The 126884-nt window shown below is 33.8% G+C and overlaps 13 protein-coding genes and 1 non-coding gene across 20 annotated transcripts; 7 read left to right on the top strand and 7 right to left on the bottom strand.

The window, feature by feature from the left end:
• The first annotated feature begins 2610 nt into the window (after nucleotides 1-2610).
• On the top strand, nucleotides 2611-4969 carry LOC137821488 (glycosyltransferase family protein (DUF23)). The gene has a single exon (XM_068626099.2). It carries the CDS (start codon nucleotides 2763-2765, stop codon nucleotides 4662-4664), a length of 1902 nt encoding a protein of 633 aa, XP_068482200.2. The 5' UTR covers nucleotides 2611-2762; the 3' UTR covers nucleotides 4665-4969.
• A 3825-nt stretch (nucleotides 4970-8794) lies between these two features.
• Nucleotides 8795-13452, bottom strand: LOC137820980 (uncharacterized). The gene is made up of 9 exons (XM_068625343.2): nucleotides 12994-13452; nucleotides 12305-12341; nucleotides 12101-12179; nucleotides 11938-11983; nucleotides 11756-11854; nucleotides 10795-10863; nucleotides 10361-10700; nucleotides 10104-10252; nucleotides 8795-9930 (listed from the first exon to the last, which is right to left on the bottom strand). The coding sequence occupies exons 1-9, from the start codon at nucleotides 13321-13323 to the stop codon at nucleotides 9103-9105; spliced, it is 1977 nt and encodes a 658-aa protein (XP_068481444.1). The 5' UTR covers nucleotides 13324-13452; the 3' UTR covers nucleotides 8795-9102.
• Nucleotides 13453-20332: 6880 nt separating this feature from the next.
• On the top strand, nucleotides 20333-22308 carry HMGB2 (high mobility group B2). Of its 2 annotated transcripts, none has more exons than XM_068626557.2 (8): nucleotides 20333-20448; nucleotides 20638-20692; nucleotides 20904-21020; nucleotides 21341-21398; nucleotides 21481-21525; nucleotides 21608-21688; nucleotides 21801-21893; nucleotides 21983-22308. In XM_068626557.2, exons 2-8 carry the CDS (start codon nucleotides 20646-20648, stop codon nucleotides 21998-22000), a joined length of 459 nt encoding a protein of 152 aa, XP_068482658.1. In that variant the 5' UTR covers nucleotides 20333-20448; nucleotides 20638-20645; the 3' UTR covers nucleotides 22001-22308. The 2 variants fall into 2 exon arrangements, with proteins under 2 accessions (XP_068482658.1, XP_068482657.1); XM_068626556.2 differs by having other exon boundaries at nucleotides 20441-20530.
• A 4175-nt stretch (nucleotides 22309-26483) lies between these two features.
• Nucleotides 26484-28652, bottom strand: LOC137821801 (putative 12-oxophytodienoate reductase 11). Its single transcript, XM_068626558.2, has 5 exons — nucleotides 28500-28652; nucleotides 28256-28396; nucleotides 27912-28042; nucleotides 27592-27747; nucleotides 26484-27352 (listed from the first exon to the last, which is right to left on the bottom strand). The coding sequence occupies exons 1-5, from the start codon at nucleotides 28604-28606 to the stop codon at nucleotides 26760-26762; spliced, it is 1128 nt and encodes a 375-aa protein (XP_068482659.2). The 5' UTR covers nucleotides 28607-28652; the 3' UTR covers nucleotides 26484-26759.
• Nucleotides 28653-39707: 11055 nt separating this feature from the next.
• Nucleotides 39708-41118, top strand: LOC137822495 (WUSCHEL-related homeobox 8). Its single transcript, XM_068627392.2, has 3 exons — nucleotides 39708-40029; nucleotides 40296-40712; nucleotides 40827-41118. Exons 1-3 carry the CDS (start codon nucleotides 39858-39860, stop codon nucleotides 40886-40888), a joined length of 651 nt encoding a protein of 216 aa, XP_068483493.1. The 5' UTR covers nucleotides 39708-39857; the 3' UTR covers nucleotides 40889-41118.
• Nucleotides 41119-44618: 3500 nt separating this feature from the next.
• On the top strand, nucleotides 44619-55736 carry LOC137821802 (Calcium-binding EF hand family protein). Its single transcript, XM_068626559.1, has 13 exons — nucleotides 44619-45104; nucleotides 45345-46575; nucleotides 49427-49645; nucleotides 49736-49962; nucleotides 50642-50716; nucleotides 51520-51591; nucleotides 51668-51766; nucleotides 53239-53310; nucleotides 53393-53507; nucleotides 53845-53913; nucleotides 54003-54315; nucleotides 54459-54540; nucleotides 54826-55736. Exons 1-13 carry the CDS (start codon nucleotides 44970-44972, stop codon nucleotides 55465-55467), a joined length of 3351 nt encoding a protein of 1116 aa, XP_068482660.1. The 5' UTR covers nucleotides 44619-44969; the 3' UTR covers nucleotides 55468-55736.
• Nucleotides 55737-57157: 1421 nt separating this feature from the next.
• On the top strand, nucleotides 57158-62980 carry LOC137822366 (U-box domain-containing protein 44). Its single transcript, XM_068627249.2, has 4 exons — nucleotides 57158-57607; nucleotides 58214-58783; nucleotides 58892-59201; nucleotides 61223-62980. The coding sequence occupies exons 2-4, from the start codon at nucleotides 58226-58228 to the stop codon at nucleotides 62797-62799; spliced, it is 2445 nt and encodes an 814-aa protein (XP_068483350.1). The 5' UTR covers nucleotides 57158-57607; nucleotides 58214-58225; the 3' UTR covers nucleotides 62800-62980.
• Nucleotides 62981-64566: 1586 nt separating this feature from the next.
• LOC137822367 (F-box/kelch-repeat protein At5g42350) lies at nucleotides 64567-67334 on the bottom strand. 5 transcript variants are annotated; one of them, XM_068627251.1, is made up of 3 exons: nucleotides 67085-67334; nucleotides 66800-66914; nucleotides 64567-66603 (listed from the first exon to the last, which is right to left on the bottom strand). In XM_068627251.1, the coding sequence occupies exon 3, from the start codon at nucleotides 66515-66517 to the stop codon at nucleotides 64778-64780; it is 1740 nt and encodes a 579-aa protein (XP_068483352.1). In that variant the 5' UTR covers nucleotides 66518-66603; nucleotides 66800-66914; nucleotides 67085-67334; the 3' UTR covers nucleotides 64567-64777. The 5 variants fall into 5 exon arrangements, with proteins under 5 accessions (XP_068483352.1, XP_068483354.1, XP_068483351.1 ...); XM_068627253.1 differs by having other exon boundaries at nucleotides 66800-66833; nucleotides 67085-67331; XM_068627250.1 differs by having other exon boundaries at nucleotides 64567-66608; nucleotides 67085-67331.
• Nucleotides 67335-68178: 844 nt separating this feature from the next.
• On the bottom strand, nucleotides 68179-68791 carry LOC150025116 (uncharacterized). Its single transcript, XM_090295188.1, has one exon. It carries the CDS (start codon nucleotides 68715-68717, stop codon nucleotides 68385-68387), a length of 333 nt encoding a protein of 110 aa, XP_090151314.1. The 5' UTR covers nucleotides 68718-68791; the 3' UTR covers nucleotides 68179-68384.
• A 4268-nt stretch (nucleotides 68792-73059) lies between these two features.
• On the top strand, nucleotides 73060-73139 carry TRNAL-UAG (transfer RNA leucine (anticodon UAG)). The gene has a single exon. It is a non-coding gene; the product is annotated as a tRNA-Leu (tRNA).
• A 5447-nt stretch (nucleotides 73140-78586) lies between these two features.
• Nucleotides 78587-87820, bottom strand: LOC137822838 (uncharacterized). Its single transcript, XM_068627842.2, has 2 exons — nucleotides 85324-87820; nucleotides 78587-79280 (listed from the first exon to the last, which is right to left on the bottom strand). Exon 1 carries the CDS (start codon nucleotides 87199-87201, stop codon nucleotides 85348-85350), a length of 1854 nt encoding a protein of 617 aa, XP_068483943.1. The 5' UTR covers nucleotides 87202-87820; the 3' UTR covers nucleotides 78587-79280; nucleotides 85324-85347.
• A 2217-nt stretch (nucleotides 87821-90037) lies between these two features.
• Nucleotides 90038-91755, bottom strand: LOC150025117 (uncharacterized). The gene is made up of 2 exons (XM_090295106.1): nucleotides 91507-91755; nucleotides 90038-90388 (listed from the first exon to the last, which is right to left on the bottom strand). Exons 1-2 carry the CDS (start codon nucleotides 91753-91755, stop codon nucleotides 90038-90040), a joined length of 600 nt encoding a protein of 199 aa, XP_090151232.1.
• Nucleotides 91756-116373: 24618 nt separating this feature from the next.
• On the top strand, nucleotides 116374-121824 carry LOC137821119 (beta-galactosidase 5). 2 transcript variants are annotated; one of them, XM_068625560.1, is made up of 18 exons: nucleotides 116374-116923; nucleotides 116997-117092; nucleotides 117195-117307; nucleotides 117404-117470; nucleotides 117554-117646; nucleotides 117794-117937; nucleotides 118028-118116; nucleotides 118194-118299; nucleotides 118455-118542; nucleotides 118903-119021; nucleotides 119119-119283; nucleotides 119417-119595; nucleotides 119862-119971; nucleotides 120077-120186; nucleotides 120326-120436; nucleotides 120524-120637; nucleotides 120857-121059; nucleotides 121377-121824. In XM_068625560.1, the coding sequence occupies exons 1-18, from the start codon at nucleotides 116747-116749 to the stop codon at nucleotides 121507-121509; spliced, it is 2217 nt and encodes a 738-aa protein (XP_068481661.1). In that variant the 5' UTR covers nucleotides 116374-116746; the 3' UTR covers nucleotides 121510-121824. The 2 variants fall into 2 exon arrangements, with proteins under 2 accessions (XP_068481661.1, XP_090150932.1); XM_090294806.1 differs by having other exon boundaries at nucleotides 116532-116923; nucleotides 118202-118299.
• A 736-nt stretch (nucleotides 121825-122560) lies between these two features.
• LOC137821120 (thioredoxin H-type 2) lies at nucleotides 122561-124104 on the bottom strand. Its single transcript, XM_068625561.1, has 3 exons — nucleotides 123852-124104; nucleotides 122996-123118; nucleotides 122561-122872 (listed from the first exon to the last, which is right to left on the bottom strand). The coding sequence occupies exons 1-3, from the start codon at nucleotides 123936-123938 to the stop codon at nucleotides 122714-122716; spliced, it is 369 nt and encodes a 122-aa protein (XP_068481662.1). The 5' UTR covers nucleotides 123939-124104; the 3' UTR covers nucleotides 122561-122713.
• Nucleotides 124105-126884: the final 2780 nt, after the last annotated feature.

Here is a 126884-nt window from a genome sequence, read left to right on the forward strand (position 1 = left end):
TTCCCTCAGATCATTTCAAATACATCATTTTGAGCCTAAGGTAAATAATACTCGTTCTAATCGAAACGGAACTGTAACTTCACATCCACTACTACTACACGGTTACTCCATAAAAACCATTTCAAATAACTCCTTTCACTTTCCACCTTTTTTAAATTCATATAAAGATTTCAAATTAGGTATATTTTAGTTCAGTTTTTTAAGGTCAGAATTTTTACAATCGTTATAAAGTATAACTTACCTTTTTCTATTTGTTTTACGCCGTAATAATCTGATTCTGTAAATGCATATATTTTTCAGTTTAGAAATTTAATTAAAGAAACAAAGGTCTATTTAAAAATTCACAACACAGATTACAGACCTATTTTTTTATTAAAATTATTTGATATTTTACGATAATGAATATAATAATAATTCACATAATAATTGTTATGTTGGGAACCCACAGCTGGGTGGTTGAACTGTTACCTTAAAAAGTCTTCCAAAAAGTCTTACATTTCAAGTACTGTGTCCAGAAAAAAATATTGAAAGTAGATAATTTTATTATATTATAAAAATTTCAACTTAAATAATATTGGTAAGAGATATTTAAATCGATAATGTAATTAAATTGAATGAAACTTTAATGGAACTCTAAAATGGCCCAATAACTAAATTGTATATTAGTTCAAATAAATTGAATCACGTTATATTTTAATTTGAGTTAATGAAACAAAATTAAATTATTTTGAAACACTTTTGAACGGTTTAAATTATCATTAATGGACATATTATTTAAAAACATATATTTTTTTAATTTTTAAAATTATAATTTGAGTAGTTTTATTATAAATAATTGATTTTTTAAAATTAAACTAAAATAATTATTTAGTTTAACTTTTCTCAAATAATTGACTTTATGAAATTAACTTCGATTCATTATATTTTGTTTCATTTAAACAGTCTAACATCCATTCTAACAAGATGAAATAAAATAAATAAATTTTTGAAATTTTTTATTCAATAAAATTATCTTAAAAAAATGTATATTTAAAAAATAAAATTAAACTTGAAAATACGATCATGCCATTTAATACTATTAGTATTATACAAATATATAAATAAAGAGATATTATTTTGCTACCAAATGAAGTATATATATATATATATATATATATATATATATATATATATATTATCTCATGTACTCATTGTACCTGAGTTCAATTCCTTCTTCAAAAAAAAAAATAAATAAATAAATAAAAAATATATATATATACTTGAAAAGTTCAAATACAAAAAGATGAAGATATATAGAAAAAAATATAACAAGGTTTTTTACTTATTTCCAATATATTCAATAAAAGATGTAAGGGCATTTCCCTAACAAAAGATATTCTGAGGTTTTAATTCATTGTGCCACATCACTTTTAATTCAATTTTACAATTTATTCCAATACAAAAGTCGTAATCTTGTTAATGTTTTATTTGATTGTTTATATAAATATATATTTTCAAAATAATTTTTTTTTTATTCTTATGATTCAGTGTCTTATAGATTTACTAATTTTATATTTAATTATTTATGCAATTCTATATTTTACCTTGTTAGTATATGTGTTACACGAGTATAGATATAAACGCTAAGAAAATGAAAATAACAAAGTGAGAAATTTATAAATTAATATTATTTTATTAAGTGTTAAATATGTTTTTTTTTAAATACAATCCTAAATTTATTTTTCTCTTTAATCTAAATTTTAAACTTTTAAATACTGATAATAAAAAAGTTATTGAAAAGAATTTTTAACAATATTTTTTTTTACTTATAACAAACGATTTTTTGGGTGGATTGGATTATAATATTATAATATTTAAGATAAGTTAACCTAAAATATTCTAACATCTTAACTTATATTAAATATCTGATATTTTACATTAAAGATCTGTCAGGTAAAAAAATAAATTAAAAATAACTAATTATAATCATTTTATTAATATAAATAGTTAAAAAATTTAAAATTTATATTATAAATGAAAATCAATTTAACATTGAAAATAGATAACTAAAAACATATTTAACCCTTTTATTAACTAATTTTAACATATAAATAAATTGTTCATATTCTTTTAAAAATGTTTAGGAAAAAAAGATTCAACTATATTTATGATTTGTTCAGCTCTAGTTTCGCGTGATTAACATATTTATTTTTATGAAACATTGTAGATATTTATACAGAACATAAATTTATTAAAGTTGAATAAAAAATCATAATTATAAAATTTAATACTAATTATGGTCAATATCTTTCAATATTTGAAGAGGGTCAAAATAGAAAAGAGTATTGTCGCGAATTCCATGTGCAAGAAGTCCGCAACGTGAAGAAACAAAAAACTTGAGTTTACTATTACCCTTGTGGTTGGCCATTTTGACCTCCACGTGTCATGGCTAGAACGGCATTGTGCCCTAGACCAAGACCAAGACCAAGACACAACCACAACATTTGTGTCCCTTTCCTTTCTTTACTTGACCTCTTTCTTCCTCTTTCTGTTTCTTCCACAACTCAACACAACACAACACAGCATGCACACCTTCTTCTATCACTTCTTCACCATCTTATAACGCTCCTTCTTTCCTTCATCCCTTCAGTTAGCTCTGCATAGTTTCTCTCTCTCTCTATATATATATATATATGAAAGGTGCTGTGTATAATCAAACTTATGCACCTCAACTATTTATAACAAACACGGTTCCCTCAACGCTTGTCACCTTATAGAATAACATGATTCTTAATAAAGACAATGGAAAACCTTTTCCATCTTCACTACCATTCACCCACCTCAAACTATTCTTACTTTTTCCACCACAGAATTTCCGTCCCTTCCATTTCGATCCCAATATTAACAAACCAACAATACCCAACAACTTGTCCTCGTTGTTATCTTTCCTCAGGGAAACCATGCGACGGAGACCACGCGCCACCTTCATTGTCTCCGTGCTCTGCATTATCACCTTCGCTTCGTTTTCTCTTTACCTCTCTCGCAATGCCATTTCCACTTGGCAACCTTACTCTGACCTCCCAAACGCCCACCATCACTTCCTTCTTCACACCACCAACAGCAACAACAAGAATGTCATCGACGATAACAGCGAACTCGGCCTTCAAAGACGGCGTGTATCCTCCCTCAAGGACTCCTTATCCACCGTTTCCGTTCTCATCCCCGATTGGGAGATTCTTGTCATCGTTGTCACAAACACACCTTTCTCCTCCTCCGACCAATATCATTGCCTCTTCCCCAACAATGCCAATTCTCTGGCCAGATTCTCCGGTGTCTTACCTTTCACCAACCGCCTCGCCTTCAAGTGTGACTTGCCGGAATCTGTCCGGCGACATCGCATGTTCTCCCAGCCCACGCTTGTGAGAGGAGGAGCATCGGTGACGGAGCTCCTGAAACCAATGCCTCAACTCATGAAGTGGAACTTTCTCGTGTACGAGTCCTTCTCCACGGACAACGATGTTGTTGTGTTCGCCAAAGGGGTCAACCATCGTAGTGGATACGACAGGTCTCCGAAGGAACTCCGCTGCGTGTTTGATTTCGGAAACGGAGTTCGTACCGCCGTCACGAGCTCCGTTCAAGAAGTGTTTCGTTGCCCCCACCCAGACTTCGAGCCAGGTTTAGATTCTTATTATGGGTTGCCCCAGAGGATCGGAATCTCCCTTGAGGTTGTTGCAGAAAACATGATTGTCCCCTCAGTGGCGTACTACATTCCCAGGCCTAAGCCCAAGCTCGACGTGGAATCACAACCCAAACATGTCTTATGTGCGTGCACTATGGTCTACAACGTGGCGAAATTCTTACGGGAATGGGTTATGTATCATTCGAAAGTTGGAGTGGATAATTTCATCTTGTACGACAATGCAAGCGACGATGATTTGCACAGTGTGGTCGGGGAGCTCCGAAAAGCAGGGTACAACATTAGCACACTGTTTTGGATTTGGCCAAAGACTCAAGAAGCCGGGTTTTCTCACAGTGTGGTGTACTCCAAATCAAAGGGACTGTGTAGTTGGATTCTGTACGTGGATATTGACGAGTTCGCGTTCTCTCCCTCTTGGGGAAACGAAAGCGATCCTTCGTTGAAATCGTTGCTGCCACGCGAACAGCCATTAGAAGGAGGAATGAAGAGTAGGGTGGGGCAAGTGTCGATGAAATGTTTGGAATTTGGGCCTTCGAATCAACGAAGACACCCGGAGGAAGGTGTGACGCAGGGGTACACGTGTCGGATGAGGGCGGAGCAGCGGCACAAGTCGATGGTGCTGGTGGATGCGGTGGAGCCCAGTTTGTGGAACGTGATACATCATTTTCAGATGAATGAAAAGGAAGGGTTCGTGTCGAAGCAAGTTGGCGTGGAGGAGGGGTTGGTGAATCACTACAAGTACCAAGCATGGGATGAGTTCAAGAACAAGTTTCGAAGGAGGGTTTCTGCGTATGTTGTGGATTGGAAACAAGAGTTGAACCCAACCTCTAAGGATAGAACTCCTGGGTTGGGATTCCAACCCGTAGAACCCAATGATTGGAAACACAGATTTTGTGAAGTCAGCGACAAGAGGTTGAAATTCTTAACCCTCCAATGGTTTCGGTTGCTCACTCCCAACGGCTACACAATGGCATGGCAAAACCATTGATTCCTCTTTGTTTCCAGCCAAATTACATCATGTACAAAAACTAGAAGGTTTGAGGTATTTCGTCTGACACTTTCATTCCACCTTGTTTTTCTATGCCTCATTTTTATCACAGATGAGAAAATGGAATTTTTAGAGGACCTGTCATTTCTTTCACTTTCTTCTATTTTCACATGCATGCTTTCTCTCCCTCTCATTTGGTCTGTGGGTTCATTTTGTTTCCTTTTCTTCATTGCAAATTAACAAATGGTTGTCATTTTATGATGTGAAACACAGATCAAACATATAAATCAGAAACTGACAATCCACAAACCAAAACATCAGTATATAGCATAGTCCAGTTTACCTTAGCTGTTGCGTGTTTTAAACCACATTTATCAAACATATATATGTACCTAGTTCTTTCTATTTTTGTCTGTTGATTGTTTTGGATAACACATGGTTTCAATTTAAATTGAAGAACACTCTCACTAAAATAAGAATTCTGATAAAAAGAAATAATTGTGACAGGAAAATTCGAATGAGTTATCCACATAGCTTGATTTTACGTTTAGTTACATTGAATGACAACATGAAAACAAAGTTTACCTTCAATGTGTCTCAAAAAGTTTACATAAAATCTCTTTTCTTTTATTTCTTTTATTGATTGTTGGACTTTTTTTTTCTCTTATCATAAAAATCTATCATCTTCTTGTCGATGTACTTAATAATATATTTTTTCAATTAAATTAATAGACAGATATTTATCTTCAACTACACTTACTTAAACGAATAATTCCAGTAAATAAATGTTGTGTGATGAATCATATCGCACTGGCAGGCATGAACGTATCTTTGAAATTGACACTAACAAGAAATATTTTCCTCACTGATCAAACTTAGTACATGGAAATCCACTTAGCCCAAATTAACCAAAGGTGTGTAGGATTAATTAGTGCATATAGCAATCACCAGAATACTGCAAACTTTACCAAAAGTTGACATATCAGTGAATCCAAATTGGCAGCAAACTCATGGCAATAGTAATGTTACAAATTATCAGTTTTTGCATTTACGTTTTTGGAAACTCATCCTCAAAAGTTAGCCATTAAAAGAAGAAAAAACCATAACCTTAAATATACACTTATAAACTATTGTATGAGAGTTTTAGATACCTCGTAATACCAAGTTCCTATCAGTTTCACACAAGACATTTTTAATCTCTCAATAGATAATATATATATATATATATATATATATATATATATGCCAAGCCTGCATTAACAAAAATTCAAAAGCATTATGCTATAGTTACATTCCAGGTGTCCCATTATGTTCATCAAATAAATATGTATGTTTCTTTAGAATGAAGCCATGTCACTCGACTTCAATTCAGAAGCAAATCGCAAATTCTATATGGATACAAAGCTACAAAAGCTTTCGAGATCATCTTGTTAGGAATTCAAATGAGATGAAATTCTCATATTTAATAGAGATCTAAGATGATCAATGAGAAAGACTGACAAACTTATTGTTTTAAAATTTTAAATTAAATGTGATGTTTTAATCTTTTATATATTATTGATGCAAATACATTGTTCTTATAACATTTTACTAGGACTTAAACAAGGGAGTATTCGAGACTAAATTAAAGTAGTTAATATGTTGTAATGCTATACAAATCTATAATTTAATTAGTAAAATATCTTCGTCTATAAATTAGTTAATCAAATATTTTCATCTCAACATTCCCACTCAAGTTGGTAATTAAATTAAATGTCATACATTTTCAACTTGTCAATTAATCTCCCAAAAATCTAACTTGTTATAGCTTTGGTAAGAATATTTGTTAATTAATCTTTAAATCAAATGTTTGGAAATTTCATAATAATTTTTCATGATGAATAAATTATCAACTTTCACATGCTTCATACACAAATCTTCACATAGTCCAAGAACTATTGCTTGATTTGGAATTGCTTGATTTGGGGATGTAATAACGATATCTTTTTTTTGAACATAGTCGAGTAACACACATATTTCAACTCTATAAGACAACTTAACAATTTTCAATGTGCATCTCCATTAATTATAACCATATGTCAATAAAATTATTTAAAAAGATGTCTATGTTAAAGACATCTTCACATTGAACCACCATTAGAATTGGTTTCTTTATCATCTCTTCATATCTCCAAAACAAATTCTAAGCTCCTATACTAAATAAAAAAAATAGAATTCATTCTATCATCATATATTTTTGTTATACAAATACAATGTTCTTATAACATTTAACTCAAGCTAAACAAGGGAAACATACAATTTAATTAATCAAGTATCTTCACTTTAACTATTTTCTCAATTAAAATCATTTAAGGTTTTTGTTTTATTTTGATTACAATTACTTTTGTCTCAATTATATATATTTTTCCCTTTACCGATGAATATTTTTCAAATAGACAAACATTTATATATAAAAGCTGAATATCATTGTATTAATTAATTGCTTAACATATATTTTTTTTCTTTTTCCATTCTTTGTTAAATTATCACTACTATTTATTTCCTTTTCGTATTGTGTTTGTGTTTATCTTACTACTATTTATGAGAGTTTATTGTATTTTAAGTTTCAAGTGCAAGAATTGAAATATGTATATATAAACCTTCAAAAAAGGTAAATTACATATCTTATTATAAAGAAGTTTTTTTTTGCAATAAAAAATTACCTTTAGAGTATTAGTGTTTGAAGTAACAATATCATGTTAGTCTTTGTAACTAAAATGCTTTTAAAGGGATAAACTAAAATTAAATCTTACATTACATTCGAGCGTGGATTGCGACGATTCAAATTGGAACATTGAAATAATTGATTTGAACGATTTAAACTATAATGTATGTAAAAGCAATCTATAGTATGATTTTTATAATCTTTTTAAAATAATTATCAATTTTCGTATTTAATATTTTTTTTTCTTAATTTAAAGTAATTACATAATTTATTTACTCAAAATAGTTACATAATTTCTTCACTTAAATGTGTATATATATATATATATATATTATTGCTGATAAACATAGATATTATTAAAACCATTTTTGTAAAATTATTTATTCTTAAAATTACATTATTCTAATATCATAAAGATAACACAACCAAAATACGTATTCCTGTCCGTTTTAAAATAGAAAAAAAAATGAGTTTATTTAAATTTAAATTGTTGAATGTTTGATCAAATAATATTTTTATTTTTTTTAAAACTTTAAAAACCTGTACAAAAAAATATATTATTATTATCATAATCAAATCATAAATAAGAATTTTTATATTTTTATAATTTAACATATCATAATACTGTTTGGAGCATTATAACTATTTAATTTTCATTATCAAACTTTTTTTAGAATTTTTTACTGAAAATAGCATATACACTAATTATGTCAAATCACAACAATAGTTATTTCTATGAGCTTTTAACAGTATACTTTTTTTTTACTTTAACGTTACAGAGAAATTATTACTTTTTACTTTATATAATCTTCTTTTTTACAATACTTAATATAATATTTTAACATACAATTTATTAAATTCTTTTGAAACATCTTCAAGAAAATGTTACGAATAATACATCTGAACTAAAACTTTATATCAATAAATAAATTGAATTTCAGTTTTAAATTTTGTATGTTTAAGTAATAGAGCATTCAATTGAAACTATAACATTGAAGAATTATTAACACTTAAAAAAATTTATTATTTTATTATAAATATTTTATTTCAAAAAACGAGTTGTTGTGTTGTTTTTACTGTGTAAAAAAAAACTATAAAAACTTCATTCTATTTACATGCAGTATCTCTAACCGATCCAGGGTAAAATAAAATAAAGAAAAGAACAAAAATTCTTCCTATACACACATGGATATGGAATTTCTCAAAGACAATTTTAATGTAGAGAATTGCAGTGTTTGATCTACCATTAAAAGTTATAAAAATGTTATCTACCAAAAAAATTTATTATAATTTATATTTTAATAATTCAGATTTCATACCGACTGTAGAAAGCTGCAGAAAAAAGCGGCAGTTTCAGGAATTGGATGGGAGTGGCTTACATTAATTATAGTTATAATTAATGAATTATTAGTAGACACATAGAAAATGCAATAAGAGGATTGTTATCCAAAACAGCATAGTGAAAATGAGGAGAATAATTAAACATTTCATGTCTCAATCGCACGTATGTCATTAAGACTTGGCCGATACCAATTCAACTGTATACTTACTGGAGTGGCCAACCTCTATCATAAGGTCAAAAAAACAAAAAAAAAATGAGAAGACTGTTTTTAAATGTCTGTGATTTTAAAAGGAAAGGTCCATTAAATTGGGTCTTTTCTTTCCTATAACATGACAATATCATGTTAGTAAGCAATATGAGAGGATTCAATCCCAAAAAATATATATATATCATCAGAGCTGTAATGCCAAATTGGGCTGCAACTGAGAACCAGCCTCCACGTTGGAACTACTTGGTGAATTTGTAGTTCCAATCCTTCCATTCAAGTCATTAGAATGTGCAAAAGAATTCTGTTTAGTGGGAACTTCCAAACCCGGCCAAGATGATTTCCCAGCAATCCCTTGAGACCAACTTCGTGGCTCAAACCCAGATTCCCGGGCCAATAAATTACCGGATTCTAATTGACTTGATTTGCTCCCGTATTGTCCCATAAGAGAAGGATTCATATTTGTCTGCGCAATGCGGCTGCTTGTGGGATCCATGTCAAACATTTGAGGAGCAACCCCAGCACTCGGAGACCCAGTTAGGTCAGCAAGTCTTACCATCTTCATTTGTGGTGAAAAATTAGAACCTAACCAATCATGTGAACCAAAATCATCAGAGTGCGCCACGGATTCCTGCTGAATCCTCACAGGAGTTATGGACTCAGATCCGCCACCAATGTTGGTTGCCGGATTCAACTCTTTCTGGTAATTATTTATAACCATGTCTCCACTTTGGAAGCAGGGTCTATTTGCAAGGGGAAGTGATCCAGATGGAGAAGAAAATCTACTTCTACAATCCTCTACCACGGGAGGGTCTGAAGTTCTACCCTCGTCACAAACTGGGAAGTGTTGCTTCTGTGACCCGTCATCTTCACTTACCCATCCAGGACCAAATTCATGTCCTGTAGGCAAAACACTGCTTATTTTACTTGCAGCAATCTTCCAAACAACAGGACCAAGATCTGCAGCAAAATGGGCTAGACTTCTTGCATAACTGTGCTTCATGTGTATACCAACCTGATTTATACAAAAGAGGCGGACGTGAATTCTTTGGCCAACTAAAAACCCTTTTGAATTTGACTTTGCATGAGATGTTAACAAGATAGAGACAATCAAAGATTTTTAAGTATCATGATTCAAAAACGAGGAAAGAGTAAAAAAGGAAAGAAAAAAAAAACAGAAGTTCGTACAGCAAGAAGTTGCTTGACTTCATCTTCAACTGTAGTCAACAGCGGTCCTTCATTTCCTAAAGTCACTGGTATTTTGTAAGAATCGCGCCTGGTCTCATCAACTGTATACTGCTTCTTTCCATATCTTAACACAGCTTTTACAACAGAAGCTGCAAACAAAGACATAATTAATTGATGATTTCCAATAAAATGGGGCATTTGTTTGTCCCTAGTTTAATAGAGAAGGTATGGGACGATGGGAAAGTGTAGATATAGACCTGGAAATTCATTCTCCCATTCGGACCAACCCGTATACCCTCCATTGTTAAAAGTGCTGTTGTAGGCCCTAGCAGATGAATCTGTAGGCTGAAATTTGCTTGGTACTTTCCTAAGATTATAACCGTTGGAGCCACTAGCAATATCCCCGCCAGAAGCAAGAGTTGCATCAGAAGAAGATTCAGGACCAACGCGCTCAGCAGAAGGCATACCCAGTGACTTTCTTGAGAGCTTGCCTGGTGGCCTTCCTCTCTGCACAACTTTGGGCTGTGGTTCACTATCATCACTATCTTGTCTCAGATTCTCAAAGTCCTTCCTTGCGATCTCTTGCATGGCTCGGGCCTAAGAAAAAGTAAAATATTTACCTTTAATAGACACTAAACAAATAATACAAAGGGATGGAAACAATATAGTTTGGTTAAAAACTTCACCAAACCTGTCGGTGGTAAATGGTATCTGATGAATTATATTGCATTGCATTAGAGCAAATCAAGAACACATCTTTCTGCAAGAATGAAGCAACAGTATTTCAAAATTGTATCAGAGTAACAAGAAATATTCTCCTAAACGATCAAAGTAGTACATGGAACCCAAACCATCCACTCAACAACCCACCCAAACTAACACAACAGTGTGTTGCATAATTGGGGAAGATCTGCTACAATGACCAGAAATTTAAAAGTTTACCCAAATCAGACATATCGGTGAATCTAAAACAGGCAGCATGTTAAGAAACAGCCATCGGTCATATGAATGCATGGGTTTAATAGATAACAAACAATGACAGACCAAGAATTACATGCTGCACTGCACATGACATATTAGGAATAACTGTCCTTAATAAAATTTGATGTTAGAAATCATCAGTTTGTCATATATGTTGGTTTCCCACAAGAAAGTTCTTTAAATCTTACATTCAGCACTAGTTTCAAAAACTCCTAATAACTACATTAACCTTCTGTAACTGTGAAGCATGCATTAACCATAATTCAGAAGCATTAGTCTATAGTTACATTTCAAGTGTCCTATCATGGTAATCAAATAAATAAATGACTAAAGATTTTTGGGAAGAACAATAAAAAAGGGGAGGTAGATACAGATGTTCAATTGGCTGATGAAAGATGGCAATTGTTCATAAACGCTCGAAACAGAAAATGTAGTAGCATTAATTACTTAGCAAGAACCAAGAAATCAGCACAGTAAGCAACATTATCTGAAAGTTATACTTCTTTTGTTTCAAGGACTTTTTGATTAATAGGCAAACATTACAAAAAAAACGAAAATTACATAATAGAATGCCATGGGAGTTCTGACCCAGAAGCAAATCACATAGAGTCTGCTCAGATAGAAAGTTAAAAGAGCTTTTGAGAGTTGCTACAAAAAATAGTAGCACCAACCTCAAAATGTTCCAAATCGGTATATAGTTCCCCATCCAATTTCTTTCTCACAGTTCCAAAATCCATCGGGTTTTTGATGATGTCATGATAATCAGGAAGCTGCAGCAACAAAGTAAGGTGTTGAGCATTCAAACAGTGAGAAATCAATTGCAAGTACTCTTTTATCATATAAAAAATTGAACCTCTTCTGGATCCACAGGCTCAGAGAACACCCCGTGCGTGTCCTTCCTGCAAGAAGGTTGAGCAGTAAAGAAACATCAAATACCCTACTTGAAAAAAACAAACAAGGGGGAAAAAAGAAAAAGAAAAGAAAGAAAGAAACAAATAAGACTACAAGAGACACACTTTTGAAGTCTGTCAAGGATAAACAGCAAGAGCTTTTTGTCTGGCAAAGGTGTAGTGGGACCGGACTCCCCCTGCGAACCTGTCAACACATAATATAAAAATCGCCATTAATATTCCCCCACTATACTATATACTATGTATGCCCCCCTGCCATTGCACCTCCATTGAGAAATCATTTCACAAAACTCTTCGTTTTATACATACCATGTTTACTGTCAGTCGCTTTCGGAACCTTCCCATCCTGCAAGCAAAATCACCCCATCATCAAATACCATAAAAAGACATGTGCGTGTGATTTTGTAACACACAACCATCCACTTTTTATCCATAGTCCTCCAAAAGAGAATCGAAAATCAACCCCCCAAAAAACAATTATTTTTTTTGAAAAAAAAAGGGCGCAACTCACGAGCAAGCTACTAAGCTATAGAGTCTTGCGCTGAAGGGCAAGGAATAAAGAGAAAATTAAAAAATGAATAGCCCCAACAATACTGGGAGAAAAGACAAATTGAAGCTTTTATGCATATCCGTGCATAAACGAAGGCTCGATCTGGCGTACAGCCAATAATGAAAGATTAAAACTAGGGCCAAAAAGAAAGAAGAAGCACCCACCAGTGCCAGTGCCCCACATAAATTTTCCCCCAAATAAATTAAATTAAATAACACCAAAATTGAAAACCTAAACGGTCAAACCAACAAACACATCCACCGGTTCCGAGTCCAGCGAGTTCACCGCGAATTAAAATAAAAACAAAAAGGAAACAATATTGCGCGCGAATTCCCAAAATATAATAAAACAAATAGCGAAAATCGGCGTTCTAACATGAAGAGCCCGCAAATCGGAAGAGCGGAACAGAGAGATTGTAATAATGGGTGAGATGAATGGTGAAACGCACCGTTTGGTGGTGTTGGAGAGGGTCAATCTTGCGCCTCTTGGGATCGGAATTGAATGGCTGGGAATTGGGGAATAATGTTGGGTTGTGGAGATGGGAATTGAGCCCGACGAGGAGCTTGTGCTTCTTCTCCTTGCGCTCGTCGTCGTCGTCGTCGTGGGTAGCAACGTTGGTGTTTTTGGGGTGTGAATTGGTGGAATTGGGGTTGTTCTGTCGCTGGTTGTGGTGTTGGCCCTGTTGCTGTTCCTTCTTGAGAGATCGCTTTTGAAGATCCAAAAGAGAGGGGCGTCCCTTCTTCTTCTTCTTCGTCATCGTTTCAGATACCTCGCCCATTGTTTCCTCCTCTTTTCTCGCTCTCCCCAAACAACACACAGAAACAAACACGTCCAACACCTTCTCTCTATTCTCCCCTTTTTTAACAAAAACAAATTTATTAAATTCTTATAATTATAATATTATTTCAATTACAAATAAATTAATACGTGTATATATATAAAACAAAATATCTATATTCTGCTCCACCCGTGCACCTCACGTGACAATCGCCTTTTTCCTACTTCCACTTCTTCTTCACCTCACACTCACTTTCTTCTTCCTCTTCCTACAATAACCCTTTTTAACTTATTCTTACCACATCCTTAAAAATACAAACTCAACATATGCTTCTAAAAACTTTTTTTAAGGTTGCACTTCTAATAAAAAACAACTCATCAAAACTAAATCTACTTTTTCTATGCCATCAAATAAATATATACACTTCTTGTTAATAAATTCATATTTTTACTTTTATGGGAAGCTTTTTATTTATGTAAATAATTAAATATTTTCTTAAAAAAAATTGTATGCTTTTTATATTGATTTAAAATATTTCTCTCGTCTCTTTCTTTTACAGTTTTTTTCTATTTCCTGGGGTGTTACATGATCCAAACATTTATCTAATAATTCCTCGGGTGTAGTAAATGTTTATTTAATTCTTTTTTAGATCAATATTTTTTTTCTAGGATGAATAAGTGTTTGTGCTTCTATTTTAAATATCTTTAAAATTAATAAAATTTACAAATATTATTTATTTATAGTTTTATTATTAAAAAAATTTGTCTTATTATATATATAATTTATGTGGATGAAATGGGATATATAACACTGTGTACAAAATATAATTATTAGTGTTCCTACTAGGGAGATGAGATCTAGAAAACTATTGAATTTTTCTCATTTCTTCGGTCGGGCAGGTGACTGGGTGATGAGCTGAGATTCTTTTCGTCCTCCTGCTTCTCCTTCGGCACTCGGTCTCGGGAGGACACCGGATGGTGGGGTACTTACGAAGGCACTCCGACGCTCAAGTCAGTAAAGTGGGTGGTCAGCTCTCAGGTAGGTGAACAGTAATAAATAACGTACATTTACTCCTTGATGCGTGCTATTTATATTGTTCTAATGGGCCTACCTTGTTGGGCCTACCTTGTTGGGCCTGTTTGTCGAGGTGGATACCTCTTAGGGTTGCATTACCTAATTCTTAACGATGGATTAGTTTCGCTGACCTTGGTTTGAGCGTTAAAGATAATTAAGATTGGCCGTCGGCCTTAGGCATGAGCCGGCCATCAGCCAGATTTGCTCGCTCTTGGTCGTCTCGACCGAGTCTTCGAAGGTCTCGGCCACTAGATCGTCGACCAAGTCTCTCAGATTTTGGACAAGGTCTCTGGCAGGAATAAACCCTAAACCCTTACCGGTACAATTAGCATTTTACTACTTAATTATAATTATACATTATCTCAATATACAGGTCAAACTTTAACAAACAAACATAGTTTAATTTTTTATATATTATTATAGGATCAGACACTTATTACTGGTTAAAATTATAACTTTTAGTCAAAGTACAACTTTTTTATTTATTTAGAATAACCATTCAAAGTTATCATTCAATTAAAACTGAATCCACGTAACTTTGATCTATAATAACTTATATCACATGTAACAATTATATCAATTTAATATATGTAAATGAAATGTTAAATAATTTTAAATATATAGAATTTATTGCATATATTGATTAAGTGATAGAAACTTTAAATAAAGTTATGTTTACGAATAATATAACGAGTGAGTTATAATATAAAATAATGGTTGATATAGAATAATAATACTACTATTTTAATGTCATTTTTTTTATAAATTTTGTATGTTAGCCATTATTACGAAACTTGAGTTAGACACCCAAAGTAACAAAAATTATTTTTCGACTCAATTATTCATATAGTATTATTTACACTTTTATTTCCTCATATAGCACCATTTTGTTTTTATTTTTCCAAACATAATTAATGACAAGAAGTTGACAACTCAGTAATGTTAGGACACGTTTTTTTTGTGTGTCATGGTGTTTGACCGTGTGAACATTTTTTTGTTCAATCATGTTGTTCTCTTATGTCCATATCAGTCCTAATTTGACTTGACTTAGGCCTCCCATTTGAGACTATTTTCCTGTTAAGACTTGGGTACAGTATTTGACCAGTGTATACAGGTCAATACTTTTCATTTATGAGTTCACCAAATAGTCTTTCGTAACACATGAAATACCTGTTGCAATGTGTACACAAGTGAGATGTACCTAGCAAAATCGTGGTGTGAGCATATTTGCATGCACCAAGCACATGGAACATGGTAGGTGTAGTTTTTGGAATTTTCCACAGTCACACCATAATTCATCCAAGCGAACTGCATATAAGCCTGGTGGTCGTACTTCTCTTGGATTTTGTCTTTCATCTACAAAATGTTGGGTGTGTAATACAAAAGGAAAGATGGAGAAATCAAAGATGTTAGGTTTGATATACTTATTTAATATCGCTTTATATCTCTTATTTTTATCTTGTTTAGATTTTTTTTTTTTTATCTTTTATCTTCATCTTATTTTGTTTTGCCTTTATTTTACATATTTTATGTTTTAGGTTATTATTATTATTTTTTCTGCCATTCTTTTTTTTTTGTTTCTGTTTTTATTATTATGTCTACTACTAATTAATACTAATTGAATTTATTTTTTTATAATTATTGCCTGTATTTTTTACTTAAAATTAACATAATTACATCATCAATAATAATAAAATTAAATACTAATTTATGTTTATAAATTAAACTTTTATGTTGTTTTAGGGTTTATTTTTTTATTTTTTTATTTTCTTCATTCTTACAAAAATAATTTTAAACTAAACATTTTTAATTTATTACTTTTTTTTATTTTGTAAAAACTCATTTCTTTATTTTAAACATTACAAAAAAAAATTAATGCATTCAAAATTAAAATTATCATTTTTTTTTATTTTTTACTTTTGAAATTGTGCTAGATAGGGAAAATAAAACACAAAACAATGCCCTATATAGAAAAATAAAAACAAATGGGTGCTAGATGGGAAAATAAAAGTTTAAATAGTGTTATATGAGAAATTGAGTCATCATCTCTCATCACATGAAAACAAAATATTATTAAAAGAAAAAGGAAAGTATTTTAATGTCAATTTGTTTTAATTACAAAAAAATATATGTGGTGGTAAACTTGTAATTATGAGAAGGTTTTATAGATCGTTTCATTAACACACGACGTGAAGTCACAAGTAACATTTCACGTCAAAAGTTGGAGAATCAATGTAGAAAATTAGTTCATATCACATCCAACTCAAGTTATAATCATTTTTTGACAAACTCTCTTTTATATTAGTTCACAAGTCTAATTTGTTCATTTTATTCATCGTCATCTTACCTATATTTGTCTTCATACTTGTCGTCCATGAAACTCTCTCCTATTTCTCTCACATCATACTAATTTCATGATGTATAAAAAGATTTAGTGGTAAACTTGTAATTATGGACAAGTTTTCTAGGTCGGATCTTTAATACCTAACGTGAAGTGAAAAATGACATTTCACACTGAAAGTTAGGAAATTGATACAAAAAGTTAATTCATATGACATCCAATCCATTTTACAAGCATTTTTCATGAATCAATGAAATGGGGTAAAAAGAAAAATCCGGATAAACCGAAATGAATAAGAACATACTAATGAATAAGAACATACTATGGATATTAGTATTGGTTGACACTGATATATCATTCATGTTATACTGTTGAATAACAAGTCCTCAAATTTTCGCAGTATAGATAATTTTGTGCTTGGGATTCCATAGTGATTAAATGAACTAGAATTTTACCATGACTGCAATTTTAGAGAGACGTGAGATTGAAAGCCTACGGGGTCGCTTTTATAACTGGATAACCAGCATCGAAAATCTTCTTTACATATGATTGTTTGGTGTTTTGATGATTCCTATTGTGTTAACCACAACTTTTGTATTTATTATCGCTTTTATCGTTGCCCCTCCAGTGGATAATGATGGTATTCACGAGCCTGTTTTTGGATCCCTACTTTATGGAAACAATATCATTTCTGGTGCGACTATTCATACTTTTGCGGCTATAGATTTGCATTTTTATCCTATATGGGAAGTGACTTTTGTTGATGAATGCCTATACAACGACGGTCCTTATGAACTAATTGTTCTACATTTCTTACTTAGTGTAGCTTGCTACATGGGTCGTGAATGGGAACTTAACTTTCGTTTGGGTATGCATCATTGGATTGCTGTTGCATATTCAACTCCTGATGCAGCTGTTATTGTTGTTTTCTTGATCTATCCTATTGGTCAAGGAAGCTTTTCGGATGGAATGCCTTTAGGAATTTATGGTACTTTCAATTTTATGATTGTATTTCAGATTGAGCATAATATTCTTATGCATCAATTTCACGTGTTAGGTGTGACTGGTGTATTTGGCAACTCCCTATTCAGTGCTATAAATGATTCCTTAGTAACTTCTACCTTAATGAATCTGCTAATGAAGATTACAAATTTGGTCAAAAGGACAAAATCTATGATATTATAGCTGCTCATGATTATTTTGTCGGATTGATCTTTCAATATGCAAGTTTCAATAATTCTCGTTTTTTAATTTTTTCCTAGTTGTTTGGCTGTAATAGGTATTTGGTTTTTATTGTTTTATGTATCAACACTATGACTTTCAACTACCGACTTTCAACTACCGAGACAAACCTAATGGTTCCCCAAGTTCTCCTTTAACTTTTCTTTTTAAGATTTATTTCTACTCTACAGCTTATAGTTTTTCTATTCTCATGAATCTTAGGAATAAAATGAATTGTTTTTTTCAATTCTAAAACTTCTCTTGTAGAAATTGTATTGAAATTTGTTCCACCAAAGTACCATTACTTTCATAAAAAACTTGGAAAAGGAAAGACTATAAATGATAATGTTAAAGTACATATTTGCATGCGAGTAAAAACTGAATAATGTTCAAATGGAAGGACAATAAATTTCACGTATGACCAAAAGAATGGAACTTGTACGTGTCATCTTATATTAAATAAGAGAGAAATATTTTGTTTATTAAATCAAGATGTATTCTTTACACATAAAACAATAAAATAACTAATTATACATGATTTTAATACTCTAAACTTACTACTGAATATACCTTATGGGATGACCAAGGAATATACTATAATGTCTAATATTAATAAGACTTTGAAGCAGTCAAAGTTACTTACAGGCACCCCTCCCCAATTGAATAATCTGTTCCTCCAATGCTAGAATGAAATAAAGTAGTTTGTGAAGAAAAAACAATTAAGATGCATTAGTAAAAGCAATAAATTACTATATAGAAATATTTTTAAAGTGCAGTATTAGTAAAAAAATAAATAATATAATTTAAAAAATTAGATTATATTTAGTATAATGGAAAACTAAAAAATATTGTTTTAACGAGATAAAATGTTAAATCTAGATAAAAGGGTGTGATTTTAGTTATTTATAGTTTCGTAGACCAAAATAAGTGCTTAAAAACTTAAGTTTTAAAGGATTTACACGTGATAACTTATATATACATGTTGTTGTCTTCCTTTTTTTTTTTTTTTCTATAACATAATATTTGATCATATATAACTTTAATTTCATCCTGATCAAGATTGGGTTATGGAATATTGTTATAAAGTTAGTCAACTTTAATGATTAGTTGGTAAATATCTTTGTCAAATTTATTCATGGAATAAACACTGACTACATACTTAGTAAATTTGGTATATATAATTTATATAGTGAAAGTTTGGAAATGTATTAAAATCAAAATAATATATTTAAGTGTAATTAATTTATATAATAAAATCACAACCATATTCTATCTTTACTTCAACCTTTTCCCTCTTTTTATTTTAACAATTTTGTAATCATGACCACCGTAATAATGATTCACAATTGGTTTATATATGAAAATGGTTTCTTATAAAAAAAATGTAAAAAAAGGTGTAAAGAAAGAAACTATTTTTTAATTCAAAATTTAGTAATCAATTTTATAATTATATTCTCAATATGAATATTTTAATCGATATTATTATTTAAAATTAATTTAATTAATTTATTATTATGCTTTTAAAATTTTCTTATAATTAATATGTTTTTTAACACATAAGTAACAACAATCCTATAATTAATGTTGAGCAAACATCCATTCACAAAATTTCGCAATGAAATATTTTACTATCATATTCATTTGATTTAAGAAAATTAAGTAAATATAAATTATTTTTTAATGAAATAAAGAAAGTTAAATTTAACAAATTAAGTTAAAATGGAGACAGACTAAATAATTTAACCTAATTATTTTATACTAATGTTTCCTCTTTTACTCATTTTTTAGATGACTATTTTTTACGATGATAGAAATGTAACATACATATATAAATAATTTTAGATGAGTCAAAATTGAAAACACAAAAAATGGAATGCAAATAATGATTGAAAATGGAAGTTATTTTATTTTATAGGTAAGATTTGGTATGAAAATGTTTAAAGGTATGCTCTATTTGTTGCCTTAGAATAAGAAAGAGTGAGAAATCATATAAAAATTATACATTAATATTAATTTTAAAAAATTAATTAATTTTTTAAATAATTCATGTGAAATGAGAAAAGGGTAGATAGTGGAACTGTTTTGATAAAATTAGTTTTTTTTTTAATATAATGTATGAGTTATGGAAAGTGGGTGTGTTTTTGTTTGGTGGATGAAGGAAGAAGGAATGGGCTTGAAAGAAGGCAATAAAACTAGAAATGGGTTTGATAGAGTGGCCCAAATCACAGTCGGAAAATAGAAGTAAAAGCAATGAAGAAGATCGGCGATTGCAGAAGAAAGCACAGAGAAAACACAAAAGGGTAACGGAGGCATAAGCTTAGGAATAACGCACCCAACACAAAATAAAGACACGGATCAATGACCTGGCAAATAAATTTAAATTCCCGCCTAAACCCCTGACCCCTTTGATTTCATTTCATTTGCAATTGAATTTCAATTTCTGAATGAGCTTAATATCTCCCCGCATTTGTGCCTAGCCTTATGTCATAGTATAACATATCGTTCCCTTATCTTTCTCTCTCTTCTTCTCTCCACTCAAACCCTAACTCCCAACCCTATTCCCCTCTCTCCGTATGTAATCCCTTCAATTTTTCTCTATTTTTCATCAATTTTTCATCGTTTTCATCGATCTTCTGTGATTTCCACCGAATAAAACTAATCTCCTCGTGTTACTGCAGCATCCGTCATGAAAGGAGGCAAGTCAAAAACCGAATCTAAGAGAGCCGATGCCAAGTAAGTTTCCTGTGCTTTTTTTTGTCCTTCCTTCATTTGTTTATTTCGCGCACGATTCAAGGTTTCCTGCAGTGAAATATACGAGAAAGTTGTATTTTCGACTTTCTGGATCTCAGATCTGAGATCTCTGTTATGTATCGTGTTTAATATATCAGATTTGGTCGTTCTATTATTTGATTTTGGATTCCATTGAATTTGCTTTGAATTTCAGACTTGCTGTGAACAAGAAGGGTGCAGCCACCAAGTCCAGGAAACCAGCAGGGAAGGGGAAGGCTGCGAAAGACCCTAACAAGCCAAAGAGGCCTCCCAGTGCTTTCTTTGTTTTCATGTAATTGTTATGTATTTTTGTTTTGTTCTTTATAATTCGTTTGATTTTCCATGCCGTAGGTTATCTCTTTGCTGCATATTGTTGGCGTTTAAACTTTTATAGTTGTCCAATGAAAATTTCCCTGTTTTCCTCCATTTGATGATTTTGCTTGTTTTCTCTATTTTTTTATTGTTAAATATAAATTTGGCCTAAATATGTAAATTATCTTAGATCCTGGTTACGCGGCTTGCTTGAATGCTTGATATATTTTTTTGTTGGAATGATGTTGTTGTATACATGGTTTGTGATTATTTTCTTATAATATCTTTATATTATTAAAGGGAGGAATTTAGGAAACAATTCAACAAGGAACATCCTGACAACAAAGCCGTTTCGGCCGTAAGTGATGTGTTGTTATAATTTTGTAATTTTGTAGTATAAAACTCTCTTTCAGTTATCTTACTTTCATTGAACATTTCAGGTTGGAAAGGCTGCTGGAGCAAAATGGAAAACAATGTCTGATGCTGTATGTACTTGACTATTTATTGACCATGCATGATAAACTGATTTGTTCGAACATACTATTGAAATAATGGGTAATTGTTTAGGATAAAGCACCATTTGTGGTAAAGTCTGAGAAACGAAAGGTGGAGTATGAGAAAAGCATGAGAGCCTATAACAAGAAGCAGGTTGGTGCAAATTTGGTGATGTTTTATATTATAGCAAGACAGAAATGATGGTTTGGTTTATTTTATGTACTCTTAATTGTTCTCATATGGTTATGTTGTTGGTTGTTGTCAGGCGGAAGGTCCTACTGCTGGAGATGAAGAAGAATCTGAGAAGTCAGTATCTGAGGTGAATGATGAGGATGATGATGAGGAGGGCAGTGGCGAGGTTTCTTTTTATTCTTTTTTGCGTCATTGCCTTGTGGTTTGTGGTAATTATTTGCATGATATTTACTTGGTATTGTTTATTTCATGCAGGAGGAGGATGATGATTAGAGAGTGGACTGATAACAATTTATGTAGGTTTTGATGATTTGGATCATCTTTTGTAGGTGGTCTGGTCATTTCCTGATGATAAACAAACATGTTTCTTTCTTCCAGAAAAATATTTCTCTGCTCCCTCCGTAAAATTGTTTTGTCTGTCCAAAACGTGAATAGTTGAAAGATGGGAGATCTTTATTTGTACTTCTAAATCCAACTGCTTAGTTAAGGGGTGCTTATCTTTTGTAGAGCTTTTAGTTTGATTTAGTTCTCTTGTTGAAATCTGGTTAAGTTTGTATGAATATAATTGGCTTATCTTCCCATTTCTGCTGTATATATACATATGCTATGATGCGTCACACTTCATTCATGTTGCTGTGCTGTATGTTTTGTTTTTTTTTTTTGTGATTTTAATGTTTTGGGTGTTGTGTTCTGCACCTGATGTATGTGTTTTTTCAATTTAATGTTGCATTGTATCAACATTCATACGTGTTTTTCTATTTGAAGTTGAATTATCTCAACATTTATTTTGAACTAATGTTTGGCGATATTAAAACGTAGTTTTAAAACGATAAAAGTTGCTGCTTTAAAATGTAATTGATTAGTGTTGCTTTAAAACGTAGTTTTAAAACGATAAAAGTTGCTGCTTTAAAATGTAATTGATTAGTGTTGCTTTAAAACGTAATTTTAATAAAACTTTATCGAAATTTTATAATGGTGAGGTATATCCTTCATCGTGTAATCAGTTTACATGTGTATTTTTTTTGTTGTTGGATCATTTGACGAATTTTGACTGATGATGATGGTTGATTGTATAGTGTTTGTTGGTACTTTTCCAGTCATGTAATGCATAAAAGCATGATCTCACAGATTAACTGTTTCTATTTTATATACAAAAGTTGTTTGTAGTTTTTCTTTCTTGTAAAAGTATATTTTGAATATTTTTCCGTTGGAATTGTTCTATACTTGTACTATAATTATTTCATATACTTAAATTTGATCCATTTATAATCCCTATAGAAGACAATTTAATATACTTTTGATGTATATTAATATTTATAAAAAATATCTTAAGTAATTATTTTTTAAGAACATATTTTTATAAAAGAAATTAGATATTAGTCTTCTGTTTGTTATCTATATTATAATCTAGGTCGTATTATTTGGTTAGGGTTTTTTTGTAATTTTAGCAAATGTTTAAATGTATAGACATGAATATGTAATGGTAGTTGGGTATTAAATGTATTCGCATAAATATGTAATGGCAGTTGGATATTAAATATATAGTCATTAATTTGTAAATCTGACTATTGGATATTTAAGTATACAATCATACATACGCAATATTTAGTTATAAATTTTCAAATTGACCATGAAATTATTAAGAATGCAATTAAATTAATTTAATGAGTTGAACTATATGTGTTTGTATTTGAAGTAGTTTTTGAATATTTGAAGTAGTTTTTGATTTATTTTTGTGTATAGAATGAACATTTTAGTAATTTAGCATATTTTAATATTGTATTATATTAGTGCAAATTGTTCTGTTCCTTTTAAAACTCATACCATAAGATTTGTGTTTGGATTGGTTGTGAATTTTGTTAAATTATTTGTGTTATAATATTCTTTTTTATCTTGTTTAAATATATATATATATATATATATATAAACAAAAATATATATTTTAAAAATTGAAAATATATATTGTGTGTTGTTTTAGTGTGATTAAAATGATTTTTTTGAATAAATTTCTGATATTTCAATTTTCTTTTGTATATGATATTTTGATTTAGTTATATCATTTGTTGGTTTTTCATATATTTGTCAATATAAGGTTATAATGTAATTATATTATAACATTTTTTATAATTATTATTTTTATATATAAAGGGATTTCCTTTTAACTGTTTTTTTTTTACATATTTTTTTTATAAATTTTATCCTCATATTAATATTTATTTTATTATTTTATCATTCTTCTGAGTAGTTACTAAATATATTATGATTTTTATAAAATTATATTTTGAAAACTATTCTTTTTTCTTTTTAAAACTAATATTTAAAAAAAATTAATATCTGTTGAGTTTTCTTTTTTTTTTTACATGTTTTTTATTATTTTATTTAATTATTATTTTGTAACTACTTGAATTTGAAATGGTAAAATTAAAAAATATTACTTAAATTGAAAATTGAGAAAAAAAAACTAATTGAAACATCAGAAATATATAAAAAATTCTTTCTTTAAATGTTTTTAAGTATATACAATTTTATTCCTATAGGTAAATATCAATAAATTTGTTTAGAAGATCGAAAAAGAGATATTTAAAAGAATAAAGAGTAGGAGGAAGAAAGGATGATGGTTTGTTTTGATGAGAATAGAAGAGGTAAATGAGGGTGTAAAACACAGGAAAATTTCCTGTTTATAAACACAGAAAAAAAAAAAAACAAAAATCAGTGTCGTACTATCTCGCTCTTTGCTTTCGTACACCTCGTCTTCCACGGCACACTCATTTTGTTCCACAAATTCTTCACCCAATGCAGCATCGACGCAACTCTTTGCTTCTAAACGTGCGTCTCTCACCTCTAATTTTGTTACTTCTTTCTTTTGCTTAGGCACAAGTTGCTTTAGGTTGTTAAGGTTCTTCGCAATACACCTTCTTTTGTTGTCAATTTTTAATTTTAATTATTATTCGTTGCATGAAATTAAACTGATCAATCGCAATTCGGCTGTTGCTTGGATTTGAGAATTAGCTCTTGGCTTTCTGAATTAATTTCCTTAGCAATGCAATTGGGTTCAGTTTGCGTTTAAGTATTGGTGGATGTTGAGAAAGAAAGGACATAGGGAAGAAAAGGGATTAACATGCTCTTAAGGATAAGAAAAAATAATCATATTTTATTATATTTATTTTTTATGTAATATTTTTCATAATTAATAATAATTGGGATGAATTTTTTATTATTATTTAATGATATCATGTTTATTATTTAAAAATAAAAATGTAGAGGTTATAAGGTTTTTACATGCATCTGCTGTTGTAATTATTATACTGAAAACTATTTTTATTTCTTTTATTCAGATGCTTAAAATTGACTGGTTATATAATTGAAAAACGATCAAAAATTGAAAACTGACCCATTCTAACTTGTTACTTTAGATTTTGATTTGAGTAAGTAATGATTTATTATTATGTTTTCATTTAATAATATTTGTGTAGAGTTAATCCACAAGTAATAAGAACCTAAAAGTATTGTTTAATTGTTTGATGATAAAAGAATGAAGATATGAGAACGTGTATTTTGTTACTGTGAATGAAAAATATAACCAAGATTATGAAACAAAATATTAATGATAGTCAGATATGAGAGTGAAACTTGTTTACTATGGTTATCAATTTGTTTTTATTAAAATTAGATACTAAAGGAGCATTATAATTTTTAATAATAAAATTATATAATTGATTTATAAATGAGTGAAAATTATAAATAATTAATTATATTAAAATAGTTTAAGACAGTTTTTTTATTTCAATAATATTTTATTATAACATGTTTAACATTTTTTTCTCATAAATCACTTTGATTTCTTTTGTAAAAATATTTAGTCTGTGTAATTTAAAGTTTATATTAAATTTAAAAATATAATCTTTTGTAAATAATAGTCTTTTTTGTTGTTGAGCCAATTTATTAAAGTAAAAATATAATCAAATTTTTAATTTTATTTGGTATTGAATTCTTCTATATCTTGGATGCAAAATCAGTACTATTATCTTTTAATTTTAACAATTATATAGTTTTATACTTATTAAAACTATTGGTGAAGTTTATTTGATGTTTTAATTTATATGTTTTTTAAAACTTTATTTTATTTTTTACTAGCATATATTTAATAGTAAAATATTGAATACACACAAAATTAATTTCAAAGTGTGTGAGTTTATATTCAGTGTTATGATATTGGACTTTTGCCCATATGATGCATTTTCAACTTTTACTAGATTAGCTTGAAAAACTTTTTACTCAGTGCATATCATTTCACCAAGTATATCTTTATTTTTTAAAACTCACTAAACATTTTGAAATTGGGTTTCCAAATTTTGTAATCACATACACAATGTTATTTTCTTATTTAGTTTATTTTCTCATATTTGACATTTGTTTATATTTTTTTTTTATTTTGGATTTTTTATTATGTCATTTCTCTGTTTTTTATTATCTCAAAATTGCATTATTTATTATTTTTATCATCATTGAATAGTTTTACATAAATTAAATTAATTTCATTAATCTTTTTTTGAAAATGTAATTTTTTATTGTACAAGATACTGTTTTGAAACAATCAAATTCAAGAAAGTTTATTTTAACAGTGTTTTTCTACTTTTAATTTTTTTTATTTCTTCCCTATATTTTTTAATATAAACAAACTCAGGGAGATGTTCTTATGTATAAAGTTTTTCATCATTTCACAGGTGAACAACAAAAAATCACTAGTGAAGACAACTGAAAAAGAAACAAGTTCTTTAACTTCTGTCATATACAAAGAAATGTCTTTCTTATATACCTCTACCTTATTGTAGAGGAGAATAATGACTGTATATAATCATATCTCACTGCTGCTTAAACATTCATACTACTTAATCATATTTGCTTTACTTATAATATGTTCTATGAAAGAAACATTTCATAACTAGTTGAATGAAATTGGTGTATGCATTTGCTAAGAACATAGTTCTTTATTGCAATGTAGGCACATATAGTTGAAATTTCATAGGTTCTTTCAGTCATTATTTTCAAGAAATGGATAATCTGTGTATCCAACAACAGGATCACTGGTGTAAAAAGTTCTTCTATCAGGCTTGTTCAATTCAGCATCCATTTCAAATCTCCTTGGTAGATCTGGATTAGCCAAAAACAAGCGTCCATAAGCCACCAAATCTGCACCATCATCGGCAACCACTTTGTTTCCACCACTCTTATTGTACCCCCCTGCAACAATAAAGGTTCCACCAAAAGCCTTTCTGATAGGCAACAAGGACATATTGGTCTCACACTTTTCAAACATTGTAATCATCCTGGGTTCAATGACATGACAATAAAGAATGTCCAATTTGCTTAAGGATTGTGCCATATAAATGCCCAATGCTTGAGGGTCAGAGTCTTTGCAATCACAATAGTTAGCAAAAGGAGACAGTCTAACACCAACTTTCTCTGATCCAATCTCATCAACTATTGCCTTCACAACCATGAGTGGAAATCGACAACGATTCTCTAAGCTACCTCCATATTCATCATCTCTGTCGTTCACATGGTCTTTAAGGAACTGCTCAATTAAGTATCCATTGGCTCCATGTATCTCCACACCATCAAAGCCTGAATAAATTACCAGTTGAATCACACATATATTGACTTTGTCACATTATCTTCTTCATTAACATGAAGTTTTTAGTAACACAATTTTTTATTAAATATGATTGAGTATAAATATATCACTTAAGCACTTTAGCATATCACATGCATGCAAGTATGTAGGTAACATTTTGTAGAGTCAAATCACATTTTGAATGAGGAACTAGAAGAAGAAGAGGAATCTGTTGAGCAAAAGTTACTACCAGCTTCTATAGCATTTTTTGCTGCCATTCTGAAGTCATTGACAATCATAGGTATTTCATCTGTTCTGAGAGGACGTGGAGGGGGGTATTTAGTGCTGCTACCTTCAATTGCCTTGTTTGTACTTGAAATTGGAGGTTCTCCATTTGGCTGATACACTGTTCAATATATATTATCAATGTTTACCGCATCATTCGTGCAAAACTTCAAAATAATTAATGAAGGTTGAAATTTAAATGAAAGTTCAGAGACACCATCATATGCACTATAGTACTGTCATATAGAGTTTCTAGTGAAGGGGAATAAATACAAATATGAATACCATAGTTGGAGACTCTTCCAGCATGCCAAAGTTGGCAAAAGAATATACCCCCTTTCTGGTGAACAGCTCTCACAATTGGTTTCCATGCTTCCACTTGTTCTCTTGTCCAAATGCCTGGTGTATTTGGGTATCTTTAACAAGGAAAAAAGATGCAACAAATGAATTAATCAAATTTCTGGGTACCAAAGCTTTTTGTGGTTGACCAGTTTTGAAAAACATGTTAGTTTATGTTTCTTCCTTTTTGCCAATGTGTCTAGTTTCTGAAATTCCTAGGAATCATACATTGAGGTTATTCACTTGAGAAAAATACAGAAAAAAATGAAAAGAATGGAAGATAAGACTACCCTTGTGCAGTTTCTGACACCCCTGAGGCTTCTCCAATCAAAAGTCCACCCTTTGTTGTTCGTTGAGAATAATAGAGAGCAGCATGAGGCTGAGCCACGAAGTTGTAAGATCTTGTTCTTGTTAATGGTGCCAGAACAATCCTACAGCATGGAACACATATTAACCATTTCTCTATACACTGAGTTAGAATTTGGTTTGAGGAACCAATATGTGGTGATCAAGGTAATAGCCATGTCAATTTACCTGTGAGATAGATTGAATTTTCCCATCTTGAAAGGGGTGAGAAGGGGTATCACTTCCCTTCCATTAACCACCTTCTCCTTCTCTTCCATTGTCTCCTTGTTCATCATCCTTTTCCCACCTTGCTAATTCAGAATCTGTGATGGAATATGTGGACTCTTGCTCTTCATTCTTATAGTAAATCAAAATAGTTGTCTTTTTAACTTTTTTTTTATCTTTTTTCTGAAAGTCATAATAAATCCAAACGAATTTATGTGGACTGTTAACTACTATATATTTTGCCTTGAGTTAATCAATTTGCATTTATTATTATATCTTTTTTTTATTAGAAATATATTTGTTTTTAATACTATTAATTGTTTTTCACAGGATTTAAGAGAATGAATTCTTTATTACTATTTACACTTTTATTTTTCCAACTAACATTTTATTTTTATTTTTCTATCTAGTGTCATTTAGAAAGTAAAAATAAATAAATTAATAAATTAAATAAAAAATATAGTTTTTTTTTTATTTTTTATTTACTTTTAAAATCGTGCTAGACAGAGAAATAAAAACAAAAAGATGTTAGATATGAAAGTAAAAAACAAATGGTGATAGATGAGAAAATAAAAGTATAAATAGTGCTAGACGAGGAATTGAATCATTTAAGGTATTTTATTTCTTTTTCAATAAATTTATTATGTGTAATAATGTATTGACAACCATATTTTTTATACAACTACATTACAATTCTTAATATTATTATTTTAATATTTTTTTATATCATTTAATTTTAAATTTACCCTTTATCATATATATTTATTTCTAAATTCATTACATCAAGACTTGTATACAACTCAATGGGTAGTCAAAGTATCATTTTTCTTTTGTTATTTCATATAAAAATTGAAATTTTAGATATTATTAAATACTATTTAATATTATTAATGTTAATAAAAATTATTAATGTTATTAAATATTATTAATGTTATTAAATATTCTTAATATTATTAAATATTATCCATATTATTAATATTAATAATATAATACTAATTATATTAATTTTATAATATTAATAATATGTATACTTATTAGTTATGATTAAATATTATTTATGAATATTAATTATGATTTTGTAATTATTGATATTATAATAATATTTTTAATATTAAGTATATAATTATTATGATAATAGTTGGTAGGTAGTAGAGATCCGTAGGTAAAAATTGGTAGGTAATAAGATTCGTTAGTAATAGTTAGTAGGTAATGTTGAATTTACCTACAAATTCATAATCTGTAAGTAATATCCACAGTCCGTAGGTAGTGCTGAATTTACCTATGAATTCAGATCCATGGATAAAAATTCATAGATAATACTATTTTTTTTGTAGTGAGAAAGAAAAATAATTTTTTACACAAGTTATTTGAAGTTTTTATTTTCTTATCATTTTAGAGTTATTGTCCTGATATTTGTTGAAAAAAATTAAAATTATGTTGATGAGTATCTTATCACGAATAATTGAAAGTGAGTTTAGTATATAATATAATCATTGTTTTTAGTTATTCTTCACTGTTATGCCAATTGATGTCCACTGCTATGAAACATAATCTCCTTCCCTTTTTAAATGATGGCCATTTTTGAATTTAGCTTTCTAATTCATTTTTCCCTTCACATACTTTGAATGATTTTGTTGTGCATTGTATTTGTAGAGAAAAGAAACCGTTGACACTTTTCTCTCTCTCTTTTTTATCATTTGAGTTTTATTTGTGCATTGTATTTATCTCCTTAAAGAAAATATTATGAGTGGGGATAACTCTAAATCATATTACAATTAAAAAAATAAATAATTTTAAAATTGCATTGTGCTACATTATATATGTAAACTAGTGTAATGTGTGTCATTATATTTGTAAACTAGCGTTTTTAGTGTGTAATGATCAAAATAACATTTTAAATATATTATAGGTTGAAGATTTCACATTATTTAAAAATTAAAACATTTAATAGTATATAAATAGATACCAATTTCACTTTAAAAACCGATTTTATGAAGTTTAGTTATACAAATTAAAAAGATTAATTCTTTATATTTTTTTATATTTAAACTCAAAATTATGTTTATGTTAGCCAAATAAGATATTTCAATGTGATTAGAAGTTTGTTGACATTAATAAAAAAAAAATCAATAATTTATAAAAGGAATGGCTTGGTGGGTATGAGAGAATTATAAAAGTTGGAGGAAGAGTGGAGAAGGTCTTCTTTTTAACATATCTTTTTTTATCACATTGGTAAGTGGTGATAGGCCATAAGATTTGGGTGGAGAGTGAAAGCTTTCATGATAGACTACATTTATTTAGCATATCTTAATTAAGGATTTCAATGTTCTCTTTTTCTTAAAGTGTAATCTTCTTCTAACACTTCTTAATTGTTGTAAAAATGGAGAGAAGTATAATATATTCTCAATACTAAGATATGCCAAATTTTCAGTATTTTTTTTTCACTAAAGATATAATAAAGATATAAGAGACTTTCAACTTGATATAATGAGATTTGACAAAGTTCAAGGTAAAATATTACGTGAACAAAAAGTTTGACAAAACATGATAAAATTACACTCAATTTAGATACGTCCAAAGTCTTTACCGTGAAAAATCAATAACTTGAGTAATTCAATAACTTCAACATATAAAGACTTTTGAACTTCAAGAAAAATAAAAAAACTACAATCTTACTTCCACGAAAAATACTAATATGGATTAAAAAATCTTAAAGAAAAATAAAGAAATTACAACCTTACTTCCACGAAAAATAACAATATGGACTAAAAAATCGAGACATCCTCTAGCAATACCATTTGTATTGATCTTTTGTCCAATTAATATAAAAAAAACTTTGAAAGAACTAAAATAGAAAAAAAAAAAAAAAATCTTTCCACCTTGTGACAACATAAAGAAATTTTAAACATGGAAAATAAAAAATGTCATCATGTATTTTGTGGAAGCATTACCTATTATGCTTATATAGCCTTCGATAATATAGAAAAACACATTGTTTCTATGTATACGAGTTTAACAAATGTTAAATCTAATTATGATGGAGATTGTATTTAAGGTATGATAATTGTATTTTATCTAATGAAAGCTTTTTGTAAACCATTCGTTTAAGCAATGTATTGTGAAAAAAAGGAATGCCCCTCATAATTAATTGTCAAATAGAAAGAGTTATATATATTAAGGAATGTGAAAATTATATTAGTAAGCATAACTATTACCAATTATTATTACTGACTTAGTAAGTTATTTTCAGGTTTTTTTGATCATGATGGGTTATTTTTTTTGTTTTCACCAAAATGGAGTCTGTTTAAAAAAATTACAAATTTAGACAAGTCGTGCCAATTCGGCACGACTTCATATGCAGAAGTCGTCCCAATTAGGCACGACTTCTGCCCTGTCATACTAGTCGTGTCAACTTAGCACGACTTCTGTCACGTCATAATTTTATTTTATTTTTATTTAATTGTTTATATATTGGGTAGTAAGTTATGTAATGTTAAAAATTAATTTGATACATAATTTTCTAAGAGTGTTAGTTTTAAGGAACAAAAAATTGGATAATTGTGTATGGATCATGTTTGAATTAAATGAATAAATAAATAATTTACTTCTAGCTCAACTTTATAGTTTTATTTTATATCTTGTAATGAATCTTACTAATTTGTTTAGTTCTAATTAATAATCTCTTCTCATCATTACGTGTTCTGTAAAATCATTACTTCTCAAGCTATTTATTTTGCAAATTCACAACAATAATTCTCTATTTATTTTCCAAATACAATAAATTTTCATTTATGTATTTATTTCCAAATTCAATAACAATTTTCTTCATTTTTTAATTAATCAAATAATCAAGTTATTGTATTACATTACCGTCAAACATGATCCATACACAATTATCCAATTTTTTGTTCCTTAAAACTAACACTCTTAGAAAATTATGTATCAAATTAATTTTAACATTACATAACTTACTAAAAAAATAAAAAAGATTATGACGTGGCAGAAGTCGTGCCAAGTTGACACGACTTTAGTATGACAGGACAGAAGTCGTGCCTAATTGGAACGACTTTTGCATATGAAGTCGTGCCGAATTGGCACGACTTGTCTAAATTTGTAATTTTTTTTAAACGGACCCCATTTTAGTAAAAACAAAAAAAAATAACCCCATCATGGTCAAAAAACCTTATTTTCATTTAAGTTAAAAGAATTTGCAATGTAGTTAAAAATGATAATAACATAATCTATACCTATTTATAAAGGGGATTCCTCTCTTTAACTGTTCTCAATTATTTTCCTATTTTATCCTTATATTAATATTTAATTTTATTACTTTATTATTGACATTGCGTCATTTTCTATTTTTTTAAAAATATATTAAAACAGTTATCACCACTACAAGAAAATTATTAAATAAAAATTAATTTTAGTGACTAAATTAGAGATCATTTTATAGACTAAAAAAATATTGGTTTCTATTATTGATAAATAATTTCTAAATTGATATCTAATTAGATACCAAGATTTTTGCTACCAAATTTAGAATCTAAATAATTGGTAGTTAAAATCTTGGTAGCTAATTAGATATCATTTTAAAAATTATTTATCAATAATAGAAATTAATTTAGAAACTAATAATTTTTTTGTCTCTAAAATATTTCTAATTTAATTACTATAACAAATTTTTTATCTTTAAAATTAGTTTTTATTTAATTTTTTTCTTGTATGGCACATGCAATTTTGAATGTAGAACAATTTTTTTAAAAAAAAAATTAATTTTCTAAAATATATCTTTATTTCTTCAATTTTTACGGACAATTGTTGTTTTCTAATTTTGAATTTTTTTGGTATTTTATCACCGTATTTTCTCTTTTCGCTTTTTCTCACTTTATCTCTCTTCTTCCTCAAAGATACATATAATAATAGTAAAAAAAAAAAAAAATTTGGATATATTCACTCTCTGCACCTGTGTTCCCTAGTATATAAAAAAAATGATTAGTGTAATTATTGTGCTCATATTTTTTTTAAGCCACGTCCATTTTTAATTTTTTTAAGTAATTTTTAAAGTCAATTATTAGTATTTAATTATATAATCAAGAGTTTTTCCCTGGATTTGTAAAGTCGAAATAAATATATTAAAACACGAGTGCAATTAATAATGAAGAAAAGGAAAAATTGTTACGTCATGATAATATTATTTTTTATTTCACTAGACACCCATCTCCCTCCCACAAACAAAATATATATATATATATATATATATATATATATATATGAATACCATAAATAGGGACATTTTAAGTAACTTAATAGTGTTTTGGATGGTAGTCTTATCCACCAAAAGTTTTCAGACACATTTGTTCCCCATCATACTCATAATTTCAATTACAATAATATTACAACTTATTATTATATGACATTAAAATTGTATTACTATATTACTTTTAACAAGGATGTCTTTAGAATTTTTTAACATTAAAAATATAAACCATTAAAAAATACCTTGCATTATAATATTTGCATTTTATTATAAATTCAAAATATAACTTACTTATTTAAAATATTTATTTATTATTAATGTAATTACAAAATAACTAGTTTTGTCAAACAAACCTTAATTATTTGAAGGTAGCAACTAAGAGTGAGAATGAAATGTTTATAGTGTTAATGAATTTAGTTCTTTCCTTGGATTCAAACATCAAATTCTTTGTGAAATATCAATTATATTAAATCCATTGGGCATTAGCAAGTTTTAGTGTTATTTTCTTGTTGTTCAATCATATAAATAACCTTTCTAAAAACATTGAATTATATATTGGTTGAGATGGAGAAGGGTTGGTAAAGAGAAAAAAGTATTCATGCATTTAGCACAGTTTGCAAATATATATTCAATTATTATGAATGGCAATGATAACATTATCTTATCTTATTACTAAAGACAATCCACTGATTCCATTCTTTGTATGCCCAATAGTTAGAGGCATGTCTGCCCTTCTTTCAGGGACTACTTCATTATTATGCACTTGAATACAGATATCTAACTACATTCAATTTCCATTATAAACTTTTTTTAAACTTAATTATCTTTTTTCATTTCATTTAATCCATTTACTAATAAAAATTTAAATAAAGTTCCTCAATATTGAAAATGTTATTTTAAATTTTAATTGAATATCTCAATTATTAAAAATAAATCTTTCCCATATTCAAATTAATGTAACTGGACTAAGCCATGAATAACTAATTTTAATTCAACATATGAGAATCTCGTATTAACTCATGCTCATGCTTGTGCATAATATTATACATTTATGAATGATTATGCATTATATTATATATTTATCATATTATATATTTATGGATCATCTTATAACGGATCCTATAATAAAATTGAATAAAATTTAAATAATTTTATTAAAACAAACTTTAAATGAGTATAATATTACTAGCGAAAACACGTATATTGTTCTCTTTTACCAACTTTCAAAATGATAGAAATTTAACATAAGTAATTTTAGATGAGTCATAAATAAAAAAGTAAAAAATAACATATGGAAAAGAAAAATGATGAATTTCTCTGGTAGAGTCTCTCTTATTCCATTAGTAGTTTTGGGATCGAAGAGTGTGATGATGTTCACGTTGCTTGAAATGGAGTGAAGAGAGTGATTGAAAATTAATGTTATTTTATTTGATATGTGAGATTTGGAGTAGAAACATGTGAGAATATACACTCTCTTTCTTCCGGTTGTTGTCTTAAAATAAAGAATTAAGAAAAGAGTGAAAGAATCAGTTTACCTATAAAAAGTGTACATTAATATTAAATTAAAAAATAGTTTTATTTTTTAAGTAATTCATATGAAATGACCAAATACTTTATTGTACTAATAAAATGAGATATATTAAATAAGGATAAAATAAAAAAAAATTGTGTAAAAAAAAAAATATAGTAAAATATCCCTTTTATATAATAATATATTATTATAAAATAAATTTTAAATATAACTTAACCAGTAATTTTATATGTGTAGTACTGAAATCTCCAAGAGCTTATTATTAAATTGATTTTTGTAGTCATATATTCTAATGAGTCATATAATCTACTATTTTTATCATTTCCTTTTCACAATTGCTACTCTTTCTTGCTCATTCTATTTTTTTTTTTTTAGAACTATGCTTAGCCAACTCAAGCTTGACTATCTACCATCCAAAACCTTCATCCAACATTAGAGAAACCCTTGTTCTTATCCTATACACATTAAACCAATCTTTATGATCCAAGAAGTCAAAACCAACAACACCATAAAGTCACTATAGGGACCTTGTAGCTTTTAACCCATCAAATCAACTCCATAATTCAAATCAACCATACTATTAAATTTCCCTAATCATACACATCAAAACTCCACCAACCTCACAAAAACCAACAAGTATACACTAAAAACACTTACTTCACCTAAACATAGCTTCCGCAAACCTCCACCTTTGAGTTCTTCCAAAAACTCATCAAGAACATTAGAAGAGATACTTGACTAAAACTCACAACCATTCCCTACCTCTCAAACTGAACCGCACAAAGGCACCTATAACTCAACCAAACTAATCTAGGAGCAAGGTTATTTACCTTAAAACCTTTCTTTTTGCTCTTAAAGTGAGTAAGAAGTGTGGTCAGTATTTTCTATTCTGACCCAAATATAGTTCTTGTATTTTTTTTGGGTTTTTTTTTGTTTTAGAGCAATGTCTTCAAAAGGGTTCTCCTCCTAAACCAAGAACAGCCAATTTAATAACTCAAATAAATTATATGCAATAAGTAGAAAATTACTATTGGAAATTCCAATCTGACATTGCAAGTTAAGTTAAAAAGAAAAGGGAAACAAATATTTTAGGTATATTAACTTTGAGAACTAAATATGGTTAAAATTACTATATTAAAAATTGAAAGTTATGGTAGAATGATATTCTAATTAATGTAGCTAAGGGAAAAAGATTATAGATAGTCACACTATTTTCCTATTAGAAAAAATAATATTAATCTTTCAACTTCAAAGGTTAAAACAAGAAAATGAAAGTATAGAAGAATATTATAAAAGAAAAGGAAGTGAAATCCATCAAATTGAAATAGAAGAAAGCTTGAAGCCTACCATAGCAAAATCCTTAAATAACTTGAATCATAACATCCAAAACATAGTACACCTACAAAACCATATATCTTTAAAGAAATATTTTTTATAGAGAACAAAATAAAATAATTTTCAAAATTATTTAGTAAGAAAAAACATATATTATTTAAACAATAAAATTATTAGAAAGGAAAAATATTTGAAAACAACAAAAAACTTATATTTAAAAAATATGAAAATGTTGAAAATAATAAGAAGAATAGAAAAATTATTTTGAAAATATAACCACGTTGTTTTATGAAATGCTTTTATTTCATAACAACTTCCTTTTATGTCGGGAAACAAAGTTCTGGCAGCACTCTCGGTTGTTTTTCAACGGCCTAAACAAAAATGGACCCTGTTTCATTGTCAATACAGTTTATCCTGCACCTAAGTTTTTCTAAGTTTCTTCCTGTTTTCGTAAGTTTTTCTTTACTTACTGCACCCAAAATGTTATGAAAAACAAATATATCCCTAATATTCTTAAAAAACTCTAAAATGTACACAACAAAATACCCAGATCTACAGAAGAATCCTAATATTAATTGATAGTCTTTTCTAATTATCAGTTGTTTCTCTTTATAAAGAATAATAATTGGGTGTCTTTTCTAATTATCAGTTGCTTATCTTTATAAAAGAGAATAAAGATATCTTTTCTAATTATCAGTTATTTATCTTTATAGAGGAGAATAACCTTTATTTTATCTTTGTGCGTTATGATTCTAGTATTTAATTATTGATTATTTCTTTCTTTAGTTAAACCCTAGAATGAGTGTACTATTTGTATATATTAAGACCATTTATTTTGATTTGAATAATAAGAAAAAAGAGATATTCATTTTCATATCTTTTGTAAGTTTACTCTTTTGTTCATCTCTGTTCTATTTTGTAATACTTGTCTTTCTTCTTCCTTTACACGCATAGTGCTCTCTTAACGATGGCGCCACTCCACCTCTTGATATTTCTCCATCCCTAAAATGTGATTAGTTGTGTCTTCGCTGTGTTGATGGTTACATATGTTGATGTCAGACAGTACAATCCACTAGGTTTAAAAATAAGGAAATTCGCACTTTGTTTTTTTGTCAGAGAATTGAATCCACAAAACTCCCATATTCATGCATCCATAAATCATTCAGAGTCCGATAATTTTCCCATTGCATAGTATGTTTTTGGATTTCAGAATCCAAATAAAAAAAATACATTATGGATTCAAAAATCAGTAATAAAAGGTCGAGACTAATTTAGGAATTTTAAAAGTTATGAGGGTGCAGAAAGAAAAACGTAGGGGTTCAAAAAGAGACTTCCCATTGTCAAATGGTTAGAGATAGTTGTAATACTACTGCAGTCAGAAAATTTCTTCATGCACCTCCATGGAAAAAGAAACTTAGAATTTTATCCTCTTCTTTATTGAAGATCCCACCTGCAACTTTCATTGTGTCTCTTGGTTCAATCACATTAACTTTCACTACCATAACTCCCCACCTTCAACACTACTACTACTGCACACATAAATTGTATTCTTTAAATAAAGTTGAAGAAAAAATTGTATTCAGAATAAAGAAATTGTATTTTTTAAATAAAAATAAATTGTATTTTTTAAATAAAAATAAATTGGTAATCCTTTAAATAATATTAATGTAAGAGTCATGTAAATAAGAAATTTCAACAGTGTTAATGTGAGGAAAATATGCTTGATCATTTTTATGTTACCGGAGACCCATTGTTATAGGTTTTGCTGTAAGTGTACGTCTGGACATGCTCTAATTACGCCTCCACTTCCTAAGCTTCAAACACAAATATTCCCAAACAACAACCACAAAAAACAAATCTACAATTATTTATTCATTTATTTCCACTAATTTATCGTTATTAGTTATCGTCATACAAATTTTCAAAATTAAGCCATTAATAATGCAGTTAGTTAGCTAGCTTAGTTTAGTAAGTGTACATAAATGCTATTAGATAATTTCAATAAATTGTAATTGTTTGGATTTAATATACGGGTAAATCTATAAATTGATTGTTAAAAAAATTAAAAGGTAAACAGCAAGAACTCTATGACCGATTTTGCTACAATACTTAATGTTATGGTTTTATTAGTTTTTTATTTAATCAACGTATCAGTGAAATTTGATAGCATTTATCAAAATTAATGTATCTTCATCATTAAGAAATATAATATAATAAATTCAAAATGCAACTATGGTCATTCTTCTAAATGAAAAAACAACATTTTGAATTTTTAAAGAGATGAATTTAATACCTAAAAGGAGGGTGCTCATATTTTGATTTCTGATAAAATTTCACTGAATTAATATATTTCAGAAGGAATTTATCGCCCTAAAAATAAATTATACTTAAACTAAATTTCACTACTTTTAAAATTAAGCTGCATACAGGTCACAAAAATTAATCAATTTTTTCTAAATTAACTTAATGAGAAAATGTTATAAAGAAGTGAAGTAAAATTCGTATTTAGGTAACACGACATGAACACGAGTTTATATATTATATAATTATAAATTATATAAATTGATAATAAAAATTTATATGCACAAGTATGTTCCAGATTTCCAAGACTCGTAATCGGTCCTCCGAGACTCGTAATCGGTCCCCCGAGACTCGTAATCGGTCCCCCGAGACTCGTAATCGGTCCCCCGAGACTCGTAATCGGTCCCCCGAGACTCGTAATCGGTCCCCCGAGACTCGTAATCGGTCCCCCGAGACTCGTAATCGGTCCCCCGAGACTCGTAATCGGTCCCCCGAGACTCGTAATCGGTCCCCCGAGACTCGTAATCGGTCCCCCGAGACTCGTAATCGGTCCCCCGAGACTCGTAATCGGTCCCCCGAGACTCGTAATCGGTCCCCCGAGACTCGTAATCGGTCCCCCGAGACTCGTAATCGGTCCCCGAGACTAGTTCATAGTGGATAGAATATATTACTCAGACATTTTCATATACAAATGTTATTTTAATGAAAGAAAGTAAACTTAAAGTTAAAAAAAAGGAAGGAGGCTAACCTGCGAGATTTGCGGTATTAGGCCAAATCGCGCAGTAAACTACGCTACTAAGTTTGACTTGAAGTCTGAGAACGCTCCCTGTCCCTGCAAAATGCAATTCAATCCAAAACAAAACTGAGATTTTATCAGCACAATAAAAAGGAGATAGAAATGGAGGCAGAGCATCATCAAGAAGCCTCAAACACTATTGGAAGCCTTTACGTTAAAGTAATGACCGACGAACAAATGGAACTGCTGAGGCAACAGATATCTGTTTACGCCACCATCTGCGAGCAGCTTGTGGAGATGCACAAAGCCGTAACCACCCAACAGGACCTCGCAGGTTTTTTTTTGTTGCTTCTTTCGTAAATCTAACTTTCTCAAACCTGTGCATGCCATCGCTGCACCCTCTTGAACAGTAGTGGCGAGCAACACACTTTTTTTATATAGAAAACGAGGGTTGTAGGTTATGTTTTTAGCTGATATGGGACTTAACTTGATAAAATTTCATTGTTTCATTATGCTAGTAAATGAAATGTAAGATCTGTAATTTGACAGTGGATAAAGAAACAAGATGAGTGTGTGATTTGTTGTTATACTTTGGGTCAGGGCTGAGGCTGGGTAATTTGTACTGTGATTCGTTGATGGCGTGTTCTGGACACAAGATAACTGCGAGGCAGCGTTGGACTCCAACGCCTCTGCAGCTTCAAATTCTGGAACGTATTTTTGATGAGGGGAATGGCACTCCAAGTAAGCAGAAGATCAAGGAGATAGCCATTGAACTGGGCCAACATGGCCAAATATCAGAGACAAATGTTTATAACTGGTTCCAGAACAGAAGAGCTCGATCAAAGAGGAAGCAACTCGCTCCCGCATCGAATGTTGAGCCAGAAGCCGACACAGAAGTTGAGTCTCCACGAGAGAAAAAATTACGCGCCGAAAGCGTTCAGGTTATTCAACCCTTTGAGAATTCATCATCATCACCTCATAGGATCAAGGATATGTACATCCACAGTCCTGACTTAGGTATTATTTTCAATTATTAGGATCAATTTCTCAATAAACATTTGTATAATCCCTTCATAAGGTGGTTTTAATTTGTAGATATGCAATCTACATTCTGTTGATTTGTTTATGCAGGATTTGAGCAATTGATGAGTAAAATAGAAGTTGCAGGGTGTTACAGCTCTTATTTTCTTTGACAAATGTGTGGAATGGATGGGTTGAAGACTCAATTCTTGATTGCAGTTTGGTATAACTATTTGTTCAGATGCAAATTGTATAAATTGTTTTGCCTAAGTCTTGATGAACAGTTACTGTGATCTGTTACAATTTTAGGAGTTGTTTTGAATCTGATTGCTTCCCCCACTTAGCATGAGCTTTCACTCATCTGTGCTAACGTATATATTATAGTTACCTCAGATTATTATCATGGTTAGGCTGCATTTACATTACATTTTGTGAGTTGTGTTGTTGTGAAAACCTGCTCAATCATTTCTTCATATTCTTCCTTTATTGCTTTGCCTATGCAGACCAAACATACATTCGATAGAGAAGAGAAATAAAATAATCATTTATGCATTTCATTCATAACCAGCACTTTCCATGGCTATTGGTGTGGTCATTCACTACTTTAGCCAACTTTTACACCATATTAAGGGGTGATGATGATATTTTAACAATCAGTCAAAATTATATATTTCCTTTTTTGATAATTTTTAGAATTTGAATGGAAAGTGAGTAGAAAAAGAAGTAAAAAAATTAATTGTTTGTAAATTACAAAATATCCTTAATTTTACTTTAATTTTGATAAAAAAGTGAATATAATTAAAATTGAAAGTTGAGAATCTTGTCCCCTTAGTTTCATTTCATTGGATAACTTTTAGAATTAAACACAACATTCTTCCTTTAACATAACCAATGTGTTGAAATTTTCTCATAAATTATTTCACTCTAAAAGATTATAAAAACAAAACTCTAATGATTTATTGATATTGAATGTATTAATGCTTCTCTCCTAAAAAAATCATAATGTTTTTATAAAAAGAATCAAAGTTAGGAAGATATTTCAAGTTTCTTAATATTTAAGGTGTGTACGTGTGACTAAATTTAATTTAGTAATATGTTTAGATTACTAGCTTATATCTTAACATTTTCAATTAATTAATATATTTTTTAAATAAATAAATCCAGTTCTTTTACTTGTTAGAAATAACTATATTCCTTTTTATATTTTAAAATTGACAATATTAAAAATGGGTAACATCAAATAATCACAAATGGTTAAAAAAAAACACCCCATAAATATTTATATAAACTATGCAGAGAATGACTTGCATTCACAAAAATATATAATTATCATCTGAATATCATTATTAGAAACCATGATTAAAGTTGGAAATGCAAGCCTTAGTCTTCATTGTAGCTATTTACATATTATTCTACACATAGATTGTGTCCCTGTGCCAACTTCACAAGAGTTGATGACATAGTTGGAGTATAGATGAGATGAGAAAGTCTAGATTTGAAATTCAATTATAAAAGTTTATACACGTGTATTTGTGTGATTATATAGAGATGGTAAGGATATTTAAATCCTTGAAATTTAAGTAGAATAGAAAAAAAAATTCAAACCTTGCATCACATCATAATATATTGGATGTATTGTTGGAATAACTGTGTTTTTCATTACAAACATGATAAAAAATAAGAAAATTTTATATAATAACAATAGAAAAATGAAATTTATTTTAACAAATAAAACAATATATTCATATAAAGTAATAATCAAAAGAATAAGTTATTATTTTTGTAATACTGAAACACCGAGGACCTGCGTAGTAGTCTCAGGAACTTGGTACATCCCATGAAATTAGGGATAGTAAAGCGGGATGGTTCGCGTGAGTCGGTCCGCGATTCGCTGGTAAAAAACGCGAGCAGGTTCACCTTTTCAACTCGTTAACCCGCATTAGTCCGTCCTGCATAACTCGCGGCCCGTGCGGGGTGTGGCGGACTGGTCCGCAAGCTCGCAAACAAAAAAATAAAAATTGACTTTGGGAGCAGTGGAGTAAATGTTCTGTTTTTCTTCCTTTTTCATTTTGGGGTAGAAAATTGCAAGGGTCATTGAAATTATAATTTCCTTGAGACTCCTTTTTGGTCTAGTTTTAGGGATGAGAATACAGGATGTTGGATATGATATTTTTCATGTAATTTGGAATAAATAATAGTGGATATGTTAGGTAGTGGGTAAGTCAAGAATATTGGAAGGTTGATACTTGGATTATATAACATTCAATTAATGTTTATTGCTACATTAATTCTAATGTCTTTGTTTTTTATGACAATTTTTCAAAAAATCATTGAATTTCTATTTTTTTTTAATGCGGTCTGACCCACAAACCCGCAGACTAACCCTTATGCGAGGAGAGATGAAAAATTTAGCGCGCACTCATTTTGTGGGACGTGTTAATCCGACCTACATTTTACAAACCAAATGCGGGACAGACCTATGCGGGTGGACTGATCCGCTTTGCCATCCTATATGAAATTCCACTAAAACTCTAAACATGCTATTATTCAATAATGCATCAAATTATCCATATAATATAATTAAGATAGTCTTTTTAAGAGCAACTTAACCGTCTGTATTATACCCAAAATAATTGTACAGATAAAAAAAAAATCCCAAAATCAAAAGATAAATAAAAAGATACCTAAAATCTAACCTAATGCTTATAAATTAAAGCACATTTATAAATAAACCCACTCACAACAACTTGGAGATGGAGATTGGAAATCCGTATAGAAGGTAATTCACAGGAAATTCCTCTTATAAAAATATTTTTATCAATAATTTATTAATATTATTTTTTACTGTAGGAATTGAACTGAGGGTAAGAAAGTTTACTACTGCAACTAATACATACTACTAAACACAATTAAACTATAACCAATTTCTTAAGTTGGTAATATTTATTTCCGCACATTTTGTTTGTAAGTTTTGAATGTTTAAATATGAAAAATAGAAAAAAAAATCATCTTAATTCAAGTTTTACATGAATTAATGAGGATGCTAATTAAAAAATGAAAATAACTATTATTTTTAAACATATTTTTTTGTTCTATACACATGGAGTTATTAACTTCATATTCAAAGAATAAAGTCATTGCTTATTATATCATGTCATATACAATGATATCTTTAATAGTAACTTTATTTTTTTCAAAATGACTAAAATAATTGCTGTAATTTTTTTATACATGACATAGCAAAAAAAGGTTTTGGTTAACCATTGATCACGCTTATTAGTTTGAAAACGCCAATAAAGGTAAATATTAAAAGAGCACAGTCAATAAAAAAAAAGGAAAAAATTATTTTTTTATAATACTAGTGGTAAAAAATAATACAAAATAAAAAAATATTATAAATCAAATGTGATTATTTTACCTTGAAAAGAAATGAAAATTACTTTTCAGGTTGACTTTTTATTGGTTTCTACAGTTAAAATGATATCAATGAAAATGACAAATTTCTTATACTCTTGATACATCGAAACCCTAAATTATAAATATCACTAACTAATAAAAAATGGAAGATCACTCATTCCTTAAAAAAATGTTGACAAAAAATAAAAAGGCTTGAAAAAAAGAATATTAACACTTATCAAAGTATCAAGTAACCATTACTTTTTGAAATTGGTTCATCTTTCTCCTTTTCCTATTATTATTAGAAAAATAATATGTTTGTAATAATTATTGTAAATCTTCACATTTTAAAATGTTACTATTAAAAAAATGATATAATATCACAAATAATTTTTTATTAAATATTTGTGTAAAAGTGTTCCATGATGGGTAATAATATACATGAGTTAAACTTTTACATAATTAATTAAAATAAAAATGATCTATATTTATGAAACTTATATTATTATTATTATTATTTGTTATTTGGTTCCAGTGTCTGAACGGTGGGATAATTACTATATGTAGATATCGATGCAATGAAATTGGTATTTCTCCGTTTAGGCACAGCCAGTGCTACGGTCGTTACAGTTGGAGAAGAAGGCAAATCTCAGCAACTCGCCGGAAATCAAAATAAGAACACTTTTCAATTCACTTTTTGGCCTTCCTTTGGTACTTCCAATTCTGCCAATTCACGCACAAACGCGCTGTAATCCAATTCCCTCTTCCCTCGCAATTCCTCAATTCCACGAAACAAATCCCTAGCCCACCACTACAGGGCGTGCGATCTACTCTGCGGTCGAAGACGAAGGAAGTGCAATGGCGGCTCCTAACATGGATCAGTTCGAAACGTATTTCAGGAGAGCAGATTTGGACGGAGATGGCAGAATCAGTGGAGCTGAAGCCGTCTCTTTCTTCCTGGGATCCAATTTGCCCAAACAAGTTCTCGCCCAGGTTTTATTCTATTTCAAATTTCCAATCTAAAGTAAACGTGTCAATTCACTAACTTAAATTGATTGTTTCGTTATGTGTTTACTCTTGGAGGCATTGGATTTTCAGCATCGATGGTTATGCTTTCGATATTGTTCGCTTAGAATATCTTATTTAGGCCTCTCTTCTATGCTTTTCCTTGAAAATGTTAACCGATCTAGATTATTCTTGTGTAATGTTTCGTGTCCTCGGTGTGAGTTGCAGGTATGGGCGTATGCTGATCAGGCCAAAACTGGTTTCCTTGGGCGCGCAGAGTTTTTTAATGCTCTGAGGTTAGTTACTGTGGCTCAGAGTAGGCGAGATTTAACGCCTGACATTGTGAAGGCAGCGTTATATGGTCCTGCTGCTGCTAAAATCCCCGCGCCGCAGATTAATCTTGCTGCCGTATCTCAACCTGTCCCGAGGCCCTCTGCTGGATCTGTTGGACAGATGGGTGTTACTGGACCCAATTCAGCTCAAGGTTTTGCCTATAGAGGACAAGGGTTAGCAGGTCCTGGTGCAAGCCCGCAATATTATCCTCCACAGCAGAATCCTGCCATCAGACCTCATCAATCAATGCCTGTTACCGGTGCTGCGCGTCCGCAACAGGGTGTTGCAGGCCCTGATATTTCTAGAGGAGTTAACATGGGTGGTCACAATTTCTCAAATCCTGGGCTATCAAATGATTGGAATAATGCTAGGCCTGGTATGGTGGCTACCAGACCTCCAGGAATGAACCCGTCAGCTGCCTTCCAGACGTCACAGTCTCCAATTTCACCAATGCCCCAGTCATCTCCAATTTCACCAATGCCCCAGTCATCCCCAATTTCACCAATGCACCAGTCATCTCCACTTTCATCAATGCCCCAATCATCTCCACTTTCACCAATGCCCCAGTCATCTCCGGTCTCATCAATACCCCAGTCATCTCCGGTCTCATCAATGCCCCAGTCAACAGCTGTTAACGCTAAATCATTGGGTGTTTCTGGAAATGGGTTCTCTTCCAATTCAGTTTTGGGCAATGATTTCTTCTCTGCTGCCTCATCAATATCGAAACAAGAACCTGCTGGACACAGTTATTCTGTTACCAATGTCTCATCAGCCATTGTTCCTGTTTCCACTGGTCCCCAACCTGTAAAGAAGCAAAATTCACTTGACTCATTGCAGAGTGCATTCTCATCAGTGCTGCCTGCAAATAGTCCGTTTCATCGGCCACAGTCTGTATCAAACCAGCAAATTTCACCACAAGCTTCTTCTTCTCCACATACACCATCTGGGATGACAGGTGGGGTTGGAAATGCAAATTCTGACAATGTGCAGCTTTCTTGGCCAAAAATGAAGCCTACTGATGTGCAGAAGTATACAAAGGTGTTTTTGGAAGTTGACACTGACAGGGATGGGAAGATCACTGGGGAGCAGGCTCGCAGCCTTTTTTTAAGCTGGAGATTACCAATAGGTAAGCCTGTTTCCTACTAACTGACCCTTTTTGATGTATTTTTCATGCAAGTTGGTTCGTTGATGTGTTGGCTTGTCATAAACATAACAAGAACCATAGTCACTTGAAAATTTTAGTTTTAGCTTCTTGAATTCAGATTTCTTTTCTGGATGGGAAGGGTGTACCTTAATGGCTTTTTTGGTTGACATGGAACAACCTCTGTGCACTGATACTGGATTTTTATTGTTTTTTACTGAGCAAACTTATGACTAACGATGCTTTATGGTGTTAATTGGTGGGTGATGAATTGTTACAAGAGTTTATCTCTTGCCTAAGATGATTTGGCCATGCGATGATAAGACTCATAGAAGTCTCAGTAAGAAGAGTTTATTAGATGGAGGATAGCAAAGTAAATAGAAGTAGAGGAATAATAAGGAAAGTTGTAAAAAAATGCATTGAAAAGTACCCAGATTTAAATTGGGTTTTGACAAAATATAGTCTCATTGTTTGGTCCATATTGCTGAACCCACTTAGTGAGAAAATGCTCTTGTTTTTATTGTTATTTGTTATCATTCTCTAAATTTACCTGCGGAAAATTCATTGATCATGGATCATTCAAGTCAGATTTTTGTTGTATCTATCTGAATTTTGTTTGTCAACCAAATGTTTGTATGAGGATACATGAGTGAGGGAGCAATGGGTAAAAATGCTCTTCGAGTAATAAATCTTTTATCACTATTGATTAAATGCTTAAGAGAGTTCTTCTTGACCAAACAAAGTGTAATATTAATGAAACAGCTAACTACTATGACTGTTATTTCTTATACAGGAAATGCAATTTTTTATCTCCCCAAAATATCTGAAATTACTGTAATATGGTTAACAAGTACTTCCTAAGTGGGGGTATTTTAAAGCTTTTTGGAATCAACTAAATGAACAATTTCACTAGAAAGGAATAAAGACAGTAGGTTAAGTATTATTTCTTAAACAAACTTACCAAGGAAACTAGTATCCCATTGAAAATTTGAAAAAGCCACTAACATATGCTACACCCATTAAAATAGAGGAGCTTTTCAACACCATATTGTCTTCTGTTATTATTGTCATTATTTTCGGATCAAAAACAGTATTTATTGTTAGAAAGATTGGCCGCGTAATCACCGTAGGGAGGACATAAACATAATACAATCTCATTACATATGTAAGGCAAAGAGGACGTCCTTGGAAACATCAGTGGTCTTCACCGACCATACTGGACAATTGTATTAACCACATGTTGCCTTAAAGTTGTAGTATCCTTTTTTTCCATCCCAAACCTTTAAATAAGCAATGGAATATCAAGTGGAAATGTGGATTGTTCTTTTGCAACTGTCTGCAAATAACAATGACATAAATAGAAAGAGCAGGGCGAGGTCTAGAAATCTGTAACACTTAATTTGTATTAATCCTGTAAAGTACTGTTGTGCAGATTAAAAGGGTTAGGGTTTAGGAGAATAAATTAGAAGCTGAAAAAGAATTTATTAGAAAGCAGTTCTGTTGAATTTATAGTTGAAGTTCTTGTATATTAGTCGCAGTGAGTAGAAACAAGTGAAAGGGACTCTAATTCAATTAGATTTCTATTAATGTGAATGGTTCAAGAGATATGAATAATTAATTTGTTGGTGGGAAAATTATGCATACAAGAGCAACATCTAAGCAAGGGAAAGCCTCTAAGAAACAAATATTCCCACCATAGTATTGTCCTGAAACCTGATGCAATAACTATCACTCAAATCCAAAGAAACAAGTAGTCAAAACACACATCTCTCTGTAATAACATTACATGGATATGCATGAGTTTAAATGATCACAGGTTGGCAGCCCTCCACCCATTTTAATCCAAATCATACATACTATGAATTATTTGGTATCGTAATGGATCATTTAAAAGAAAAAAAAGGTGACAAAGATATTGATAATTTGAGAAGAGATGTATAGTAGGTTACAGTTATTAGATCTAATTCTACACACATTTATAAATGTATTTGGTTATGGAACCTAGAATCCCTATCAATTCCAAACCATCATGTTTGACCTCAGAATCATAATAATTCAAATTCTTTGAGGAGAATAACTATAAATACTGATAGCTTGAGTTTCAGCTGGATTCTGTGATAGATGACAGTCATTTGATTTAGACCTGAGAAATAGATCAACTCAACACTTTGAAATCTACCGGGCTATGAACCACAAGAACTTTATGAATTAGTTGACAAATAAGTATTTCATGTAGGATGAATGAGAGTTGGAATTGGTTAATTCTATTGGTTCATACCTAATGTATTCCTAAATGCAGAGTTGATCCTAGGTCTAGTCATTTTCCCTCAATTCTCAAATGATATAATACAAGATAAAATACCTCTTCCTTTACATCTGCCTCCTACTTATTTATTCCTCAAATGCCATTTAATTGACTAATCCTTTTACTAACTACAATAACTATCCTAACTAATAATGGCTAAGAATATTACCCTCTTGAAATCTTGTTGGCTATGTTGGAAATTGTTACTAAAAGTTGAATATCACCCTCCTATTTATTTATTTACCTCTCAAATTTCTTCCTACTAACTAAAATAACTGTCCTAACTAACTTCCTTACTCGATCAGACAACCATTTTTTTTGGTAAGCATGCTTATTGTCCTATTTATTCAATTCAATTCTCAAATGCTACTAAGCAAGCTACACTGGCAAGATGATCTTATTAGATTTGTTTCTTTACTCTGTTTTTTGGACTGTTTTTTAGCTTCATTATTTTTGAAATTTTCTTGGAGAGGGGATGACCCTTTTAGCATTTCTCCGAAGGCAATAATGTAATCCGTGGACTTTGTGCAGAGGTGTTAAAGAAGGTGTGGGACTTGTCTGATCAGGACAATGATAGCATGCTTTCTTTGAAGGAGTTTTGCTTTGCTCTTTATTTGATGGAACGGTACAGGGAAGGTCGACCTCTTCCACAGTCTCTTCCAAGCAATGTTATGTTTGATGAGACACTGATGTCTATGACAGGCCAACCAAAAATTGTTCCTGGAAATGCAACCTGGGGAACCGGCCAAGGTATTTTCTCTTATTTACTCTACAATTTTCTTTTCTTTTTCTCTTATAAGACACCTTTTGATGATTTTTTTTACTTTTATCCATCTCAAGGTTTTCAGCAACAACAGGGGATGCCAGGTGCTCGGCCAGTGGCACCAACAGCTGGTTTGAGGCCTCCAGTCCATGGAAGTTCTGCTCAGGCTGATTTCACTACACAGCCCAACCAGCAAAAGTCAGGAACACCTGTGTTGGAGGATTCCTTTCTGAATCGCACTGATAATGGTGAGCAGAATATATTGAATACAAAGCCTCAAGATGCAACAACTGCAGAGAAGAAGGTATTGGCTCTGCCTTTGTAATTTTTCTCCATATATAAACATATATTTATGAAAGTGAAGATTATCCATAATGTTTTTCGTACATGCTTGTGTTTTCTGTTTTCATTAAGGAAGATGCTTTGTTCTCCTATTCCTTTGTAGTTCTCATCCCTTCATCTTAATTTATTTATGTTTATTTTGAAGTTCCATTTTATAGAAATTGGAAAATTATAAAACTCATCCTAAAAGCCAGGGATTCAACTATATATCTACAAGCAAGTGTAAGGTAAAGAGACACCTTTGAAATTATGAGGCTTTCCTTTCCCAACCAAATGCATCAAATAATTGTATAAATTGCAGCCTCCTATAAAACAACTGTTTCCTTGTTTCTGCCAAAATTTTGTTCCAGTAGAAAGGACACAAATACAGGTTCACAGTCTCTTAGTGCTTGTTTGGTACTCCCTTCAGAATTAATGATGATTGTTTGGTGGGTGGACCCAAGTTAGTTTTTGGTCTTAAATATAATTTCACAAGTAAAATTGAAATGAATTATGGGGCTGAAAGTTACTTTTGTAACCCAAAATTAACTCCCCATTTTCTATAATATCCTCAACCAGATCTATTCAGTTGTAAATGATCTTGGTTCTTTTGCACATTTTGAGAAATTCTAAATAAAAAATGTTTCTTCCTGCTATTGTAGTCTGAAGAAGCTCAGAATGTTATTTTGGATTCAAAAGAGAAGATGGAGCTTTACCGGAACAAAATGCAGGAACTGGTCTGTAATTCATATCTTGTCTCTTTTTATTTTGATCTTAGATTGATGTTTTTTTCTTAAGGCTTTGCATGGTTGAAATAAACTATTTGTAGGCTTGCTAGGCCATACTGCTGGTGGCTCACTTTTGAGTAAACTTGTGTTAGAATTAATGGAGTTATTACATTACAGAGGTTAAAATAAATTTATTAGCAATCTTTGATCAGAAGTTATGTGAATAATTATTATATGTTAGTGTTGCTTGGTTTTTACAGAAATACCTTCTAAGCTAAATAGTTCTTTTGTTTATACTATTTTAACTTATAAGCATAATACAAGCTAATTCAAAACACAGTAAGTGTACCAGAGCTGTGCAATTTAGCTGGGGGTTTGGTTTGCTATGACAAATGCCTACCAGTGATGGAATTTAGGGTTTTATGGTTCTAGTTAGGCCTCGGTTGAAGCCTAGGAATTGATTTCTGGTTAGGAAGAAGACTGGAACTTTTGAGGGCAAGGAACCACTTTCTTTCATCCCAAGAAACTCTAACTGGAATCATGCACGCAGGGAAATAGATGATTTTCAGTGAATAAAGTTGATGATTTATTGGGTAAAAGTCAGTACGACTTCCTCTCAAGAAACTAAAGGGAATCGGTCTTGCAGTGAATATTTTTATTTTAACTGGATCCAGTTAAGGATTTTGTTGAAAACCAATATGATTTTTTAAAATATTTTTTTTATTGCATGATACGAATCTGATTATGATTAAAGAACTATGAATTATGCACTTACTCACTCCCCATTCCTCTTATGTTTACTTGTATTTCAGGTTCTATATAAAAGCAGATGTGATAATCGATTAAATGAGATAACAGAAAGGGCATCTGCGGATAAGCGCGAGGTATATTCCTTTCTTGTGAAAACGTGATGCATGTTTATGTGAAAAGAATTAGCTATCATTTGGTGGCGTGTTACAGGCAGAATCATTGGGCAAGAAATATGAAGAGAAATACAAACAAGTAGCAGAAATAGCATCAAAATTGACTGTTGAAGAAGCTAAATTTCGTGATGTCCAGGTAATTAGAAAATCTAAATTGTTGAAAAATAGGCTATTTGTGAATGGTGAGAGTTATTGCTTACTTATTATGCACTACATTTTTTATTGCATTGATTGTTCTTATTAACGAAGGACTAACAACTTTAAAGTTTAAGTTGTTGGGCTAAAACTCAAGAGGGGTTTTATATCTAAAAAGCACTACCCTACTTGAAGCATGCATGTAGGCCTGACTCAACTTATTTTTAAGCCTAAAAAAACTTTGATACGAGGCCTTTCTAAATTAATCATGATATGTTTATTGACAAAAAATAATAGTAGTATTTTATTAAAAGTTTATTTTTGAATTTTTTTCTGGATAAAAAATCATTTTATTATTTATTATGATAGATAAGGGATGATAGTTTTTACTTCTATGATTTAACATGATTGCATGTATAAAATCGGATTCTAGACAAAAGTTAAAAATTTAACATAGGAAAGAATTTTAAAATTAATAATTTAATAAGTTTACATAAACTAAACTAAACAGATATAACGTTGACAACAACACCAACCCTATAGCTTTCTGTTGTATCCTTATAGGATGAAGTTTGTCATCTTACTGATTTTTTCTTCTTAAGAAAAAGTTTAGAAGATTAGAGATCATAACACTATTCTCCAAACAAGAGATTCACTTTAGAAAGTAAAATGAAATTTATTGTCATGAATAAAAGATTAAACCATTAAAGTTTATATTAGATAATTTATTATGTATGTGGATTCATTTATTATAACAACTACTGTAGATTCAACACTTTAAGAGGCAGTTTTCTGTTAAAAGTATTGTTATTCTTAATAGAATTGTATCATTTATAAAGTAACCATTATATTTTTAAAATATTATTTCTAAGTAAAGTTGTTTTTGGGAGGCTTAAATCAAGGGCTTCATTGGCCTTGCCCTTGGGCCAACCTGCTTGGGTGACATGCAACCACTTACACTGGCCTAAAATTAAACTTTTATTTAGAATGAGGTTGAGAAGGATCAGACTCATGACCACTTGTCCCGGACCAACTCTCTTAAAAGCTTAAATTGTAAAGTAAATGCTCTTGTATGATTTGATATCTTGAAGAGCTCCTTGTAATCTTTGTTGGTCTTAGTGGATCTTCTTTGTTTTGCTTGTCGAGTTTGGATGCAGGCCTGTTGTTCATGGCTGGCCAAGTCACTAAAATTTTGTGACTGTTTCTCTTCTTCCTATTGTCTGTTTGCTTGTTTAGAGAGTGAAGCTCACCACTTCTTGTGGAGTATTCAAATGAAAGTGAATGTAAGGGAGAGTGGAAACCTGAGGAAGCATGTAGTCTTCCACGTGTATTATATTTGTAGTGCAAGTCTACAACCCTTTTCTCGTTTTCTTGCAACAATAAACTTGTGTCTTGGGTGGATTATGAATGTCTTGAAAGTTGAAACATTTCAATTTTCAATGCACCTTTAACCATTAGTCTGTATATATTTAGGAAAGGAAGGTGGAATTGCAGCAAGCCATCGTCAAAATTGAACAAGGAGGTAGTGCAGATGGCATTCTTCAGGTGAATTTTATTTCTTGAATAAAGATGGGAAGTTCTGGGGAACCTGTCTTGTACTGTTACTGATATTTAGCAAAATCTGCAGGTCCGTGCTGAACGCATACAGTCAGATCTGGAGGAGTTATTTAAGGCTCTAGCTGATCGGTGCAAGAAACATGGGATGGATGTGAAGTCAATTGCAATGGTTCAGCTTCCTTCTGGTAATTATAATCTCATTTTGTCTCATCATGGCTTCTTTCTCAATCAATTATTTATATTCTTTGTCAATTCTCAAATAATCATTCTGCAACAATTTTATGATTTATTTTGACTTTTTTACTTAACAGATGTGATTCTTTATATTAATACTTCTGTGGAAACCTCATTTTGTGATCTGTAAACCTGTATTTTTCCAAGGATCTTCTTTTAAAACCAATGGCATTGCATATCAACTCATTGATAAATTACTTATATTTGTTACAAGTGAATGCATTTTTCTCTGTTTCTAACTTTAATTGTGGTTGTGTTTGTGTGCGTGTACCAACCTGATGAATTAAGGTTGGCAACCTGGAATTCCAGAGGGAGCTGCTCTTTGGGATGAAGATTGGGATAAATTTGAGGACGAAGGTTGCCATAATCTTTTTTTATCCTTACGAAATTATTTTCATTTTTTGCATGAATTAACTTGTTTCATTAATTGCTTTGTTTACTTCTAGGATTTGGCAATGATCTTACTTTTGACACTAAAAATGCATCTTCAAAACCAAAGCCAGCATTTATTGACGGAGAACAAAATTTCTCTGATGATAATTCTATTCATGGTTCACCTGTGAATGCAAATGGGAAGCAAGAAAATTCTGCTAACGGTGATTATACAGTTGAGGATGAATCCTATGCACATAGTGAAGAAGACTTGGCCAGAAGCCCTCACGATAGTCTAGCTGGGAGGAGTACCGTGGAGAGTCCTTCTCAAGACTTCTCAAATCCTCACTTTGGAAAAGGTTCTGAAGCAGATGCAGAAACACATAGGTAATTTCTTTTATTTTTGTCTCGAGGCTGTGTTTGGGGGAGGGGTTGATTTGTCAATTCCCAATTTTTCTGTTTCTGAATGCATGGCTTTGAGTGTGAAGCATCTATCTAGTAATTGTGACGTTATTAATCTATGGCAACAGAAGTTTTGATGAATCGACCTGGGGTGCATTTGACAACAATGATGACATGGACTCAGTGTGGGGTTTTAACTCTAAGACCAAGGTAACCCTTTCTATTTATAGCTTTAAATTCTGAGCTGTTTGGGATATTAACATAATTAGTTTCCGTTATTGAGTAATAATCGTTCTCGGGGAAATTCTTTTAAGATTATTTTTATACTAAATTGATGCATGAGATAGGCAATGGAGGTCTTCTTTCATTATAATTTTTGGAATGGATTTCTTAGCACATTTACCAAAGAACGGATGAAGGGACGTCATTTTTCAAAGATCAAGTCGCGTTGGTGTAAAGCTACTACCTGCTAAAATTTTATGTTTGGCTTTGTAGGACTCTGACTTCGAGCAGGGAGATTTCTTTAAATCTGATGATTTTGGTATAAACCCAGTTAGAATAGGATCTACACATACGGATGGCGCGTTCCAGACAAAAAGCCTATTTACTTTTGATGATTCGGTGCCTGCAACTCCAGTTTCCAAGTTCGAAAACTCTCCCAGGTACAGTGAGGCGGGGGATCATTTCTTTGACATGTCAAGGTTTGATTCCTTCAGGCACGAAAGTGGATATTCTCCACAACCAGAGAGGCTTACGAGATTTGATTCCATAAGTAGCAGTAAGGATTTTGGCTATGGTAATGAAAAGTTCACAAGGTTTGATTCCATAAGTAGCAGCAAAGATTTTGGCAACAGTAATGATAAGTTCACAAGGTTTGACTCCGTGAGTAGCAGCAAGGATTTTGGCTACAATCCTGAGAAGCTCACAAGGTTTGATTCCATGAGTAGCAGCAATGATTTCGGTTTCGGTCGTCAGGGCCATGCAAGGTTTGACTCAATTAGTAGCACCAAAGACTTCGGTCACAGTGGTCCATTCTCTTTCGATGACTCTGATCCATTCGGCTCCTCTGGGCCTTTTAAGGTCTCTTCAGAAAATCATTCTCCGAAAAAGGGTTCAGATAACTGGAGTGCATTCTAGCCTGCAATCCAACTCTTCCAGGGTTTTCTTTGTTTCCATTTCCTTGATTGTTCATGATAGCCTATTTTTTTTGTGTATAGCTAGAAGAAAAGCTGGATGGTAATTTTATATGGTGTGATCAATGTATCAGTTTGAAGAGAGTTTTTCCTTTATTCTTTTGGTAAATGCGCGGACGTGTTGTGAAAGATAGATAGATAAAATCAAATGTCTTGTTCGTATCATGGATGTACTATTGAGTTTAATGGCAAGTGCATGCAAAGTTTTTGTTTTCTTGGTTTCATTACATGCATTTACATATGTGCTGCATTCCCATGGCTTTTTTCAATGCTTGCCATTTAACTATCATCACAGACAAAATAAACTAACACCAAAGCACATTGCTCACTCTATTTTTCCTGCATGTCTGCAGTAAAATATTAGTCTTGGTTGCCGTTCTAAGCATTTAGTATGGTTGGATACCAAAATCTTTGGAACGCTGGATCCCCATTAAGACTATCCACATGCAAATGCAATGCATTTCCGGCATATAAATGTTGGTTAAAGCATATAGCAGAAGAATCAAACAACAAAATAACCCATTCATAAAAAAAGCAAATGAACTAAAAGTTTGTTCTAATGTATAAGTTGACTAGTCTTTAAAATTGAAAAGTGTGGTCACGTAGTTCCTTGACGAAAAATAAAATAAAATCAGCATTTAAATAGATAACCATATTCAAATATTAAAATATACGTGACTAAAATAACACTATTAATGTATATTTAAATATTAAAATAACAGTAAATAGATAAATTCATAAACTAATTAATATTTTTTTAAATTTTAAAGATTAATGTGATAACACCAACCCTTTTAGAAAATAATAAAGTTGCTGTTTGCTGTTTACTTTCTACATTTATCACAATGTACAGTTTAAATTACAAGGTACAAAGAAGAAAGAAGAAAGATTGCATCATGCTCAATACTCAGGTTTCCCGTGAGTGGTCAAAAAACAAAGCATATTTCACTTTCTGTGTCCAATGATCCAGCGAAGTGAAATAATATTTACCTGACTAAAACTAATTGTTTTCAGCTTAAAAGTTAATTTTCTTTTATATTGTTATAGCTTTATAAACAGTAATATTCTAATTCTTCTAATATTAAAAGGAAATAAATATAAGAGGAAAATGATTTTACCCGTTAATCTTTTCTTTCTCCAAACTAAAGACGTTGTTAATTATATTTAACAAGGTTAGTTGATAAATTAGTTAAATAAGTCATCAGAATTAAAAATAATAACACACAAAAGTAAATAACAACTGGAGGTGTTCAATTAACACACTCACGTTAAAGTCTTTCAACTCATACTTTTAAAACCAACTATAAATATCTTACTCTCTACAGTATTATTGGCAAAAGTCTCATAAATAGATCTATATTGGATTTTTCCAATTATAGTGGTACTATTCAAAATGATTCTTGTTTTTGCTTGGTATATTTTAATTATTTAATGGTATATTTTAATTATTTAATAAGTGTAAGAATAAACATTTTGTATTAGAACACATTAAAACACTTATTATAAAAAAATAAGGCAGCTTAAATCCTCTTCTTAGTATTAATACAAGTTAAATTTGAAACCTCAAATTCAACAATTAATATAAAATTTTTCTGCAATTTTGATTTTAATTTAGAACACTATACCTAAATTTTGTCCGTTATTATTTTAATAGGAAATGGTACGAGGCAAGCTGTATTCTTGGAAGGCCCAGATGGATGAAAGCTCCATCTTCTCTCTTTCCATTTGTCTCACCTCATCACTGTTACAATCCAGTCAACCTTCTCTCTCTCCATCTTCTATTTTTCTAAAAACAACTTTTTTTTATTTATATTTATTTATGTTTTCTTTTCCCAATTTATTGCAATTTCTGCGTTGTTAATTTTGGTGTTTCTCTTCTTCCACTTCCTCAACCTCAACTCAACTACCTCTCTCTCTCTCTCTCTCTCCTCTCCTGCTCCTGCAATTCCAACTCTTTAACCATGCCACAACTCCAATTACGCTGCCCCGTCAACTCTCTCTCAAGGGTTTCTCTTCAATTCTCAAATTAAATACTAAAAGTAGGTTTTTTTTCTGGCTGGCTGCTTCTCTCAAGTCGAACACGGGTACCCTTCTTGCTGTTTATTTGATTACCGTACCCCTTCGTTTTGTTTTCTCTGTGGTTGTTCGTCATCGCCCAACGGCACTTACTCTCTACTCTGCAGAGTTTCTATTTTTGATTCAGTGATAATTACTTAAAACACCATCAGTTTCTGTTTAAAGGAAGGTTAGATTGAAGTAATTTGCATCACCCTGTTTTGAATTATGGGAATATGCAATTCTGGGAGATCTGTGTGTCATGTTTCTTAGTTGTTGGTATGTTGGGACATTATTGTAATTTCTATTAACCTCCGACACAATCATTTGTTTGTGTTTCTATTCTAGTTGCTCATGTTTTTCTTCCATTGGTGGAAGATGATATAAAATATAAATACTTCAATTTTCTTGCATATTCACTTAATGTCAAGCATATAGAAATCATCATCATAATAAGTATAACTTTCCAAGTATTCATTATAGAAGTTAACAGAGTTACCCTACTGTCTCATAATGTGAAAAAACTTTTATACTTTTAGGGCAATAAAATATAAATCTATATGAATGCCCCATGATCTTGCAATTATTCCATGTTTCTTGGCGTTACCTTGACCTTGTGTTATTTGTGACAATAGATTAGTGGGTATATGATGGCTGCGAGCTGGGATGGAAGTAATGATCCTGGGAGCCAGTCGGATGATAGCTTTCATTTTGAGAGGTTGCACATTGAGCCTCTATATGATGCTTTTGTATGTCCCCTGACGAAGCAAGTTATGCGTGATCCTGTTACTTTAGAAAATGGACAGACTTTTGAACGTGAAGCAATTGAAAAATGGTTCAAGGAGTGTAGGGAGAGTGGACGGAGACTGGTTTGTCCTTTGACTCTTCAGGAGTTAAGAAGCACAGAACTGAATCCAAGTATGGCTTTGCGTAACACCATTGAAGAGTGGACTGCCAGGAATGAAGCTGCACAGCTGGACATTGCTCGCCGGTCATTGAATATGGGGAGTCCAGAAAGTGAAACTCTTCAGGCCTTAAAGTATGTCCAGTACATCTGCCAAAGAAGTCGATCAAACAAACACGCTGTCCGCAATGCAGGGCTTATACCAATGATTGTTGACATGCTGAAGAGTAGCAGCCGTAAGGTTCGAATTAGAGCACTAGAAACCCTTAGAATCGTGGTAGAAGAAGATGATGAGAATAAGGTTTGTCATAGTTTGATGGTTATCATTTCATTTCATTCCTTTCTCATTTTTGGTATCATGAATGTACTGTTGGCAAATCCATGCTAACATATTATGTTTGCTCCAAAGGAATTGTTGGCTGAAGGTGATACTGTGCGTACTATAGTAAAATTCCTTTCCCACGAGCTTTCTAAAGAAAGAGAGCAGGCTGTCTCCTTGCTTTACGAACTCTCAAAGTCTGCTGCCCTTTGTGAGAAGATTGGTTCAATCAACGGAGCCATTCTAATATTAGTAGGGATGACAAGCAGCAATTCAGAAGATCTTCTCACTGTTGGGAAGGCCGAAGAAACATTGGCGAATCTGGAGATGTATGAGGCTAATGTTAGGCAGATGGCTGAAAATGGTAGATTGCAGCCTCTTCTGACCCAACTTCTTGAAGGTATTATTCTACAATATATATCACAGCATACCCATGTTGTGTGGCTAATTTGCTCACCATTTTATGGTAATTTTCGAGAGAGCATAATTCGCTAGACCAACCTATTACACATTTTCTCGTAGAGATGATGTGCATGGGTTTTCTTTCATCTTATGTTTTGAAGTTATTTGGAGGGCAAATGCAAAAATTATATTTCTTGTATGGATATTTCAAGAATCTCATGAAATGAACATTTTGAACTTTTGAAAACAGTCTGACTTGCCATTGATGTTGATAGGGACTTAGGTATTATGAGGTGTCTAAGTCTCACATTAAGTAGTATGGGATGTTCGGTGTAGTATTTTAGTGTTTGGTTTGGTTCCCCCCCTCTTAGCAGCTAACTTTAAAGGATGGGTTCCCCTAGTGTTTTGGTGCTTATCGTATTCTTATTATGTGGTGCAAGCATGAATTTGGTTTTCCATTGATATGTTTTTAGTCTTCTGAAATAGAGGCTATGAATGTGTTTGGTTGTTCCATTGTTTTGCTTTTAATTTTCTGATAGACTTCTCACACTATGTTGTGACTTAGGATTTTGTTTGGTCTCCTAAAGTTCTTTTTTTAGTTAAAACCATTACATTGAACTAGGGTTTTAAATAGAGGTGTGGAGTGGAGTGGTTCCTGACTGCTGCAGGGTCTGCTGGAGTGGAGCAGCAGTAGCTAACCAAATAGCGGCTGTTATAGTGGAGCTACATCTTGATTCCAAAAATCCTAAATAGAGACATTAGGGATTTTTTCGAGGGTAATTTTGGGGTTCTAATTTCAAAAATCGAAATCTATAGATGAAATAATTGTGGAAATGATAAAGACTTGATTTAGAAGATGATGATTGATAATTCTTAGCTAAGAAACTTGTACTTGACTATTAACTTACATGTTTTGTTTAAGACACCTACTACTTTTTACTTTTAATGCTATTAATTGAGTAATTTTTATCATTTTTTAGAATTCATGTATGTGGAACTATACAAAAAAATTTAAATAGTGACTATACATTATCTTACAAAAGCGCTTTTGGAGTTAGCTGCCATCCTGGATTTAAAACATTGCATTGAACACTATATAACATTTATATGATATATTTTAACCTATTTTTTGTTGTTTCTTCGAATGTTATGATTTGATACAGCTTACTTTTCATGATTGAAAAACTAGCATGATTTATCATTTTGATTGCAATTCAACAAGCTGCACAAGTGTTGTTTATTGTGAAAAATGTTCCCAACAAGCTTCCAACCAAATATTAATATCACTAATGATTTTATGTACTCGTTATTTTTCTTCCATGGCTGATTTGGAATATCTTCTTGGTGGAAAACAGCTTCCGTGAAAATATTTTCTGTTGAGAACTTTTTTGTTGAAAGTGATACATCATCTTATATGTTTTTTGGGCCTCTAAAAGGACAGTTTCACTCTCACCTCTTAATTAATAGAGAAATGTTATCTGGAAAATATTGTCTACCCCAAACACCAGAAACTATTCTGATATTCCAAACAATTAGAAAAGGTATGATTACCAAAAATTAATTAATATAATAATCTTATGCTTGGTGTGGTAAATAGATGGTATATTTTGGAGGAAGCTTGCGTGGTGTTTTTGGTGGTATCTTTACTTAATAATGAACTATAAACTATATGCAGGAAACATTCCTTTCTTTTGTTTGGACTAATATTAGAATGATCTGCATTTTTCTGTAATTTTTTTCTTCGTGTGTATTTCTGTGATTGAGGCACATCTTGTCCTTTGATCAATTTTAATAATATAATGGCGTTGCGAAAAAGATTAAGATATAATTTCATGGAAATATTAGAGAATGCGGCCCTTGGTAAATTTGCATTGTGGTGGTAATTTGAGCGTGTTCTGTTAGATTTGATCAATTATTTACATTAAAAACCCTAAATGTTTGGCATCAAGATTGGTCCCTTACTTGTAGAACTTCATATTCCATGTGGGTATTAAGTTGTTTTCATTAAAATGTTTGCAGGTCCACCAGAAACCAAACTTTCCATGGCTGGATACCTTGGTGAGCTGGTTTTGAACAATGATGTTAAAGTTCTTGTTGCTAGAACTGTGGGTTTCTCTCTGATCAATTTAATGAAAAGTGGTAATATGCAATCAAGAGAAGCTGCACTGAGGGCACTAAATCAGATATCATCATGTGACCCAAGTGCAAAGATATTAATAGAGGCTGGAATACTTGCTCCTCTTGTCAATGACCTTTTTGCAGTGGGTCCTAATCTGCTTCCCACACGATTGAAAGAGATCTCTGCTACAATTCTTGCCAGTGTTGTAAACTCGGGAGAAGACTTCTATTCCATTTCATTTGGACCTGATCACCAAACTCTGGTCTCAGAGGATATAGTTCGTAATCTACTCCATCTAATAAGTAACACTGGTCCAGCAATAGAGTGCAAACTACTACAAGTTCTTGTTGGACTTACTACTTCTCCGACTACAGTTCTGAGTGTTGTAGCTGCTATCAAAAGCTCTGGTGCCACAATCAGTCTAGTTCAGTTCATTGAAGCACCACAGAAAGATCTGCGTCTAGCTTCCATAAAACTTCTTCATAATTTGTCTCCTCACATGGGCCAGGAACTAGCTGATGCACTATGTGGCTCCGTTGGACAGCTTGGAAGTCTAATTAAAGTCATATCAGAAAATACAGGGATCAGTGAAGAGCAGGCGGCGGCAGTTGGCCTTTTAGCCGAACTACCTGAAAGGGACCTGGGCCTCACAAGACAGCTCCTAGATGAAGGTGCCATTGTGATGGTCATATCCAGGGTGATAGCAATCAGGCAGGGAGAGATCAGAGGCACTCGCTTCATGACACCATTTCTTGAAGGGCTTGTAAAGATTGTTGTAAGGGTTACATATGTCTTGGCTGAAGAGCCTGATGCCATTGCACTCTGCCGTGATCACAATCTTGCTGCACTCTTTATTGACCTGCTTCAGTCCAATGGACTAGATAATGTACAGATGGTTTCTGCCACAGCTCTGGAGAATCTATCCCAAGAGTCAAAAAACTTAACCAAATTACCGGAGGTGCCGCCGCTGGGCTACTGTGCCATGGTGTTTTCATGCTTCAGCAAGCCGCCGGTGATAAGTGGATCGTGTAGGCTCCACCGAGGGATCTGCTCGTTGAAAGAAACATTTTGCCTGTATGATGGGCAGGCAGTGCTTAAGTTAGTAGGTCTACTGGACCACACAAATGAGAATGTGGTTGAGGCAGCACTGGCTGCTTTATCCACTATAATAGACGATGGAGTAGACATTGAACAAGGGGTGGCGATTTTGGTTGAAGCAGATGGAGTGACGCCAATACTTAATGTGCTACTTGAGAAGAGAACAGAGACATTGAGGAGGAGAGCAGTTTGGGCAGTGGAGAGACTATTGAGAACAGATGATATAGCATGTGAGGTTTCTGCAGATCCGAATTTGAGCACTGCTCTTGTTGATGCTTTCCAGCATGGTGACTATCGAACTAGGCAGATAGCTGAGCGTGCTCTCAAACATGTTGATAAGATACCAAACTTCTCAGGAATCTTTCAAAACATTGGTTGAATTCATGCTTCACCGAGTTGTCTCCATCATCACAAAAATTTGTATGTAACTTATGTTGTGCCTACCAGTTTTGAATTGTATCCATTGTTATCCTATGCATTTATCCAACTACAGTTGGGGATTGTTGTATACATACACCTACATTGCCCATTCTTTTATCACCTCTTCATTTCTTTCTCTACCTTCTTTCTTTTTTATTACATTAATCTTTGTCTTTTTCTCATTATGAATGGATTAATTAACTTCAAAAGTTTAATACAACTGTGATTACATCGCAAGTATTTTCTGGAATAAAATAAATATTTACCCTTTTCAATTACTGATTTTTTCCCCCAAAACTATCAATAAAATATACAATAATAAAATGTAAAATTACCCTAAAGGAAAGTCATTCTGATAAATTGTGTATTAGAAATTAAAATAATCGATAATAAAGATCAGTGCGTGATTATTTCAAGGAAATATAAATTTGTTAGAATTATGGACATTTGTACTTTATTATTTATGAAAAATAATTATCCCGACCTCCTTTGATTTTGCTATATTTCTATTAATTTGACCTCCTTTGATTTTGTTATATTTCTATTATTTTTTTAAAAAAATACACATCATATATTTTAAATGTTCACACTATTTTCAAGAAATGCATATTCTTCCTCTATATGTACAAACGTACTATACACATACTACCCTCTAATAACAATACATAGTTATTAAATAAAGATGTTTTCAAATAATAAATTTTAGTACGTCTCACTCACCACTTATATTTAAGGAGTCTATTATTTTTTCCATTTTTCAATAAATTTTAACTACATGTTCTATAGCAACTCCTCTACCCTAAAATATAAATACTAGGAATGTAAGTGTAATTTCGAAAATTAATAGAATTTAAGTGTGATTACTACAATTTCAGGAAAAATCTGTTCTTATATCCTTGATTATAATGATAATATTTGCAGCTCTGAATTGTTAGTTCTTCCCAAAAATTATTTCCTCGCGGCTCTATTATTAAAATTGATCCCCCAAAAATTTTATTTCCTTGCAGACGTTTAAAAAATAGCATGTAAAATAAATACTTTGCCAAAATGATTTCTGTTTGTATTTTGTTCAGTTTTGTTGGAATCTTAATTAGCTTTATAAAAAAATGATATCTTTTCATTTTACAAATTCAATATTAAAATAAAAATCAAATCAAACAATTACATTATTTCAATTAAGGACAAATAAATTAATTAAAAAATATGAAGATGGTGAATACCTAATAAGATATTTTTTTTTAATAAAAACTCAATTAAAAATAATCCAATTTACTAGCTACTTAAAACTTACTTAAGTCATTATTTGATTTCCAAGTGAGACAAGTAATGTTGATTCAAAGTAACAACCACATACGAAAATACTGAGGGACTTTTAAGCCAAAGCCAAAAATATTCACGAGCAAAATGTATTGTGGGCAGGTTATATGCTGACATACGCAGAATACTACTTTCTACCATGTGTTTTCATGAGAATTTCAGAAACAGAAGTAGATTATGCAGAGATTCACAATAAAATCTCGAGCAACTTTTCTGGCAAACATTAGCATGGACAGATTTAAGGGTGCAACAATGCACCTCTCGTTTCCATCATTACTTGGATTGCACATGTGTATATAGACATTAGCCAAAGTCATCCCGAGGCTGATTAGTGCAACTGGTTATAACACAAACCCATAACTCCAGAAACTCGATGAATAGGAGAAATAATACAGGAGCAAAGTCGGTGTGGAATTAAACTTTTATGATTGGTGAGAAATGAATTAAATAAAAGGTACATGAGAAGCACAGAAACAGAGAACCACGGAGTTCGGAAGATTTGCCCATATACAATTATATGCAGCAAATGTAGAGCAGGACTTACCGGTCATGCTGCATATCAAAACAGAGAGGGAAGATCTAAGATTCTGTTGTTTAACATCATACATGCACAAAGGATTTCAAAGGTGTAGCACTGCCACAGATTTTGTCAAGCAGGAAGAACCATCGAGCTCATGAGTAACATGGTTCCCTGAAATATGGTTCCAGTTTGTGATATCAGATACATCACAAACAGTGAAAAAACCTAACACCCGACCAAAAATTTTGAACATCTCTACCCCAAAAATGAGGTTTTTATCAGACAGAAAAACAGCACTCCAGTCCATTGGGGCATCAGGATGAACTGAGGCTTCAGTCCAGGTGAGATACGTGAGATTCAACTCCCACAGTTTTCTAACAGCCTTGTTTCGTTGCCCAATTTGACCATCCCCTTCACACCAGGACACAGAGAGCATGAAAAGGCGGCCATTGGAAGATACAAGTATTGGGTAGTATTCGTGTACACGAGGCGGGATTGGAGTGGCTTGAATTGCAATCCAAAAACCTCGTTCTATGTCATATGCTGCAAGCTTGTCTGTTTCAGAATAAACATAAAACATCCTGCCACAAACAATTCCAGAACGAGCAAGCCCAAAATCAAAAGGTAATCTTGGGATTTCAGTCCATTTATTTGACACAGAATCATAGATTTCTCCAGAGTCCAGAGGCTCATCCCAGGATCCCAGACCTCCTACAGCTATCAACAAAAACCTTTTACTGCCCTTTGAGCTTGAATGGTCACTTTTTTGTCTCACGAATTTGTATGCCTTTCGACTGGGCAGAGACAAAGCTTCAGTCTCATTAAAAGAAGATCTGCAGTGACGTCTCAGTGAAAGCTTGTGAGGATCCTCATAAACATCTGATATGCCACCAATCCTTGATCTTGGAAAGCGTCTATCCTGCCGACTTTGATGACTTTGGCAAGTTGGAAATTCCAAACTGACCTCAGAGACTCCTAATATAGGATTTGATCTAGCATATTTCATGTACGGCATTTTACGCCAAGATTTTGTCAATGGACTAAATACAAGAACCCCTTTGTGTGTCCTGTACGAGCTTCTATCCACTTTCCCAAAGTTAGTCAGGCTAGAACATCCTCCAACGATGAAGATATCGTCATGTATGCCAGCAACCGAGAACAAGAACCTTCCTCTGAGAAAATGAGCATCTATCCTGTGCCATTGATTCAGAGACACGTCCAGTGCATGTATCTCACCAGAACAAAAGCCATCTTTAACAACACCAAACAGAAACAACCATGGACTTTGATAGGAACCTTCCCTTCTCATTTGGAGGAATCTAGGAGTGGTAGTCAAGGACCTCCATTTTTTGCACACGAGTCGTGCATTCATGAGACTTGTCAATGGGAGCCTAACCAAACACATTTCAAGAATATCATCAGGAAGAAAGATATGCATTCTGTTGTTCGTCGAAAATTCTTCAAGCTCTGAATTCTTTCGGTTGTGTCTCCTCCAAAACCTGTCCTTCACCCCATAAGAAAAGCAATCAACAGCAGTTTCTTCAGGGCCACAAATTGGCTTATAACCCTTTCCCTCGTCACTGGCACTAGATCTCCTTCTACTGTTTGAATCACCAAAATCATCACTGGTGTCAGCACCTACCTTGCAGCCCCCACCTCGTCCATAAAGATTTAAGCATCTTAAAGAAACCCCATTCACATCATCATCTTCTTCCCCGGCATTCCTGTTATTCTTCTTCTTCAACCTCTGACTGAAACTCCTCACAAGTCGCCTTGACACACTCAAATTCTGTAAATCTTGAGAATAAGATTCGTCTGCCCCCAATCTTCCAGAAAACATTATGCTCACTAATTCTTCACAAAAAAATATACAGCACCCATCGCTATCGTGCAAATTTGCGTATAGAGCAGCACGCAAGCTCCCCTCTACGCTTCATCAAAACAAAAGAAAAAAAAAAATACAGATTTGAGCATTGTCAAAGAATAGAAGCACATAGACACACTCGTTGCAGAGCCACTCGGTTAACTTTTCACATCTAACCCACATAATTTTATAATTGAAACAAAAGGGAAAACGAAAGTGATCCTGAAAATAGAAAAAAAAAAAAAAAGGGATTTTTACCTGGCAAAGCAAAGGCAATCAATGAATCCAGATCCTGAAGGGAAACACATAAAATTGGCAGTTGAATAGTTGTGATGTTAGAAGAAGGTTGTGAGAGAGTGATGATAGTGAATCCCTGTGATGAGTGTGAACAGTGAGTGATAGCATATATTTTGCAGAAGCAAATACATTGATTTCATAGAGACACATATCTTTGCGGTTTGACGAATCTAACACATAACGGAAACCTCACAGAATTGGAAAGACGGAAAGGGAAAAAGGAAAAGGAAAAGAAAGAAGACTTACATTGCAATGCAATTGGGAAAAATGAATCACCAATTTCTTCCTCCATTGGAAATCCTCGTCTTATACCTACCCCAACTTTACCTTTTTCATTTTATGCCTCTCATCCAAAAATCAAACAAACAAATAATAATAATAATTATTAAATTATTAAATAAATACAAACAAAAAATTTGGACGGTAAAAAACAATTTTGTGGCTTGATTGGTTGGGACGAGAATTTAGTAAAGCCGCTGCAACACTGAACAAAAGCGACCCCTCAGTTTCTCCTTTTATTATTTATATTAATATTTTTATTTATTATTCTGCAGCTATTCTTTTTTTTTTTCCAACTTTTTCTTTTCTTTTCTTTTTCTTTTTGCTTTTTTCCGCACTCATATGCTACTAACATGTTTTGTAATGATACATCTCAAAAATAAATGTCATGTGATAATAACTCTAAACTCACTCTCTACAACGCTTTCAAGACAATTTTTAAGAAGAAGAAGGGTTTGGTTTGTGTTGATGTATGAAATTTTGTGTCGGTAAGTGTTTTCCAGGAACACATCATTCATTAAATCAACAAATTATGTTATTATGTTAGAGAAATAATTCACAGGTTGTGTCAAGTGTAACAACTTTAAGTTACAGTACTAAATTGAAAATATCTTACTATAACCGAAGAACTTTCAGTATTATTTATTTTAACACAAATACTATAAAAAAAAAGAAGGTATAAAGACAATCATAAAAAGAAAATGGAGGTTATTTAAAGTTAAAATTTAAAACTAATTAACAATTTTTTAAGTTTAAAACTATTTGTTTTGTCTCATGCCAATTATTTTGGGATAAGAGTGAAGAAGACTAAGATGTGAAATTTATTGTTAAAAGTTACTTTAGTTAGTCTTTTTATCTTTCTTTCTTAAAGCTACTTTTTTGCATATATAGCCAATGTACGTGCAGATTGCTATATTTTGTAGTGGAGAGGAGAAAATCTGTGTATATATATACTATCTAATATCACATATGTAGCGTTACAGTTCTGGAGTTCAGCTCAAATGTCATATCATGTGCAATCAACTTACATATGGCCAAACATTACTCGATTAAGATATATCTAAGAACATGAAAAGTAGTGGTGTATGATATTAATATGCCAGAAAAAAATAACATGACACTTTGCAATAAATTCCCAAACGAAAACCATACAAATCACGAATAACACCAATATATGTAAGGATATCTGTGGTCAACAGATGCACAGCAACAAAAGAGAAAACCAAGCTTCACACACTGGAAAATGCTGGGAATTCTTCAGTCTTGGTCAAGGACTTGTGGATGAAGGTGGTGGAGAGAAGAATGGAATGGAGGGAAGGTTTGGAAATGAAGTTGTTGCTGGCATAGGAGGGAGTGATGATGGTGGTATGGTTGGAAGTGGTGGCAGGGTGGTTGGTTGTGGAAGTGTTGGGATAGACGGCAAGGATGGAAGTGGCACATTTCCCTGAGGCAGATTTGGCATTGAAGGCAAAGGTGGTAATGTTGGTTTAGGCAAATTTGGTACAGCAGGTTGAGTCGTTTGCAGAAGATGACGACTTGCTTTGCCAAAATTTATGGTTGAAAGGGAAAGAAATAGAAAGAGAGCAATGACACAGGTCATGATGGCTTATGCAAGTTAAATATTGAAGGATTTGGAACAATAAGGCTGTGCCAGAAATTTTGCAGGAAACTGTCTAGCTGTATTTGCATGAAAAGATTTATAGAATCTGAGTTATATATAAGTTTTAGAGAATGGTTAATTGTTGTTCATCTAAATTTTTGTTAATAATATTTATTTATTACGTGCAGCATAATGGTTTGTTGGTCATCTGAGTTCCGTTTGTGCCCATTTCAAAGATGATAACAATATTTATTATAGTTTGTTGATAATGCATAGTAAACTAACTAGGAACTATTTTCGTTGGAAAACATCTCTCTGATAATCCTTGTTTTGTGACAATTTTGTCGTGGAGAACATTGACTTTTGTGACAATTTTCTTCATTCCTTCTAATGCAGATAGATTAGTTAACCCACAACGGTTCTGGTTAAAGTTTGGTATAGGGGATGCTGTGTAGGTGGTAACTAAGAAGTTGAGCTAACAATGGTTACACCATCTCACCAACTCGCCTGCATGCCTCATCATGGAGTCACTCACACAGTTTTGCTATAAAAGTCCCACATGCAACATCTGCACTACACACTCAAAAAACATACCTCAACACTTGCAAAAGATCACCAACTCCTACTGATCCTCCTCAAGTACCTGTATTCAACCATGGCTACTTTCGGTTTGTCAACACTGACTTTTTCATTTCTTGTTCTAACATTATTTTCTGCAAGTAGTCACACAATCTTCTGGAACCAACATTATCAAAGGCAGAAGTGCCACAACTTCCCAAACCTGAGCTGCCATCTCAGCCTGATGTTCGAAAATTCCCAATGCTAGACATACCTTGATGGCATTTTCATGTGTTCTTCTTGAATCAAAGTAGAAAATAGGGTGCGGAAGCAATGGGTGAGATGATCAAGACCCTCCTAGGAGTTGTGTTGGCCTTGTAGGTGCATGATGAGTATGGTGTTTGAGTGGTTCGGCCAGCTCAAGGGAGAAGGTGAAAGGATTGAAGTTTAGAGCCTAGATTTCTAGGAGAAGTAAAGCTTGTGCACAAAAATGGCAGCATAACCTTACTCAATTAAACTTGAAAATACAAGGTGTAGGCTCCTCCTTTTATAGGCTAAGGAGGACCATAATGCAACCCTAATGCTAGTCAAATGAAATGTAAATGTGAAGCACATGGGTGCACATGGCACATGGGTGCACAAATGAGCACATGGGGAGGGGTGTGTCTAGTTTTTATGCTCACCCCCTCCATGGTCTTTCTAGAATGTTCACACAAATATGCTTTCTACACTACTCTAATTACTAAGCACCCCTAATGGGCCTTTATGTAACAATTACAAAGGTCTTCTCTTCCCAAAACCGTAGCTTTGACCCATGTGTATGTGAAGCTAGACGGTCTAGAAGGAATCCTCATCATGGCCTAGACGCTCCTTATGTAGCCGCTCCTCATCATGGCCTAAACGCTCCTCTTCATGGGCTAGACGCTCCTTTTTGAGTCTAGACGCTCCTCATCATAGGCTAGACCGTCTAGTCTTGGAGGCTTGGTTTTCATCGTGTGGTGAGCTTGGGCCCTCCTCCATCATACCTAAGCTTCCTTTTTTGTCAACTAGATCAAAAGTTATATAAACCCTACCTAGACCTATTTAGCCTTCTTTGACCATAGAGGTCAGGATAATCCATTAAACAAACCTCCTCGCCTCATTTCCTCAATCGCATCAAGGTGCATACTTTAACTCGTGAATGCTTGCCAACATTATTTTAATTCTTTTTATCTGTTCATATCAACTGTCCTGGGACTGTTTACATTTCATGCGATTATGACTGTTGTCTCTGTTTTTTGCTTCATCATTCCTTTCTTTTCGAACCAAATGCGCTTCTTTATCTGAGCATTGCGTTTGTTTGCTTGCTTTCTTTGTTTTTAGATTCTCTGTATGATGGATTACAAAACCCTATATCCCTAGGCTCCTAGTAATATTTTAGAAGAAACCTCTAAGTTCAACACTCGTGAGAAGATAGTGTTATATAGGAAGAGTGAACATCCCAAAAAGAAATGTCTCTTTGGTATAGAGGACCATAGGTTTGTTAGGGAAGTGCCATGTAGGGTAGATAAACCAGTTTGCTGCGATCAGTCATCAGACCCAAATGGTCCTTTATGTTTCTTCTACTCTATTGTTTTCAAAAAGCTTCTTCTTTGCCTAACCTTATATAATTTCAAAAGAGTCCTCCTTACTGAAATCAATACCGCCCCTGCCCAGCTACACCCAAAATAACTTTTAAGTTTATTTTTGTCACCATCTCTGCAATAGATAGTGGATTCATCTACCACAAAACTTGTAGGAGTTTCATGCCACACACGGTTGGAAACACCTTCTTTTAGTTGAAACATGTCTTTTTGTAGTGCAAATTCTTCTAATATTTGGAACAATGCTTGTATTTTTGAATGGGTAGCTTTTTAAAAATGGTTGAAAGGGGAAGAAAAGAAGCTCAACACCTGTGAAATTAAATATTTATGGACGGTCTAACAATAATCTGATAATGGTGGAAAAATACCTATAAAGAACTTGACTAAGATAGGTTTTGGATGACATTTTTTCGTATAACAATAATGATGTCATTGAACCTATAAATACATAAACCACTTGGTTATTTTAGGAAATATAGAGTTAATTCTAAGGAAACAAATCCCAATAATTATGTTATCAATATTAACTATAAGATAAATACAAATGTCAGATGGAGATTGAAAAGAAAACATAGAGACCTGAGTTAAAACAATCAAATAAAGTATAAGAAAATTTGTAAACACCATATAGAAAGCATTGAAGTCAAGATAAGTCGAATTCACAAGAAACAATAAATCATAAATACTAAGACATGTAATTTTTTTTTATTTCAAATCACCATCTAAGAAAATAGTCCTTATGTCTGGTTAGTGGTTTGGCTAATGAAAAATAACAATCACATGAAGAAAAAAATAACCTGATTTTGGTCAAAAGGAAAAAAAATGTAGCTATAACAAGGACCATAAATCCAAGTATATTCTTTTGTCATTAAGTAAATTTTGAATTGATGAAGTTTACCTCACATGTTCACTTTAATGGTATACACCTAACGAACACCAATTGTAACAAGTTCTCAAGTATTACACATGCTGATAAGGAAGCTATTTCTTATAACATCGTAAATTGTCATTAGAAATTAATAATGACTTCACCTACAAACTTATGGATATACATAGAATCTCATGAGAAAATAAAGAAGAATTAGAAAGGAGATAAATAGTGATAATGAAATATGTGGTGATGAGGACAATCTCTAATACATTCTCAATGAGAGTAATAAAAGTCACTTGTCATTTTAGATTAAGTGCAATATTGTTTTATATTAGCCAATAAATTTTATATTTTTTCAACACGCGAAGACAAATAAGCAAAATGGTAGAGTGAATAAAATTACGACACCTAATTAACAAAAAAATTAAATGATAGAAACTCAATTAAAAAACATAAATATTCAATATTCAATAAACCAAAAAAATTAATAAAAACTTAATTAAAAATATTTAAATTTATAAGGAAGTTGAAACTTAATTATTAATTTCTCAATCAATATTAAGGATGGTTTTTCTGATAGTATATTAATAAGGGATTTGCAAGAAAAGGCTAGAAACATGTGATTAAAAAAACATTTGGTATCTCTTTTTATTTTGGAAAAATTAAGAGATAATTGTTACACTTGGACTATGCGTAGTTCCTTTGTTAATGTACTTAATAGTTTTGATAAATGATAATTAATATACTGATGCGGTTTTTTTTTTATGTTCTTAAGTATTTTTATATCTTTAAACGATTGTGTAATTTAATATTTTTTAATGTTTCAAAAATTATATGATCAACTATTTAATAACATGTTTAGTGTTACAACTTATAAATTACATTTATATAATTAAAAATGAATTAAACTAATTTCATAATTGTATTTTATATCTTTAAACGAATATCTAAAACAATACTTTAAATGTTACAAAAAATAACGTTTTCTTTTAATGGTAGACAATTATCAATTAAATACATTTTTAAATGTTTTTTTAATGTTATCAGAGGAATAGACTTTAAAAACATTTTTGAAATGTTGATAATGTGTTAAAATGATGTTAAATTCACTTTTTAAGATTTTACAAAAGCAACAAGTTAGTAATTTTTCTTAAATTTTATTAATGATATGTTAAGAATGTTGTTAAAACCCTTTAAACAAGTTTTGTTTGTTTCTTACTATGGCATAATTTATAAAAGATACTTATTAAGTAATTGTCAATAATGAACTAAGTAAAATATAAAAATATAAGACAGTTTGGCCGAGTGGTCTAAGGCGCCAGATTTAGGCTCTGGTCCGTAAGGGCGTGGGTTCAAATCCCACAGCTGTCATTTCATAAATAAATATAATTTTTTTCTAAAAACTTGTAATTTTTTTTTTAAAAAAAATGGACATGCTTTGTAGAGAGAAACTAAAAAGAAACACAATGTCTAATAATATTGATAAATGTTTACCCATCATGTTATTATCTTTAATTTTAATTTTGATTGGATAATTATATTATAGTTGTTTATATCATATCTTTTAGGTGAGTTTGATAACAAAAAGTTTATGATCGTCTAAAAGTGAGAAACTCCATCAATGTGATCCTAGTCCATTAGCTTGCAGAAAAAACACAAAGTGAGTTGAGTATTTTAACTTATTGGTTCGTCGAGGCTCGCTCTGCGTAACTTGTAGCTCAAACAGTTTAATGACAAGACTAATCCGCCTAATTTACAAAAAAAAGTATTATATCTACGTATTATTGAACTTGAACAATAATAATGATGCATTTGAAGTCAAAATGAGATGATAATTAATTACTATACTTTTTTTTTATGTTTCCTTGTTCATGAAAGATGCAACTTTGATATATTTATTTAATGTAGATGTTAATCATTATTTTTTTAGCCTATTTGAATTATATTGTCAATGATAAACTTATGGGATATAACAAATATGTGAAACATTAAAATAAAATTATAGTTGCAACATTTATATGTAATATTTTTAAGATTTTGTTTATGTGGACTTGTCTAGAGATTCATGAGGTAATCATTATGTGGGGCATGCCGATGAAATAACCCACAATTTTTATGTAAGACGGGCCGACTCGATCAACATTTTACAGGTCGAATATACAACTGGCCAAAATGGGACAAGTCAACCTAAATTGTGCAAATTGTACAAGGTGAGCTTGTATGAATATATGCGGAAAAATAAATTGTGCAAAGTCTTATTTTGAATCATGCATAATGGTGTATATACTTTTCCATGATTGATATATTGATGTTTCTTCTTCCCTTCTTATTTACTTATTTAAGGTTCTTCACCAATATCATATTACTTTCTCACTTCTGAATTATTTTGATTCGAATATTCTTTCAATTCATTCTAGATCATATCACCTACTAATGAGATAACCAAGGTTCCAAAATAATTTTAAAAGGTAAAAATATATATGCTTCATATTGATTTTATATGTTTCAATCTATTATCTTATTTAAAAGTTCATCATTGCTTTTAAAACATTGTAGATTTTAAAAAAGGAATCTAATCAATTAATTAAAATAACTTTTTCTTTCTACACCTCTATAATTTCTTATTGTACTTTCCTAATTTTTAAAATACTGTTTTACCCTTCAGTTATTTCCGAATTGTGTTTCAGAAATATTTTGGAACAAACTTTCTGGAAATTCTAGAACATGATTTCTAAAACAGAATTTTTGAAACACGTTAACACATGAAATACATTCTTGAACGAGTTCTTTGGAACAAAATTTTTATAACAAGCTTTCCAGAACAAGTTATAAAATTTGTTTCACATTCGTCATTGTGTTTATTGAGTTTCGGTTGAGATATGAGCCTCAAATTCGTCCCACAAGATTTGAAATAAATATTTTATCCCTCACTGTCAGGGATCAAAGGAAGGTTCGTTTGTGTGTGAAACTGTTTGATTTTTTTCCTAGGCGAATACTCATCCATTTGACCTAAAATTTGTCGTGTTTTCTCCCAAATACAGTCAAGATTCTTACGTGGAATTTCAAGAAAAAACTATTTTGGGAGAATTTTTCAGTAATTTTGTGCAAACCAAGGCTATCCTCTACGAAAACTTGTGAAATTTGGCCCTACTTTCTGCAATTTTATTCTAAGTCTGTATTGCGTTGAAAAAATTTCACACAAGTGCTTTCATATGTTGTATGCACCCAAGTAGGGAGGCACGTCCATAAACAAATCACAAAAAGAAGATACGAGGAAGAAAAGTCAGGACCTTTTGTTTTCGAAAAACCAGTTTTGTTCACTCTCAGTCTGGGACTTACTACGTCTTACTCCTTGGGTATTTTGGTATGAATTTTTTACTAAACATTCGTCATTGTGTCTATTGAGTTTTGGCTGAGTGAAGGTACTCGTTTCTTTCACACCCTCCTGAGATATTTCTTAATCTTTTCCATGCTCTCTTTCCAATTTGCTTTTGTTCATGTAGAATATACATTAAAAATGAAACTTGTCTCTGTTGGATCATAATGGCAGGTTCTTCCAATTAAAATCTTTAAAAAATTTAATAAGATTCAAATAGAATTTGAGTGAAAAAAGATGAAATGCTTATGCAAACTTGATGATGTAAATGGTAAAAATTATTTGATAAATAGTTGGGTGTTTGTTCGGGGATTTTCCATCCTATGCCACCACTTTGGTCATCTGCCATCAGTGGAAGTATTCTTGTATTTCTTCGAAGCCAAACACCTAGGTCGCCAGTTATGGGTAAGCTTCAACGGGGTTGCTGGAAGAGTTTTGTTGTCCCTCTTCCAGCAATCTTACAAAAGCTTCAAAGGAAAATTCTTTAAAATCTGTTGCAACGACCCAACCCTTCTGGATGGGTTCCCCTTACACTGGACTGAGGAACCTAGATTCCAAAATCCCAGGCGCCTAGAAGACATGCCCCAACGGGAACAAGAGGTGTGCATCTTCCTTTCCAATCTCAAGGTGGTTTTTGACACCGTCACCTTGATAAAGCATGAGTACTGCCCTACGAGACTTAAGGCATATATTGGTATCCTCCTTCCCTTTACTCCTGCTAGTGATATCTTACATGTGCGTGTTACTAAATTCTCTCTTGTTTTTAATGTAGATAGCATGCTCAGGCTCAACAAGAAAGACTTGGCAACCATAAGGACAAAGGAGATGTCTTACTAGTGATACTGGTGAACCAGGTTGTCCTCTACCTTGACTTACAATCAAGGAAGAGGTTGGCTTTCTGACCTCGACCTTGATTTATGAGGGCAAGAGAAGATTTAACTGTTGAACCATAATGTTCAACCTTGGAATTATTACTCAAGAGGGAGGCGTTCTCTGCGAACCATCCTATCCCAACCTTGAGATCTCTAACCCAAGTGAACGGTTCGTAACTAACCTCACCCTTGCTGTACGAAGTCAAAGGAGGGTCTTAATAACTGACCTCATCATTGTTGCATGAAGTCAAGGGATAATTTTAATAACTGACCTTATCCTTGTTGTATGAAGTCAAGGGACAGGTTTTTAAACTGACCTCATCCTTATTGTAGGAAGTCAAGGGACAGGTTCGCTTTACTGCACTGTGCAAAATATTTTTAACTGAATAACTGAAATTTTATTGGGTGACCTCGTTAAAAAACCCTTATAAGGGAAAAAGAGTGTTCCCTGGAAACTATGTACAATGCAATAATTTAACTGAATAAAATTTAAGGTTAGCTGCGTTCCATGTGTGAGGGATCGCTCCACCTTCTAATGTCTCGAGCCTATATGCTCAATTCCCAAGGGCCTTTGTCACTTTGAAAGGACCAGTCCACTTGGGGGACAACTTGTTCTCTAGCTGGTATGGGTGGGCCTTCCGCATCACCGGTCGGCGACCTAAAATTGTCGAGGTCTCAGCTTGGAGCTGTACTTGTACTCCTCCCTTCTCTTCAAGGCTTCAGTCTTGATTCTTGCTTCCTCCCTCACTTCATCCAGTAGATCCAAATTCACATTTCTTTCTTCATTGGACTATTCGACCATGAAGTTCTAGAAACGCAGCGAGTTCTCCTGGATCTCTACAGAAATCATTGCGTCTGAACCATCCACCAAGCTAAAGGGTGTTTCTTTGGTAGTGGACAGGGGAGTAGTTGGTAAGCCAGCACGATTCTAGGAACTTCTTCTACCCAAGCCCCTTTGGCTTTGTCTAGCCTTCGCTTCAAACCTCTGAGCAGAACTCGGTTGGCAGACTCGACCTGCCCATTCGTTTAGGGGTGTTCGACCGATGCGAACACTTGCTTTATTCTCAGCTCCGTACATAGTTTGCACAACTGTTGGCTCACAAACTAGGTACCATTGTCAGACACCAACCGTTTTGGGATTCCAAAGCGGCACATTATGTTTTTCCACACAAAGTGTTGGATCTTATGGGCTATGATCTGTGCTATTGGCTCAGCCTCTATCCACTTTGTGAAGTATTCTATGGAAACCACGAGGTACTTCATCTGCCGCACTGCTAAAGGGAAAGACCCTAGAATGTTGATCCCCCAAGTATGGAACGGCCATGGGCTATAAATCGATTTAAGCTCTTCTGGAGGCACCTTGTGCAAGTCAGCGTGTTGCTGGCACTGCTTGCACCGCTGTGCATACCCCGTGCAGTCTCCCGTCATGGTTGGCCAATAATATCCTGCACGAATGACCTTTGATGAGAGAGATCGGCTATCAATGTGGCTTCACATATCCCTTCATGAAGTTCTGCCATAATGTGCGTGCATTGCTCACCACTTACACACACCAGGATAGGGTAGGTGAACCCATGCCTGAACAACTTTCCATCGATCAAGGTGTACTTGCTCGAATTTTTCTTGATTTTCCTAGCCTCCATAGGCTTTAGAGGGAGTACCACATCAGCCAAGTAGCGTTGGTAGGGTGTCATCCAAGTTTCTCCTGCTTCAACTAGGCAAACCTGCAACGACCTTTCCCCAGCAACTGGATACACGCTTATTCTGGGTGTTTTTAACATCTCCTGAGTCAACGACCGATGACTCCTCTTCACCCCTTCCAAAGTGTCGATCTACTGGACTTCTGCCGTATTATCTGTGGCAGTTCGAGGTGTCATCAGGGTTTCTTAAATGACGGTCCTCTGTCTGCTCCTCTTGCCCGAACTGACGAGCTTTGTTAGCAAGTCAACTCGGGTATTTTGTTATCTGGGTACGTGGACTAGCTCGAACACCTCAAACGTCTCGCTCAAAACCTGGACAAACTCCAGATATGAGGCCATCTGAGGGTCTTTAGCCTGGTATTCTCCTGTGACTTGACCTGTGACTAACAAGGAGTCACTCTTTGCCAGCAAACCTCTCGCATCCATCTCCTTAGCTAGCAGCATTCTAGCGATCAGGACCTCATACTCTGTTTGGTTTTTACTGGCCTTGAAAGCGAATTGTAGGGCCTGCTCAATCAGTAGCCCATTTGGCCATTGCAAGATGACACCAGCCCCACTACCCTATTCGTTGGAGGAACCGTCTACAGAGAGTACCCATATGAAACCTGCTCCTTCTTGGTGTGTGGCCACCGAGGAGAGCTCTACCACGAAGTCAGTATAAACTTGACCTTTAATAGGGCCTCTAGGCTCATATTGTACGTCAAACTCCGATAGCTCTACTGTTCATCGCACCATCCTTCCCGCCACATCTGGTTTCTGTAAGCCTTGCAAATTGGAAGGTATGTCATCACTATTACAGTGAAGCTCTGGAAGTAGTGGCGAAGTCTTCGCGCTGAGAACACCATCGCCAGGGCTGCTTTCTGATGGCATTTTCATGAAGTTCTTCTTGAATCAATGTAGAGTATGGGGCGGAAGCAATGAATGAGAGTGAGCAAGATCCTCCTAAGAGTGGTGTTGATCTTGTAGGTGCATGATAAGTGTGGGTATTGGGTGGTTCGGCCAGCCCAAGGGAAAAGATGAAGGAATTGAAGTTTAGAGCCTAGGATTCTAGGGAGAAGCAAAGTTGAGCACAAATGGGCAGCATAACTTTACTCACAATAAACTTGAAAATACAAGGTGTAGGCTCCTCCTTTTATAGGATAAGGAGGACCATAATGCAACCCTAATGCTAGCCAAATGAAATGTAAATGTGAAGCACATGGGTGCACATGGCACATGGGTGCACAAATGAGCACATGGGGAGGGGTGTGTCTAGTTTTTATGCTCACCCCCTCCATGGGCTTTCTAGACCGGTCTTGGTAAATTTAGAGGTTTTTTTAGAAACTCTAAGTTTACCTAGGTTGGTGTTTTAGGTGCCAAAATTAATTCTAAGAAAATTACAAATAAAGTTCCTATGCTAATTTTGACAAGAAATTAAAGTCTACTCTACACTAGAGTTTATGGCATTTGAACATGTAAAAGAACGTCTTCTTGGATCCTCTTGGCCATAACTCTATGGTTGGCCCAAATCTACCCTTTGGTGGGCTTGCATGTGGGCTTGTGCTTGGGCCTCTTCCATCATCCCCTCCTGATGGAGGAAGGCCCAAGCTCACCACACTATGAAAGCCAAGCTTCCAAGACCAAGACCGTCTAGCCTTCACAAAGAAGCGTCTAGCCTTCCAAAAGGAGCGTCTAGCCTCACAAGGAGCGTCTAGCCTCACAAAGGGAGCGTCTAGCCATGATGAGGAGCGTCTAGGCCAAGGCTACATGAGGAGCATCTATGAAGAGTCCTAGACCGTCTAGCTTCACACACACAAGGGCCAAAGCTACGGTTTGGGAGAGAAAAGGCTTTGTTGCATAAAAGGCCCATTAGGGGTACTTAGTAAGATAGGTAGTGTAGAAAGAACTTTGTGAAGGAAACCTTCTAGAACCTAGGGTTGTGTGGCCGGTCATTGCATGGCACATGGCTTAGAATTTAGATTTAATTTTGGTTTTCTTTTCCTTAGAAATGTAGCTTAACATTTAAGCCCAAATAGCCTATAAATAGGAAGGCTATCTCTTTGTATTTCACAAGTTTATTTGAGTATTGTTATGCTGCCCATTTTGTGCACTAGCTATACTTCTCCTAGAAATCTAGGCTATAAACTTCACTCCCTTCACCTTTCTTCATAGAGCTGGCCGAACCTCTCTAATTCATACTCATCATGCACCTTCAAAGCCATCATAACTCCTAGGAGGGCTTTGTTTCACTCACCCATTGCTTCCGCATCCATTTTTACTACTTTGATTCAAGAAGAACACATGAAATGCCATCATTTGGTATCATGAGCTATTGGTTCTTCAAGATGAGTAGCTTGTCTTTTTAATTTCAGTTCTTCTTTATTTTCATCTTTGTCATTTCAATTCCTTACTTGTCTTGCTGTTTTTATATTTTAATTTGTTCTTGGTGTGCTTTGTGGAAGATCCAATCCAAGCACTCTTGTTCATTTGATCTTGAACAAGTTCTTGTGCAATTTGTGATAGGATTCCATACACCTTTGTGTTGCTATTTTTGTTTTAGGCTTTGAGTCTTTATTGCTTTCATTATTTTGCTTCATATTATGCTTTGAGTCTTTAATTTTCTGAATCTATACATGTTTTGTCAAGTCATGTTCATCCATATTGTCAACAATTCATAGTAGTTCTTTTATTTGGCTTAATTGTTTCTTGATTTTGGGTCTCTTTATATTGCTATAATCTGCTGTTATTTTGATCCTTTGATGCTTTTTATTTTTAGTTTGAGTTCATAATTGTGTCTTAGTTCATACACAATTTCCTTTCTCACATTTTCCATTGTGTTAATTTGGTTATCTTGCTGTTTTCTTCCAGTTTTCCAGAGTTCCCCTGTAACACCTCTCTGTTCTGGGCTGTTTTGTTTACAAAATTTTTTCCACCCATAGGAAAATTCTGAATTTCTGGAAAATGCAAGTTTAAGGTGTTATAGAAAAGACAAAAAAAGAATGAGGTCAAAAGGAGCAACAGAAAAAAAATGATAAATCTCACAAAATCAGAGTGCGAATCTTGAGCGTTACAGCTGGCCTAACTGCACACCAAATTTGCAAACATTATTAAAAAAAAATGGTGCATGCGTTTTAGGTGATTCCAAAGCCAAAATTTAGCTAAGATCCTGAATTTTCTTGTATCCAAATTTCAGAAACAAATTTTACAATTACAGCTCAGCATAAATCGGGGAACAAAACTGTTTTCTGGCCCACAACATTTTCCAGTGGTGCTGTTTTTTTTATTTGGTCATCTAATCTAGTGCTTTTCTTTAGGAATTCCTTTTGTGTGCCAACTTTTATTGAGTACCTTTAATTGTTTGCTTTAATTCCTTGAATTTCTTTCTAAGTTGTCATATTATAAATCCTTTTGGTGGTACTGTTTTCTTTCAATTAAATTTGTTTCTTGCTTTTGTTTCTTGACCTCTCATTTTTGGGTGCTGGAATTTAATTCTCTATTGGTGCTTATGTGCATGGAAATTGACTTGGTTTAAGGTTAAGCCCTTGTGAATAGGTGCTGGAAATTGGAGAATTAAAGCCAACTTTCTAAGGAGGAGTCAAGCTAAGGCCGAAACAAGCTTCTTGAAACAAACACTACAAACACCTAGAAGATCAACAATCAAGACAACAAAGAAAGTGCACTAACCAAAAAGAGGAACAACAAAGGGGGTTTTCTTATCTCCTTTACAACTTGGTTAATTGTTAATTACCTCTTTTAATTACGTTTTAGACGGTGAGTGTGTCTTCAAGGGCTCAAAGTGTCCAAGAAGCCTCACCTAGGGCCGAATAGCATAGTTATTTTGCTTAGTAATTTGTTGCTTGTTTGAACTTGTATTTCTTTCTTTCGGTAGAAACGTTTTGCATGTTTAGCTTTGTTTAACTTTGTGCTATACCGACTAGTTTTGCTGCATATCTAGCTTACATAGTTTTCTTGCTTTTTGATTTCTCAACTTCTTGTGTTTTAAGTGTTTTACTAAGAGAAAATTTTGTGTGAAGTCATTGGAGGAAAGTTTTTGGCAAGGAAAAGGCTTGGTACTTAAGTAGTCCATTGTGACTCACCTCCCTTACCTGGAAAACTACCTTCTCTAGCTTTCCTAAACTTTCTCAAAGTAAAACATCTAACTACACAAAGTTCTAGCCATGTCTTCTTCTCCTCATTCTCCAAAGTCTATGGAAAGTGAAGTAAAATCTTTGAAAACCCTTTTAAAAGAGGTATCCCAAGCGGTACAATTAATTTCCTTTAGACAATTGGAGAATGAAAACAAAATTAATGAGTTGGCTAGAGCTCAAGAAGAGAAATCCCAAAAATCTCAAAAATCAAAAAAAACAAATACTCATGCATCACAAAGTATTGCAACTCTAGGGGAGGGAAGCCTTAGAATTAATGATTACTATCAACCACCCCCTAGAAGAACTAGACAAAGGGAGCAAGAGAGCCCAAAGGAAGTAAGGGTAGACCTACCTCATTTCTATGGTAAGGAAGACGTAGAGGCCTACCTAGATTGGGAGATGAAAGTAGAGCAACTCTTTGCTTGCCATAGGGTGAGTGAAGAGAGGAAGGTACCCTTAGCAACCCTTAGTTTCCAAAGCAATGCCATGTATTGGTGGACCTCTTTAGAAAGAGACCGACGTCTTCATAGGGAGCCTTCCATAGAATATTGGAATGACCTTAGGGGAGCCCTAAGACGTCGCCACATACCTTCCTACTACCATAGGGAGTTGATGGACAAGCTCCAAAGACTCCAACAAAAGAACTTAAGTGTGGAAGAGTATAGGCAGAAAATGGAGCTCTACATGATGAGAGCATCCATTAGAGAGGAAGAAACCACCACCATATCTAGGTTTCTAAGTGGGCTCAACCTTGAGATAAGAGATAGAGTAGAACTATTACCCTATCAAGACTTGAATGATTTGGTTCAACTTTGCATTAAAGTTGAACAACAAAATTTGCGCAAAACTTCAAGTCAAATGGTGGGTTCTTACTCCAACTCTTATCCAAAGAAAGACTTTAAAAGGGAGGGTAGTACACCTAGAGACGAATCCAAAGAGCCTACCAAACCCTTGGTGAAAGATGCCTCCACCCTATACATCCGTACTAGGGACACCAAATGTTTTAAATGTTTTGGAAGAGGGCATGTGCAAGCACAATGTCCAAACCAAAGAGTTTTGTTTTTAAAAGGGGAAAATGAATACACAAGTGGTGAAGATGAACCTAGTACCCAAGAAAAAGGGGAAGGAGAAAGGATAAATCCTTTGGAGGGGGACTTATTGATGATTCAAAGAATCCTCCACAATCAACCTAGTGCATCCATTGAAACACAACGAGAGAACATTTTTCATACTAGATGCAATGTTTTAGAAAATATATGCTCTCTTATTGTGGATGGTGGGTCATGTTGCAATTGTTGTAGCACTAGATTGATTGAAAAATTAAAACTACAAGTAGTTCCTCATCCAAAACCTTACAATTTACAATGGATCAATGAGGATGGAGAACTACGTGTAGACAAACAAGTGGAGATCGAGTTTTCTATAGGCAACTACAAAGACAATGTTTTATGTGATGTAGTACCTATGGAAGCTTGCCATATCTTATTAGGTAGACCATGGCAATTTGATAAGAAAACCACGCATAATGGTCTAACTAACGAGATTTCTTTCATCCACAAGCATAAAAGGTTTGTACTTAGCCCTTTACCACATTCCCAAGTGGTAAAAGACCAAATGCAAATGAAACACAAAAGGGATGAAGAAAAAATAGAAAAAGAAAAAAATTTTGGGAAATAAAAGGCGTGGGAGAATAGTGTTCCTTCCCACAAGGTCATCCAACAAGACAAGCACCTTGAAAATACCATTACAAACATGCTTCTTGTTGAACAACCTAGCCTTCCTTTTTGTAAAGGAACACCTGCAAGCATGAGCACAAAAGAAAAGTCTTTAAAAGAAGCTTGCATAGATCAAGAAAGAGAACTCATGGGGCAAAAGAGAGTTGACCAAAATCTAGAGCTTTTAAGAGGAAAACTTTTGTCACCCATGAGCAACAAAGTTCAAAGACATTACTTTAGGTACAACCCTTGTTTTCAAACTACACCTAAAGCAACGTCCCACGAACTCTATCCTCCTTCACCTTTTGTAAAAGATCTTTGGGAAGACACACATTCCATTTTAGCGCTTCCTAGGACAACAAAGGGTTTTTCTTTCTTTAAGGATGTGGATAACCTCTTCCTAAGAAATGTGACAAGCCTCCATGATTTATTTTCCAACCTAATAGATAGAGCTCCAAAATTTGAAAACATAGCTCTTTCTTCTATGTTTCACGAAATCATGAGAGATACTCACAAATCTTGGGATAAGAATCCTTTCCCTTATAAGCATGCATACAAAGGAGTAATCCACAAAATTACTCATATTTCTCCATTCGAAGTTGTATGTGTTCTATGTCCTCTTGCCTTTATAAAGTTGTTACTCTATCTTAAAAAGATTATGCCTAAGGGAAAAGTAACTCCTTTTGAAAATTTTAGAAAACATAAGAGGATTAGAGGGCACCTACAACCCTCAAAAGGGAGGTATTGTGAGAAGTTGGCCACAACAAAAGAAAAACAAAAATGGCAACTTCCCACATTTATTTGTTTTTCAAAAAATCACCCTAACTCCTTTGCTTTGTTTCAAGGGTCACATAGATTGACATTTGATCCGGGAGGACACACCTTGATGAAGCAAGAGGCTGCTATCCGAGATCAAGAATGCAAATCTGAGGATAGATCTTCTCAAGCCGGAGGAGATGATGGACACCATCCAGCCACAACCACCCCCTAAGCAAAGCCTTGGATTTGAGGACAAATCCTTTTTCAAGAAGGAGGGGATGATGGAGGAAGGCCCAAGCTCACCACACTATGAAAGCCAAGCTTCCAAGACCAAGACCGTCTAGCCTTCACAAAGAAGCGTCTAGCCTTCCAAAAGGAGCGTCTAGCCTCACAAGGAGCGTCTAGACTCACAAATGGAGCGTCTAGCCATGATGAGGAGCGTCTAGGCCAAGGCTACATGAGGAGCATCTATGAAGAGTCCTAGACCGTCTAGCTTCACACACACAAGGGCCAAAGCTACGGTTTGGGAGAGAAAAGGCTTTGTTGCATAAAAGGCCCATTAGGGGTACTTAGTAAGATAGGTAGTGTAGAAAGAACTTTGTGAAGGAAACCTTCTAGAACCTAGGGTTGTGTGGCCGGTCATTGCATGGCACATGGCTTAGAATTTAGATTTAATTTTGGTTTTCTTTTCCTTAGAAATGTAGCTTAACATTTAAGCCCAAATAGCCTATAAATAGGAAGGCTATCTCTTTGTATTTCACAAGTTTATTTGAGTATTGTTATGCTGCCCATTTTGTGCACTAGCTATACTTCTCCTAGAAATCTAGGCTATAAACTTCACTCCCTTCATCTTTCTTCATAGAGCTGGCCGAACCTCTCTAATTCATACTCATCATGCACCTTCAAAGCCATCATAACTCTTAGGAGGGCTTTGTTTCACTCACCCATTGCTTCCGCATCCATTTTTACTACTTTGATTCAAGAAGAACACATGAAATGCCATCACCTCCCTCTTGAAAAGGATTTGTCCTCAAATCCATTGCTTCTTCTTCTTCATGGCTAGGGGAATGGATGTGGCTGGATGGTGTCCATCATCTCCTCCTTCTTGAGAAGATCTATCCTCATATCTACAGACTTGATCTCGGATAGCAACCTTTTGCTTCGCCAAAGCTTGTCCTCCTGGATCAAACGTCCACCTATAGAAATAATCAAATAAGGCATAGGTGTTAGTTTGCAAATTAATTTTACTAGGTTGCCATTTTTGTTTTTCTTTTGGTTTTGGCAACCTTGGACAAAGTTTCTCTTTTAATGGTTGTGTGTGGTCTCTAATCATCTTATGTATTTTAAAATGTTCATTTGTGGTTACTTTCTCTTTAGGCATAAATCCTATAGAAGATGGTAACAACTTAAAAGGAGAAAGATGATTGAACCCACACATAACTTTAAAAGTAGAAATATAAGTAGTTTTGTGAACTACTTTATGGTATGTTTGCTCACCTCTAGAGTTGTGTGTGCACTTCATGATTATTCTAGGCATAGTAGAAAGAGCTAGATTTTCAAATATATTTTGACCATGCGTTTGAGGATGATAAGAATTTAAAGTGTGCAATTTAGTTGGAAGTTTTCCAAAGGAAATCCTCAAATCATGGTTTGCGAAATTTGGAACTCTATTCAACACTATGCTTGAAGATAAACCATGAAGATGTATCACTTCTCTAGAGAAGAGTTTATCCATAACCATGAAGATTGAATCACAACCTTTTGTTGTCCTAGGGAGTTTTAATATGAAATTTATATCTTCCCAAGGATCATTTGCAAAAGGTGAAGGAGTATAGAGTTTATGAGACATTGCCTTGGGCGTAGTTTGAAAACAAGAATTGTACCTAAGGTAATGTCTTTGAACTTCTTTTCTCATGGGGGACAAAAGTTTTCCTTTTAAAAGCTCTAGAGTTTTATCAACTCTAATTTGTCCCATGAGTTCTCCTTCATGAAGACTCTTTCTCTTATGTGTAAGGATAGTCTCGTTGTGACAACCATTGTTTATAAGGATTTGTACACTTTGCAATGGTTGTCTCAATAAGACATGACAAGTTTCTTTAGGCCCTACTTCACATAAAAATTTGTTTTTGTAGATGCTTATAAAAAACTTGACATTCACTTGGTGATATCCTAGCACATATGAGAAATAATCTATTTCATTTTTATCTATGCAAGCTTCTTTTAAAGACTCTTCTTTTTCACTTAGGCTTGCAAGTGTTCCTTTACAAAAGGTAAGGTTTTGAGGTTGTTCAGCAAGACACATATTTTCAAAGGTATTTTTAAATCTTTGTTCTTGTTGAATGACCTTGTGGGAAGGAACACTCTTCTCCCACGCCTTTTGTTCTTCAAGGGTCTTCTCATGCTTTTCTTTTTCTTCTTTTTCTTTAGCTTCCCTTTCGACTTCCCCTCTCTTCTTTTGTATTTTTCTTTCCTTTCTTTCTTTATGGGAAGCAAACAATTTTTCTACCCTCATTTCCCAATCTAGGCAAGCTTCTATATTTTCTTTTCCATGGAAATGGGGTTGTTCTACCCTAACCTCTCTTGGGTTTTCTTGTTCTTTTCTATCTCCTCTATGTCTTCTAGGGGGTGCTTGATAATAATCATTTACTCTAATGCTTCCCTCCCCAAAAGGATCATGATCTTTATAGATATATGCATGAGAAGGTAATTTTTTTAGAATGTGAGACTTCTCATCCTTTGCTTTAGTCAAAACATTAAGTTTAGTCTCACTCTCCAATTGTCTATATGCAATTGATTGCACAGTTTGTGAAACTTCTTTCAAAAGAGTTTTTAAAGATTTTAATTCACTTCCAATAGACTTTGTAGAATGAGAAGAAGAAGACATGGCTAAAGCTTTGTGTATACAAGTATTTTACCTTGAGAAAACTTAGGAAAGTCAAAGAAGGTAGTTTTCCAGGTAAGGGAGGTGAGTCACAAAGGACTACTTAAATACCAAGCCTTTGCCTTAGCCAAAAACTATCCCTCAATGTCTTCACACAACTTTTTCTTAGTAAACCACTTAGAACACAATTAAGTTGAGAAATCAAATTTTCAATGAAAAAAACAATGCAAGCTACTAATCAACAAAGCTAGTCGGTTTAACACAAATTTAAACAAAACTAACCATGCAAAGCGTAGCTATGAAAACAAAAGAGAAGCAATTACAAACAAGTAACAATTACTAATCAAGAATGCTATACTATTCGGCCCTAGGTGAGGCTTCTTGGACACTTTGTGCCCTTGAAGACACACTCACCGTCTAAACGTAATTAACAAGGTAATTAACAATAAACCAAGTTGCAAAGGAAATAAGAGAACTCCCTTTGTTGATCCTCTTTTTGGTTAGTGCACTTCCTTGTTGTCTTTGCTTGTTGATTTTCCAAGTGTTTGTAGTGTTTTCAAGAATGCTTGTTTCGGCTTTGGCCTTGTCTTCTCCTTAGAATGATGGTCTTTAATTCTCCAATTTCCAGCACATAGCAAAGGGCTAAACCTTAACCAAATCAAGTTCCCATTCACATAAGCACCAAAGAAGAATTAAATTCCAACACCCAAATTAGAGGTCAAAGAACAAAAGCAAGAAACAAATTTAATTGAATAAAACAGTACCACCAAAAGGATTTAGATTATGACAACTAGAAAGAGATTCAAGAAATTAAAGCAAACAAATAAAGGTACTCAAATAAAGGTTGGCACACAAAAGAATTCCTAAAGAAAAGCACTAGATTAGATGACCAAATAAAAAAAAACAGCACCACTGGAAAATGTTGTGGGCCAGAAAACGTGTTTGTTCCCCGATTTATGCTGAGCTGTATATTTAAAATTTGACTCTGAAATTTGATATGCAAGATATTCAGGATCTTATCTAAAATCTGGCTTTGGAATCACTCAAAACTCATGCACCATTTTTTTTAATAAATTTTGCAATTTTGGTGTTCGGTTAGGCCAGCTGGAGCGCCTCAGATTTGCACTCTGATTTTAAAAGATTTATCATTTTTTTTCTGTTGCTTCTTTTGACCTAATTCTTTTTTTGTCCTGTCTATAACACTTTAAACTTGCATATTCCAGAGAATCAAAATTTTCCTATGAGTGGAAATATTTTTTCTGGGTTAAAACAGCCAAAACAGAGAAGGTGAAAACAGGGGAATCTGAAAACTGGAAACAAAAACAGCAAGATACCAAAGTTTAGACACAATGGCAATTTGTGAAATAGAATTTGTGTATGATCTAAACACAAATGGAACTCAAAATAAAATTAAAAAGGCACCAAAAGATCAAAGAACAGCAGATTTAAGCAAATAAAGAGACCCAAAATCAAGAAACAATTAAGCCAAATAAAAGGACTACTATGAATTGTTGACAATATGGATGAACATGACTTGACAAAACATGTATAGATTCAGAAAATTAAAGACTCAAAGCATAATATGAACCAAATAAGGAAAGCAATAAAGACTCAAAAGCCTAAAAGAAAATAGCAACACAAAGGTGTATGGAATCCTATCACAAATTGCACAAGAAATTGTTCAAGATCAATTGAACAAGAGTGCTTCGGTTGGATCTTCCACAAAGCACACCAAGAACAAATTAAAATGTAAAAAACAGCAAGACAAGTAAGGAAAGTAAATGACAATATGAAATAAAGAAGAACTAAAATTGAAAAGACAAGGAGCTACTCATCTTGAAGAACCAAAGCTCATGATACCAAATGATGGCATTTTCATGAAGTTCTTCTTGAATCAATGTAGAGTATGGGGCGGAAGCAATGTATGAGAGTGAGCAAGATCCTCCTAAGAGTGGTGTTGATCTTGTAGGTGCATGATAAGTGTGGGTATTGGGTGGTTCGGCCAGCCCAAGGGAAAAGATGAAGGAATTGAAGTTTAGAGCCTAGGATTCTAGGGAGAAGCAAAGTTGAGCACAAATGGGCAGCATAACTTTACTCACAATAAACTTGAAAATACAAGGTGTAGGCTCCTCCTTTTATAGGCTAAGGAGGACCATAATGCAACCCTAATGCTAGCCAAATGAAATGTAAATGTGAAGCACATGGGTGCACATGGCACATGGGTGCACAAATGAGCACATGGGGAGGGGTGTGTCTAGTTTTTATGCTCACCCCCTCCATGGGCTTTCTAGACCGGCCTTGGTAAATTTAGAGGTTTTTTTAGAAACTCTAAGTTTACCTAGGTTGGTGTTTTAGGTGCCAAAATTAATTCTAAGAAAATTACAAATAAAGTTCCTATGCTAATTTTGACAAGAAATTAAAGTCTACTCTACACTAGAGTTTATGGCATTTGAACATGTAAAAGAACGTCTTCTTGGATCCTTTTGGCCATAACTCTATGGTTGGCCCAAATCTACCCTTTGGTGGGCTTGCATGTGGGCTTGTGCTTGGGCCTCTTCCATCACTTTCTCTATGGCCTGGTATCTTACCTCATGCCCCTCCAATACTTTACTAATGAAGTAGATTGACTTCTGTATCTGGTCCTAGTCTTGCACCAGAACCGAATTCATTGCCCTTTCTGTTACTGCAAAGTACAAATGAAGTGGAGTACCCAGTTGTGGCTTGTACAACACTAGTGTACTGGCCAGATACTCCTTCAAGTTTTAGGAACGCCTCTTCGCACTCCCTGGTCCATACGAACCTATTGTTCCTCTTCAGGCATTGGAAATAGAGATGCCCCTTATCTCCTCCTGCCGATACAAATCTGGACAGAGCGGTCATGCACCCTGTCAACTGCTGCACCTCCTTCACTAAGATCGGGCTCCTCATTGCTATGATGAGCGCACTTCTCAGGATTCACCTCTTTCCCACGTTTAGTGAGTAGGAAACCCAAGAACTTGCCTGCTTTTACCCCGAACACGCACTTCTCTGGGTTCAACTTTAACCTGTACTTAGCTATTGTGGTGAATAGCTCTTCTAGGTCTGTTACATGTTGCTCCTTCTGCTGGGAGGTGACCACCATGTGATGTGAACCAAGAACATGATATGAACATGTTATGAATTCAATATGAGTTGGGACATGAATAGGCACCTTTAGAATTGGATCAAGATTCTTTACCCATTCAAGAACAAGGAAAGAAAACAAATGCACCGATTAAAACTTCAACAAACACAATTAGAACCACAAGAACAACAAACCAATACAAACTACCGAACATAAACACAAACTAAACAAGTTCTACCGATTGAAACAACAAAGACATGTTTTAGAGTTTGATTTGGAATGGGTATGGAAGAAGAAGATGAAAAGGAAAAAGGAACTTATGTGGTTGTAACTCTTGGAATTGTGCACGCCACTTGAAGCATGGTTGGCTTCAAGATAAGTGTTGCCGCCACTTGAGAGTCCAAGAAATCTCCCAAGATAAGACTAGAAGAGGAGAAGACACAAGCCTCTCACACTCACTCACCAATTCGGTAGAGATTCCTTTCTAAAAACTCAATTTCAAACTTCTTATTTCAAAGACCCAAACACCCTTTTTATAATAGAGAGGGTCGGTCACAAATGTACAAAAGAGAAGGATCTTCAAAGGTTACTTTCTAGTCCCTTCTAAACTAGTGCCTAAGCCATAAATGAATAGAAAGAGTAATTTCTTCTATCATTTTCCTAAACTAGCGCCTAAGGTGCTATACAAATGGAGGTGTCTTTTTGGTTTCCCTCTTTAGCACCTTCCTAAACACTACTCCTATATGTTTTACAATTTTATACAAGGGTAATTACAAAAAGGGAAAACATTTGAACCCTATTATCCAAAACTTTAGCTTTGCTCCTTGTAATCCTTTGAGGTAGGAAGGATGATGAGCTAATTTGTCTTTGAGAATCTTGAACTTGAGCCTCTCTCTCTTCTTCTACTTGATCTCCATCACCATGTCACCCACATACGCTTGGACATTCCGCCCTATCATGTGCGCTAACACTCTGTCCATCAGCCTTTGGTAAGCTGCCCCTGCATTCTTAAGCCCAAAGAGCATGACCTTATAACAATAACAAGACAGCTCTGTCATGAACATTGTCTTGCACTCGTCCCTGGGGTGCATCCTGATCTGGTTGTAACCAAAAAAGGCATCCAGGAAGTTGAGTAATCTGCAACCGGACGCACTGTCCTCCAGAGCTTCAATACTGGGCAACGGGTAGAAATCCTTCGGACAGACCTTGTTGAGGTCTATGAAGTCGACGCACATCCTCCATTTCCCACTAGCCTTCTTTACCAGTACCACGTTCACCAGCCACTCAGGGTACTGAATCTCCCTGATGTGGCCAACCCTGAGCAGCTTCTTTGTCTCTTCTCTGACGACATGACGCCTTTCGTCATTGACTTTTCGTCTTCTCTGGCGAACAGGTCGGACCTGGGGGTTCATGGTGAGACAATGACACAGGAAGTCAGGATCTATGTCAGACATGTCTAAGGCAGACCATGCAAAAGCATCAAGGTGTCGAGCTATGACTTCGGCGATCTAATTCTGTGTCTCTTGGCCTAGGGATTTGCCAAGCTCGAACTATTTCCCGCTGATCTCCATCTCTAACATGTCTTCGGCTGGTTCGGGTCGTCTCTCCCGGGTAATCCCTGTGCGGGTGACCCATTCTTCCCTTGGAGGCTGAGTGGTAACAACGAAAACTCTTCTCTTCGTCTTGAGGCTATTCTCGTAGCACTTCTTAGCCTCTTTCTGATCAAATTTGATGGTGATCACTGTAACCTCGAGGGAAAGCAACTTCATCTTCATGTGTCTCGTAGAGGCCTTCGCTCCAATCCTGCTCAAAGCAGGTCTGCCCAAAAGTATATTATATGCCATCTGTGAAGGTCGTCCTCACTCTATGTGTCCACGCACCTTTACATGGTTTTCAGCGAAGCCATACAAGCAATCGGTATAAGGCCTCAACTGTTCTGGAGAAAGCTGTAATTTGTTGAAGGTCGATCAAAACATCACATCGATCGAACTTCCCTGGTCCACGAGGACACGATACACCCTCCTTCCTATTGTCACTACCGAAATCACCACCGGATCATTGTCATGTGGAACGACGTCCTGGCAGTCGGCCTTGGTGAAAACGAGGTCGACATCGGGAGTATGATATGCCTCTTGCACCTCTACTATCATCACCTCTCGTGCGTACTTCTTCCGCTGGGAGGCGGTGCATCCTCCTCCTGAAAACCTTCCAGAGATGGTGTTGATCTCACCATGAATGGGCACCTCGTTCCCCTGATCTATTCTTGTGGTTACTAACGCCTGATCCTCCTACGACTCTAGGAGGTAGTCCTTCAAGAAGCCGTTTTTCACTAGCTCGTCCAACTGGTGGCCCAGTGACAAGCAGTTGCGTATGGAGTGGCCATATGCTTGGTGGAACTCGCACCAAGCGTTCTTGTTGGGCCCTAACTTTTTGTCGGTCTTCGGGGACACCTTCTTCCTTGCCGCGATGTTGGGAATAGTGATCAGCTCCTTGAGCTCTACACAAAAATTGTGCTTGTGGGGCGGGTCTCTCCATGTGCGTGCTCTAGTCTGGGGCTTCTCGTAAGGTTGCTGCTTTCTTGAGCCTTTCTTTTCTATTGATGCCTCGTGCACCCTCATGGGTTGAGGTCACCCTGCTGCTCGAGGTCGGACAGGACCGATGAAGCCACGTTTCTCTGTGACTCGATCTTCCGCGGCGATGTGCGCCATAACTCGACGCTTGATCTCGCAGAACGTCTTTGGGTAATATCTAAGCAGCGAGTCACTGAAGGGCCCTGGTAGCATTCCTTTGATGAAGGCGTGCACCGTCATGGCCTCATCTGTGGGTTTCAGCCTTACCACCTGGACTCCAAACCTGTTCAAGAACTCTTTCAATGACTCTCCCTGATACTGCTTTATGTCAAAGACATCATAAGAGATTCGAGGGGAAGCCTTGTTGATAAGGTACTGCTCTCTGAACAGCGTTGCGAACTGGTCGAAGGTAGTAATGTGTCTGTCAGGGAGACTGACGAACCATTCCAACACTACGCCTGTCAACGTGCTCATCAATAGCTTGCAGTACACAACATCAGATCCTCCTGCAAGCATCATCTGGGTGTGGAACGCTATGAGGTGAGCCTTTGGGTCCTCTACACCCGTGAAAGTGACTTTCGGGCCCATAGACGTGGTGGGTAACACAGTATCCATAGTCGTCTAAGAGAACGGCATGGGACGTGCCCAAGGTGGTATGGGTGGGGCACGCTCATCCACCGCGCGCTCCCCTGCCTGGTGTAAACTCCTGCATAGTTCCTCATTGGTTCTGCACAACTCTTTGTTGTCTGCCTGCGACGCAGCTATGTCAACCCTAGACGCTGCTACCGCCTCTTGGAGGGCGCGCATGATCTCCATGAGTTGTTTCATGGTGATGTTGTCCCCTCCAAAGGGCGCAATAGATCCTTGCCTCATACTCCTCATGTTGTTGGTAAACTCTTAACACGATTGCGAGTGGGACCTTGTTTTATTGGGCCCCACGGTGGACGCCAAATGTTCTCGTCGGTTGACTCGCTCGTCGGTTGACTCGAACGACAATCCCTGGCCCGCTTGTCTCCGCCTAAGAATCGAACTTCCTTGGTTGAAGAATCTCTCACCTGCAAAGACAAAGGATGCCTTGACGACCATTTGCACTCTGACGCTCAAGTCAGTACTAGGGCAAAGAAACAATAAGTGTATAAAGTAGTTTCAGTCTTAGAAATCGTGTACCTTGCTAGGGTTCTTAGTGTTAGAATATATGGCCTTAAACGAGAGGGGGTGAATTGTGTAAGAGGGATTTTCGCAAACTTTGAAGGTATAATAAAAATCAATGCTGAGTTACAGAGAAAAGAATCAAGGAAACAAATACCCAAAACTGTTTTAAGATGATATCAGAAAAACAAATTTTCTTTTAAAAGGATTGAGAGTGCTTATGCTTTGGATTCAATCAAGAGTGGATTATATATTAAATCTACCCCAGATCCTATCTAAAGACAACATAGAAACGACAAGCACAACCTAACCTTCATCATCCTTCAAAGGGTTTGGATTCTTCAAAGCTTGAACACCACTTGGTTCAACAATCTCCCCCTATTTGATGAAGACAAATCCCTGGTGCTTGTGTTTGATCTAATTGAATCTGAAGCAGTACCTGCAAAAATAGCATATATACAGTCCAATGCTTCTTACAGTAGCAGGTTAGATTTGCACATATTGAAAGCATAAATCCTGATAAACAATCGGTTGTTTACTCGAAACAATCGGTTGTTTTTATCAGCAGCAGCAGAAAACAGTTTTATATCAGAGATTTTAACATATTTAATCAGTTTCAGATAAGGATACATAAGACCAATTAATTCTCCCCCTATTTGTCTTCACAAATAGACTTTAACATGTATCAAAACAGATTTAGGAGAGATTATTAAGATCAAGGATATCTAACTCATTTCTTAGAAAGAAGAACCTCTCTTTTGGTAGTGGTTTAGTGAAGATATCAGCTAACTGCAGTTTGGTCTCCACAAACTTCACTTCACAGTTTCCATTGCTTACATGATCCCTGATGAAATGATGCCTTATCTCAATATGTTTGGTCCTTGAGTGCTGAATCTGATTTTTGGTAAGATTGATGGCACTTGTGTTATCACACATCAAAGGGACTTTGCTGATTTGTAATCCAAAGTCTGCAAGTTGTTGTTTGAGCCACAGAATCTGTGCACAACAGCTTCCAACAACTATATACTCAGCCTCAGCAGTGGATAGAGCAACACATGTTTGCTTCTTGCTATGCCATGAGATTAGGCTTGAGCCAAGAAGGTGGCAAGTGCCACTTGTGCTCTTCCTATCTAGCTTGCAACCGATTAAATGAATTGAAGAGTGAGAAGGATACCATAACCCAACAATTGATGTTCCTTTGAGATATTTCAGAATTCTTTTTGCAACTTTGAAGTGTGACTCTTTAGGATTTGTTTGATATCTTGCACAAAGACACACCGCAAACATGATGTCCGGCCTACTAGCTGTTAGATATAGCAAAGAGCCAATCAATCCTCTGTATTTGGTTTGATCTACACTCTTTCCAGCAGCATCAGCATCCATGTAGCAGCTTGATGGCATTGGAGTGTTTGTTTCTTTGCAACTCTCCATTTCAAATTTCTTAAGAATCTCCTTGCAATACTTTGATTGACATAGAAAGATCACATCCTTTGTTTTCTTAACCTACAATCTAAGAAAGAAAGACAGTTCTCCCATCATAGACATTTCAAACTCACCTTTCATTGCAACCACAAATTCTTCACACAAAATATCTTATGTAGCACCAAAGATGATGTCATCAACATAGATTTGTACAAGAATTATTTCTGAATTTGACTTTTTGATGAAGAGAGTCTTGTCTACCATTCCCTTTTCATAACCATGAGATAGCAGAAAGTTGCTAAGCCTCTCATAGCACTGCCTTGGAGCTTGCTTCAGTCCATACAAAGCTTTCTTCAACTTGAAGACATGGTTGGGATGTTTATGATCTTCAAAGCCCGGTGGTTGATCTACATACACTTCCTCATTGATGTAGCCATTCAAGAAGACACTCTTGACATCCATTTGGAAGAGTTTGAAACCACTCATACAAGCAAAAGCCAGCAGCAGCCTCAGCCTCCAACCTTGCAACAGGGGCAAAGGTTTCCCCATAATCTATGCCCTCCTCTTGATTGTAGCTTTTGGCAACTAACCTTGCTTTGTTCCTTGTGATCACACCATCTTCATCCAACTTGTTTCTGAACACCCACTTCGAACCTATGATGTTCATCTCAGCAGTTCTAGGGACAAGAAACCATACCTCATTCCTTACAAACTGATTCAACTCTTCATGCATAGCTTCAACCCACTTTTCATCCTTGAGAGCTTTATCAATTGACTTTGGTTCAATTTGTGAGACGAAAGTTGTGTGCCTGCCGAAGTTTGAGATGGAGCTACGTGTGGAGACACCTTCCTTTATCTGCCCTATGATGTTTTCCACTGACAGATCTCTAGGAATCCTCCACTCTTTGGGCAGCTCACTCTGTTGCAGAATTTCAATCGGTTGTTTCTTCGAATCAACCAGTTGTTTTTCTGCACAGATTTCCAGTTTCTCCAAACTGATGCTCTGTTCATCCTCTTCAGCTCTGGTCTTCAGGATTTGGATGTTTCTGCGATCTACCTCATCAAAGATAACGTGAACTGATTCTTCTACAGTCATTAACCTCTTGTTTTAGATTTTGTATGCATGACTTGTGAGAGAATACCCTATGAAGATGCCAAGATCTGCTTTCTCATCAAACTTCCCCAAGTTTTTCTTGTTGAACCAAGTGGTGTTCAATGTTTTGATGAATCCAATCCTTTGAAGGATGATGAAGCCTCTGCTTTCCTTGATGCTGCTGTGCTGGTTTAAGCTTTGTTCTGGGGTAGTTCAATGTTGTAATCAACACTTAGATTAAATCTCAAAGCAATTAGCATCTCAATTTTATCAAAGCAAAATGATTTTCAAACTAAGCTGAAACAACCGATTGTTTTGTCGAAACAACCGATTGTTTACACTTAGGTGTTTTGAGAAAGTTTGAAAACTGTTTTTGAATGGTGTTTTTGTTAAGTAACAAAACAACCGATTGATTCGAGGAAACAATCGATTGTTTGTTTTAAAAACCAAACAGAAAAACTGTTTTCTTTGACTGAGCTTTAAATGCTTTAACTGAATACGCTCCAGTCATTAAATGCTTTGACCAATCAATTTTAAATGCAATTAAGAGTTTGTTAAGATTTGATAACAAACTATATTCTTAGATATATTCTGAAAAACAGTTTTGATATATTAAGAATCTTGAAACATAGTTTTTTTTATCTAAGAGTTTTTCAAAGAGTTCTGAGATTGCAAAAGAGTTGAGAGATTGATCAAGGTGCTGAATAGGATTCTGCTTGTATTGATTTCATATTTCCATCTGTAACAAGTGTAATCTTTATAAACTGCTGAACAATTCGTTTGTGTGTGTTGCTGAGATTGGTTGTGTGTTCTTGAGGTGTTCAAGCTCAGCAATTTTAGTGTTGGCCAAGGAGAGTGTGTTTCTTGAGGTGTTCAAGGTCATTCTCTTGGTTGTGGTGTAAGTGATCAAGGTGTGATTGCTTAGTGGATATCCTCAGGGGTTTCTGAGAAGACTGGATGTAGCTCTAGTTTTGAGTGAACCAGTATAAACAACTGTGTACAATCTCTCTATCCCTATCTCTTTAAATTCAGTTTGTTTGTTGTTTGCTGGTATAAACAACCGATTGTTTTTCCTGGTATTACAGTTTTGCTTGCTGTTTTGGCTAACTGAATTGTTGAATCAATTGGTTCCTGAAATAAGTTCATTCTAGCTTTGAAAAGTTTGCGAAAACCCTTTTAAACCATTCACCCCCCCTCCCCTCTAGTTTAAAGCCATCTTTTCTAACAATTGGTATCAGAGCTTGGTTCTTGTAAGTCATTCAAGTTGATCCTAAAAATCTTTCAAAATGGCTGATAGACTACCGATTGGGGAAGGTGCCTCAATAAACAGACCACCCTTGTTTTGTGGTTTGAATTACCAGTTTTGGAAAGTTAGAATGAAAATATTTATGGAATCTCTTGACAAAGGAATTTGGGATGCAATTGAAAATGGCCCTTTTATCCCAACGTTTGAAAAAGATGGTTCTGTCATTGAGAAGCCATGGTCTCAATAGACTGAAGCAGAAAGTAGAAAGGCCAAATTCGATTGCATTGCCAAAAATATTATAACCTCTGCTTTAAATTCTGATGAGTTTTTCAGGGTCTCACAATGCAAATCATCAAAAGAAATGTGGGATGCTTTGGAAGTCACTCTTGAAGGAACAAATGAGGTGAAAAGAGCTAGAAAGCATGCTCTCATCCAAGAGTATGAGATGTTTAGAATGCTGAAAGGTGAAACCATAGCTGAAGTGCAGAAAAGGTTTACACACATCATCAATCACCTTATGAGCCTTGACAAGACGTTTGCTAAAGAGGAGCTGAACATCAAGATCTTAAAATGTCTTGATAGAGCATGGCAACCAAAGGTAACTGCTATTTCTGAATCTAAAGATCTAACATCATTAAGTGTTGCCTCTTTGTTTGGAAAGCTTAGGGAACATGAGCTAGAGATGAATAGACTCAATGTTCAAGAAAGTGAAGATAAGCACACAAGGAGCATAGCCTTGAAAGCATCCAAACATAAGGGAAAGCAAGATTCAAGTGATGATAGTGATGAGGAAAATCTAAGTTTGCTATCAAGAAAATTCAGCAAATTCCTCAAGAGAAACCGCAACAAAGACAACAACAAGGATAGGTATGGAAACAAGAAACCCAATGAATTTAATTCAAATAACTATACTTGTTTTGGTTGTGGTGAGCAAGGTCACATAAAGGCTGATTGTCCCAACAAAAGCAAAGAGAAAAAGACAAGCTACAAGGAGAAGAAAGGCAAGACAAAAAGAGCCTACATTGCTTGGGATGAAAATGAAGTATCATCATCAAGCTCTTCATCAAGTGAAGATGAAAAAGCCAACATATGCTTAGTTGCTGAGGATGATGATGATGATTCTTGCAGTTCAAGTGAGGTTAGTTCATGTGCTTCCTTAAATGAACAAAACTATAGTGAATTGCTTGAAGCTTTTCAAGAAACTCATGATGAAGCTAATAGATTGGTTCTTTCAAACAACCGATTGAAAGATCTTAACAATGGGCTTGAAAAGAAAGTTAAATCACTTGAAGAGGAACTGAGAAAAGCAAAAAATGATTTTGAAAAATTAGAAAAAGATTTCAAAAATGCCTCTTGCAAGTGTGATACTCTCAATTGCACAAATTGTGAAAATCTTGAGAAAAAGATTCACTATCTTGTTGAAACTGTGGACAAGCTTTCAAAAGGAAAGTCAAACTTTGAGAATGTCCTAGCATCTCAAAGCTGTGTTTTTGGAAAGGCTGGTTTAGGCTTCAATCCACAGAACAAGCAAGATAGGTTTTCAAAAAGTTTTTTGAGAAAATCATAAAAACAACCGATTGTTAAGACGAAACAACCGGTTGTTACATGCTTTTACTGCATGAAGAAAGGCCACTCTGTTAGATTCAGCAAAATTAGAAAATATTATGTTCCTAAAGGTTTTATGAAATGGATTCCTAAGGGATGTGATGTTTCTAACAGCAAAGAAAAGCCAAATGGACCCAAATTTGTAAGGGGACCAAATCTTGCAACTTGTATTTGATTATGCAGGAAAAATGAAGAGAAAAAGGAAGAATTGAGCCATCTGATCAAGCTGTTGAAGAAAAAGACAGTCATTGAAGCTGAATCAATGATATGCAAAAGGTCAAAACAGTGAAAAGAAGTTTTCTTGATCAACAAGCAAGTGGCTCATTGAAGAAACAACACAAGGATAAGACCTTCCTTTTATTTGTTCTCAATTTCTGTTTCAAAGTTCTTTCTTATGATTAATTGTCTTTCAATCAATGTCATGTGCCTTAATCTGTTTCTGTTTATGGTTAAAAATTGAAAAATCAAGTTTTTAACTGCTGCAGAAAAACAACCGATTGTTTCTTCGAAACAACCGATTGTTTTGAGTCTGACAGCACTGTGAAGAAATTGATTTAACTGATTTTTGAATTTCTAGCCGTTGCAGATATTTTTCAAAGGGAGAATCTTGGTCAAAGGATCTGTGTTGAAAGCTGATCACGTTCAGAAAGGATTTACAACAGTCATAAAGGAATATATTCCAAAATCTTGGAAATTCAAGAGCCTTAATGACTAGTCAAAGATCACATGTGAAGACCATGTGATTTTCAGCTTTTTCTGACATTTTTATTGCAGAACAGAGTCAAGTCCTCTCTCTGAAAATCAGGTACCCATTGAATGAAATTAAATTCAAATTGATTCTCTTTCTACTATAAAATCAGGTGCAGATTTCTTTCATCAAGAACAACCAATTGCAACATCTCTTGCACCATCTCTTGCAAATTTCTGAGAAGTGAGTGTTCATCACTGCTGTCATGGAATCAACCCCTCCCACCTCTAAAAGAGTCAAAACCAGAGTTGTAAGGTCTGGAGGAAGGCTTGAAAGCTGGTTTTCTGGTGACACCGATCTCATTGAGAAGTATAGATATAAAACAAGTGTCAAGAAGATAAACAACCCCAAGGTTGTGTGCTTTGACTGGCTGAAAAGTCAAAAACTTGACAATGTGAGGAAGCTTCTCAAATACCAGTCACTCAGAAAGTTTCTGGAGCTCAAAGGGAACATATATCCAGATTTGGTGAGAGTTTTCTACACCAACTTGAAGTTTGAGGGAAACAACTTGGTCTCTCATGTGAAAGGCGTTGAGATGGAGATAACCTGATGGCATTTTCATGAAGTTCTTCTTGAATCAATGTAGAGTATGGGGCGGAAGCAATGAATGAGAGTGAGCAAGATCCTCCTAAGAGTGGTGTTGATCTTGTAGGTGCATGATAGGTATGGGTATTGAGTGGTTCGGCCAGCTCAAGGGAAAAGATGAAGGAATTGAAGTTTAGAGCCTAGGATTCTAGGGAGAAGCAAAGTTGAGCACAAATGGGCAGCATAACTTTACTCACAATAAACTTGAAAATACAAGGTGTAGGCTCCTCCTTTTATAGGCTAAGGAGGACCATAATGCAACCCTAATGCTAGCCAAATGAAATGTAAATGTGAAGCACATGGGTGCACATGGCACATGGGTGCACAAATGAGCACATGGGGAGGGGTGTGTCTAGTTTTTATGCTCACCCCCTCCATGGGCTTTCTAGACCGGCCTTGGTAAATTTAGAGGTTTTTTTAGAAACTCTAAGTTTACCTAGGTTGGTGTTTTAGGTGCCAAAATTAATTCTAAGAAAATTACAAATAAAGTTCCTATGCTAATTTTGACAAGAAATTAAAGTCTACTCTACACTAGAGTTTATGGCATTTGAACATGTAAAAGAACGTCTTCTTGGATCCTCTTGGCCATAACTCTATGGTTGGCCCAAATCTACCCTTTGGTGGGCTTGCATGTGGGCTTGTGCTTGGGCCTCTTCCATCATCACCCATGAGGTTTGGGCTGTTGTAGCTGGGTTTAAGTTCTCTAGATTAAGAATCAACAAAGGAAACCTTGGTGTGGTAGAAGATTTCAACAAAATCCAGTTCTACAAAAGTTGCTTGAAGAACAAACAATCTCAAGTTAGCACTTGCTCGGTTGGAGGCTTGAGGATTGATGAGAGGCTGCTTGCAATCATTGTAACTTGGATCCTAACTCCTAGGGGGAGTAATCACTCAGTGTTGACTGAAGAAGATCTAGTTTACATCTTCTGTATCACCAAGAAAGTGAAGATCAATTGGATTCACATAATCAAGGAACATATGCAAAAAGCCATGAGGTTAGGCGATTACCACTATCCCTATGCTATTTTAATATCTAAGTTTCTACACTATTTTGAAGTTAATCTTGAAGATGAAACTTCTGAGCTGGTCAAGTCAACTCAAGAGTTGAACAATGGATCACTCAGCAAGATGGGCTTCACAAAAATAGGTGGAAAATGGTTAAGTAAGGATGGTGATCACGGTGCCTCATCAAGTGGTGCTGCTCACCTTGAACAAGATGAACCTACTGCCATGGATGTTCAACATGAAGATCCAGGTGAAGATTTTCAAGATGCAGGACCTAGTGTTGATGTTGAACATCAAGGAGAAAGAATGCAAACCATGTCTCCTTTTGAAAGACTCATGGTGAATAGGCTAGATACCTTTGCTGAAAATCAAAGGAGCCTTCATGATCTATGTGTTAGCAACTTTCAGAGGACAGATACGAGGTTTGACAACATGGATGCAAGGTTTATGACTCTGGACGAACAGATTGAAGCTGTCCAGAATCAAATCTTTGATCTTCAGTTTGTTGATGAAGAAGACTGAGAGAAAAACAACCGATTGGCCATCAAAACAATCAATTGTTTTTGGCTGTTCTCTTTTCTGGTTTTAAAATTTCTTTCCTTCTGCTGTTGCTGTTTTATTCTTATGTAATTGGAACAATGTTTTATTTTATCTCTTATCTTTGTCTATTTGTGAAGACAAATAGGGGGAGATATATGTTGTGTTTGTGTTTCCAATTTGTATTATGTTTCTGTTTTTCAAAGTTGTTAAAAACAGTTTGAGTGATGTTATTTGGTTCTGATATTGAATGTTTAAGCTTTAATTGTTAATCTGTATACTAACAGAATATCAGAAGTTCAATGTATTACTCAAAGTTCTTTTGCAAGAATTGCTTCAGATTTAATCAAAGAACAACACAAGCATCAGGGATTTGTCTTCATCAAATAGGGGGAGATTGTTGAACCAAGTGGTGTTCAATGTTTTGATGAATCCAATCCTTTGAAGGATGATGAAGCCTCTGCTTTCCTTGATGTTGCTGTGCTGGTTTAAGCTTTATTCTGGGGTAGTTCAATGTTGTAATCAACACTTAGATTAAATCTCAAAGCAATTAGCATCTCAATTTTATCAAAGCAAAATGATTTTCAAACTAAGTTGAAACAATCGATTGTTTTGTCGAAACAACCGATTGTTTACACTTAGGTGTTTTGAGAAAGTTTGAAAACTGTTTTTGAATGGTGTTTTTGTTAAGTAACAAAACAACCGATTGATTCGAGGAAACAATCGATTGTTTGTTTTAAAAACCATAACAGAAAAACTGTTTTCTTTGACTTAGCTTTAAATGCTTTAACTGAATACGCTCCAGTCATTAAATGCTTTGACCAATCAATTTTAAATGCAATTAAGAGTTTGTTAAGATTTGATAACAAACTATATTCTTAGATATATTCTGAAAAACAGTTTTGATATATTAAAAATCTTGAAACATAGTTTTTTTTATCTAAGAGTTTTTCAAAGAGTTCTGAGATTGCAAAAGAGTTGAGAGATTGATCAAGGTGCTGAATAGGATTCTGCTTGTATTGATTTCAGATTTCCATCTGTAACAAGTGTAATCTTTGTAAACTGTTGAACAATTCGTTTGTGTGTGTTGCTGAGATTGGCTGTGTTCTTGAGGTGTTCAAGATCAGCAATCTTAGTGTTGGCCAAGGAGAGTGATGGAAGAGGCCCAAGCACAAGCCCACATGCAAGCCCACCAAAGGGTAGATTTGGGCCAACCATAGAGTTATGGCCAAGAGGATCCAAGAAGACGTTCTTTTACATGTTCAAATGCCATAAACTCTAGTGTAGAGTAGACTTTAATTTCTTGTCAAAATTAGCATAGGAACTTTATTTGTAATTTTCTTAGAATTAATTTTGGCACCTAAAACACCAACCTAGGTAAACTTAGAGTTTCTAAAAAAACCTCTAAATTTACCAAGGCCGGTCTAGAAAGCCCATGGAGGGGGTGAGCATAAAAACTAGACACACCCCTCCCCATGTGCTCATTTGTGCACCCATGTGCCATGTGCACCCATGTGCCATGTGCACCCATGTGCTTCACATTTACATTTCATTTGGCTAGCATTAGGGTTGCATTATGGTCCTCCTTAGCCTATAAAAGGAGGAGCCTATACCTTGTATTTTCAAGTTTATTGTGAGTAAAGTTATGCTGCCATTTTGTGCCAAGCTTTGCTTCTCCCTAGAATTCTAGGCTCTAAACTTCATCTCCTTCACCTCTCCTTGGGTTGGCCGAACCTCCCTAGCTTCATACATATCATGCACCTTCAAGATCAACACCACTCTTAGGAGGATCTTGCTCACACACCTTCATAGCTTCCGCACCACTTTTTCTTACATGATTCAAGAAGACCTTCATGAAATGTCATCATTTGGTATCATGAGCTATGGTTCTTCAAGATGAGTTGTTTTTGGTCTTTCATTTTTAGTTCTTCTTTACTTTCATGTTGTTCATCTTATTTTCCATAATTGTCTTGCTGTTTTTACATTTTAATTTGTTTGGTGTGCTTTGTGGAAGATCCAACCGAAGCACTCTTGTTCAATTGATCTTGAACAAGTTCTTGTGCAATTTGTGATAGGATTCCATACACCTTTGAGTTGCTATTTTTCTTTTAGGCTTTTGAGTCTTTATTGCTTTCATTATTTGGTTCATATTATGCTTTGAGTCTTTAATTTTCTGAATCTATGCATGTTTTGTCAAGTCATGTTCATCCATATTGTCAACAATTCATAGTAGTCCTTTTATTTGGCTTGATTGTTTCTTGATTTTGGGTCTCTTTAATTGCTTGAATCTGCTGTTCTTTGCTCTTTTGGTGCCTTTTTAATTATAGTTTGAGTTCATATTGTGTTTAGATCCTACACAATTCTATTTCACAAATTTCCATTGTGTCTAAACTTTGGTATCTTGCTGTTTTTTGTTTCCAGTTTTCAGAATCCCCTGTTTCAGATTTTCTGTGCTGACTGTTTTGATCCAGAAAAATAATTTCACTCATAGGAAAAATTTTATTCTCTGGAATTTGCAAGTTTGAAGTGTTATAGAAAGGACAAAAAAAGAATTAGTCCAAAAGAAGCAACAGAAAAAAAATGATAAATCTTTTAAAATCAGTGTGCAAATCTGAGGCGCTACAGCTGGCGTAACTGAACACCAAAATTGTAAAATTTATTAAAAAAAATTGGTACATGCGTTTTGAGTGATTCCAAATCCAGGATTTAGCTAAGATCTTGAATATATTGCATATCAAATTTCAGAATCATATCTTAAAAACACAGCTCAGCATAAATTGGGGAAAAACACGTTTCTGGCCCACAACATTTTCCAGTGGTGCTGTTTTTTTTTTATTTGGTCATCTAAATCTAGTGCCATTCTTAGGATTCTTTTGTGTGCCTACCTTTATTTTGGTACCTTTTATTTGCTTGCTTAATATTTCTTGAACCTCTTTCTAGTTGTCATAATCTAACTCCTTTTGGTGGTACTATTTTATTCAATTAAATTGTTTCTTGCTTTTGTTCTTTGACCTCTAATTTGGGTGCTGAAATTTATTCTCCTTTGGTGCTTATGTGAATGGAAACTTGACTTGGTTAAGGTTTAGCCCTTTGATAGGTGCTGGAAATTGGAGAATCAAGACCTTCATTCTAAGGGGAAGACAAAGACAAAGCCGAAGCAAACTTTCTCAAAACACTACACACATTTGGAGGGCTAACAAGCAAAGACAACAAGGAAGTGCACTTAGCAAAAAGAGGATCAATAAAGGGAGTTTTCTTAATTTCCTTACAACTTATTTTTTGTTAATTACCTCTTAATTACGTTTTAGACGGTGAGTGTGTCTTCAAGGGCTCAAAGTGTCCAAGAAGCCTCACCTAGGGCCGACTAGTATAGAATTCTTAATTAGCAATTGTTAATTGTTTGTAATTGCCTTTTCTTTTGCTTAGTTAGTGACGCTTTGCATGGTTATTTTGTTAAGTTTGTGTTAAACTGACTAGCTTTGTTGATTAGTAGCTTGCATTGTTTTCTTTCTTTGAAAATTTGATTTCTCAACTTAATTGTGTTCTAAGTGGTTTACTAAGAGAAAGTTTTGTGTGAAGACATTGAGGGATAGTTTTTGGCTAAGGCAAAGGCTTGGTATTTAAGTAGTCCTTTGTGACTCACCTCCCTTACCTGGAAAACTACCTTCTTTGACTTTCCTAAGTTTTCTCAAGGTAAAATACTTGTATACACAAAGCTTTAGCCATGTCTTCTTCTTCTCATTCTACAAAGTCTATTGGAAGTGAATTAAAATCTTTAAAAACTCTTTTGAAAGAAGTTTCACAAACTGTGCAATCAATTGCATATAGACAATTGGAGAGTGAGACTAAACTTAATTTTTTGACTAAAGCAAAGGATGAGAAGTCTCACATTCTAAAAAAATTACCTTCTCATGCATATATCTCTAAAGATCATGATTCTTTTGGGGAGGGAAGCATTAGAGTAAATGATTATTATCAAGCACCCCCTAGAAGACATAGAAGAGATAGAAAAGAACAAGAAAACCCAAGAGGGGTTAGGGTAGACCAACCCCATTTCCATGGAAAAGAAAATATAGAAGCTTGCGTAGATTGGGAAATGAGGGTAGAAAAATTGTTTGCTTCCCATAAAGAAAGAAAGGAAAGAAAAACACAAAAGAAGAGAGGGGAAGTCGAAAGGGAAGCTAAAGAAAAAGAAGAAAAAGAAAAGCATGAGAAGACCCTTGAAGAACAAAAGGCGTGGGAGAAGAGTGTTCCTTCCCACAAGGTCATTCAACAAGACCAAAGATTTAAAAATACCTTTGAAAATATGTGTCTTGTTGAACAACCTCAAAGCCTTACCTTTTGTAAAGGAACACTTGCAAGCCTAAGTGAAAAAGAAGAGTCTTTAAAAGAAGCTTGCATAGATAAAAATGAAATAGATTATTTCTCATATGTGCTAGGATATCACCAAGTGAATGTCAAGTTTTTTATAAGCATCTACAAAAACAATTTTTTATGTGAAGTAGTGCCTAAAGAAACTTGTCATGTCTTATTGAGACAACCATTGCAAAGTGTACAAATCCTTATAAACAATGGTTGTCACAACGAGACTATCCTTACACATAAGAGAAAAAGTCTTCATGAAGGAGAACTCATGGGACAAATTAGAGTTGATAAAACTCTAGAGCTTTTAAAAGGAAAACTTTTGTCCCCCATGAGAAAAGAAGTTCAAAGACATTACCTTAGGTACAATTCTTGTTTTCAAACTACGCCCAAGGCAATGTCTCATAAACTCTATACTCCTTCACCTTTTGCAAATGATCCTTGGGAAGATATAAATTTCATATTAAAACTCCCTAGGACAACAAAAGGTTGTGATTCAATCTTCATGGTTATGGATAAACTCTTCTCTAGAGAAGTCATACATCTTCATGGTTTATCTTCAAGCATAGTGTTGAATAGAGTTCCAAATTTCGCAAACCATGATTTGAGGATTTCCTTTGGAAAACTTCCAACTAAATTGCACACTTTAAATTCTTATCATCTTCAAACGCATGGTCAAAATATATTTGAAAATCTAGCTCTTTCTACTATGCCTAGAATAATCATGAAGTGCACACACAACTCTAGAGGTGAGCAAACATACCATAAAGTAGTTCACAAAACTACTTATATTTCTACTTTTAAAGTTATGTGTGGGTTCAATCATCTTTCTCCTTTTAAGTTGTTACCATCTTCTATAGGATTTATGCCTAAAGAGAAAGTAACCACAAATGAACATTTTAAAATACATAAGATGATTAGACACCACACACAACCATTAAAAGAGAAACTTTGTCCAAGGTTTCCAAAACCAAAAGAAAAGCAAAAATGGCAACCTAGTAATATTAATTTGCAAACTAACACCTATGCCTTATTTGATTATTTCTATAGGTGGACGTTTGATCCAGGAGGACAAGCTTTGGCGAAGCAAAAGGTTGCTATCCGAGATCAAGTCTGTAGATATGAGGATAGATCTTCTCAAGAAGGAGGAGATGATGGACACCATCCAGCCACAACCATCCCTTAGCCATGAAGAAGAAGAAGCAATGGATTTGAGGACAAATCCTTTTCAAGAGGGAGGGGATGATGGAAGAGGCCCAAGCACAAGCCCACATGCAAGCCCACCAAAGGGTAGATTTGGGCCAACCATAGAGTTATGGCCAAGAGGATCCAAGAAGACGTTCTTTTACATGTTCAAATGCCATAAACTCTAGTGTAGAGTAGACTTTAATTTCTTGTCAAAATTAGCATAGGAACTTTATTTGTAATTTTCTTAGAATTAATTTTGGCACCTAAAACACCAACCTAGGTAAACTTAGAGTTTCTAAAAAAACCTCTAAATTTACCAAGGCCGGTCTAGAAAGCCCATGGAGGGGGTGAGCATAAAAACTAGACACACCCCTCCCCATGTGCTCATTTGTGCACCCATGTGCCATGTGCACCCATGTGCTTCACATTTACATTTCATTTGGCTAGCATTAGGGTTGCATTATGGTCCTCCTTAGCCTATAAAAGGAGGAGCCTACACCTTGTATTTTCAAGTTTATTGTGAGTAAAGTTACGCTGCCATTTTGTGCCAAGCTTTGCTTCTCCCTAGAATTCTAGGCTCTAAACTTCATCTCCTTCACCTCTCCTTGGGTTGGCCGAACCTCCCTAGCTTCATACATATCATGCACCTTCAAGATCAACACCACTCTTAGGAGGATCTTGCTCACACACCTTCATAGCTTCCGCACCACTTTTTCTTACATGATTCAAGAAGACCTTCATGAAATGTCATCAGAGAGTGTGTTTCTTGAGGTGTTCAAGGTCATTCTCTTGGTTGTGGTGTAAGTGATCAAGGTGTGATTGCTTAGTGGATATCCTCAGGGTTTCTGAGAAGACTGGATGTAGCTCTAGTTTTGAGTGAACCAGTATAAACAACTGTGTACAATATCTCTATCCCTATCTCTTTAAATTCAGTTTGTTTGTTGTTTGCTGGTATAAACAACCGATTGTTTCGAAGAAACAACCGATTGTTTTTCCTGGTATTATAGTTTTGCTTGCTGTTTTGGCTAACTGAATTGTTGAATCAATTGATTTCTGAAATAAGTTCATTCTAGCTTTGAAAATTTTGCGAAAACCCCTTTAAACCATTCACTCCCCCCCCTCTAGTTTAAAGCCATCTTTTCTAACATTTATTTCCATTGTTGAGAACGAAACAGCTACAGCCAAAAACTCTGAGATGATTGATGTTAGGCTTCCTTCCATTGAAGAGTTCATATGGAGTCTTCTTCAGAATAGGCCTAATAAGCACTCTATTCATCACATAACAAGAAGTACTCACTGCATCAGCCCAAAAGTACTTAGGAAGAGATGATTCACTAAGCATTGTCCTTGCTAGCTCTTGAAGAGACTGTTCTTCCTCTCTACCACACCATTCTGTTGTGGAGTTCTTGGAGCAGAGAAATTATGCAGAATCTCCATCTTTTCACAGAACTTGTTGAACTTCTCATTTTGGAATTCTCCTCCATGATCACTTCTAATAGAGCCTATGTTGCTTTTCTTTGTATTTTGCAACCTTCTTGCTAACTTCTTGAATGCAGAAAAGGCATCACTCTTTCATTCCAAGAAAAGAGTCCAAGTGAACCTAGAAAAGTCATCAAAAATAACAAGAGCATAGTAATTTCCACCAAGGCTCATAGTTCTTGATGGTCCAAAGAGATCCATGTGAAGAAGCTCAAGGGGTTTTAAAAAAGAAACAACGTTTTTTATTTTAAAAGAACTTTTCACTTGTTTCTCTTTTTGGCAAGCTTCACAAATATGGTCCCTCTCAAACTTGAGCTTTGGTAGCCCAATCACAAGATCCCTTGAAATTAACTTGTTCAAGTGATTCATGTGAATATGAGCAACTCTTCTATGTCAAAGCCAAGATTCATCTTGCTTGGATAGAAGACAACCAATTGAACATGGTGAAGAGATATCTAGAAGATACACATTATTGACTCTCTTACCTACCAACATTACCTCTTTGGTGTTGGGTAGACAGATTTCACATGTGTTTGTCTTGAACATCACTTGATATCCCTTGTCTCATAGTTGGCTAATGCTCAGCAGATTGTGCTTTAGTCATTCAACATAGAGCACATCATAGATGACCAAGATGTCTTTGTCTCCTATGGATCTTCTCCCAAGAATCCTTCCCTTGTTGTTGTCCTCATAGGTGACATGCCCTTCTTGCTTAAAGGAGATGCTCAGGAACTTTGATTTGTCCCTAGTCATGTGCTTAGAGCATCCACTATCCAAGTACCATTGTTGCTTGCTCTCCTCCAAGTTTTCCTACAAAGAAGATTTTCAAGTACAAAGATTTGGTCCCCTTATGAATGTGGGTCCATTTGGTTTACATTTATTAATTGAACCTTTACTGCACTTAGGAATCCACTTCATAAAGCCCCAAGGAACAACATATTTTCTGATTTTACAGAACCTCACAGAATGACCTCTTTTCATGCAATAGAAGCATGTAACAATCGGTTGTTTCGATGGTCCAATCGATTGTTTTTCTGAAATTTTCGAAAATGATTTTGAAAATCTATCTTGTTTGTTTTGTGGGCTAACACCCAATCCAGCTTTGCCAAAGACACAGTTTTGAGACGCCAAGACATTCTCAAAGTTGGATTGACCTTTAGAAAGCTTATCCACAGTTTTAACAAGATAGTGGACCTTTTTTTCAAGATTTTCGCAATTTTCACAAACAAGAGTATCACACTTGCAAGAGGAGTTTTTGTAAACAATTTCAAGGTTTTCAAAATCTATTTTTGAATTTTCTAATTCCTCTTCCAGTGATTTTACTCTGTTTTCAAGCCAGCTATTCATTCCCTTTAACCGATCGTTCAAGAGAGTCAATCGGTTGGCTTCTTCATGCGTTTCTTGAAAGGCTTGAAGCAATTGACTATAATTTTCAGAGTTTGAGGAGTTAGATGAACTTACACTACTTGAGTCATCTTCCTTTCTGGCCATGAAGCAGAGGTTGAGGCTTTTCTTGTTTTGCCTTCTTTTCCTTCTTGCTTGACTCTTTGACCTTGCCTCCTTTGGTTCATTATTTCCATGAGCAGCCTTGAGTGTGTCTCACATCTCTTTAGCAGTTTTGCATTTTGATACCCTGAAAAACTCATTAGTATCTAGTGCAGAAGCTATTATGTTTTGAGCAGAACAATCAAGCTTGGCCATTTTACATTCATCATTGGTCCATTGAGACCAAGGTTTTGCAATTAAAGAACCATTCTTTTTAAACTTTGGAATGAAAGGACCATTCTCAATTGAATCCCAAATTCCTTGATCAATAGATTCCACAAAGATTTTCATTTTGGCTTCCCAATACTTGTAGTTCAATCCACAGAATAAAGGTGGTTTGTAGATTGAAGCACCTTCCTCAAAAGATTGTTTTCGAGCCATAGAAAAAAAGATTTTTGGATCAACTTGAATAACTTTCAAGAACCAAGCTCTTGATGCCAATTATTAGAATATATGACCTTAAACGAGAAGGGGAGTGAATTGTTTAAGAGGGATTTTCGCAAACTTTGAAGGTATAATGAAAATCAATGCTGAATTACAGAGAAAAGAATCAAGGAAACAAATACCCAAAACTGTTTTAAGATGATATCAAAAAAATAATTTTTCTTTTAAAAAGATAGAGAGAGCTTATGCTTTGGATTCAATCAAGAGTGGATTACATATTAAATCTACCCCAGATCCTATCTAAAGACAACATAGCAACAACAAGCACAGCCTAGCCTTCATCATCCTTCAAAGGGTCTGGATTCTTCAAAGCTTGAACACCACTTGGTTCAACAATTAGTTCCCTTTATATAGGTTGAAACTAGGGTTTTCCTTTGTTCTGTTACACGTATCTAGGGTTCCTTGAAGAATGTCCCTGCGCCGCTATTACGCAATCTTAGCATAATCTAGCACATAAGACTTCCGTTAACTGGAGTGCAACGACTAACAGAATGGCCGCCTGGGTACCAACTTGTGCATCAAATCTCTGGGGCCATCTGTTTTGTGGGTGCCCTAAGTATTCACATGCCATGCATGCAGCTTCCCTTGGAAACTCTAACCCTCACGAGCCTTAGCGCCTTCAAGGACTATTTACTCGTGTCGCGCCTGAATGCGCTATACACACCACCTGCATGGATCCCTCGTGTCTTAGGGCTTCCTCTTATATCTGATGTTTTAGCTGGTAACTAGTATAACTCTAGGGCCCACCTTACGTGGCCAATCATAACTTCTCAAAACACCGACGTTCGATCTCTCCCTCTATTGGCGAGGTCCGATGTCGATCCCTAACGTTGATGTCTGAGGACTGGTCGGTACATATAACATAAAATAAGTTAGGATTTGTGTTTATTTAGGATTTTGGATATTCTAGAAAAAAATTATTTCAAATTTTCATTTAGGTATGACATTAAATAATTTAGGATTTGTATTTAATTAGGATTTTGAATAATTTAGGAATTTAATTTATTTCAAATTTGTATTTAATTAAAATATTAAATTATTTAAATTTTGTATATATTTAGGATTTTGAAAATTTTAGAAATATTATTTATGTAGCAAATAAAGTAATTTGAAATTTGTATATATTTAGAACTTTGAATGACATAGAAATTTAATTAATTTAGATTTTTATTTAGGAATAACATTAAATAATTTAAGAATTTTATTAATTTTCAATTTATATTTAAGAATGACATTAAATTTTTTGGACTTATATATTTATTTAGGATTTTGAAAAACTTAGAAAATTTTTATTTATTTGATATTTTTATTTAAGAATAATATTGAATTATTTAGGATATATATTTATTTAGAATTTTGAATAATTTAGGAAAAAATTTTTTAATTAAAAGTGACATTAAAATTTAGTGAATTTATATTTATCTAGCATTTTGAAAAACTTATTTATTTTATTTATTTTAGATTTTTATTTAAGAATAATATTGAATTATTTAGGATATATATTTATTTAGAATTTTGAATAATTTAGGAATTTTTTTTAAATTAAAAGTGACATTAAAATTTAGTGAATTTATATTTATCTAGCATTTTGAAAAACTTATTTATTTTATTTATTTTAGATTTTTATTTAAGTAAGAAAAAAAATAATTTAAGATTTTGAAATGACAATTTTTTTATATTTTATTTAAGTATGACATATAATAAGTTAGCATTTGTTTATTTAGGATTTTGAACAGTTTAAAAAACTATTTATTTTAGATTTTCATTTAAGTAGGACATAAAATAATTTTGGATTTATGTTTATTTAGGATTTTGAATAATTTAGAAATTTAATTTATTTAATATTTTTATTTAAGTAGGACATTATATAATTTAGATTTTGTATTTATATAGGATTTTGAAAATTTTAAAAATATTATTTATTTTGGATTAGTATTTAAGTAGGAAATAACATCATTTAAGAATGACATTAAATTATTTAGAATATGTATTTATTTAAGATTTTGAATAATTTAGGAATTTTAATAATTTTTAAGAATGATATTAAATTATTTAGAATATGTATTTATTTAAGATTTTAAATAATTTAAAAATATTAATAATTTTTTTATTTAAGAATAACATTAAATGTGCTCTTTACATGATGATTTTTTCTTTCTTGTACTCAAGAACTGGTCCATTGACAAACCCTTCAATGGCAGTTTTCATTGTCATAGTAAGACCCTTCAGAATAAGCCACCCAGAATAAGCCCCCAGTTTCCTTAAAATATATTGTAGGTCAAATTTTCTATGTTTTCCAAACTGCCACCGTAATAAAGATTAGAATTTGATTCTTGTAAATGATAAGAGGAATGAACACCACCACCACATGTAGAGTCAATGATAGTGCCAACACTCCTTTGGGAATTTTTTTTCCTACAGATAATTACTTTTCAATAGCTCCAATACCTCAATTTTCATGTTTCTGATAAGAACTTCATCAAAAACAATAAATGATGGAACCATAAACATAAACATATTGAGAAAAAAAAAACACTTCCAAAGTTGGATAAGAAGTCCAAATTAGTTGCAAAAGAGATGAACATAATATTGTGAAAAGATAAAGTAAGATGAACCCTAAATATAGATAACCAAAAAGATTTAAAAAAATGGAGCAAAGAAACTATAAAAAAATATGAAGAGGATCGACCGAAACATCAAAATCAAGAATTTTCATAAAAAAAACTCAAAAAAATCATGTTTATGGTGCGAAAAAACATAACAAACAGAGAAACAACAATATCAAGAACATGAAGCAAAGAAATCGTAAAAGATATGAAGAGAAACAGCAGAAACATCAAAAGCAAATGAACGTTCATATAAAAACCCCCAGAAAAATAAATTTTTATTGGCACAAAAAACATAACAAACAGAGAAGCACCAATATGAAGAAACACCAATATGAAAAACACTGAAGCAAAGAAACCGTAAAAGAGATGAAGAGAATATGCAGAAACATTAAAAGCAAGGAACTTTAATAACAAAACCCAAAAGATATGAAGAGAATCGACCGAAACATCAAAATCAAGAACTTTCATAAAAAAAACCCCAAAAAATCATTTTTATGGTGCGAAAAAACGTAACAAACATAGAAGCAACAATATCAAGAACATGAAGCAAAGAAACCGTAAAAGATATGAAGAGAATCGGCAGAAACATCAAAAGCAAATGAACGTTCATATAAAAACCTCCAGAAAAATTAAATTTTATCGGCAAAAAATATAACAAATAGAGAAACACCAATATGAAGAACACTAAAGCAAAGAAAACGAAAAATAGACAAAGAGAATCGGCAGAAACATCAAAAGCAAGGATCTTTCCTAAGAAAACTGAAAAAAAAAAAACATTTTTATAGTGCGAAAAACGTAACAAACAGAGAAGCAACAATATCAAGAACACCGAAGTAAAAAAAAAACGTAAAGGAGATGAAGACAATAAACAGAAACATCAAACAATCTAAAAAAATGATTAAATAATTATATGTTCTTTGAAAAAGTTAAAAGTTGAGAGTTTTTCTCAGAAACCCGAATATCAGAGAAGAAGATAAGAAACATAAAATGAAGAACATCAAAGTAACTGCAAAAAAAACACAAAATATCTCAAAAAAATAATTAAATAATTACATGTTCTTTGGAAAAGTTAAAAGTTGAGAGTTTTCCTCATAAACCCAAAGAACAAAGAAAAAGATAAGAATCAGAAGACGAAGAACATCAAAATAACTGCAGAAAATGCAAAATATCTCAAAAAATGTGTTTAATAATTACATGTTCTTTGAAAAAGTTAAAAGTTGTGAGTTTTCCTCATAAACCCGAAGAACAGAAAAGAAGATAAGAAACAAAAAACAAAGAACATCAAATAACTGCAGAAAACACATCAAAAAATGATTTAATAATTACCTATTCTTTGAAAAAGTTAAAAGTTATGAGCTTTCTTCAAAATTCCAAAGAACAGAGAAGAAGATGGGAAAAAGAAAACCAAGAACATCAAAATAACCGTAGAAAAAGTAAAAAAGAAAAACATTTTGCAGAAAAATATGAAGAGGTATGATATGGATGCACCAAAAATGAAAAGAAATGATAAAAGACTAACCTTTTATTCGGAAGAATGAAAGACGAAATGAGAAATGAAGATTTTCTGTTTATAGGAACTTATATAACCTCAAAAAGTCATTTTCAAATTCAAAAATCGCGCCATAAGAAACATACCTAAAAGAAGATATTTACGGTGATGGTAAGGCAACGAACAGAACGTGCGTAAGAGTGGTCAAATCGATGAAAATAGAGGATAGTAAGCTGAGATTTTTGGAAGGAATGGAGAAGAGAAGTGTTTTAGGAAAGTAGGAACTAAAGGATTGAGGGGAAGAGGGTGTATATCACACAAATTGTGCCATTTGTTATCCTTTTCATTAGTTCCTTCCTTGAGATATTTCTACATTTGGTAAATTTTGTTTTTTTATTTTTTGTTGGTTGATTTACGTATGATTGACAAGTGGCTAATATTACCTGTGAGTGATTCATAAGTATCAATAATTTTATAAGCATTTGAAAGATTTAACATCAGACGACAGAGGGAGACATATATGCAAACAAGAAAGAGTAGTTGGCGGCAATGTACAAGGTGTGCCAGAATGCACTCTTCAAAAATCGCCACATGAATGTGCTGTCACTTTTTCACTGAATCGCAGATAACTCAAACACTTTATCACAAAATAATTTATTTATCACTATATTTTACAGAACGTAATAAATATAGAACAGATTGCTTGAAACTAACACAAACTTCACGCACACCGTTGTTAAAATATATTCCTTCTGACACAAATAATTCAAAATGCATGATTGATTCAAGGATAAAAAAAATTAATTAGTTTAGCCATATATAATAATATTATTTAAAAATTCTTCATTCTTTTTCATTATATTATTTTTTAATGAAAATGTTTTAACCAAGATTAATAAAGTTAAGTAATGTTAACTGATTTTTGCTTACATTGACTTCGTTTACAAAAAGTTCATTGGAATGATATATATTTCCAAAATTAACCAGTAACAAGCCATTCAAATTTAAAAATAATAGTTGCATAATAAATGGGGAAAATCTAGGAAAAAGAAAGTGAGTGACAGTTCAACTAAAGAAAACTAGTATCAGTGTCAAGGAAAAATAAGAACACCATTAAAAAATGCATTTAAGAGAATCCCAAATCTGACACAAATAATTAATAAAGTAGCAGAACAAGGGGTAGGGGGGTGTGAAGTGTGAAGTGTGAAGTGGAACTTCTTTCCAGTAGTAGAATCCATAGTTGCTGGTGGTGGAGAGTGTTTCAGATCATAGATTACACCGAAGAAGAGAACCTCAACCAACGGCTAAACCTTGCTCTTTTTTATAACATTTCCCTCCACTCAGCTAGCTAAAGCCTAAGCCTAAAGACATGGAAACCATTACCATTTCAGTTTCCAAGTTACTGACATTGTTTTTCACTCTCTTGTTTGTGGGGTCTCAGCTGATACACTGCAATGTCACCTACGACAGAAAGTCTCTTCTCATCAAAGGCCAAAGGAGAATCCTCATTTCTGGCTCCATCCACTATCCCAGAAGCACCCCTGATGTATGTCTCTCATTTTCTATACTCTTTTATGTGTTTCAAATGCTTTGTTTGCTTCAAATGTATGTGGTTTCAGATGTGGGAGGATCTAATTAGGAAAGCCAAACATGGAGGCCTTGATGTCATAGACACTTATGTCTTCTGGGATGTCCATGAACCATCTCCTGGCAATGTACTACTCTGGATCTTCCTTTCTCCCCATTAATCAACCTTAATTTAAAAAAAAATAACATTTTTTTGGTTCTTTGTGAATTTTTTATATGTTGGGTTGCAGTATAATTTTGAAGGAAGGTATGATCTAGTACGGTTTATTAAGACGGTGCAGAAGGTGGGACTTTATGCCAACCTTCGAATTGGACCTTACGTGTGCGCTGAGTGGAACTTTGGGTACATTTTGTTTCCATAATCCATATCTCTCTATCTCTCTGTTAATGTGAGATTTGGTTGTGATTCATAATCTCGTTCTTTAATGGTGTACTTTAGAGGAATTCCTGTATGGTTGAAGTATGTTCCTGGTATAAGCTTTAGAACGGATAATGAGCCTTTCAAGGTTGGATTTGCATCTCATTCTCATGGCTTCTCTCCGTTGATTCATGTCTTGGATAATCTGACTTTGCTGTTTTTCATTCTTAGGCAGCAATGCAAGGTTTCACGCAGAAAATTGTCCAGATGATGAAGAGTGAGAAGTTGTTTCAGTCTCAGGGTGGTCCAATAATTCTCTCTCAGGTATGCGATTCACTTCATTGTGTGGTATAAGTGAAGAAATACTCAAAAAAACTGGCCTGGCACTCACGTGCATTCATACCAATGAATTGTTATTTCAGGAGACATCTTAAACTGTGTTTTTTTCTCCAATTCTCTCGTGTTTTTTAGATTGAGAATGAGTACGGACCAGAGAGCAGGGCAATGGGAGCTGCTGGTCGTGCATACTTAAACTGGGCTGCAAGCATGGCTGTTGGATTGGGGACAGGAGTGCCCTGGGTGATGTGCAAGCAAAATGATGCCCCAGATCCTGTGGTAAGTCCTCTCCCTCTCTTGCTTGTCTCGTTTGCTTTATTGTTAATTTGTTTGAGGGTTGAATATGATCTATCCAATTTTCCGTTACAGATCAATTCATGTAATGGTTTTTACTGTGATGATTTCACTCCAAATAAACCTTACAAGCCTAGCATGTGGACTGAGTCTTGGAGTGGCTGGTAAGCTGTACAGTGTAATTTGAAGTTGTTTCTGTAACTTAAGATTCGGTTGGGTGATTTTTTCCTATGATCACAAGGTTTACAGATTTTGGTGGCCCAATTCACCAGCGACCGGTTCAGGATCTATCATTTGCAGTTGCTCGTTTCATTCAACAGGGTGGCTCATATGTGAATTATTACATGGTTGGCCACCTTCTATGTTTTTCTTATTATTTTTATATAAAAAAATCTCTCAATTTCTTGGATAAGGCTCAGTTCTTTTTCCCTCTTGTGATGAAACATTGGCTGACTTACTTTAAAATCTGAATTTCGCCTATGTTCTTAATGAAAATTGATAGTATCATGGAGGAACTAACTTTGGACGATCAGCTGGAGGCCCATTCATTACTACAAGCTATGACTATGACGCTCCAATTGATGAATATGGTGAGAAAACTAAGCTTATATTGAGTTTTTTTATTTATTATTTGTTTGCTCCGTGATTCATTGCCACTTATAGATATAGTTACTGCTGGGCTGTGAATCGCAGTTCTTCTGTTGAAGTGTATTTTATAATGGCATCCCCCAGCCTATGAAGTAATGTATCATCATTCTTCAGTAAAAGCATTTATACATATGATCTTTAAATCAAATTATCTATTGTACTATTTCAGTATTTTCTTCTCTCATAGAGACATTTAAAATGCACGAACTGGCACTGGATTATGTTCCATAAGTTGCGGCCACAAAGATAGTTCAATATTATATTTTGTTGCATCCTGACCCAATGTACCTTGTTGTGTTTAGGTTTGATCAGGCAACCAAAATATAGTCACTTGAAGGAGCTTCATAGAGCTATCAAGCGGTGTGAACATGCTTTGGTTTCTTCGGATCCCACAGTTGCATCGTTAGGAAATCTACAGCAGGCAAGTTGCCTCTGTTGTGAAGCAATTGTTCTCTTGACATTTTGTGCTTGTTTATAGATAAGTTAGCCCTGTCTCTATGTGCTTGGAAATTTTCCAGGCTCATGTATACTCTTCAGGTACTGGAACGTGTGCAGCTTTTCTAGCAAACTATAATGCAAAGTCTGCTGCCACGGTGACATTCAATAACAGGAACTATGATTTACCTCCTTGGTCCATAAGCATCCTTCCTGATTGCAAAACTGATGTATTTAATACTGCAAAAGTAAGAATACTTCACGAGACCTTTTAAAGCTATGAAGTGTGATGAAAACATTTGTTGCCCGTCAGTACTATTTCTTGTCAGCCTTTCCCTATCTTCATAAAGAAATTGACTGGATTGTTATGTCTTCATGAAGGTGAAAGTTCAAACTTCACAGGTAAAAATGCTTCCTTACAATACTAAGTTGTTCTCATGGGAGAGCTATGATGAAGATCTATCTTCTCTGGCCGAGAGTTCAAGGATTACATCTCCTGGACTCTTAGAACAACTCAATGTTACCAGGGACAGCAGTGACTACCTATGGTACATAACCAGGTAAGTTGCTTGATTTTTAAAAAGCTACCAAATGAATTGAATTCTGGGGTTGTCTGCATAATGACAAAATAAATTATGCAATGCCTATAGTAACACGATGCTGATTTATGACGAAGAAATTGCTTTTTTATTTTTCAAGAAGTTCCTGAACTTAGCCACTTTTGGCATATTTCAGATTTAAATTACTTATCAGATAGATTCTGTTATCCTACCTTGTCAGCTTCAGCATTTAATCTTACTGTTTTTTTCTGGTTGGCATGCTGCAGCATTGACATAAGTTCATCAGAAACCTTTCTTCGAGATGGACAAAAACCCAGCATTAACGTGCAGTCTGCAGGACATGCTGTTCATGTGTTCGTTAATGGGCAATTTTCAGGTTTTTCCAATCGTAGTTGAATGTGAAGTTATTTTGTTAAGAAATCGCAATTTTGCATATTGAATGATTCCGAGTTAAGCTGTAGGTGAACGGTTTCCTTTACAGGGTCGGCTTTTGGGACAAGGGAGCAGAGAAGTTGCACATTTAATGGACCTGTAGATCTCCACGCTGGAACAAATAAAATTGCTCTTCTCAGCGTGACTGTTGGATTACCTGTTAGTACTTACTTAGTACCATGCTTGTAAATCCAACTTGCAGTGGACTATTATTTTCTAGTTAGTATTTTTAGTACATTGTTTTGCTTGACCATTATGTTACTGGTCATTGATTGATTTTCCGTTTTTTCATTGGAAGAATGTTGGTCGGCATTATGAAACATGGGAGACAGGGATCACTGGTCCAGTTATGCTACATGGTCTTGACCAGGGACAGAAAGATTTAACATGGAATAAGTGGTCATATAAGGTCTGAAGCACTCAAATTTGTTAGTCTGACATGTGTGTTTGTAAGTTTCAATTAATGGGACCAGAAAATGTTTTCTAATTACAATAGGTTGGCCTAAGAGGAGAGGATATGAATTTGGTGTCTCCCAATGGAGTCTCGTCTGTTGATTGGGTCCAAGAATCACAAGGTACACAAAGTCGGTCGCAATTGAAATGGTACAAGGTGAGAGAACAGTTACTGGTTTACATAATAAGATATGAGTTATTCATACAATACAACAGTTTATTTTCATGTGTATTTCTTTTTTCACGTCATTCATTACATTTCACATTTCTCTATCTTGGTTGTAAGACTTGTTCCTTTAAAACTTGATAGAAATAAAAACTGTTGCATGTGCTATAGTCTTCAACTAGAAGCTTACTATTAACTTGGGACCTCCAGGCATATTTTGATGCACCCGGCGGAAAGGAACCACTGGCTCTGGACCTAGAAAGCATGGGTAAGGGTCAAGTATGGATCAACAGGCAGAGCATAGGGAGATATTGGATGGCTTATGCAAAGGGTGATTGTAATTCTTGCACATATTCTGGGGCCTTTCGCCCTGTAAAGTGCCAACTTGGTTGTGGCCAACCCACTCAACGATGGTACTGCTTTTCTGTAAAGGATGATATCATATAAATTATTAACTTGCTTTACTTTGTCTTTAGCATTTTGCTACTGTTTAGAGCCGTTGAACTTGTGGAGTCTGACATATCAATGTCACGTGCAGAGTGAAAGAATAGTGCGCGGCCTTTTATCTTTTTGTGTGTTTATCTTTTGGTCGTGTCAGTATCATTACCCTCCAGATACGAGTAATGATAATGCCACAACATTTTTTTGTAGTGTGCCAGATCCAATGCTACTAAATATTATTTTGTGAGAGGTTAATGATTTGACCAGTTTTGTGTTTGGAATTTGGCAGGTATCACGTTCCAAGGTCCTGGCTGAAGCCAACGAAGAACTTGATAGTAGTGTTTGAAGAATTAGGCGGAAATCCATGGAAAATATCTTTGGTGAAGAGAATGGTACATACTCCGGCAGTTCATGGGCAGTGAACCCAATTCAGGGAATTAAAGAGCCTCTGTGAATTCTATGGCTTTCGTTGGGATTGGTTGAAACAATAAGTCATCTTGGGAATAAATCAGCTTCTGTTGGCAGTGGCATGGTTTTTCAACGCTACAATACAAGTGTTTATCGTTAGTTCTATGGTTCCCAACACCCACTTTTCTTGATCTTGCGTTGAAAAAGGAGCACCGTGATTCGTGCAAGCAAAAGATGTACTCGGATTATCTGTAATTTATTCTTTTCAACTACAACCTATGTATTTTCACTAAGTTATTGTTGTGTTTATTAAAAGGACCAATTGAATATGTTTATCGTGAATATATCAGGGGAATGAGTCAAATAAAAATGAGTCATATAATTAAGAAGAAACTGGTTATTATCCTCACTTTGCTTTGCATTTTGTGTTGGTTTAACTAGAATTTTTGTGTACTCCATGCTCCCAAATAGAGTTTAAGATTTGATGGTTCATTTTCCTATCAATTTGTTCGCATCCAAAATGAAAATAAAAATAAAGAGTGAAATAAAATTGAAAAAAACACCACATCATGCTTCACAATGATGCGGGAGTTTGCAATGATTCAGATCAATTTTAGTTAGCAAGCACTCTGTTGAATTCATACAAAGTATAAGTAGTCGTAAAATAAATACATATGTGAGAAGAATGCATGTTGTGATACAAAGTTCCATAAAAAATATTCTTACATTTATTGTATATAAGAACATTCTTCTAACGTTTTTTTTACTCCCCGCATGGTTTGAAGCAATCATATTGTAACAAGACAAACATATTGTAACAACTTCTAACTACAACTATGTCTTGTTGGTTCCCTATAGTTCATTGTAATTTGTAATTCCTTCTTAGTTATAAGTTGAATTGCATCACAATCTAATCTTTTACATATTAAGTCAACATCTAAAATTAAAATTATTACTATTAATGGTGACATTGCATCACAATCTATGCAGTTTCTCTTACTAGGTTACTAGGTTTCAGATCCGGATCTTCCTTCTCCTAGGTTCATTAGCTAAAAGAGTTTCAGATGGGACACTGCAACAATTTCATTCATTTACACATAACCCAGTTCATGTTTTACTAACTCCATATCCAAGCTGAAATCATCCAAACAGACTCAAAAACAGTAAAAGCACACTGACTCGAATAAATATAGTTATTATTATTCTCAACACATTCATTCATATGGAACTTTCTGCACCACCACCACTGGTTGCATGTTTGGCTATTGCCAGTTGCAGCTCATCTTTCTTGGCTCCCACAACCTTGTCCACCAGCTTTCCCTCTTTCAAGAACAAGAAGGTTGGCATAGCCTCCACCTTCCACTCTGTTGAAACAGACTGAAGAAACCAAAGTGATTGCAATATTAAGTTAAGGAAATTCCTCAAAGTACTTTAGGATTGATTCAGGGTAAAAAATAAGTAAAATCATGTTCTGTGGAAGATTTAGATATTCATATTCACCTCCAGTTCATCCACATCCACCTTGAGAAAGGTCACATGGGGAAGCTTTTTAGCAATCTCCGCCAGAATTGGAGCAATGAATCGGCATGGACCGCACCAAGAAGCAGTAAAGTCCACCACAATCTATTAACCAAATATCCTTTCAGTATTTTTAATAGTTTAAAATTGCTTATGAAAAGATAAACCATTTTAAAGAATCACAAATCATGCTAATAATGACACAGATCAAAGATAAATCATTTTAAAGAATCACAAATCATGCTAATGACACAGATCTTCAACAACCAAATAAATCACAAAGACAGCTAAAGATTTCACTAACAAAGGGCACCTTCAGGGGATCACCATCCTCTGCAGCTACTTTTAAACAGCAACAGCCCAGACTTATAAAGCACATGCAAATTCAAACTTCAATCACAGGCATTTCATTTTATTAAACATATCAATCAACACCTTTCAAAATACAAAATTCGAAAAATCAAAGTAGATTTAGTAACTTTTGGATAGACGACCACAGAAAAAGCTAATAAACAACAAATTATATTTCTAAAAAGCACACTCATGACAAGAATTCAAACAAAGGAGGCAATATGACAAAATTAAAAAAAAAAAGAAAAAAAAGGGTGAAATACAATTATAAAAAAAAACAGGGAAACAGCTATGGAAGACACAATACAATGATCACTAACCAACCAATAGCGATTTCACAAAAACAGAAGAGATGTATAGTCCTTTAAGGCAAGAAAGACAAGGGAATTTTCTTATTGGAAAACCCTAATGTTCATTGTGCCTGTGCAAATTATCACATAACAAGGGGGGAATGAAACTAGAGAAGAAGTTAAGAGTAAAAATTAACCAGTTTTTTAGATTCTTCTCCCTTCTTGAGATGTTCATTCCACGCACTAACGGTGTGGACACCAATAACTTGTCCCTCTTCAGCCATTCTTCTTTTTCTCTTCCTCTTTCTTCACAATCACCACACTTTGGATTCCTTTTTCTTTTATAGAGCAGTAGAGAAGAAGAACCTGCATCTTTATATTTATATATAATAGTTATCGTATTATTAAAATGTTAGTAAAACTCCGTGTTCACGCGCTTGTGGCGAGTTCACATTTGAGTGACGCATGTACCCATGTCAAGGGCTACCTAGTAATTTGTTGTGTGACTCAGAGGTGACATCATCCATTAAGGCACGGACAAGAGATAATTACAAAAGGCCAACTCAAATTCTTACACCTATTTCTTTGTGATTCTGATTATTTTATTCATATTATTTATTACTGAAACGTGTGTCAGATTTTAATCTCAAACTATCTCTATATCCTATTAATGGCCCTGCAAAAATAAATATAAAAAAAATATTATTTTTATTTTAATATAATACTTATTTACTTTTATTGTATCTATATCATATTATAAACTTTCTCTGTTGAGAACTTTGTGTTGAAACATTTAGTATCTCTTTTATTAACAATACTCTCTTAGTTTAAATAACTATATGCTGATACATAACTAACAACAACCTACTTAACAAAATAAAGTCAAATGGTAACTTGATTATGAATAAAGGATAACATAAATAAGAAAAAATAACTAATGAAAATAAATGTTCTTGAAGTTTAACCCTTAAATAAGTTAGGTTGTGTTTTTAAAAGAAGATAAATACTATCTTTTTTTTTATTTCTCAAACTAAATGTTATTGTTATTGCACGGATAAGAGGTGAGTATTAGAATAATTGTAGATGTTAACTCTAATGACTTTGGGTATGCTAGTAGGTTTTCTTGGGTTAGTTGTGAGTCGAGTGTCGAGTCGAGGGTTCAGTTGGAGTTGTCGACTCTTAAGTTCTCGATCCTTGCAAAAAATGTGAGTGGTAATGGTTTGAGTATGCGTGGGTGGATAGTTGGATTCGGGATTTTTTCGACATGTCTCTCATTTGAGTCATTTGCGTTAAGTGTGTTTCAGATGAGATACTATCCTTGTAAGTGCAAGACTTTGAACGTCGTCTGTCTTGGTTGAGAAAATTTGGCCTTTGATTTCTTTTATTTTTATTATTGCTTAACAAGAGATATATATATGTTGTTTCCCTACAAATTTGTTGATGTTCATGATATGTCTCTTTTCGTCTTGGTTTGTTATTTTAATGTTGATGTGAGTTGACTTGTTTTTTGTGTAGGTATAATGGTGGGCATGGGTCTTGACGAGTAGAGGAATTGTAGGTCTTGTCGAGAATAAGAATTATTTTAAAGAGTTGAGGATGTGGAGGTAGGCGAAGACGGTCAAAAAGGATGGAAGGGTGATTGTTCTCGAGGTTGCGAAGCCGATTACTATGGTGTTGGCTATTGAGGTTCGACGTCTCCCTACAAATCCAAAGAAGAACGAGAAAAAGAGAAGGTCTCTAAAAGTCAATGCATCGTAATTTGTCCTGCTCATCTTCGGATATAACAAGGTTAACAAATTAGCATACAGGACATAATAAAGTTATAAAAAGTTAAAATTGGTTTTAATCCTTGAACTTTATGCTGACGTGGATAATGAATCATCATTACTATGAACGTTCCAATATTATAATATACTTCACATTCATACTGAAGTCTTATGCAAGGTCAAAAAAAAGTTAATCGCGGTTAATAATTATTTTCAATAATTTTTCGTACTATAAAAATCTAGAAAGTCTAAAATTTCAATTAATGAAATAAATAATTTTTTATAATAATATGAAAAAAATATATTTAATTCTAATTTAAAATATTTACTCAACGAAGGTCAAATTACAATTCTTTTAATAAGTCTTTGTAAATGGTACAACTTTTTATCAAAAAAAACAAAGTATCATTTCCCTGATCTATCGTGTCTACATTATAAAAAACAATGAAAAACTGAATTTAATTTCAACTAATATTATAGATAATAAAAAATGAAAAAAAATTAGAAACTAAATATTTTATGTGAAAGAAAACTTGAAAAATTGACTCAAAACGAAATATAATTCATTGCGTTGTTTTATTTCAAACCGACCGTATATTATGCTATAGGATGATAGATTACTGTGATTTTTTTTCTCATTTTAAAGTTAGTTTGTAATAATAATAATAACAACATCACAAATAATATTAATATTAAAAATATAAATTTAAAATTAAATACTCTAAAAATACTTTTATCTTATTTTTCAACTAATTCACGATTGTTTTCATACACTTCTCTCTTATTTATGTGTTAACTGGAACAGAAGAATTTCAATTAGTTGAAAATGTCAAAATAGCATTAATAAAATTATAATTGGAGTATTAAAAATGATGTAATAATAGATGAGTATGTAAGAAAAGAATGCATATGTTGAAGGCTGGCATTAGAATTCAAGTATAGAATGTTACGTGTGAATAGATGAAATCAGTTAATTATATATGATTTTATTTTATTCATTAAAATATTGACATGACACTTCAACATCCAATCTTGTTTAACTTATTTTTGTATGAAAATATTATAATTCATTAAAGAAGGCTTCCACCCCTACGTTTTACTTCAAATAGTCACAATTTTCTAAATTTCGAAACTGATATTGACCTTTTATATAAAAAGACACTGTGGTTATCGGAAGTAGGGATATGAGAGTGTGCTATGGATTCATCAATTCGAAACTGAATCATTTTTTTTTTTCAGATGAGAGGGTGTTCTGGAAGCAATTTTTACATAAATTATTGATTTTCGAATTATTGAATTTGGAAGCCTAATTCTGTTACGGATTGGTGGATCAGAATGTTTTTTTTTTTAATTATGAATTTCTGAATCCGGAATGCATATTTCTGTTATGGATTGGTGGATCAGAATGTTTTTTTTTAATGATGGATTTTTTAATGTGAAATGCATATTTTAAATTACGGATTG

The sequence above is a fragment of the Phaseolus vulgaris genome, chromosome 9 (assembly GCF_051622355.1).
Source record: "Phaseolus vulgaris cultivar YP4 chromosome 9, ASM5162235v1, whole genome shotgun sequence".
NCBI classification, from domain to species: Eukaryota; Viridiplantae; Streptophyta; class Magnoliopsida; order Fabales; family Fabaceae; genus Phaseolus; species Phaseolus vulgaris.

Excerpts from the sequence above, each read along its gene's own strand:
- LOC137820980 (XM_068625343.2), bottom strand. The coding sequence starts at position 13,323 with ATGGGCGAGGTATCTGAAACGATGACGAAGAAGAAGAAGAAGGGACGC. Across the intron at positions 12,180-12,304 it reads AGCGACTGACAGTAAACATG|GTTCGCAGGGGGAGTCCGGT; the intron begins GTATGTATAAAA and ends ATGTGTTGACAG. Across the intron at positions 11,984-12,100 it reads ATCCTTGACAGACTTCAAAA|GAAGGACACGCACGGGGTGT; the intron begins GTGTGTCTCTTG and ends ACCTTCTTGCAG.
- LOC137822495 (XM_068627392.2), top strand. The coding sequence starts at position 39,858 with ATGGAGGCAGAGCATCATCAAGAAGCCTCAAACACTATTGGAAGCCTT. Across the intron at positions 40,030-40,295 it reads CACCCAACAGGACCTCGCAG|GGCTGAGGCTGGGTAATTTG; the intron begins GTTTTTTTTTGT and ends ACTTTGGGTCAG. Across the intron at positions 40,713-40,826 it reads CATCCACAGTCCTGACTTAG|GATTTGAGCAATTGATGAGT; the intron begins GTATTATTTTCA and ends TTGTTTATGCAG.
- LOC137822838 (XM_068627842.2), bottom strand. The coding sequence starts at position 87,201 with ATGTCTTCTTCTTCTCATTCTACAAAGTCTATTGGAAGTGAATTAAAA.
- LOC137821802 (XM_068626559.1), top strand. The coding sequence starts at position 44,970 with ATGGCGGCTCCTAACATGGATCAGTTCGAAACGTATTTCAGGAGAGCA. Across the intron at positions 53,508-53,844 it reads AATGGTTCAGCTTCCTTCTG|GTTGGCAACCTGGAATTCCA; the intron begins GTAATTATAATC and ends TGATGAATTAAG. Across the intron at positions 54,541-54,825 it reads GTTTTAACTCTAAGACCAAG|GACTCTGACTTCGAGCAGGG; the intron begins GTAACCCTTTCT and ends TTGGCTTTGTAG.
- LOC137821120 (XM_068625561.1), bottom strand. The coding sequence starts at position 123,938 with ATGGCTGAAGAGGGACAAGTTATTGGTGTCCACACCGTTAGTGCGTGG. Across the intron at positions 123,119-123,851 it reads GAGAAGAATCTAAAAAACTG|ATTGTGGTGGACTTTACTGC; the intron begins GTTAATTTTTAC and ends TTTGGTTAATAG. Across the intron at positions 122,873-122,995 it reads TGGATGTGGATGAACTGGAG|TCTGTTTCAACAGAGTGGAA; the intron begins GTGAATATGAAT and ends TGGTTTCTTCAG.
- HMGB2 (XM_068626557.2), top strand. The coding sequence starts at position 20,646 with ATGAAAGGAGGCAAGTCAAAAACCGAATCTAAGAGAGCCGATGCCAA. Across the intron at positions 20,693-20,903 it reads TCTAAGAGAGCCGATGCCAA|ACTTGCTGTGAACAAGAAGG; the intron begins GTAAGTTTCCTG and ends TTTGAATTTCAG. Across the intron at positions 21,689-21,800 it reads GAGCCTATAACAAGAAGCAG|GCGGAAGGTCCTACTGCTGG; the intron begins GTTGGTGCAAAT and ends GGTTGTTGTCAG.
- LOC150025116 (XM_090295188.1), bottom strand. The coding sequence starts at position 68,717 with ATGACCTGTGTCATTGCTCTCTTTCTATTTCTTTCCCTTTCAACCATA.
- LOC137821801 (XM_068626558.2), bottom strand. The coding sequence starts at position 28,606 with ATGATGAACAAGGAGACAATGGAAGAGAAGGAGAAGGTGGTTAATGGA. Across the intron at positions 28,397-28,499 it reads AAATTCAATCTATCTCACAG|GATTGTTCTGGCACCATTAA; the intron begins GTAAATTGACAT and ends TCCATGCTGTAG. Across the intron at positions 27,748-27,911 it reads TGGAAGAGTCTCCAACTATG|TGTATCAGCCAAATGGAGAA; the intron begins GTATTCATATTT and ends TATATTGAACAG.
- LOC137822366 (XM_068627249.2), top strand. The coding sequence starts at position 58,226 with ATGATGGCTGCGAGCTGGGATGGAAGTAATGATCCTGGGAGCCAGTCG. Across the intron at positions 58,784-58,891 it reads AAGAAGATGATGAGAATAAG|GAATTGTTGGCTGAAGGTGA; the intron begins GTTTGTCATAGT and ends TTTGCTCCAAAG. Across the intron at positions 59,202-61,222 it reads TCTGACCCAACTTCTTGAAG|GTCCACCAGAAACCAAACTT; the intron begins GTATTATTCTAC and ends AAATGTTTGCAG.
- LOC137821119 (XM_068625560.1), top strand. The coding sequence starts at position 116,747 with ATGGAAACCATTACCATTTCAGTTTCCAAGTTACTGACATTGTTTTTC. Across the intron at positions 116,924-116,996 it reads ATCCCAGAAGCACCCCTGAT|ATGTGGGAGGATCTAATTAG; the intron begins GTATGTCTCTCA and ends ATGTGGTTTCAG. Across the intron at positions 117,471-117,553 it reads CGGATAATGAGCCTTTCAAG|GCAGCAATGCAAGGTTTCAC; the intron begins GTTGGATTTGCA and ends TTTCATTCTTAG.
- LOC137822367 (XM_068627250.1), bottom strand. The coding sequence starts at position 66,849 with ATGTGTTTCCCTTCAGGATCTGGATTCATTGATTGCCTTTGCTTTGCC. Across the intron at positions 66,609-66,799 it reads GATTGCCTTTGCTTTGCCAG|CGTAGAGGGGAGCTTGCGTG; the intron begins GTAAAAATCCCT and ends GTTTTGATGAAG.
- LOC150025117 (XM_090295106.1), bottom strand. The coding sequence starts at position 91,755 with ATGTCTGACATAGATCCTGACTTCCTGTGTCATTGTCTCACCATGAAC. Across the intron at positions 90,389-91,506 it reads ACTTCATAGACCTCAACAAG|GTGCCTATTCATGTCCCAAC; the intron begins GTCTGTCCGAAG and ends CCAATTCTAAAG.
- LOC137821488 (XM_068626099.2), top strand. The coding sequence starts at position 2,763 with ATGATTCTTAATAAAGACAATGGAAAACCTTTTCCATCTTCACTACCA.